This window comes from Mauremys reevesii, linkage group 1, assembly GCF_016161935.1.
Source record: "Mauremys reevesii isolate NIE-2019 linkage group 1, ASM1616193v1, whole genome shotgun sequence".
Classification (NCBI taxonomy): domain Eukaryota; kingdom Metazoa; phylum Chordata; order Testudines; family Geoemydidae; genus Mauremys; species Mauremys reevesii.
In genome coordinates, this window is record NC_052623.1 from 197,388,190 (window position 1) to 197,532,110 (window position 143,921).

Below are 143,921 nucleotides of genomic sequence, written 5' to 3' on the forward strand. Positions count from 1 at the left end.
TGATTCAGTGTCTTCGGCATGATCTGGTGTACAGCGTTTCTCTGGTTCAGCTGGTTACACTCTCAGTTCCAGGCTAGAATATTGTGAGTGCAAGTGTCACATCAGGATTTGGGCTCATTTCCCTTGCTGTCAGGGTAGTGGAGATGCATTCTTCTGAATGAATCATTAAGCTTCTGCCCCTTCAGCATGTCTCTGGTGGCTATGTAGGTGGGATAACAGCTTTCTAAGTGAGTAGGCAATAACTGCAATGCCCTGGCCACCATTCCCCTTCTCTCTAAAACACCTTCTCATATCGACGGCGAGGTGTCAGTAATACATTCCATGTTGGGTGGCAGAGCAACTGCACTACAAGGGACAGATTCTGATCTCCGTTACACTGGAGTGTAAATCCTTTGAGGGCAAAGGAATTACTCTAAGCTGTGAATATAGGCCCTTAGCGCTGAGGTATCTCAGGATTTGTTGACTGAAAATTTGTGTTATCTTCGTTCTTGTATACAGGGTTATTCAAGGAGGCATGTCACAAGTTCAAGTGATTCCATGTAAGCCATAAAGAGTGGTACAGACACCTCCCAGGTCTGGTCAAAGCCTTCCTTCTCTTTCTCCTTCCTGCGTAAAAAGCTTTTTCTAGTAAGAGAAGGGCTTGCAAAAATTCCTTCTTAAGAAAGCCCCCAAAAGCTACAGACTATAAAACAGTCACATTTATAAGAGTATTCCCAGCTCTGCCACTGCCTTTCTATATGGCCTCCAAAAAAGTCACCATGCACCCTGCTAAGTAAAAGGTAAGATGGGAGCAATTAAGAGATCAAGACAGTGTATCATGTAAAGGATCTGAACAAAGATGGGCCTGAACCAAAATCCTAGATGTAAACATTCCCAGACTCTGGGCTGTTTGAAATCTGAATCCAACTTTTGGAGCTCGATTCTGTCTCCAAATGTGACAAACGTTATTTAAGACGAATCAATAAGTGAGATGCTGTTTCTTTTCATTCTGGCTCAGGTCCCACTTCCAGACTATCAATGCTGCAGGGTTTCTGCACAATGCAGCTGCACGTGCATGCCCCCACACACTGCACATACTCCCGCATGCTGTTCTGCTGAGACTAGCAAAGGGGGGAGTTTCTGCTTTGGCAGCTTAGAAACGTGACTGTGTGAATGCCATGTGTCCTGACTCCTGCAGCCTCTGGGCCATTCACTTCCTCGTCAGTGTTTCAATTATAGTAACTGTGATTACATCAGCTTTGCCTTTCCCCAGGAAAGATTGCAAAGAAGTGAGTAGAAACTGCCTGTGTTTGATTATTTTGGGGGAAGTCCCCAAATAACACCAGAACCATGTAGTTCAAGGAAGCAGAGGACAAGATGAGAAGCCCTTAAATGTGTTGTCTGACACCCAGACAATGGTGGGTCATGCCCAAATAGTGTCTTGATATAACGAAATATTGCATTTTACATCAGTCTGGTTCTTCCTCCCCTCTCCCTTCATTGGCACTGTCATTTTCTACCTCTCTGTCAACACTGGGCCATGCCTGGTGCCACCAACACCTGGACAACGTTTACATGAGCAGAGGTTTGAGCTCTTTTTCTCTTAGGCAGACACACCTTGGATAGTTACATTTTTTTCCTCTTGCATAATACTCCTGTAGTTTCTGTTGGATACAGTATGCTTTTTTTCTCTGCCTGCCCTAAGTAGTTGTACGGTGTGGCTGTGCACAGTTACTGTGTTCCACCCCAGAGGTGGCTGAGTTTTGGTAGTAATTTCTATATACCACTTAGCTAGCTATTGTGAAGGTTGCTGAATGGGAATACTTTAAGGCTTTCAGATGTAAGATGCAATAGAGCAGAGGTTGGCAACCTTTCAGAAGTTGTGTGCTGAGTCTTCATTTATTCACTCTAATCTAAAGTTTTGCATGCCAGTAATACATTTTAACATTTTTAGAAGGTCTCCTTCTATAAGACTATAATATATAACTAAATTATTGTTGTATGGAAAGTAAATAAGGTTTTTAAAATGTTTAAGAAGCTTCATTTAAAATTAAATTAAAATGCAGAGCCCTCCGAACCGGTGGCCAGGACCCGGGCAGTGTGAGCAGTAGCATATTATCGCTTAGGCCAACAAGGCCTAGGCCTAGGGGAGCAAATTTGCTCGCTCCACCTCCCGAACTCCGCCCCTTCCCCAAATCCCCAGCCCGCCTCCTCCCCCAGGCTTGCCGCACGAAAGCACTGGGAGGGAGAAGCGAATAGTGGCACACTCAGAGGAGGCGGAGCAGAGGTGAGCTGGGGCCTGCGGGCACTGGGAGTAACTCTTTGTGGGGGGAGGGAACTGCTCCCTGCCCCAGCTCACCATCACTCCACCTCCGCCATCCCCCGAGCACGCCACAACTCCCCTTCTCCCCTCTCCCTCCCAGGTTTGCTGCGGGGGAGTGGAGGTGAGCTGGTGCTGGGTGGGGGAGACGGACAATTTTTTGAGGGCCTAGGGGCGGCAAATTTGTTAATCCGCCACTGAGTGTGAGTGCCGCTGAAAATCAGCTCACGTGCCGCAGGTTGCCTACCCCTGCTATAGAGGCATAAAGTAATCATTTAGCAAAATATCCTCAGAATGAGATGTTACCCCTGTGATCTCATTCAAAACATTTTTTGTTTATTTCCGCAGCTTCTGTCGGTGGCATAGTTCAAGTTTCTTGCCATGTTGCTGGGATTCAGATTTTTTAAACTGTAGGTGTTTCTCTCCCTTTCTGAATGTTGCTGTCTCATGCTGAGCGCATTCAGCCTTGCGAACAAAGAGACTATTACGCAGAGTGTGGAGTCCGTGGGGTAGGCTGAGAGAGAGAGGCTGAGGTTGACATTTGGGGAGAAACATGGCAGTTCTCAGCTCACCTCCACTCCAGTGTTGAAAACAGTGTAAAAGTGTCAGCCAAGTTTTCTAATAACTGTTGGTGAACATAGTTTCCCTTGTCTACTGCAAAGGGAAAACAGTTTTCAACACCAGCTTGTGGGTGGGGGCGGGATTAGAGCTGGGCGACATTTTTCAGATGCATAGTTTATTTGCCAAAGAATGGAGTAATTCAGGTCAGCTGAAACAATTTGAGAATTCAGATCAAGAACAGCGAATAGTTTCAGATGGAAAAAAATTAGAAGGCAAAATGTTCTGTTTTGACATTTTCTAAATGAAATGTTTCAACTTTTTCTTTTGAAACGCTGTTTCATTTAAAAATGTAGATTTATTTAAGAAATAACAAAAAGGTAAAAAAATCCACCTAAATTAATGAAATGAAGAAAAAATTGTTTTAAGTTGAACAAGATGTTCTCTTTGACCCAAAATGATTTTTCTTTTCAGCAAGAAAAAATGAAAAATTCCCACTTTGGGTGGATCCAAAAGTTGTTTGGTTTTTTTTCATTTTCATTGCATCCGTTTAATTGGAAAGTTCCATTGTTCACTCAGCTCTAGATGGGAGGGACTGCTGTGCTTTACGGATGATGTCACACAACAGCTTTTTCAGTGTAGGCACTGCAGCTGAACAATGGAAAGTTCAGGACCTTGAGAGTGTTTTTCACTAGTTTGCGCTACTCTGCCTGGCAGCCATTTCTTTACAGCTTTCAGCTGAATACCTATGCTGTGACCTGCACTCAGATCAAACACCCTTGTTTTCATGTTATTCTTGGAGGTACCACACTTTAAGCAGCAGGGGGGGAAAAAACTGTTGTACTGAAAGCGCAAGCTCTAACTCTAGATGAGGCAGATTGATAGTTTAGTTGCTTACAAGTACTTTAATCCTCTGATAAATCCATTTTTATTAAGTAGAAATTATGCAAGTGTGAATTTTTTCAAATTTCTGTTGAATAACATTGTTACAGATGCTTGTGTTACAAAAGAGACAACTGTAGGTCATAGGTCCCTCTATGTACAAGATTGATTTCTGGATAGACTCAACTGCTGGAACCCAAGAAACTTCCTTTGAAAGACTATTCCATAGTCTGGTTGACTTTACTACTACAGATTTTTCCTTGAGAGATTATTATCCTGCTCATCTCTTCTGGTTATTCCTCTATTTATCACATCTTTACAGAAATACATTTTTTCCCCTTTCTGAGTTTGACTCCCTTCAGATAATGTTTGTAAAAAGTGCTTTGAAAATGTCAAGTGCTATAGAAATACTATTATAACAGGCAGTTAATGAAAATGAACTTGCATTTCTATAGAAAGCCTTCTTTGCAAATGGATCCAAAAACACTTTACAACCCAGAAGGCAGTTAGTACAATTTATGGGCCAAATCTGCATTCCATGCTCAGGCAAAATTCTTATCAAATTCAGTGGAAGAAAACGATATACTATAATGTGCAGAGCCAGATTAAGTCCCATGTCTATAGCCCCAGCTCCTGGAGCCATATGATTACACCAGACTCTCAGCTTTCATTAAAACATGTAAGTTTCTAGCTCATATGGTTGTGAAGAAAATCTTGAAAACAGGACCTGCATGTAACTGCTGCAATGGGTCTGCCTGAGTCTACAGCCAGCCTTAAAAATAGCTCTGACCTAGCCTATGCATCTGAGTGCAGTGTTAACTCATAAACGCATGACAGCAGAGAGGATGTTTACTAGCCATTGCACCATCAAACCCTTCCATAAATTGGAACTGAGGATGATCATGGCACTTGTGTGATGAATTAATAAATTTGATTCTTTGGCTCTAAGACCCACTGCTGGGCAGGAGTTGCCAACGCTACTCCAATGGAGGCAGGAGGAGAAGAGTGCAGCAGGTCCAGCCCACTAACCCAAGCAGATACACCATGGCTGCTGGACTAAGTACAGGAGAGCCGTCCCTGGTCTACCACATCCTCTTTGTTACAGGAGAACCCATACTGCCATCATTACTGCTATTAAAGGAAGGAGGGCCCATGCTGCCACTCCTTGGAAGTAAAGGGAATGGGGAGTGCCTACATCCTTACCTCTCTAGGAAGGAAGGGGGGGATCCTGCTACTGTGGGAGGAAGGGGGGGCAGGTCCACAGCATGGGAGGCAGAGCCATGAGTTTGGAGCTATAAGGGGCCCCATGTCAGGGTGCGACTAGGCCCTCAGATTGCCGTAATGTGCCCCTGAGTGCATGGGTGTGTGTAGTCTGGTTTCCCCCCTGAATTACTGCCTTCATTTCAGTGAAGTTAGCCCAGCATAGAACTGCAGTAACCCAGCAGTGAATCAGGCCTGCCTCTCAGATGAAACATCAGTTTGTATCATTCAGGACAGTGCATAATGCTCTATCCAAGTGGATTACAAAGGAATTGAGGTGGCCAGAATATAATTATCCAAACTGGAATTTTGCCAAACAATTGCAAAAGGTGCTATGGATACAATGGTAAGGACCTCACTTTTACATTTTATCCTGAAAAGTGATCTTATCCTCTTCAAGCTGTCCAGTTCCACTATATGTACTTTGATCTTTTAACCTTGCTTCATATACCATTGCCTTTAGATTGTCTGTGTTGCCCTTTTGTGATTGATTATTGTTTAATCAGTGGTTTAATTGTTTCCTCTGGGCACAAACACATTTATTACAGACAATGGTGCCATTGCTTACTGGCCATGTAAAAATAAAAAGGCTTCTGTTTCCAGTAGTTGGTCAAGTTAGTACTAGAGGTCACACACTGGAGCTTTTCACCGCATGTTGCAATACAGCTGCCAGAACTCAAGGTCTCCTTTCATTTAAGTCTGGCTTCCCAGAGGTACAGCAGCAGGATTCTCTACTCAGCTACTTGGGGTCAGCTCTGGAATAATTCCAGCACTGATTTTTACCTTCTCATGTTAAGCAGACACATTTTCATACTGAGTCATTTAGTTTTACAGTAAAGTGTGTTACACCATAAAATGGCCAAGAGCGTCATGGTTTTGGATTCCCTGCCCATCCTAAGACAGTTTAAAGGGACCTGACCACAGGAGCAAGTTGAAGTCACCTGACCATGCAGAGTGAAAAAAGGAGGAAATAAGGCCAACTGGAATCACCAACAGGGTGAGGTGCAGGTGAAAAAGCAGCACTCGTGGAGCTATTGGAGAAGTAAGAGCATGGGGAAAAGATAGACCTAGAAGCCCAAGGAAAAGAGGATCTCCAGAAGTGGGCAATTTGCCATGTGACAGTCAGCAGAAAGCTCAAAAAGATTCACTGTTGAGAAGTGGCCTTTACCCATGGCAGGAAGAATTTTCTGGTATCTTTAGTGAGGCTGTTCTTGTGGGGTGGAGATGGCGGAAGCCAGTGGGGCAGGAATCAAGGAGGAAGTCAGAGAAGAAGCCATGGCATGGGGACTAGAACATCTGCTCTGAGATGAAGAAGTCTCAGTGACCAAGAGGGGAATGTGGTTGAGTGTGGTCTCTAGGAAAGAGGAAACAGCCTGCTTAATGGACGCTCTGAAAGGAGGCAGCAGAGAGAGTGATTAATGATAAGTGAGAGGCAAATTGAGCCCTTCTGCACACTGATGTGACCCCCGTCACCCCTATGCCAGAAGTGATTTTGGTCCCAGGAGAAGATAAAAGAAAGCTCGAGGGAGGCCAGGACCTGGGTGGAGAGATGGTTTATGTCAAGGAGTTAGATGAAGACGAAAGCTAGGAGACATCAGAGTTGGACACATGAGCAAAGGAAATCTAAGGAGGGAGGAGAAGAGGGGGTGGAAAGAGAGGAAAGCAGGGCCTAGAGGCTAAAGAAGCTGTAATAATGCTGTGTTTCACATAGTCTTCAGCTGTTAGTAGCTCTTTCAGTTCTGTTCTCTGAATAGCTGGAGCTCTTCCAGTTGTTATGCAGAGAGATATTACATATCTGCTGCAGCCACAAAGAGCCAGTGAAGAGAAGTGCAAGCTGATGCAAGCGTACAAGCAAGACCCTATTTGTAATATCTACAAGCCAGGATAACATTGTCATTGTATGCCTGACTATTGCCTTTTTACCTAAGGGGAAAGGGCAAAAAAATGTCGACAATAGTTCTTTCCAGGGCAATGGATATTTATTCTGAGGCACAAGCTGCATTTTATGCCTCTGTGCTACTTGTTCCATTGGGAAAGAGAGGACTTCAGTGTTCAGGGCTGCATGTTCAGCAACTTTCATGGGCAATAAATACAATTTTTTTAAAAAGGGCTTCATTTTATGTTTTCCAATTCATAAACGTTAATAGCAATGTAGATATTTTCCTGATTCTTCCTGACTTCAGCTTTCAGGGTAAATGTTCAGATCTGATGTAAACAGGAGTTATTCCACTGAAGTCAGCTATACCAGGGTGGAATTTGGTTGATAATCTGCAAAACACCCGAGAGGTACAACTCTCCTGGATGAAAGGTAATCATTACAATTGAGTTACTGCATTCAAAAAAATTCTTCCTCCTATTTCATCTTAATCACCATGCCAGTTTGGTGACTTGTGACCTTGGGACTTGTGGAAAGTCCCATGTTGGAGGCAAATGAAAGAGACTTGCCAGGAGACTCCCTCCTCCCCCAAGGCTTTTGATCTCAGGAGGAAACAGAACCCTTAGGCTTTTGCTAGTCAAAAATGTCACTACCAACAGTGAAGCTATGGACAAGAGAATGGCAGAATTCCAGCTACTTTAACTTGCAGTACTATTATCTAATGGTGTACTTCTTTACCATAGGATCTGAGCACCTCAGACCGATTAACAGATTTTATTCTTACAATGCCACTGAGGTGAAGAAGATCTACTAGCAGGGTGGTCACTCACGCATCCCCAGAACGCCAGACACTATGGTACCATACTTCGAGGAACAGAGTGGGCCTGTCCCCTCCTGCATAACCCCACCTTCACCAGCGTGACCAAGTCATGCTTCACAGAAGACACCATTTTGAAGAGTGTGCATGGTGGGCAAGGTCACACCAGCAGTGGTGGAGCAGCATGCTCTTCAAAATGGCATCTCCCATTCGTAACCCTGGACAAAACCACATCTTTTTTTTTCTTATTACTGGACAGAGGACAAACCACCTAAAAAGAGGAGTGTTTTAACTCGCCCTATCTATTATCCCATTTTACAGATGGGGGAACTGAGGCACAGGATAGATTAAGCACGTTAGGCAATGTTGTATAGGAAGTCTGTGACTAAGCCAGGAATTGGATTCAGGTCTCCTGAGTCCCAGTCCAGTCTCTTATTCTCTAGACCCATCCTTTGTATTTAGCTAGTATTCATTACAAATTTAGGCCCCAATATTGCAAATATTTAGGTACATGCTGAAATATATTCCTTCTTATCTGAATGACTGTATATAAATGCTAGAAATCTAAATACGAAGATGGGTGAACTTGAGTGTGCGGTATTAAATGAAGAGATATTGATATATTAGGCATCACAGAAACTTGGTGGAATGATGAGAATCAATGGGACACTGTAATACCAGGATATAAAATATATAGGAATGACAGAATAGCTCATGCTGTTGAGGGAGTGGCACTAGAGGTGAATGAAAGCATAAGCAAATATAGTAAAAATCTTAAATGAATCTCTATGGATAGAAATTCAGCGCTTGAATAATAAGAGTATAGCAGTGGGAATATACTACCGACCACCTGAGCAGGATGGTGATGGTGATTATGAAATGCTCAGGGAGATTAGAAAGGCTATAAAAATAGAACTCTCAATAATAATGAGGGATTTCAACTATCCCCATGTTGAATGGATACATGTCACCTGGGGACAGAATACAGAAATTAACTTTCTAGACACAATTAATGACTGCTTCTTGGAGCAGCTTGTTCTGGAACCCCCTAAGGGGAGAGGCAATTCTTGATTTAGTCCTAAGTGGAGCACAGGATCTGGTCCAAGAGTGGAATATAGCTGAACTGCTCGATAATAGCTACCATGATATAATTAAATGTAATATCCTTGTAGGGGGGCGGGAAATAGTGAAGAAGCCCACCATTGTAGCATTTAACTTCAGAAAGGGGAACTACATAAAAATGAGGAAGCTAGCTGGACGGAAATTAAGAGGAACAGTCACAAAAGTGAAATGCCTTTAAGCTGCATGGAAAGTTTTTTAAAACATCACAACTGAGGCTCAAATTAAATGTATACCCCAAATTAAAAAGAACAGTAAGATGACCAAAAAATACCACCATGGCTAAACAACAGAGTAAAATAATCTGTTAGAGGCAAAAAGGCATCCTTTAAAATGCTGAAGTCAAATCCTACTGAGGAAAATAGAAAGGAGTATAAACTGTGGCAAGTCAAGTGTAAAAGTATAATTAGGCAGGCCAAAACAGAATTTGAAAAGCAACTAGCCAAAGGCAAAAACACTAACTGCAAAAAAAAAAGTTATTTAGTACATCGGAAGCCTGCCAAACAATCAGTGGGGCCACAATCTAGGTGGTAAACCAACACTCAAGGAAGACATGGTCATTGTAGAAACGCTAAATAAATTCTTTGCATCGGAGTAAGTGAGGGAGATGCCCACACCTGAGCCATTCTTTTTAGGTGATAAATCTGAGGAACTGTTCCAGATTGAGGGGTCAATAAAGGAGGTTTTGGGACAAATTGTTAAATTAAACAATAAAAAGCCACTGGGACAAGATGGTATTGATCCAAGAGTTCTGAAGGAATTCAAATATGAAATTGCAGAACTACTAACTGTGATATGTAACCTACCACTTGAACCAGCTTCTGTACCAGATGACTGGAGGATAGCTAATATGACACCAATTTTAAAAAAAAGGCTTCTCAGGTGATCCCAGCAATTACAGAGCTGTAAGCCTAACTTCAGTACCAGGCAACTGGCTGAAACTATAGTAAAGAAGCAAAGAGTCCTGTGGCACCTTATAGAGTAAGAGACGTATTGGAGCATGAGCTTTTGTGGGTGAATACCCACTCCGTGGGATGCATGGGTATTCACCCACGAAAACTCATGCTCCAATACGTCTGTTAGTCTATACGGTGCCACAGGATTCTTTGCTGCTTTTACAGATCCAGACTAACATGGCTACCCCTCTGACACTTGACACCTATAGTAAAGAACAGAATTATCAGATACATAGATTAACACGGTTTGCAGGGGAAGAGTCAATATGGGTTTTGTAAAGGGAAATCATGCCCCACCACACTATTAGAATTCTTTGAGGGGGCCAACAAATGTGGATAAGGGTGATCCAGTGCATAGAATGTACCTGGACTTTCAGAAAGCCTTTGACATGGTCCCTCACCAAAGGCTCTTTTAAGCAAACTAAGCAGTCGTGGGATAAGAGGGAAGGTCTGCTCATAGATCAGTAACTGGTTAAAAGACAGGAACCAAAGGGTAGGAACGCATGGTCAGTTTTCAGAATGGAGAGAGGTAAATAGTGGTGTCCCCCAGGGCTCTGTACTGGGACCAGTGCTGTTCAACATATTCATAAATTATCTGGAAAAAGAGGGAAGGTGGCAAAGATTGCAGTGATACAAAATTACTCAAGATAGTTAAGTCCAAAGCAGATGGCAAATAATTACAAAGGGATCTCACAAAACTGGGTTACTAGGCAATGAAATGGCAGATGAAATTCAATGTTGATAAATGCAAAATAATGCACACTGAAAAACATAATCCAAACTGAATACAAAATGATGGGATCTAAATTAGCTGTTACCACTGAAGAAATATCTTGGAGTCATTGTGGATAGTTCGCTGAAAATATCTGCTCAAAGTGCCTCAGCAGTCAAAAAGCTAACAGAATATTAGGAACCATTAGGAAAAGGATAGATAATAAGACAGTAAATATCATAATGCCACTATATAAATCCATGGTATTTTCACACCTTGAATTCTGTGTTCAGTTTTGGCCACCCCATCTCAGAAAAGTTATATTAAAAATGGGAAAGATGCAGAGAAGGGCAACAAAAATTATTAAAGGTGTGAAACAGCTTCCATATAAGGAGAGATTAAAAAGACTGGGACTATTCACCTTGGAAAAGAGACACCTGAGGCAGGGCAGGGGTGATAGAAGTCTATAAAACCATGACAGGTATGGAGAAAGTGAATATAGAAGTGTTATTTACCCCTTCACATAACACAAGAACCGGGGGTCATCCAATGAAATGAATAGGCAGCAGGTTTCAAACAAACAAAAGAAAGTACTTCTTCACACAACACAAAGTCAACCTGTGAAACTAGTTACCAAGGGATGTCGTGAAGGCCCAAACTACAAATGAAATTTAAAAAGAATTAGATAAGTTCATGGAGGATAGATCCATCAATGGCTATTAGTCAAGATAGTTGGGAATGCAAGCCCATGCTCTGGGTGTCCATAAGCCTCTGATGGCCAGATGCTAGGACTGGATGATAGGGGATGGATCACTTGATGATTGCCCTGTTCTGTTCATTTCCTTTGAAGCATCTTTCGTTGGCCACTGTCAGAAGAGAGAATACTGGGCTAGATTAACCACTGATCAGACCCAATATGGCCATTCTGTGAATAAAGCTCAGCATGTCTGTTTGAAGGATGGGGGCATGAGCCCACCCACCTACCCCATCCCTTTTTGTTTGTGAATTTTTTGCAAATTGATCCTGATCATTTTCAAATATACGCCTTACTTCTAAGTATTTGCTAAATAGCTGGACATATAATGTTCAGTCTATGAGTTGTTTATGAACTATTCACTTCAACTTTTATTATTGGGGAAGTGGGGCTAGCTATTTAAGTCACATATAAAGTTGTGATGCTCCCTGATTGGGTAATGAAGCTTTTAAAACAGCAGGATAGCTAATGGTGAATAATGCACTTCTGGGATGATTTTTGGACTAATAATAATGTAATAATCAAATTCATCTATGGCATAATTTTGTGACACTCCCATTATCTACAGTGGGAACTGCACCTCTATACTGAACACCTGAATTTGGCTCTGAGACATGTTATGTTCACAGCATATACACTGAGGAGTTAGATAAAACCATACTCTTACTAGAAGGTTGCAATATAACACTAGTTCTTAGACTTCAGAATAATAATACAAAAGAACCCAAAAATAGAGAGGAAGAGAGAGAAATCAGGCTGCTCCCTAAAAAACAGAGTGGCACAACTCACGCCACCTTATTCTAAACTTGCTGTCTGCAGATTGACTACCGCTGCAGTGTTAGGCCCAGATTGCACACATCCCTGCAGAGCCCCTAGCCTGCAAGCAGGACCAGGAAATCCCTCTGGGTATTTAAAGCAGGGCCGCCCAGAGGGGGGGGGGCAAGAGGGGCAATTTGCCGCAGGCCCCGGGCCCAGCAGGGGCCCCCACGAGAGTTTTTCCGGGCCCCTGGAGCGGGGTCCCTCACTCGCTCCGGGGGCCCCGGAAAACTCTTGCGGGGCCGGGCGCAGGAGCTTCTTAACTCCTGGTCTTCGCCTGCGGGGGGGTCCTTCCGCTCCGGGGCGGACTGACTCCCCGCCTCTGAATTACCGCTGAAGCGGGACCCGCCGCCGACGTTCAGCTCGGTCTTCGGCGGTAATTTGGCGGCAGGGGGGCCCTTCCGTTCCGGGACCCGCCGCTGAAGTGCCCCGAAGACCTGTGGCAGGACCCCCCGCCGCCGAATTACCGCCAAAGACCGGGCTGCACTTCGGCGGCGGGTCCCGCTTCTGCGGTAATTTGGCGGCGGGGTGCCCCGCCGCGGGTCTTCGGGGCACTTCAGCGGCGGGTCCCGGAACGGAAGGGCCCCCCCGCTGCTGAAGACCCCCGGGCCCCTGGAATTCTCTGGGTGGCCCTGATTTAAAGTGACAGCTTACAATGTCAATACAGTTTTCAACACACTGGACAGGATAAGAAAGAGACCATGACTATTATAACTAACGAAAATCATAGTAAACCATGATGCCTTTAGTTGTGAGTATATTCTTCAATCAACTTTACTGTTCAACCAGCTATAATTATTATTGATGATTATGCACAAAATGGTATGAATGCTGCTGCACAGATGTGTAAGAATGAGATGCATACTTGTGTGTGGAAATTGTTCTAAAAGTAGCTGGAAGGGAAATAAAATCACTTTCAAGCAAGCTAACCAGCAAAACACACACAATATGCAACCTATTCACAGCTGCCAAAAGAGATCAGTCTAGTTTCTTTTTTTAACCAGAGGGGGAAACTTAACCAGTAAAAGCTCTTTGGAGACAAGAAAGACATTCCTTAAAAAAATCAAGCTGGAATAAGCCAAAATCTCATTCAACGATCAAGACAGGCAGCCAATTAAGCTAATGCACTGGGCCAAATTCACTAATGGAGTTAGAGGGAGCAACTCAGTTGAAATCAATGCAGCTGCACCTATTGTCTTTGCTTCAGAGCATTTAGGTTAGTGTTGCAGGCTTGTTAAAAGTTGTGTATGTTTGAATAACATTGTATATGTATACCCCACTTCAAAACCTTTCCTCTGCATGGATAAAAAAACATCTCTTGACACTTTTCTTAAGAGTAGGGGTAGGGTGACCAGATGTCCCGATTTTATAGGGACAGTCCTGATTTTTTGGTCTTTTTCTTATATAGGCTCCAATTACCCCTCCTCCATCCCGATTTTTCACACTTGCTGTCTGATCACCCTAAGTAGGGGACTTGCTATGTTCTCCTTGGCCAAATTTTTCTCTTTTCACCACACTGTTCTGTTGGTTTGGTTGCTGCTACACTTCTTCCCTGAAGCAGCCATGTTACTGTGGAGCTATATGTGCATGGTTTATGAAACTGTTTGCAATCCTTAAAGCAGAGCCGGCTCTAGGCACCAGCATTCCAAGCATGTGCTTGGGGCAGCGCTTTTCAAGGGGCAGCAGTTCATTTTGAGTTGGGTTTTGTTTGTTTGTTTGTTTGTTTTTTTGCTTAGGGCAGCAAAAACCCTGGAGCCAGCCCTCCCTTAAAGCTAGATAAATGGGAAATATTTTTTGCAGTGCTTTTCCCGGCATCTCTAAACTCTTTTCTTCCCCCCATCTACCAGTGATCACATATCTGTAATATTTGCCTTTACATTTAATGCATATTCCATGGATGCAATGAACCTGAGGCTTCCATTCCTTCCTTAACTTAATACCATGCAACATTTAATCAGTAACTACCTTAGGAGAAAAGGAACAGCCATCCCACCTGCACCTCTTTGTTTCTCTAGTATGTCTCAGTATTTATTATTTAAAAGCTTGAAGTCTTAAGTGATTTTCCTAGTACACCTACAGGTAGAATCAATTCATTCAAAAGGGGGTATTAAAAACATTTGGATGCAGAAGTGAGATGTTCAGATAACAGGAGAAGTAAATGAGTAATTCACACAGGGGGGGATATAACCTATATTTAAAAGGGCATTTCAGATTAAATGGGTTCTGATAATGGGTTTTCATCATAATTCTATTTAACAGACAATTAACTCATAGCACATGGGCAGCATGGTCTATTGGTTAGTGCAGGAGACTGGGAGTAAAAGGATATGGAGTTCAATTCTTGACTCAGCTACTTTCTGTGAGCTAGATTGTGTAAATTGTACCATGGAAGGAGTAGCTCCAGAAGGCATTGTGACTCAGAGACACATGTTTGAGGCAAAATTCCTCCCCTCCTGCTTACTCATGTTTTTTTTTTAATCTATAACAGGAACACACTACTACTGACCCCGCTCTGGCTCAGCTACTCTGGAGCCATAATCTGGAGAGCCCATACACTGTATGTCTACAGAGCGGCTGGGAGGGTACGTCCCAGTGTGAGTAGATAGACACATGCAGAAGTTAGGACGCTAAAAATAGCAGTGTGGCTGCAGAGGCTAAGGCTAACCACCAGAGTACATACCCCGGGAGGCAGGAGGGATTGTAGTTTGGAAACTAGCCTGAGCTGCCGCTCTTGCCTTTGCACTGCTATTTTTAGCGGGCTACCTCAAGCAGAGCTAATGCATGTCTGTCTTCTAATCGTGCTGAGAGGCACCCTCCAGGCTGTGCTGTAGGTATATTCTTAAGGACTAAGGAAGAGTCTTACTCCCTTCTGCAGTCCTGTAGTCCAGGTCACAGTCTAGCCTTGTGTGACTTTGGACAAGTTACTTAACCTCTGTGTGGCTCAGTATCCACCTCTGGCAAGTGATAATAATCCCCTATCTGTGAGCTCTTCAGATGAAGGGGGTGCTAGAGATGCCAAATGTGATCATTATTATGTCATTCCTGGAGGGACTGGATTACTTTTGATTTCATTTGTTATCCACATCATATTTATACCTAGTGTGTAACATTCTTCTGCTCATAGGAATGGTGTTGCTTTCACAACCCCTCAGGAAGGAGTTCTCAGCTTCTCTTTCCTTCCCTTGTGAGTGCCTCAGAGCAGAGATCCAATGTCATCCATTCTTGTGATATTTGGTGTTTGTGTTAAAACCCCAGTGCCAGGAGTCATGTGATTACACGAAGGTCTCAGCTCCCATTAAGAAAAAACTAGTACATTAGTTCTAGCCCACGTGGTATGGGAAAAAAGCTTGAATATGTGAATCATAAAGGCTCAAACCAGAAGGCGAAGGAAAAAAACCCAATTTTATTTATTTATTTTTAAACTCAACACTTTTAAGACAATCTCATGAGGTCAGATTGTCCTGCCTGCATATTTCGAGTACCTGCCCTGTGAGAAATCCTAGTACAACACTGGGCTTCCCAAAAGATAACATTTCTGAACAAGAGATTCTAACATAAGAGAGGCATAGGTTCTGCTACTGCTATACCGTGGCTCTCCTAAGAGCCCCTCAGTCAGTTGGCCATGATGGAGGAAAGAGAGAAATTTCCTTTTCTGGTTCATTTTACATATTTCATTGGTACAGAGAAGGCAATGGCGCTACGTCACCAAGGGCTTGTATAGACAGGTTGTAAAACTTGTAGTGGCAGAATAGGCTGGCTTGCTAAGGGCCTCCAGGGAGGGCTGACTTGCTAAATGCAAGATGTGCAGAGCGTATGCTCCATACTGTAATAACATGCATAAGTATGTGCGTGTCTAGTGAATGCTGCTTGGCGAACACACTGCAGCAGGCAGTGAATGCTGAAGGTGTGCTGAGAAGCAGCCAATGTTTCATCTTAAGATGCCTCTCTGCCTGGAGTGGGATCCTTATGGAATAATCCTATGGAATGTAATAGAAAATTCTAACTTTCCCTTCCTTCCTTAGTTAATTTTTTTTTAATCATGCCATAGAACTGAACACAAAATTGTTTCCCTGCTACAGAATTCTATAGAATGTTTCAAAACACCTATAGAGAGGCGATCATCTTCTATTGCAAACTTCCATAATAATATGGTAATTTTTATAGAATCCTATATGTTTCATCACTATTTAATTCCATAGGAATTGTGTATAAGGGGAGGCCAGTCCCAAGTAAGACTAAGGAATGTTGGCCTATCTCCATCAGCCCACAACTGCTTGTCAAGAAGCAGCCTAGTCTATTGTTACTTGACTGAGCCCTTTGTCAATTCCAATGCTCTCAGGCTGGATCAGAGATTACATGATACCCAAGAAGATGTCAGACTCTCCCTGGCAGACATAGAGGTCTTTTTTACTTAACCTGAGCCTCAATCAAACCTTAGCTTGCTCTGTGATGTAAAAGTAAGTAGCTAATTAAGGATCTGATTAGGCATCCAATGAACTCAATAGCAAAATTCTCATTGAATTCAGTGGCCCTATCAGCATGGGGGGCTTTTAATTTAATACATTTGCCAGGTGCCCTGATGCCACTGAAGGAAAAAGATGCTTGACAACCCCCCAGAGGAGTATCTGAAAGAAAGATAACAATTAAAAAAATGGAATAAAAAAACTGCACACTATTCATTGTATTGTACTGAGTAGAAAAAAGGAATAAAAGAGGGAAATACAATTTTGAAATTTCAGGATTTTTCAAACAAATATTTTGCAAAAAAGTCTGGAAAAAAACCCAACATTATTCCATTTCAATCCCTGTGAAACAGAAACAACTTTGAACATTAATTTTTTTTCCAAATTGTTTTTCTATTTTTGACAAGTTCTTCTGGAAATGTTGTTGGATTTTGAACCTGGCTTGATCTTCTCATGGAACCTTTTATATGTTGGTGCTCAGAGTTGCATGAATATTTACAGACATCAGTAACTTAATGAAGTATGTCAAAGGAAACTGAAATAGATGTATCCCTTTGTCCTCTCTCATGGCTAGCAGACAGAGGGGCTCACCAGGAGAAGCCAAGTCCGAGCCAAGCAGAACCTATATCTCTGGTTAGCATTGCCTACTCCGCAATGTTTATCTTTTGAAAAGCATGGTGTGACTGTAATTATTTATGAATACTCTGTCTTGACCTTGATCCTATTTACCCACCTCCTGCTCAAGACAGGACCCTTCTTATAATCACTTATAGTAGGAGTGAGAAAAATTGTCTGTTCTCATACTTTCTTTGAGAGCAATAATAAAGGTGCAGGATTGAGTTTTCCACTAAACAAAAGTCATAGTCTATAGAGCTGTGATTCATAGTCACATAGCTAGACTCTACCCCCAGGACTTGGACAATGGTTAGCTCAGAAGACTGGAAATCCGGTAAGCTGGATTCTGTTCCTAGCTCTGCTATTGGCTCATTATGTATCTTTATTCAAATTATTTAACTACTCTGTGCCTCCGATTCCCAATCAATAAAATGGAGCTAACAGTATCCACTTTTGTAAAGGACAATGAGGTTTACAGATGAGTGCAAAATGTTATTTATTATTATAATGCTGTGCCATGGCTTCTGGACATGGGGCTGTTAATGTGAGTGTTATACTAATGGACAGTGTTTATGATTAATGTATTGTGGAGATGCCAAGTGTACAGATGGAGGTCTGGCTGCTCTCTTGTCGCTGAAGGAAATGGCACTCGCACCCTGTCAGTCTGACAAATTGTTATTGCGGGTAGCCTTTGAAGAGGCTTCAGGCATGCAGGCCTATTTATGCTACTCTTCTGAATTTCCCTGCCAGCTACAACAGTCAGCTGCCTCCCTGACAGTTCTGTGTGTCTGTGACACTTATCTCCACCCATTTCCAATGTGACTACATATAACAGTCAGCTTCACTTTACGGAATAAGAATCTGAAATTGCAGATCAGTGCCTACTGGTAGCTATACTATAGACTAGATTAGATAGCCTATTGAAAGTTACTGTGCCTCCTCGGCAGGGTGTACATAACATACACTTTTACAACCATACATGGGTATGTTTATCCATTATAACAGAACCGCGCATTAAATATATAAATGATAGTTCTGCCTCCACATTTGAGAACTGCATGTGCCCCAGGGGCCTCAGGAACCAAATGAGCATAAGCACATGGTATCCCATGACAGCAAGGGTAGACACTGGTCACACTAGCATGCAGTGCCTTGATGATGGAAGAGGACTTGGTAAAAGGCAGTCTTGTTGGCAACAAGCAGTTTGCTTGACAGCCCTGCAGCAGGGAGTGACAGCACAGCGGCAGATCATTTCAGTAGGAACCACAAGCACTGGAGACAGAAAAGGAGGGTGCTGCATACCCAGCCCCAAGAACTTAGAAAGGGGGCAGAGTACTGCAGACTTCTGGTGCAGAGTTGCAGTAGTGCATGCTGCAGATCCACACCCAGCTTAATGGCACAGTGAAGCTGTACTCACAGCATCATCCTTGGGATTCAGCAACACAGACTACTATTGTAGTTTACAGATAAACACCTGACACTAAGAGCATGCATCTCTCCCATAGGTAAGAACAGGCTTCCTGCAGCTAGAAGAGTGTGTGCTCTATGGTTGCATTGGCGGCAGGATTTAGGGTGTACTATGTATGCTGCCTTTGCAGCAGAGTGTGGGTGTGCTATATGTATATACTGCCTTGGCAACAGGGATGAGTGGGTGTGTTGTAGCTGTACCCCTCTGGACTCTGCAGCAGAAAGAGAGTGTGCACACAGTTTTCTCTCATTGGCAGCATACTATACAACTGTACACAAATCTGATATTGTCCCAGAACTCCAGTCTGCAGCTCTCTGTGCCCAGGACAGAACATGTTTTAGACTGGAAATGGCATATAATTTTGGAGGGAATTGTCTTGAAAAATAGTGCGGAATGTGGTCACTTTTGGTGAAGAGACATCAAATAAACTACAGTAATAAAAATAAAAAATAAAAGAATATCTAGCTCTTCAATAACACATTTTATTAGTAGATCTCAAAGTGCTTTACAAAGAGGTTACTAGCATCATCCCCCTTTTACAGATGGGGAAACTGAGGCAAAGGGCAGTGAAGTGACTTGCCCAAGATCACCCAGCAGGCCAGTGGCAGGCATTTGTTTTACTGACAACTGTGCGTTATCCTAAAGAAGGTAGGATTGGTTATGATCAGGGCCGGTGCAAGGATGTTGAAACTTCCACCTTGCGCTCCCCCCTCTGCGCCCCCGCCCTGAGGCGCCCCCTTCACGGCAGCTACCCCCCTCCGCCCTAAGGTGCCCCCCCCCACAGCAGCTCCCCACTCTCCGCCCTGAGGCACCCTGCCCTAGCTCACCCCAGCTCTGAGCATGAGTACCCCGAGCACACCGTTGCTGCTTCACTTCTCCCGCCTGCCAGGCTTGCGGCACCAATCAGCGTAGGCACCTCCTGGGAGGTGGGAGAAGTGAAGTGGCCACAGCGTGCTCAGGGAGTAGGCGGGGCAGGGATGAACTTTGGCCAGGGGCGGCTCTAGCTATTTCGCCGCCCCAAGCACAGCGGCATGCCGCGGGGCGGCGCTCTGGCGGTTGCCGGTCCCGCAGCTCCGGTAGACCTCCTGCAGACGTGCCTGCGGAGGGTCCGCTGGTCCCGCGGTTCCAGTGGAGCATCCGCAGGCGTGCCTGCGGGACGTCCACCGGAAACGCGGGACCAGCGGACCCTCCGCAGGCACGTCTGCGGGAGGTCCACCGGAGCCACCTGCCGCCCTCCCGGCGACAGCCGCTCTCCCGGCGACAGGCAGAGCGCCCCCCGCAGCATGCCGCCCCAAGCGTGCGCTTGGCGCGCTGGGGTCTGGAGCCGGCCCTGGCTGGGTCGGGGAGTTCCCCTGCGTGCAGCCTCACCCCCCACCCCTTACTTGCTGCAGGCGGCCCTCCCCGCACTCCCCTGCCCCAGCTCCCTCCGCCGCAGCGGTCTCTGGCGAAGAAAATGGCGCCCCCCAAATCCCAGCGCCCTAGGCGACTGCCTAAGTCGCCTGAATGGTTGCACCGGCCCTGGATATGATGTTGAGTGATATTTGAAGATCGCATTCTTTCTCTCCTGTTTTTTATTTGTTTTGTGGGAGGTGACACAGACAGAGTTAAGGCTGCTTGGATGAATTTAGCTCCACCATTCCATACTTCCTAATTTTTTTTGCAGGATGATTTTCTAGGCTAAGTTCCACTCCCTATTTACAACCTTACCTCCAATTTAATAAAGTTTACCACTTAAGGTATTTAATTATTGGGCAGAGTGAAGTGAGGCCCTACTCTCAACTCTGTGGCTTTCGTATGTATGCAGCACAATTACTTTTGAAAACTGCAGCCAATCAATTCCAGCATATCAGGGAATGTTCTAGGTACCAATGGGCAGAAGCCTATTGATTCTGGTAATAATCAGAAAACAGGAAAAGCCTGATTTCCACTATCTGGCCTACAGAGTGCTGCAGGCAGAGAAAGTTCCCTGTTGCTCTCTGCTGCAGCCTATTCGCTTATTAGAGGGCCACACACTTCACTGCTTATGTGGGGTGAGCTGTACACCCAGTTGGGTCTCTTGGCCCTCCCATCCCCAGCAGGCAGCTCCCTCCTTTACCGACCAGGGCCCTTGCCTCCTCTTTCCTGCACCCTTGCTGGGCCCCTGACAGTCTTTCAGGCCAGCCTTCAACCGGGGGCCCCTCACAACCCACTCTGACAAGTTCCTCCCCAGCCAGACCTCCATTTGCACTTAAAAAGTTGAATAATATACACAGATCGGCCTGCATGAGCAACAAAGAGTGTGACCCTCTAGTTTTAAAACATTGTGAATTACTCCATGACAGGAGTCCCTGCAGAGTTTGCAAGCTACAGGGGATGTCTTACAGGCTTTGCAGGGCGCAGGCGAGGTGAAGAAGAGGGCATTCAGAGAATGAAGGAATAGGATAAGGAGCAAGGATAACACACACCCCTGAAAGACAAGTTTTACCAACGAACAGTGTCCGTGTGAACAATGCTTTGTCTCCTGCCAACAAAGCTATTGCCTCTCATTGGGGGTGGAATTTTTTTGTTGGCGGGAGAGAGCTCGGCTACAAAGAGCGGCTACACTGCCCACCTGTTAGTGGCACGGCTGTGTTGCTAAAAGGTGCGTAGTGTAGACATAGCCTTAGTGACTATGCGTTGTTTGTTTTGGCATGTTATTAGATGAGAATCCCAGTCTTCATTTTTTTAAGAAAAAGGAAGACTTTAGGTCTCACAGTGTGTGGAGAAAAGCTAGAAAATGTGCCCTGAGTTCAGCTGAAGACCTCAAACACCAGATACCAAATAAAAAGATCCCCAAGTGAATTTTTATTTGTGATTTTAACCCATTCTCTTTGTAGGGGCAGGGGGCTGATTCCTGAGTTTTTAACTCTTGGGGTTGGCAATACAGTGTATTGCAAGTTTGACAGTGTCTCCCCACAGGGTCCAGGAGCCTGGACAGAGACCAGGAGCCTACAAAAGACTTGAAACTGCGCAGGACTCACCCTGACACCCCCAAGAGACCCCGCGCACTGGGATCCCAACCCCCGCCCCCATCCGCACCCTCGTGCTGAGATCCCAACCGCCCCTCTACCCCCGCCCCCATCCGCCCCTCGCGCTGGCATCCCCCAGCGGGATCCCAACCGCCCCTCTTCCCCCGGCCCCTCGCGCTGGGATTCCCCCCCCCCGGATCCCAACCGCCCCCTCGCGCTGGGGTCCCAGCTGGCTGCGGACGGGACCATGCGGGCGCTGGGAGCCTGGGTGCTGCTGGGCGCCGTGTGCGCGGGTGAGTCCCTGGGCGCCGCCATCCCCCCTCCCCAGGGCCTAGAGCCCCCGGCCCGGGGCAGCGGGAATGGCGGGGCCTGGCGCTGCCACCGAGCGGCAGGAGCCGCGGGCCCGGACCCCTCCGCCAGCCCGTGGTGGCTCGTCGCACCCGGACGCCGCGCGGGGAGGGGGGCCGGGGCCCTGCACTCGGCTCAGCTGAAAGCGCCGGGCACCGCAGAGGTCCCTGGGAGAGCCCGGGCCGCTGCGGGGGGGGGAGATTGGTGCGCGCGCGGGGAGGCGCGTGTGTGTGTGTCTGTCTGGGGAGCCGAGCCGGGTGGGGCTGCTCCTCCCGAGCCCAGTGCCAGGCTCTGCCCTAGGAGCGGTGTGAGCCGCGTTCCCAAGCCTCTGGGGGTGGAAGTGAGATTTCGCCACCTGTCTTTAGGCTCCTGCGTGGGCGAGGGGGGAGGGGGGTGTCTGGCTTTTCAGTGCCGAGCACCCCCAGGTTCTCCTGCAGGCAGTGGGGGTGGCAGGTGCTCAGTACCCCCAAAGAGCAGGCCACTGGCCTTGGGGAACCCAGCTAATTATGTTTAACGTTCTGGGGTATGTCCTAGCCCTTTGTGTGTTGTTAGAAGTGTATCTGCACAGAGACCTATACTACATGATTTGAAGTGTGTATGCACAGAGGCCCCTACAACATAATTATATAATTGTGTAAATAAATGAATTCTCTTGTCATATCAATCTATAAAAAGGGAAATAAGAAGAACCTGGGGAATTACAGTCCAGGCCGCTTAACTTCTGGAAAGATGATGGAGCAAATAATTAATCGATTTGCAAACACCTAGAAGATAATAAGGTGATAAGTGGCAGTCAGCATGGATTTGTCAAAAACAAATCATGTCAAACCAACCTGATAGCTTTCTTTGACAGCTTAATAAGCCTTGTGGATGGGGGGAAGCAGCAGGCGTGGTATATCTTGACTTTAGTAAAGCTTTTGATACTGTCTCACATGACCTCCTCATAAACAAACTAGGGAAATGCATCCTGTATGGAGCCAATATAAGGTGGGTGCAAAACTGGCTGGAAAACCATTCCCAGAGAGTAGTTATCAGTGGTTCACAGTCATGCTGGAAGAGCATAATGAGTGGGGTCCCACAGGGATCAGTTCTGGGTCTGGTTCTATTCAGTATCTTCATCAATGGTTTAGATAATGGCATAGACACTTATAAAGTTTGTGGATGGTACCAAGCTGGGAGGGATTGCAAGTGCTTTGGAGGATAGGATTAAAATTCAAAATGATCTGGACAAACTGGAGAAATGGTCTGAAGTAAATGGAATGAAATTCAATAAGGACAAATGCAGAGTACTCCGTTTAGGCAGGAACAATCCGTTGCACACATACCAAATGGGAAATTACTGTCTAGGAAGGAGTACTGCAGAAAGAGATCTGGGGGTCATAGTGGACCACAGGCTAAATACGAGTCAACCATGTAATGCTGTTGCCAAAAAAGATAACATTCTTCTGGGATGTATTAACAGGAGTGTTGTAAACAAGACACAAGAAGTAATTCTTCCGCTCTACTCCGTGCTGATTAGGCCTCAATTGGAGTATTGTGTCCAGTGCTGGGCACCACATTTCAGGAAGTATGTGGACAAATTGGAGAGAGTCCAGAGAAGAGCAACAAAAATGATTAAAGGGTTTGAAAACATGACTTATGAGGGAAGATTGAAAAAAGTGGGCTTGTTTAGTCTGGAAAAGAGAAGACTGAGGGGAGACATGATAACAGTTTTCAAGTACGTAAAAGGTTGTTACAAGGAGGAGAGAGAAAAATTGTTTTTCTTAACCTCTGAGGATAGGACAAGAAGCAATGGGCTTAAATTGCAGCAAGGGAGGTTTAGGTTGGACATTAGGAAAAACTTCCTGTCAGGGTGGTTAAGCACTGGAATAAATTGTCTAGGGAATCTCTGTCATTGGAGATTTTTAAGAACATGTTAGACAAACACCTGTCAGGGATGGTCTAGATCAGGGGTCGGCAACCTTTCAGAAGTGGTGTGTCAAATCTTCATTTACTCACTGTAATTTAAGGTTTCGTGTGCTAGTAATACATTTTACATTTACAGGGGCTGGCAGACGAAACCCCAGACTGATAGCAGGCTGAGTGGGGCCGGCGGCGGGGACCCCGGCTGGCAGGGGCTGGCGGACGGAACCGCTGCCGGTCTGGGGTTCCATCTGCCAGCCGGGGTCCCTGCTACCGGCTCAGAGTTCTGTCCATCCAGGCCGGTAGCGGGCTGAGCGGGGCCGGCAGCCAGAACCCCAGACAGGCAGCACCACTGAAAATCATCTCACGTGCTGCCTTTGGCACGCGTGTCATAGGTTGCTGACCCCTGGTCTAGATTATACTTAGTCTTGCCATGAGTGCAGGGGATTGGACTAAATGACCTCTTGAGGTCCCTTCCCATTCTATCATTCTATGTATGTCTTCCTTGGATCATGAAAAGAAAGCTCAAAGCTGAAACCAGGAATCAGCTATATGAAGTCAACAGACAGCCAGTTCAGTAACATGCCTAAATCTAAGCATATGAGTAGTCCCTTTAGCTTAATAAGACTGTCTTGTGCTGGATATCTTGCTGAATTTGGGACAAAGTGATAACTCTCAAGAGTTTTATGTTAGTAGTTAATTTAAAGGAACATTTAAGTTAATACAGTAGAACCTCAGTTATGAACTGACCAGTCAACCACACACTTCATTTGGAACCAGAAGTATGAGATCAGGCAGCAGCAGAGACCAATAAAAGAGCTAATACAGCACAGTACTGTGTTAAACATAAAATACTAAAAAAAAAAAAAAAAAATTAAAGATTTGATAAGGTAAGGAAACTGTTTTTGTGTTTGTTTCATTTAAATTACGATGGTTAAAAGCAGCATTTTTCTTCTGCATTGTAAAGTTTCAAAGCTGTATTAAGTCAATGTTCAGTTCTAAAGTTTTGAAAGTACAACCATAACATTTTGTTCAGAGTTATGAACATTTCAGATTTCAGAGTAGCAGCCGTGTTAATCTGTATCCGCAAAAAGAACAGGAGTACTTGTGGCACGTTTGAGACTAACACATTTTTTTGAGCATAAGCTTTCGTGGGCTACAGCCCACTTCATCTGATGCACAGAATGGAACATATAGGAAGAAGATATATATACATGTAGGGATATTAAAGAAGGTTTATATTAGACATGGTTTATATGAAAAATGACTTATTGTTAATTGATGCCATATAACTAAAGGTTTATGTTAAAAGTAAATTTGTGATTCTAACCTGCAAGCCACCAGCTGTGTCTGTGTGAAGCCTGCTCAAAAAAATACTTTGTATAAAACTTGTTAAACATTAATTAACTCTAAGTAAGCCAAAACAGTAGCTGTTATAGTGTATAAATAGAGACCCCCCACCCTCTGTAAGTTTTCATCTCACTTTATCTTTGATTGTTAAAAGACAGGGAGTCTCACATAAATTGGTAACACCCCAAAAAGTAAAGAGACAGTGAAATGGATGTGATTAAGATAGAGAATGTATGTGACTGAATGGTTAGGGAGTCACCAGCCTAAAGAATTCAGTGTCAGCTGAAGAAGGTGTCAAGTGGGATCAACCAGATGACCCCCTGGAGGGCAAACTGGAATCCACCCACCACACCTCAAAGGAAGGAAAAACAAAACATCTAATAACATGGAGCCAGCCATCTGCTGATTGATTTAGCAACAGCAGAATGAAACAACTCCTATGAACTAACATAGGGAAAAATCCCTATAAAACTGGACTCTAAAGAATAAGGACTTTGAGTCTATGGTTCTGCTGCCAGCCTCCAGGAACATCAGATGCATCTGACACAGACTCGGCTCCATCCTCATGATCAAGATACCTGGCCAGTAACTTGGCATGAGCAACATCTAGGCTGGTAACTATAACATCTATACAGAATCTGAATGAATGATTGTGTGAATGAATATGTGTGTGTGTGTATAAGGAATAAGTAGTAATAGAAATAAGTAGTAAAACAACATTGTTTACTGTTGTCTTTTGTTTTGTTATGGTATTTACAATAAATGTGGCATCTTTGCCTTATCCCTCTTAATAAGATCCTGCTGGTTTTTATTGGTATAACATTTTGGTGGAGAATAGCGAATGGGGGATTATTGGTATTTTTGCCTCACTTATTGTAAACCAATCTGTGTGCACACAACCGGCTCTACAGAGCATGGGTCTATTATTGGTTAACCAAAAAAAAACCTGCTGGCCTCCGTGAAGGTAGTAGGAAAGATAAAATTGTTAACTAAACCTGCTGGCCTCCGTGAAGCTAGTATGTGAAACAACCATTGTAAGCTGCTCTTTTAGGAATTAGGGGTTATAGTGCTTAATATTTATCAGTTTGGGTTTTTTTTTTTTGTGGTTGGTTGTTGTTTACAACTGTTGGAAAAATGTAAAAACAAAAAAAAAGCTGCATCAAGATTTACAAGCCTCTGCTGCAAAAGCAGAGAAATAAAAATGTATGTAGTTCTCAAATCCAGTTAGATGCCCTTAAGGTTGGGTACAGAGAGTTAAAACAGCACTCTCAAATCCTACAACAGCAGTAACATCAGAATGTTGCCAGCACAGAATGCTCGAGGACAGCAACAGTGGTTCGTTGCCCGGTGTGCTTCGCTCCAATAAACACACCAAGGTGGAGAAGCAGGCAAAATTTATTTGAGATCTCAAAGCTGGTGCGAGGAGACACACAGGTCTCAAATCAAGCACACACATACAAGTTGTTTCTCCCTTCTTATACATGATTTCAGCTAGGCATTCTCATTACCGCCCACTATTCTCCCCCTTCCTCTAATCCCCTCCCATATAGTAGACACATTGTATAGCTAGCAATTACACTAAGCAAGTTAAATCATTCTTGACAGCAAACAATTCATCTCGTTAGTAACTTTTCAAGGTTGTTAGCTTGTTTCAGGGTATTTGATTTGTTTATTCTGTCCTCCTCAGTTAGACATAAGTAGGCCTCTTTATTATCTCCTGGTGCCAGTGTTGCACTGATAAGGAGCAGTTACACATTCCATCCTTAATTCTGGCTTGTGAGGTCGATCAGAGTTTAACATGGAAGTACTCTGGACAAACATAGCATTAACTTTGGTTTATTCAGGCCTGGTACAGAAAGGCTTTATTAACACTGTGGTTTTCCACCCTCCTGTGTTACCTAGGGCTATGCCTAATGACACCAACAAGAAGAAGGAACATTTGAGACCCCAGAAAGGGCAGGTTTTTGGGACCTCTCTGGAGAGTGAGAAGGGGAATATTTGGGTAGATTCCTCCTCCCAGGGCCAGAATGCCATTGCAACAGTAACAACAATGCCTGCTTCTGCCTCAGACCTCCAGACCATGGCAAAGTGGCTGGGAATTTTAAAATGAAAAAAAAATTATTATTTTTTGCACCACGTAATTAGCATTTGTGCAGCCCCAAGTACCAAACACACTGTGGCAGAAATTAAGCAGGGTCTGCCATGTGGAAGCACTGTGGTAATTTATGTGTAAGCTTCTATCTTTCAGGCTCTAAAACCAGAACATCAGAAGAGCTGGTACCAGCTGAAGAGTTATAAAATACCATGGTTATAGTGTCGCGACAAAGTCTGTGTTCAGTGTTCTGTGTTGCATGTTCTCTGTTGCATGTTCTGTGTCTGTCTCTAGTGATGTCCTGTGCTAGCATTGGGTCCAAAAAACAAAACAAAAAAAACAAACAAAAAAAAATACTACACCAGACAGAGCAAATGTCTTGTTCTCTCTCTACTTCCCCCTTGTCCATCCAACTTATCAATCACCACTTGTGTCCAAAAGACTTTGGTCCCCAGTGCATCAGGTTTATTTTTTGTTAGGTTTTCCACACTTTTCTCTATACACTCTGGTTCTACTTCCCCAAGTCCTAAAGGGTAGTTCTTGGGTCCCCATAACCTGTAAGACCTTGGCCCATAATTGCAGGGCCCCATCTTTCAGGTCCCCAAAAACCTCTGAAGTACAACTGTTAAAAATAGGGAATTCTGCAATATTTTAGCAAATAAATGTTAGTTTAAGTCCAAATCAGCTTAACCTTGCATAACAACTGTGGTCCTCCTACAAAATCTTATTTCTTGTGTGTGCTTAAAAACCTCAGAAACGTTTATTGTTTGATGGCTATTGCAGCATCAAACTTGGACCTCATCTTATGTGTCAATGTACCCAGTTATTGTAATGGTTATGGTTTTATTGTATTCCCAATGATAATAACTATAATTGTTTGGATTTGTGTTTAGGTTATATCTGGTGTTTAGTCAATTGTAATGGTTTTAGTCATATTCACCTGGTTATAATTGTTTGGTTTGTTTACAACAGATCACCTGTGCCCTACCATGACAACAACTACTGTAATAATCATAGATCAAGGGGCAGAGTGTTATCAGCCCTCCCCCAGTAAATGAATGTAAATGCAATGTCAAATTACAACCTACCACTGGTATGATATATTCTCTGGATGGTCCCCAACCACCACTGGCATCCTATCAGTAATGCTACATCCCTTGATAGTTATCTTGGTATTGAATTTTATTTGTATTATTAAAATGTTTCGCATGTGCTTTTGGATAAAAAAAAATGTACAATAGATAGGACTCACAAATCCATGTTGCCTCACAGTACCTTCTTTTAAACAGGTTACATAGAAAGTGACACTAACGAGTACATGTATATCGTAGTGTCAAAAGGGGGATTATGTAGGGATATTAAAGAAGGTTTATATTAGACATGGTTTATATGAAAAATGACTTATTGTTAATTGATGCCTTATAACTAAAGGTTTATGTTAAAAGTAAATTTGTGATTCTAACCTGCAAGCCACCAGCTGTGTCTGTGTGAAGCCTGCTCAAAGAAATACTTTGTATAAAACTTGTTAAACATTAATTAACTCTAAGTAAACCAAAACAGTAGCTGTTATAGTGTATAAATAGAGACCCCCACCCTCTGTAAGTTTTCAACTCACTTTATCTTTGATTGTTAAAAGACAGGGAGTCTCACATAAATTGGTAACACCCCAAAAAGTAAAGAGACAGTGAAATAGATGTGATTAAGGCCTGGTCTACACTAGGCGTTTAAACCGGTTTTAGGAGCGTAAAACCGATTTAACGCCACAACCGTCCACACTAGGAGGCACCTTATATCGATGTTAATGGCTCTTTAAACCGGTTTCTGTACTCCTCCCTAACGAGAGGAGTAACGCTAGTATCGGTATTAACATATCGGATTAGGGTTAGTGTGGACGCTGATCGACGGCATTGGCCTCCGGGAGCTATCCCACAGTGCACCAGTGACCGCTCTGGACTGCAATCTGAACTCGGATGCAGTGGTCAGGTAGACAGGAAAAGCCCCGCGAACTTTTGAATATTTCCTGTTTGCCCAGCGTGGAGCTCCGATCAGCACGGGTGGCGATGCAGTCCGAAATCAAAATAAAAAAAGAGCTCCAGCATGGACGATGCGGACGTGATCGCTGTAAGGGCAGGCAAATCTGTTCTATCAGCGCTCCGTTACAGAAGACGAAATTCAAAATCATTTTTTAAATATCTCCAGACAGACGCCATAGCAGGGACTCAGCGCACTGCTGCGTGGCAAGCGTAACGGAAAGCCAAAGAATCAAATGGACGCTAATGGACTGGAGGACTCAAGCTATCCCACAGTTCCTGCAGTCTCTGAAAAGCATTTGCATTCTTGACTGAGCTCCAAATGCTTCTAGGGTCAAAAACAGTGTCCGGTGGGTCAGGGCATAGCTAGGCAATTTACGCACCCCCACCCACCCCCAGAAGTGAAAGGGAAAACAATCCTGTCTTGACTCTTTTACATGTCACCCTATCTTTACTGAATGCTGCAGATAGACGCGATGGTGCAGCACTCAACACCAATATCCTTGCTCCCCCCCCGCCATGGGTGACTGATGGTACAATAAGACTGATACCCATTGTCATCATCAGCCTATTGGCACATGGGGCAGTGCAAAGGCCTGGTAACCATGCGTACTAGCATTGGTCAGGTCGATCAAGGCGCCTGGCCCTAATTTTTCCTGGTAGATGGTACAATACAATATGGCTGATAACCATCATCATCATAGCAACAGGGGGCTGAGCTTCATCAGCCCCCACCCTTCATGTGTAAAGAAAAGATTCAATTGCCCCTGGACTAGCAGCAGGATGCTGGGCTCCTCTCCTCCACACTCCTTAATGTCCTATGTGGACTATCATAGCAACTGGAGGCTGCCTTCCACTCATTTCTCACTAACAAGTTACTGTGTCTTATTCCTGCATTCTTTATTACTTCATCACACAAGTGGGGGGACAATGCTATGGTAGCCCAGGAAGGCTGGGGAAGAATGGAATGAACAGGTGGGGTTGTTGCAGGAGCACCCCCTGTGAATAGCATACAGCTCATAATCTATGCAGGATCTGACACAGAGCAGCTGTGCTCTCTGGTTCTCTGATACAGTGGTTCTCTAGTACACTTGCCCATATTTTAGGCAGGACTGATTCTATTTTTAGATACCAAAAAGGAGGGATTGACTCAGGGAGTCATTCCCAATTTTGGCTTTTGCGTCCCTGGCTAAGAGCAGCCAGGGGCACTTATAACAGCAGCAAATGGAACAGTGCAAAAGGACTGGTAGCCATGCCCATCTTATTACCAATTTATGGTATGGTAGATGGTACAGTATGGCTGGTAACCATCTCTGCTATCATGCAAAAGCAAAAGCATGCAGCTGTGTGCCACTGCTGAATCGCCTCTGTGAGCGGCATCTAGTACACATACGGTGACAGTCACAAAAGGCGAAACAGGCTCCATGATTGCCATGATATGGCATCTTCCAGGGCCATCCAGGGAAAATACGGCATGTAATGCTGGGGTGCCGTTGCTTTCCCCGCGGAAGGAGTGCCTGGCGACCTTTACCCAGAACCACCCGAGACAATGATTTTTGCGCATCAGGCACTGGGATCTCAACCGGAAATTCAAAGGGAGGCTGACGGAAATATGGGATAGATACGGACTAGCTACCCACAGTTCAATGCTCCAGAAATCGACGCTAGCCTCGGACCGTGGACGCACACCACCGATTTAATGTGTTTAGTGTGGCCGCGCACACTCGATTTTATACAATCTGTTTTGTTAAACCGGTTTATGTAAATTTGGAATAATCCCGTAGTGTAGACGTACCCTAAGATAGAGAATGTATGTGACTGAATAGTTAGGGAGTCATCAGCCTAAAGAATTCAGTGTCGGCTGAAGAAGGTGTCAAGTGGGATCAACCAGATGACCCCCCGGAGGGCAAACTGGAATCCACCCACCACACCTCAAAGGAAGGAAAAACAAAACATCTAATAACATGGAGCCAGCCATCTGCTGATTGATTTAGCAACAGCAGAATGAAGCAACTCCTATGAACTAACATAGGGAAAAATCCCTATAAAACTGGACTCTAAAGAATAAGGACTTTGAGTCTATGGTTCTGCTGCCAGCCTCCAGGAGCATCAGATGCATCTGACACAGTCTCGGCTCCATCCTCATGACCAAGATACCTGGCCAGTAACTTGGCATGAGCAACATCTAGGCTGGTAACTATAACATCTATACAGAACCTGAATGAATGATTGTGTGAATGAATATGTGTGTGTGTGTATAAGGAATAAGTAGTAATAGAAATAAGTAGTAAAACAACGTTGTTTACTGTTGTCTTTTGTTTTGTTATGGTATTTACAATAAATGTGGCATCTTTGCCTTATCCCTCTTAATAAGATCCTGCTGGTTTTTATTGGTATAACATTTTGGTGGAGAATAGCGAATGGGGGATTATTGGTATTTTTGCCTCACTTATTGTAAACCAATCTGTGTGCACACAACCGGCTCTACAGAGCATGGGTCTATTATTGGTTAACCAAAAAAAAACCTGCTGGCCTCCGTGAAGGTAGTAGGAAAGATAAAATTGTTAACTAAACCTGCTGGCCTCCGTGAAGCTAGTATGTGAAACAACCATTGTAAGCTGCTCTTTTAGGAATTAGGGGTTATAGTGCTTAATATTTATCAGTTTGGTTTTTTTTTTGTTGTGGTTGGTTGTTGTTTACAACTGTTGGGAAAATGTAAAAACAAAAAAAAAGCTGCATCAAGATTTACAAGCCTCTGCTGCAAAAGCAGAGAAATAAAAATGTATGTAGTTCTCAAATCCAGTTAGATGCCCTTAAGGTTGGGTACAGAGAGTTAAAACAGCACTCTCAAATCCTACAACAGCAGTAACATCAGAATGTTGCCAGCACAGAATGCTCGAGGACAGCAACAGTGGTTCGTTGCCCGGTGTGCTTCGCTCCAATAAACACACCAAGGTGGAGAAGCAGGCAAAATTTATTTGAGATCTCAAAGCTGGTGCGAGGAGACACACAGGTCTCAAATCAAGCACACACATACAAGTTGTTTCTCCCTTCTTATACATGATTTCAGCTAGGCATTCTCATTACCGCCCACTATTCTCCCCCTTCCTCTAATCCCCTCCCATATAGTAGACACATTGTATAGCTAGCAATTACACTAAGCAAGTTAAATCATTCTTGACAGCAAACAATTCATCTCGTTAGTAACTTTTCAAGGCTGTTAGCTTGTTTCAGGGTATTTGATTTGTTTATTCTGCCCTCCTCAGTTAGACATAAGTAGGCCTCTTTATTATCTCCTGGTGCCAGTGTTGCACTGATAAGGAGCAGTTACACATTCCATCCTTAATTCTGGCTTGTGAGGTCGATCAGAGTTTAACATGGAAGTACTCTGGACAAACATAGCATTAACTTTGGTTTATTCAGGCCTGGTACAGAAAGGCTTTATTAACACTGTGGTTTTCCACCCTCCTGTGTTACCTAGGGCTATGCCTAATGACACCAACAAGAAGAAGGAACATTTGAGACCCCAGAAAGGGCAGGTTTTTGGGACCTCTCTGGAGAGTGAGAAGGGGAATATTTGGGTAGATTCCTCCTCCCAGGGCCAGAATGCCATTGCAACAGTAACAACAATGCCTGCTTCTGCCTCAGACCTCCAGGCCATGGCAAAGTGGCTGGGAATTTTAAAATGAAAAAAAAAATTATTATTTTTTGCACCACGTAATTAGCATTTGTGCAGCCCCAAGTACCAAACACACTGTGGCAGAAATTAAGCAGGGTCTGCCATGTGGAAGCACTGTGGTAATTTATGTGTAAGCTTCTATCTTTCAGGCTCTACAACCAGAACATCAGAAGAGCTGGTACCAGCTGAAGAGTTATAAAATACCATGGTTATAGTGTCGCGACAAAGTCTGTGTTCAGTGTTCTGTGTTGAATGTTCTCTGTTGCATGTTCTGTGTCTGTCTCTAGTGGTGTCCTGTGCTAGCATTGGGTCCAAAAAACAAAACAAAAAAAACAAACAAAAAAAATACTACACCAGACAGAGCAAATGTCTTGTTCTCTCTCTACTTCCCCCTTGTCCATCCAACTTATCAATCACCACTTGTGTCCAAAAGACTTTGGTCCCCAGTGCATCAGGTTTATTTTTTGTTAGGTTTTCCACACTTTTCTCTATACACTCTGGTTCTACTTCCCCAAGTCCTAAAGGGTAGTTCTTGGGTCCCCATAACCTGTAAGACCTTGGCCCATAATTGCAGGGCCCCATCTTTCAGGTCCCCAAAAACCTCTGAAGTACAACTGTTAAAAATAGGGAATTCTGCAATATTTTAGCAAATAAATGTTAGTTTAAGTCCAAATCAGCTTAACCTTGCATAACAACTGTGGTCCTCCTACAAAATCTTATTTCTTGTGTGTGCTTAAAAACCTCAGAAACGTTTATTGTTTGATGGCTATTGCAGCATCAAACTTGGACCTCATCTTATGTGTCAATGTACCCAGTTATTGTAATGGTTATGGTTTTATTGTATTCCCAATGATAATAACTATAATTGTTTGGATTTGTGTTTAGGTTATATCTGGTGTTTAGTCAATTGTAATGGTTTTAGTCATATTCACCTGGTTATAATTGTTTGGTTTGTTTACAACAGATCACCTGTGCCCTACCATGACAACAACTACTGTAATAATCATAGATCAAGGGGCAGAGTGTTATCAGCCCTCCCCCAGTAAATGAATGTAAATGCAATGTCAAATTACAACCTACCACTGGTATGATATATTCTCTGGATGGTCCCCAACCACCACTGGCATCCTATCAGTAATGCTACATCCCTTGATAGTTATCTTGGTATTGAATTTTATTTGTATTATTAAAATGTTTCGCATGTGCTTTTGGATAAAAAAAAATGTACAATAGATAGGACTCACAAATCCATGTTGCCTCACAGTACCTTCTTTTAAACAGGTTACATAGAAAGTGACACTAACGAGTACATGTATATCGTAGTGTCAAAAGGGGATTATGTAGGGATATTAAAGAAGGTTTATATTAGACATGGTTTATATGAAAAATGACTTATTGTTAATTGATGCCTTATAACTAAAGGTTTATGTTAAAAGTAAATTTGTGATTCTAACCTGCAAGCCACCAGCTGTGTCTGTGTGAAGCCTGCTCAAAGAAATACTTTGTATAAAACTTGTTAAACATTAATTAACTCTAAGTAAACCAAAACAGTAGCTGTTATAGTGTATAAATAGAGACCCCCACCCTCTGTAAGTTTTCAACTCACTTTATCTTTGATTGTTAAAAGACAGGGAGTCTCACATAAATTGGTAACACCCCAAAAAGTAAAGAGACAGTGAAATAGATGTGATTAAGGCCTGGTCTACACTAGGCGTTTAAACCGGTTTTAGGAGCGTAAAACCGATTTAACGCCACAACCGTCCACACTAGGAGGCACCTTATATCGATGTTAATGGCTCTTTAAACCGGTTTCTGTACTCCTCCCTAACGAGAGGAGTAACGCTAGTATCGGTATTAACATATCGGATTAGGGTTAGTGTGGACGCTGATCGACGGCATTGGCCTCCGGGAGCTATCCCACAGTGCACCAGTGACCGCTCTGGACTGCAATCTGAACTCGGATGCAGTGGTCAGGTAGACAGGAAAAGCCCCGCGAACTTTTGAATATTTCCTGTTTGCCCAGCGTGGAGCTCCGATCAGCACGGGTGGCGATGCAGTCCGAAATCAAAATAAAAAAAGAGCTCCAGCATGGACGATGCGGACGTGATCGCTGTAAGGGCAGGCAAATCTGTTCTATCAGCGCTCCGTTACAGAAGACGAAATTCAAAATCATTTTTTAAATATCTCCAGACAGACGCCATAGCAGGGACTCAGCGCACTGCTGCGTGGCAAGCGTAACGGAAAGCCAAAGAATCAAATGGACGCTAATGGACTGGAGGACTCAAGCTATCCCACAGTTCCTGCAGTCTCTGAAAAGCATTTGCATTCTTGGCTGAGCTCCAAATGCTTCTAGGGTCAAAAACAGTGTCCGCGGTGGGTCAGGGCATAGCTAGGCAATTTACGCACCCCACCCACCCCAGAAGTGAAAGGAAAACAATCCTGTCTTGACTCTTTTACATGTCACCCTATCTTTACTGAATGCTGCAGATAGACGCGATGGTGCAGCACTCAACACCAATATCCTTGCTCCCCCCCCGCCATGGGTGACTGATGGTACAATAAGACTGATACCCATTGTCATCATCAGCCTATTGGCACATGGGGCAGTGCAAAAGGCCTGGTAACCATGCGTACTAGCATTGGTCAGGTCGATCAAGGGCGCCTGGCCCTAATTTTTCCTGGTAGATGGTACAATACAATATGGCTGATAACCATCATCATCATAGCAACAGGGGGCTGAGCTTCATCAGCCCCCACCCTTCATGTGTAAAGAAAAGATTCAATTGCCCCTGGACTAGCAGCAGGATGCTGGGCTCCTCTCCTCCACACTCCTTAATGTCCTATGTGGACTATCATAGCAACTGGAGGCTGCCTTCCACTCATTTCTCACTAACAAGTTACTGTGTCTTATTCCTGCATTCTTTATTACTTCATCACACAAGTGGGGGGACAATGCTATGGTAGCCCAGGAAGGCTGGGGAAGAATGGAATGAACAGGTGGGGTTGTTGCAGGAGCACCCCCTGTGAATAGCATACAGCTCATAATCTATGCAGGATCTGACACAGAGCAGCTGTGCTCTCTGGTTCTCTGATACAGTGGTTCTCTAGTACACTTGCCCATATTTTAGGCAGGACTGATTCTATTTTTAGATACCAAAAAGGAGGGATTGACTCAGGGAGTCATTCCCAATTTTGGCTTTTGCGTCCCTGGCTAAGAGCAGCCAGGGGCACTTATAACAGCAGCAAATGGAACAGTGCAAAAGGACTGGTAGCCATGCCCATCTTATTACCAATTTATGGTATGGTAGATGGTACAGTATGGCTGGTAACCATCTCTGCTATCATGCAAAAGCAAAAGCATGCAGCTGTGTGCCACTGCTGAATCGCCTCTGTGAGCGGCATCTAGTACACATACGGTGACAGTCACAAAAGGCGAAACAGGCTCCATGATTGCCATGCTATGGCATCTTCCAGGGCAATCCAGGGGAAAAAAGGCATGAAATGCTTGTCTGCCGTTGCTTTCCCAGCGGAAGGAGTGACTGACGACATTTACCCAGAACCACCCGCGACAATGATTTTTGCCGCATCAGGCACTGGGATCTCAACCCGGAAATTCAAAGGGGGGGGGGAGGCTGCGGGAACTATGGGATAGCTACGGAATAGCTACCCACAGTGCAATGCTCCAGAAATCGACGCTAGCCTCGGACCGTGGACGCACACCACCGATTTAATGTGTTTAGTGTGGCCGCGCACACTCGATTTTATACAATCTGTTTTGTTAAACCGGTTTATGTAAATTTGGAATAATCCCGTAGTGTAGACGTACCCTAAGATAGAGAATGTATGTGACTGAATAGTTAGGGAGTCATCAGCCTAAAGAATTCAGTGTCGGCTGAAGAAGGTGTCAAGTGGGATCAACCAGATGACCCCCCGGAGGGCAAACTGGAATCCACCCACCACACCTCAAAGGAAGGAAAAACAAAACATCTAATAACATGGAGCCAGCCATCTGCTGATTGATTTAGCAACAGCAGAATGAAGCAACTCCTATGAACTAACATAGGGAAAAATCCCTATAAAACTGGACTCTAAAGAATAAGGACTTTGAGTCTATGGTTCTGCTGCCAGCCTCCAGGAGCATCAGATGCATCTGACACAGTCTCGGCTCCATCCTCATGACCAAGATACCTGGCCAGTAACTTGGCATGAGCAACATCTAGGCTGGTAACTATAACATCTATACAGAACCTGAATGAATGATTGTGTGAATGAATATGTGTGTGTGTGTATAAGGAATAAGTAGTAATAGAAATAAGTAGTAAAACAACGTTGTTTACTGTTGTCTTTTGTTTTGTTATGGTATTTACAATAAATGTGGCATCTTTGCCTTATCCCTCTTAATAAGATCCTGCTGGTTTTTATTGGTATAACATTTTGGTGGAGAATAGCGAATGGGGGATTATTGGTATTTTTGCCTCACTTATTGTAAACCAATCTGTGTGCACACAACCGGCTCTACAGAGCATGGGTCTATTATTGGTTAACCAAAAAAAAACCTGCTGGCCTCCGTGAAGGTAGTAGGAAAGATAAAATTGTTAACTAAACCTGCTGGCCTCCGTGAAGGTGGTAGGAAACATACAATTGTTAACAAAATCTGCTGGCCTCCGTGAAGGTAGTAGGAAACATACAATTGTTAACAAAACCTGCTGGCCTCCATGAAGGTAGTAGGAAACGTAAAATTGTTAACAAAATCTGCTAGCCTCCGTGAAGGTAGCAGAGGAGAAAAAAAAAATCAGGGGCAACAAGAGGGTCCCAGGGACCAGACAGTGCTGCTCGCTGAACAAAATTAAAAATGTTTAAGAAAAGGCAAGGGAAAACAGTCCCAGAGGAAGAAATTAAGTCAAAAGTAGCTTCTACCTCACCTTTTATTAAAGAGATAATGCCTTTTCAGCAAATCCTCCAAAGATATGGGCACAGTCCTTGGACTGAACAAGCCCTTGCAGATATCTGCACCATTTCGGACCTAGAGGATAGATTGGCCCCAATATATCCTCATATGTAAACCCCCAAATGCAGTAAAAAGAGATGCTGCAGGGATCTGGCTGCTGTGGAAGGCTTGTAATGACAGCTACCTCCACCTAGGAGCCTCTAAAGAGGAGAAAATATCTCTAAAACTATCCCAATTGGAAAAAGGGGTAGAAAATTGGAAAGTAATGGCACATTGGGAAAAAGAAGCTTGGGACCCCCAAAAAACATGGGAAGAAAATATGTGAAACAACCATTGTAAGCTGCTCTTTTAGGAATTAGGGGTTATAGTGCTTAATATTTATCAGTTTGGTGGGTTTTTTGTGTTGTGGTTGGCTGTTGTTCACAACTGTTGGAAAAATGTAAAAACAAAACAAAAAAAAGCTGCACCAAGATTTACAAGCCTCTGCTGCAAAAGCAGAGAAATAAAAATGTATGTAGTTCTCAAATCCAGTTAGATGCCCTTAAGGTTGGGTACAGAGAGTTAAAACAGCACTCTCAAATCCTACAACAGCAGTAACATCGGAAGAAGGAACATTTGAGACCCCAGAAGGGGCAGGTTTTTGGGACCTCTCTGGAGAGTGGGAAGGGGAATATTTGGGTAGATTCCTCCTCCCAGGGCCAGAATGCCATTGCAACAGTAACAACAGTGCCTGCTTCTGCCTCAGACCTCCAGGCCATGGCAAAGTGGCTGGGAATTTTAAAATCAAAAAAATATATATATTTTTTTGCACCACGTAATTAGCATTTGTGCAGCCCCAAGTACCAAACACACTGTGGCAGAAATTAAGCAGGGTCTGCCATGTGGAAGCACTGTGGTAATTTATGTGTAAGATTCTATCTTTCAGGCTCTAAAACCAGAACATCAGAAGAGCTGGTACCAGCTGAAGAGTTATAAAATACCATGGTTATAGTGTCGCGACAAAGTCTGTGATCAGTGTTCTGTGTTGCATGTTCTCTGTTGCATGTTCTGTGTCTGTCTCTAGTGGTGTCCTGTGCTAGCATTGGGTCCAAAAAACAAAACAAAAAACAACAACAACAAAAAAAATACTACACTAGACAGAGCAAATGTCTTTTTCTCTCTCTACTTCCCCCATGTCCATCCAACTTATCAATCACCACTTGTGTCCAAAAGACTTTGGTCCCCAGTGCATCAGGTTTATTTTTTGTTAGGTTTTCCACACTTTTCTCTATACACTCTGGTTCTACTTCCCCAAGTCCTAAAGGGTAGTTCTTGGGTCCCCATAACCTGTAAGACCTTGGCCCATAATTGCAGGGCCCCATCTTTCAGGTCCCCAAAAACCTCTGAAGTACAACTGTTAAAAATAGGGAATTCTGCAATATTTTAGCAAATAAATGTTAGTTTAAGTCCAAATCAGCTTAACCTTGCATAACAACTGTGGTCCTCCTACAAAATCTTATTTCTTGTGTGTGCTTAAAAACCTCAGAAACGTTTATTGTTTGATGGCTATTGCAGCATCAAACTTGGACCTCATCTTATGTGTCAATGTACCCAGTTATTGTAATGGTTATGGTTTTATTGTATTCCCAATTATAATAACTATAATTGTTTGGATTTGTGTTTAGGTTATATCTGGTGTTTAGTCAATTGTAATGGTTTTAGTCATATTCACCTGGTTATAATTGTTTGGTTTGTTTACAACAGATCACCTGTGCCCTACCATGACAACAACTACTGTAATAATCATAGATCAAGGGGCAGAGTGTTATCAGCCCTCCCCCAGTAAATGAATGTAAATGCAATGTCAAATTACAACCTACCACTGGTATGATATATTCTCTGGATGGTCCCCAACCACCACTGGCATCCTATCAGTAATGCTACATCCCTTGATAGTTATCTTGGTATTGAATTTTATTTGTATTATTAAAATGTTTCGCATGTGCTTTTGGATAAAAAAAATGTACAATAGATAGGACTCACAAACCCATGTTGCCTCACAGTACCTTCTTTTAAACAGGTTACATAGAAAGTGACACTAACGAGTACATGTATATCGTAGTGTCAAAAGGGGGATTATGTAGGGATATTAAAGAAGGTTTATATTAGACATGGTTTATATGAAAAATGACTTATTGTTAATTGATACCTTATAACTAAAGGTTTATGTTAAAAGTAAATTTGTGATTCTAACCTGCAAGCCACCAGCTGTGTCTGTGCGAAGCCTGCTCAAAAAAATAATTTGTATAAAACTTGTTAAACATTAATTAACTCTAAGTAAGCCAAAACAGTAGCTGTTATAGTGTATAAATAGAGACCCCCACCCTCTGTAAGTTTTCAACTCACTTTATCTTTGATTGTTAAAAGACAGGGAGTCTCACATATATTGGTAACACCCCAAAAAGTAAAGAGACAGTGAAATAGATGTGATTAAGATAGAGAATGTATGTGACTGAATGGTTAGGGAGTCATCAGCCTAAAGAATTCAGTGTCGGCTGAAGAAGGTGTCAAGTGGGATCAACCAGATGACCCCCGGAGGGCAAACTGGAATCCACCCACCACACCTCAAAGGAAGGAAAAACAAAACATCTAATAACATGGAGCCAGCCATCTGCTGATTGATTTAGCAACAGCAGAATGAAGCAACTCCTATGAACTAACATAGGGAAAAATCCCTATAAAACTGGACTCTAAAGAATAAGGACTTTGAGTCTATGGTTCTGCTGCCAGCCTCCAGGAGCATCAGATGCATCTGACACAGACTCGGCTCCATCCTCATGACCAAGATACCTGGCCAGTAACTTGGCATGAGCAACATCTAGGCTGGTAACTATAACATCTGTACAGAACCTGAATGAATGATTGTGTGAATGAATATGTGTGTGTGTGTATAAGGAATAAGTAGTAATAGAAATAACTAGTAAAACAACGTTGTTTACTGTTGTCTTTTGTTTTGTTATGGTATTTACAATAAATGTGGCATCTTTGCCTTATCCCTCTTAATAAGATCCTGCTGGTTTTTATTGGTATAACATACATACAGAGAACATGAAAAGGTGGAAGTTGCCATACCAACTCTAAGAGGCTGATTAATTAAGATGAGCTATTATCAGCAGGAGAAAAAAACATTTTGTAGTGATGATAAAGGTGGCCCATTTCGGACAGTTGATACTTAACATGGGGAAATAGATTCAATTTGTGTAATGACCCAGAAAACAATCTCCTTTCCCAAGGTATTTGTAACTCTGAGGTTCTACTGTACTTTTTATTTTGAGTGGTTTAGATGATTTCATGTTTTTCATGAGACTTGGTAAATAACCTACTTTCCTATACTGTAGTGTTAAAGTCAGAATGGAAAATATTTACATTCTGTGGTATAAGTTTAACTTTTCCCATATAATGTTTTTGCCAAACTCATCCATAAGCTGTAACTTGTCCTTGTGCAGTGAACTCTGTTGAACCTTTTTTTTTAAATGTGAATCTTAAGCTGAAATATTAAAATTATTAGTTATGGGTCATTTATTCACTTTTTGTATCAGGGCATCAATGTCATTTTTAATTTTTTAATTTAATTTGCTTAATATAAACTTAAACTTTTAAAAATAATGTTTATACAATCTGTGATAGTGTTTAGGTTTATGTACAGTTCTACTGTATTTTGGTTTTCTCAGGGTATAGTCAAGAAAGTTCAATGAGTAAGCTAAGTGATTGTTTTGTTTGACCAAAGCAATATGAGTGTGTGTTTTTTCATTACAAGGTGCCAACTAACACTGAACTATATATAAAGTTTGTTTATGCTTGTTACATTAATGGCCAACCCAGGGATTAGTGTCAGTGTGTTACAGTAATACAGTGCAAGGATTAGCTGCTTTTGGGGGAGGGGAGTGGAGGTGATCATTGGTCAAGGCTTGGAAAAGCTTACTGGAACTGCAAATAGCTGTACCAGTTGAAAAAAAAAGCTTTTACTAGCTATAGTTGGTTGTCAGATACATGCAATGATTCTGCAGGCATTTATACATGTTAGTAATCTAAGTGAAGTCAGTGGAATTGGAACTACTCTTAGGGCTTGGCTACACTTACAAATTTGCAGCACTGCAGCAGGGTGTGAAAACACACCCTCTGCAGCGCTGCAAATTGCGGCGCTGCAAAGTGCCAGTGTGGTCAAAGCCCCAGCGCTGGGAGCGCGGCTCCTAGCGCTGTCCGTTATTCCCCACAGGGAGGTGGAGTACGGACAGCGCTGGGAGAGCTCTCTCCCAGCGCTGGCGCTTTGACTACACTTAGCGCGTCAAAGCGCTGCCGCGGCAGCGCTACCACGGCAGCGCTTTGAAGTGCTAAGTGTAGCCACAGCCTTACTCCTGGGGAAATTCTGTGCTACTGTGCAATGCTGAATTTCCTTTCCCCCCCACAGAAATGGGCTGCAGTGCTGCTGGCTGCCACTAGGGGCCACTCGACCTGGCAGAGCCCAGCTCCCACATAGAAGATACTGCTGGGGAGAGGGGGAGGGAGCTAGAGGGTTCCTAGCAGCTGCAATGCTCAGGGGGGCACAACAGGGCCGGGCATGCTCCCATGGGGGGTGGGGAAGGCCCCACTCCCAGCTACGTCCCGGACTGCTGGCCCAGCCATGGCTCTGCTCCCAGCCCCAGATCTGCCCCCAGCTGAGGCCTCAGCCCCTGGCTTCTGGCCTGGCCTGGCTGCAGCTCCAACCTCGGCTCCAGGCCCTGACCATGTCCCTGTTCCCAGCTGTGGCCCCAGCCCCAGCCATGGCCCAGCTGTGGCCCTAGCTCTGACTGTGGCCCCACTCCCAGCCCTGCCTCCCAACGGTGGCTGGGGGGAGGGGGAGGCAGACAGGGATAAAGGGAGGCACGAGGGGAAAGGTTGAGGGACCACTGTTTTAGATAGGCTGCAGCATTAGTGTTAACTAATGTTTCTTGAGATGATGGGGGTAAGAATTGAAGTAGAGGGTAAAAAGAACAGTAGTAATCAGAATGATAGCACATGTCATGATTCTTAGACTATGTAGCTCTTTGGGTCAAAGTCTGTCCTTGGATATGTTCATACTGTTGAGCAACTAACTTGCATTTGAGCACAGGAAACAAAATGTGTAGCCTTAGTTGAAGAGAAGAGCGGGATATTCATGAAGTCCACAAGGGTCATTGCTATGCAGATCTCATTTACCTGGGAAGTGTCTAGATACTATGGCAATAAGTGCTATAGATAACCTTTAGATGGATATGTAGAGAGAATTTGGCCTTTTGTTTTTAAAAATTCTGATAAATTTTGGTTCATAGTGTAGCAAAATATTACCTGAAATTTCTGAATTATCTGTCCTACTGACCATATACAGCTAAATAAATTAAAAGATAGGCTCTTATTTAATCTACATATTTTTGGGTGTACAACCCCTCTTTGCAAAAGTAGGACATAATTTGCAAAATAAGTTCTAACCCTCAGGGGATTTGGCTCCACCTTCAAAGTACAGGAGGTACAATAATAAACATAACTTTTGTATAAGCCATCACTCATTCCTTCCATCCTTCTCTACAGAACATGGAAGCAGAAACAACAGTGGTGTTTGTTTCCCTCCTAAGCCCCCTTTCAGCTGCAAAGAAAATTCTGCAGAAGAAGAGCTTGTCGCTTACTGATTACTCCTGGGGGAATTCTGCGCCACTGCGTGCACATGGAAAACATGTCCCTCCTGCAGATTTCTTTGCTTTCCTATAGAAAGTGACAGGGAAGCCACGTGCGGAGGGGCTGGTGATGCCCATGGGCATAGTTTGGGAGGGCATTGTCGTCCCCCCCCCCAACAGAGGCAAGGTGGGGGTGCACAGAAGTCACCTGCCACTGCGCTCCATCTCCCCCCAAATTTCTGCAAGTGCAAAACTGCCCGGCTGAAGGAGAGTGCTGGTCAAACACCACCTCCTGAGTCCTAGTGCTGGTCATGTTCCCCTTCTGTGTACTGGGAACCATCCTGTTTTCTCTACACCAGTGAGTGCCTGCAGTGGGGTAGGGCAGGAAGGGTGACGGGGGGGGGGTGGGAAATGGGGGAAGGTGGGTGGGGTGGGGGGAAGAGGCAGTGGGGAAAGAAGGGGATGGGACAGGGCGGGGGAGGTGGATGTGGGTGTGAGGGGAGGGGGATAGAGGTAGGGGACAGTGGGGAGAGGAATGGGGAGGGGGCAAGGGGCATTAGGTAATGGGGATGAGATGGGGAAGAGAAGGGGATAGAGGAAGCAGTAGCCCAGCATCTGGCGTCCCCTTGGCAGCAGTTGCAGCTGCGGCTCCCTTGTTAACCAGCCCATTGAACCCCCACCCCAACTGACCCCACCTGCCCTTCACCTGGACCATCCCGATGAGCCCCCCAGACCCTCACCCCAACGAGCCCCAACCAGCTGCACCCGGATCCCCCTGCTGAGCCCTATCCACCCCACACCCAGACCCCCCCCCCACTGAGCCCCAACCACATTCACCTGTCTCCCCCCCTGTAGAGTCCTATTGCACCTGGAGCTCCCTGCATCCAGATCTACTGAGCTGTCTGCACCCAGCTTGCCCGACGCCTGGATCCCCCGCACTAAGGCCCTCTGCGCTTGGATACTGCCGGGTTGAGCCTGCCTGCCCACACCTGATGTGCCTGGCACAGTGAGGCAGGGCTCTGGGGTGTTTCTGGCTCAGACCCGGCTTTTGCACTGTGTCAGGGTCAGTTGAAGCCTCACCGCCAAGTTGCTGTCCCAGGGGAGGGATGCTGCAGTGTGGTCTCCCACCTCCATGTGTGCTCCCCACTGCCATGCTGGAGCCTCCACGTTTATTTATTAACAAATACAATTTGCAGAATTTTAAAATATTGTGCCAAAAAAATAAAAATTCTGCGTCCAGAATTCCCTCAACAGTAACTGATTGTACAGGCGTGCACATATATGCCTTAGGTCACAGTCGAGCTTTAGTGGGGCTACTCATGTACTTAGTTAAACATGTGTTTTGCTGAAATTGGGCCTTAGTGCAGATGTTTTCTCCATACGGCCCTAGACCCAGAAAATATCCCAGAACAATTGTCTGGTTAGGTGCAGCACTGAGAATGTTGGGATCTGAGTTACTACAGAGAATTCTTTCCTGGGTGCTGGCTGGTGAGTCTTGCTCACATGCTCAGGGTTTAACTGATCGCCATATTTGGGGTCGGGAAGGAATTTTCCTCCAGGGCAGATTGGCAGAGGCCCTGTAGGTTTTTCGCCTTTCTCTGCAGCATGGGGCACGGGTCACTTGCTGGAGGATTCTCTGCAGCTTGAGGTCTTCAAACAACGATTTGAGGACTTCAGTAACTCAGACATAGGTTAGGGGGTTGTTACAGGAGTGGGTGGGTGAGATTCTGTGGTCTATGAATCTAATATTTACTTATGAATGTTAGGTACTTCTAAGACACCAGTTGTGGTGGTACCTAAACATCATGTAAGAATCAAGAAGCAATAAATATGTCTTAAAAAGGGCTGTAATCTCATCTTGCCTCTTCCTCTCTCTTTCCAAGCATAGCCTTCTTGGGGAATATTTTTTTTAAATCCATCCATCCTTCCTCTTTCTCAAAGGTTTTCTTCTTGTCTTCTTATCTCTTGTTTTCCCTCTTTTGTCCCTTATGAAGAACATTAATCTGTGCTTGTTTCAAGTGTGTGATCATGTCTGGCCATCCATTACACTTTTCAGTATTTCAGTAGCTTTCTTGTTGCTCAGATGTTGGGTAAATTAATTGTGGAACACTGTCTAATCAAACTTTTTTTTTTCTTCCAGGTTCTGCCCAGTTGCAGTTCAATGTAACCAAGTCTGTTGTAAAAACCAATCGTGATGAAAGAGTCATCCTACCTTGCATAGTGACTAATTTAGCACTGAACAATATTAGAGTCATGTTTGTTAAATGGAAACTAGAAAAAAAAGAATTTTTCAGTTTTGATGGAAGCACAGAAAAGAACCACAGAAATAAGAATTTTTCATCTGCTAGTTTAGCATTTCCACAAAATTTAAAGTTTGGCGTTGCCTCATTGTCAATCTCAAATACGCAAGCAGTTCCAGGAAACTACAGTTGTGAAGTGACAGAATCGAATAGGGAAGGAGAAACTGTAATTGAACTTGTATCCCGTAGAGGTAAGTTGATGTCGTGTGATTTTGCAAGCCTGCTATGAAATGAAACAAACCAGGCCTTGAGGGAAAGGACACAAAATAACAAATGTGAAAATGAACCATTAAAAATATCTAGAACATAAAGCCCAGTCTTTACTCACCTGAGCAGTCCTTGTGAGCAAAGTTTATATCAAAATCCAGGGGAATACTGTATGAGTAAGAGTTAGGCCTGCAGGCTGGCATTGTGTCTGTTAACTTTTAGGGATGGTGAGGCTTTTCCACCTGATTTAGCTTTTACTGACTATATGGTATTTGTGCCACACTCATTTTAGTTTATGTATATTCTGATCCACTCTCTAGATAATAGAAACACAGAGGGGTATAGGGGGGAAGCTAAACATGGCTCCTAATTGGCTGCAGGGATTTGCAGGGTGCCACAGGGAAGCGGTGCAGGGAAATGAATTGAGGAGTCAGAGGGGATGCAGTAAGAGGTGGCCATCTACAGGGTCCCTAGGCCAGGACCCAGAGTAATGGACAGGCCCGGGTCCCTGTCCCCCCGCCCCTCCCGCCACTGAGGAAGTGACCAGGCAATGGGCTGCAGTTGCCACTGAGGGAAGCGGCTGGACAGCAGACTGCAGTCCCCCTGGAAAAGGAAGTACAGACTGTGGCATAGCTGGAGGGACACTGGTTTGGAGCAGAAGTGATGGCAGCAAGATATCACCAGAAGAAGGTGCACTGGTTAGTAGAGCTAATCCCCAGGACAGCCAGCAGGAGGCGCTGCAGTGGTGAGTGAACCCTATCACACTCTCCAGTTCTATCTGTGAAAGAGCATGAGACCCATCTCCACCTCAACTGCAGGCTAAAATCCAAAAGTGAACAAGACAAGGAAAAAAAAACAAACAGTCCTCTGAGGATGACCATCCTTTGCTTCTTGAAAAGGCAGAGAAAAAACCACTAGAAAACAGGAAAGAGCTCCAGAAGTAGGCCTGGAGGCAGAATATTCTAGTTATCACATGGATGGTTCCAAATGGATGGTTCAGGCAAGGGGATTTGGAGGACAGTGCAGAATAGATATTCTCTAACTTTTCAGGCTCCTCCACATCCCTTTGGAGATTGCTCTGACAGGCCAGGAGCCATTCCCAGCAAGAGATGCAAAGATAATTCAGAGTGCTTTCTGCCAACAGCGGAACAGGTTCAGACTCCCAGTGGTAGTCCATGATCTAAATTAGCTGTTACCACTGAAGAAATATCTTGGAGTCATTGTGGATAGTTCTCTGAAAATATTTGCTCAAAGTGCCTCAGCAGTCAAAAAGCTAACAGAATATTAGGAACCATTAGGAAAAGGATAGATAATAAGACAGTAAATATCATAATGCCACTATATAAATCCATGGTATTTTCACACCTTGAATTCTGTGTTCAGTTCTGGCCTCCCCATCTCAGAAAAGATATATTAAAAATGGGAAAGATACAGAGAAGGGCAACAAAAATTATTAAAGGTGTGAAACAGCTTCCATATAAGGAGAGATTAAAAAGACTGGGATTATTCACCTTGGAAAAGAGACACCTGAGGCAGGGCAGGGGTGATAGAAGTCTATAATACCATGACAGGAATGGAGAAAGTGAATATAGAAGTGTTATTTACCCCTTCACATAACACAAGAACCGGGGGTCATCCAATGAAATGAATAGGCAGCAGGTTTCAAACAAACAAAAGAAAGTACTTCTTCACACAACACAAAGTCAACCTGTGGAACTCGTTACCAAGGGATGTCGTGAAGGCCCAAACTATAAATGGAATTTAAAAAGAATTAGATAAGTTCTTGGAGGATAGATCCATCAATGGCTATTAGTCAAGATAGTTGGGAATGCAACCCCATGCTCTGGGTGTCCATAAGCCTCCATGGGCGCCGACTTATATGGGCTCCTGGGGCTTTAGCCCCAGGAATATTCACAGACAGGGGCTCTGCTCCAGCAATATTTGGAGCTAGGTTTCTCCCCTGCTGTGCGCTGCCGGCAGCCCAGAGCCTTTTAAATCCCAGCCGCGGCAAGGAATCAGAGGGCTCTGCGCTGCGCGCAGGGGAGCCCAGAACCCTCTGATTCCCGGCGGTGGCTGGGATTTAAAACTCTGGGCTGCCCGCCGCGGGAGCCCAGAGCCCTCTGATTCCCGGCCGCGTCTGGGATTTAAAAGGCTCTGGGCTGCCCGCTGCAGCAGACAGCCCAGAGCCCTCTGATTCCCGGCCGCGGCTGGGATTTAAAAGGCTCTGCGCTCCCCGCGGTTGCAGGCAGCCCAGAGCCCTTTAAATCCCCGCCGCGGCTGAGATTTAAAAGGCTCTGGGCTGCCCGCCGCGGCGGGGAGCCCAGAGCCCTCTGATTCCCGGCCGCGGCTGGGATTTAAAAGGCTCTGGGCTCCCCGCGGTTGCAGGCAGCCCCGAGCCCTTTAAAGCCCCGCCGCGGCCGGGAATCAGAGGGCTCTGGGCTGCCTGCTGCGGCGGGGAGCCCAGAGCCCTCTGATTCCCGGCCGCGGCTGGGATTTAAAAGGCTCTGGGCTCCCCGCGGTTGCAGGCAGCCCAGAGCCCTTTAAATCCCAGCCGCGGCGGGGATTGAAAGGGCTGTGGGCTGCCAGCGGCGGCGGGCAGCCCAGAGCTCTCTGATTCCCGGCGGTGGCTGGGAGTTAAAAGGCTCTGGGCTGCCCGCTGCGGCGGGGAGCCCAGAGCCCTCTGATTCCCAGCCGCGGCTGGGATTTAAAAGGCGCTGGGCTCCCCGCGATTGCAGGCCGCCCAGAGCCCGCTGATTCCCGGCCGCGGCTGGGATTTAAAACTCTGGGCTGCCTGCAGCAGACAGCCCAGAGCCCTCTGATCCCGGCCGCGGCTGGGATTTAAAGGCTCTGGGCTCCCGCGGTTGCAGGCAGCCCAGAGCCCTTTAAATCCCAGCCGCGGCTGGGAATCAGAGGCTCTGGGCTGCCCGCTGCAGCAGACAGCCCAGAGCCCTCTGATTCCCGGCCGCGGCTGGGATTTAAAAGGCTCTGCGCTCCCCGCGGTTGCAGGCAGCCCAGAGCCCTTTAAATCCCTGCCGCGGCTGAGTTTTTAAGGGCTGCGGGCTCCCCGCGGTTGCAGGCAGCCCTGATCCCTTTAAATCCCAGCCGCGGCTGAGATTTAAAGGGCTCTGGGCTCCCCGCCGCAGCGGCCAGCCCAGAGCTCTCTGATTCCCGGCGGTGGCTGGGATTTAAAAGGCTCTGGGCTGCCCGCTGCGGCGGGGAGCCCAGAGCCCTCTGATTCCCAGCCGCGGCTGGGATTTAAAAGGCTCTGGGCTCCCCGCGGTTGCAGGCAGCCCAGAGCCCTCTGATTCCCGGCCGCGGCTGGGATTTAAAAGGCTCTGGGCTGCCCGCCGCAGCAGACAGCCCAGAGCCCTCTGATTCCCGGCCGCGGCTGGGATTTAAAAGGCTCTGGGCTCCCCGCGGTTGCAGGCAGCCCAGAGCCCTTTAAATCCCAGCCACGGCTGAGATTTAAAAGGCTCTGGGCTGCCCTCCGCGGCGGGGAGCCCAGAGCCCTCTGATTCCCGGCCGCGGCTGGGATTTAAAAGGCTCTGCGCTCCCCGCGGTTGCAGGCAGCCCAGAGCCCTTTAAATCCCTGCCGCGGCTGAGTTTTTAAGGGCTGCGGGCTCCCCGCGGTTGCAGGCAGCCCTGATCCCTTTAAATCCCAGCCACGGCTGAGATTTAAAGGGCTCTGGGCTCGCCGCCGCAGCGGGCAGCCCAGAGCTCTCTGGTTCCTGGCCGCGGCTGGGATTTAAAAGGCTCTGGGCTCCCCGCGGTTGCAGGCAGCCCAGAGCCCTTTAAATCCCAGCAGCGGCTGAGATTTAAAGGGTTCTGGGCTCCCCGCCGCAGCGGGCAGCCCAGAGCCCTTTGAATCCCAGCCTCTGTCCGCTGATTGCCCCCTCCCCAGACCGCTGCCCCAACTGCCCCCCTGAACCTCCACCCCCTATCTAAGCCCCACTGGTCCTTGTTCCTGATTACCCCTCCGAGACCCCTGCCCCTAACTGCCCCTTGGGACCTCAGCCCCTATCTAAGCCTCCCTTCTCCTTGTCCCCAACTGCCCCCTCCTGAGACCCCACCCAACTTCCCCCCAGGACCGCACCCCCTACCTGTCCCTGATAAACCTCTTAGACTCCCATGCCTATCCAATTGCTGCCTGTCCCCTGACTGCCCCTTGAACCTCTGCCCCATCCAACTCCCCCTGCTCCTTGTCCCTTGACTGCCCCCCGGAACTCCCTACCTCTTCTCCAACCCCCAAACCGCTTACTGTGCCACTCAGACCAGCGTATCTGGCTCCATGCAGCTCCAGACAGTTGCTGCCATGCTCCCCCATGGAGCCCACAGCCCTCTCCACCCCAGCACCTGCCTTCCAGATTTGAACACCTCAAAATTCAGGAGTGCTCAAGCTCGGTTTGGGCAGCTTTTACTTCATTTCTCCCAAATCAGTTTCCCCTGCAAGGTGCCAACTGAAGGTGTTGGAGAACAGAGAGATCAGGTGGCCTCCTAATGCCTGGAAAAGAGACAAAGGCCGGAGGAGGGAGTGTCAGTGTCTGTGCGGACTTCTGGGAAGTGCACGGTGTGGAAGGGGATGCTGTGATGCTTTGGAACATCTCCATACAAAGCCAGTCAGGACTCTGGGGGAGCCTCCTCTCTCGGAGCATACTGTCTCCAGGGCAAGAAGCTTACACCTTCCTGGGTCTGACCTCGGAGCATTCAGCATGCCCTTCCACGTCATGCACTTTCCAAAGTGAGTCTGCCCAGGCTGGTCCTGGGGCAACCAGAGGTCGCTGCACCCCAACTCTGCAGTCAGATGTGACTCTCAGCCAGACAGTAAAACAGAAGGTTTATTAGATGACAGGAACACAGTTTAAACAGAGCTTGTTGGTACAGAAAACAGAACCCCTCTGTCAGGTCCATCTTGGGGGGTGGGGAGCCCAGAACCAAGTTCTGGGTCTCTCCCAATTTCCCCAGAAAGCTCCAAACTGACACTCCCTCCTCTGGGCTCTGTGTCTCTTCTGGACAAGGAGGCCACCTGATCTCTTTGTCCCCAACACCTTCAGTTGGCATCTTGCAGGGGAAACTGAGGCACCCACACAGTATTCAGAGAAAATATTAAGAACATTCCCACTTCATCACAACAGATGCAACAAAATATAATACTGTATATTGAAGTAGGCAAGTGCTGCTTCTGACTTTCCACTTTTAATTGACCCTTGTAATCTTGTGGCACTGACGCGTTGTAGCTTCATTTTATATCGGCTTACAGGGCGGGAGCGGGGGGGCACCACCATTTTGGGCCCCACCAAAAATTATACAAACCTGCCGCCTATGTAAGCCTCTGATGGCCGGATGTTAGGACTGGATGATAGGGGATGGATCACTTGATGATTGCCCTGTTCTGTTCATTTCCTTTGAAGCATCTTTCGTTGGCCACTGTCAGAAGAGAGAATACTGGGCTAGATTAACCACTGATCAGACCCAATATGGCCATTGTGTGAATAAAGTTCAGCATGTGTGTTTGAAGGATGGGGGCATGAGCCCACCCACCTACCCCATCCCTTTTTGTTTGTGAATTTTTTGCAAATTGATCCTGATCATTTTCAAATATACGCCTTACTTCTAAGTATTTGCTAAATAGCTGGACATATAATGTTCAGTCTATGAGTTGTTCATGAACTATTCACTTCAACTTTTATTATTGGGGAAGTGGGGCTAGCTATTTAAGTCACATATAAAGTTGTGATGCTCCCTGATTGGGTAATGAAGCTTTTAAAACAGCAGAATAGCTAATGGTGAATAATGCACTTCTGGGATGATTTTTGGACTAATAATAATGTAATAATCAAATTCATCTATGGCATAATTTTGTGACACTCCCATTATCTACAGTGAGAACTGCACCTCTATACAGAACACCTGAATTTGGCTCTGAGGCCTTGGCTACACTTGCAAATTTGCAGCGCTGCAGCAGGGTGTGAAAACACACCCTCTCCAGCGCTGCAAATTGCGGCACTGCAAAGCGCCAGTGTGGTCAAAGCGCTGTACGTTATTCCCCACAGGGAGGTGGAGTACGGACAGCGCTGGCGCTTTGACTACACTTAGCGCTTCAAAGCGCTGCCGCTTAGATAAAAGCGGTTTTATCTAACTGAGGAGATAGATAAAACCATACTCTTACTAGAAGGTTGCAATATAACACTAGTTCTTAGACTTCAGAATAATAATACAAAAGAACCCAAAAATAGAGAGGAAGAGAAAGAAATCAGGCTGCTCCCTAAAAAACAGAGTGGCACAACTCACGCCACCTTATTCTAAACTTGCTGTCTGCAGACTGACTACCGCTGCAGTGTTAGGCCCAGATTGCACACATCCCTGCAGAGCCCCTAGCCTGCAAGCAGGACTAGGAAATCCCTCTGGGTATTTAAAGTGACAGCTTACAATGTCAATACAGTTTTCAACACACTGGACAGGATAAGAAAGAGACCATGAATATTATAACTAATGAAAATCATAGTAAACCATGATGCCTTTAGTTGTGAGTATATTCTTCAATCAACTTTACTGTTCAACCAGCTATAATTATTATTGATGATTATGCACAAAATGGTATGAATGCCACTGCACAGATGTGTAAGAATGAGATGCATACTTGTGTGTGGAAATTGTTCTAAAAGTAGTTGGAAGGGAAATAAAATCACTTTCAAGCAAGCTAACCAGCAAAACACACACAACATGCAACCTATTCACAGCTGCCAAAAGAGATCAGTCTAGTTTCTTTTATTAACCAGAAGGGGAAACTTAACCAGTAAAAGCTCTTTGGAGACAAGAAAGACATTCCTTAAAAAAATCAAGCTGGAATAAGCCAAAATCTCATTCAAAGATCAAGACAGGCAGCCAATTAAGCTAATGCACTGGGCCAAATTCACTAATGGAGTTAGAGGGAGCAACTCAGTTGAAATCAATGCAGCTGCACCTATTGTCTTTGCTTCAGAGCATTTAGGTTACTGTTGCAGGCTTGTTAAAAGTTGTGTATGTTTGAATAACATTGTATATGTATACCCCACTTCAAAACCTTTCCTCTGCATGGATAAAAAAACATCTCTTGACACTTTTCTTAAGAGTAGGGGTAGGGTGACCAGATGTCCCGATTTTATAGGGACAGTCCTGATTTTTTGGTCTTTTTCTTATATAGGCTCCTAATACCCCTCCCCCATCCCGATTTTTCACACTTGCTGTCTGATCACCCTAAGTAGGGGACTTGCTATGTTCTCCTTGGCCAAATTTTTCTCTTTTCACCACACTGTTCTGTTGGTTTGGTTGCTGCTACACTTCTTTCCTGAAGCAGCCATGTTACTGTGGAGCTATATGTGCATGGTTTATGAAACTATTTGCAATCCTTAAAGCAGAGCCGGCTCTAGGCACCAGCATTCCAAGCATGTGCTTGGGGCAGCACTTTTCAAGGGGCAGCAGTTCATTTTGAGTTGGGTTTTGTTTGTTTGTTTGTTTGTTTGTTTGTTTGCTTAGGGCAGCAAAAACCCTGGAGCCAGCCCTCCCTTAAAGCTAGATAAATGGGAAATATTTTTTGCAGTGCTTTTCCCGGCATCTCTAAACTCTTTTCTTCCCCCCACCTACCAGTGATCACATATCTGTAATATTTGCCTTTACATTTAATGCACATTCCATGGATGCAATGAAGGAGTTCTCAGCTTCTCTTTCCTTCCCTTGTGAGTGCTTCAGAGCAGAGATCCAATGTCATCCACTCTTGTGATATTTGGTGTTTGTGTTAAAACCCCAGTGCCAGGAGTCATGTGATTACACGAAGGTCTCAGCTCCCATTAAGAAAAAACTAGTATATTAGTTCTAGCCCACGTGGTATGGGGAAAAAGCTTGAATATGTGAATCATAAAGGCTCAAACCAGAAGGCGAAGGAAAAAAAAACAAATTTATTTATTTATTTTTAAACTCAACACTTTTAAGACAATCTCATGAGGTCAGATTGTCCTGCCTGCATATTTTGAGTACCTGCCCTGTGAGAAATCCTAGTACAACACTGGGCTTCCCAAAAGATAACATTTCTGAACAAGAGATTCTAACATAAGAGAGGCATAGGTTCTGCTACTGCTATACCGTGGCTCTCCTAAGAGCCCCTCAGTCAGCTGGCCATGATGGAGGAAAGAGAGAAATTTCCTTTTCTGGTTCATTTTACATATTTCATTGGTACAGAGAAGGCAATGGCGCTGCGTCACCAAGGGCTTGTATAGACAGGTTGTAAAACTTGTAGTGGCAGAATAGGCTGGCTTGCTAAGGGCCTCCAGGAAGGGCTGACTTGCTAAGTGCAAGATGTGCAGAGCGTAAGCTCCATACTGTAACAACATGCATAAGTATGTGCGTGACTAGTGAATGCTGCTTGGCGAACACACTGCAGCAGGCAGTGAATGCTGAAGGTGTGCTGAGACAGCAGCCAATGTTTCATCTTAAGATGCCTCTCTGGCTGGAGTGGGATCCTTATGGAATAATCCTACGGAACGTAATAGAAAATTCTAACTTTCCCTTCCTTCCTTAGTTAATTTTTTTTTAATCATGCCATAGAACTGAACACAAAATTGTTTCCCTGCTACAGAATTCTATAGAATGTTTCAAAACACCTATAGAGAGGTGATCATCTTCTATTGCAAACTTCCATAATAATATGGTATTTTTTATAGAATCTTATATGTTTCATCACTATTTAATTCCATAGGAATTGTGTATAAGGGGAGGCCAGTCCCAAGTAAGACTAAGGAATGTTGGCCTATCTCCATCAGCCCACAACTGCTTGTCAAGAAGCAGCCTAGTCTATTGTTACTTGACTGAGGCCTTTGTCAATGCCATAATTCCAACGCTCTCAAGCTGGATCAGAGATTACATGATACCCAAGAAGAAGATGTCAGACTCTCCCTGGCAGACATAGAGGTCTTTTTTATTTAACCCGAGCCTCAATCAAACCCTAGCTTGCTCTGTGATGTAAAAGTAAGCAGCTAATTAAGGATCTGATTAGACATCCAATTAACTCAATAGCAAAATTCTCATTGAATTCAGTGGCCCTATCAGCATGGGGGGGCTTTTAATTTAATACGTTTGGCAGGTGCCCTGACGCCACTGAAGGAAAAAGATGCTTGACAACCCCCCAGAGGAGTATCTGAAAGAAAGATAACAATAAAAAATGGAATAAAAAAACTGCACACTATTCATTGTATTGTACTGAGTAGAAAAAGGGAATAAAAGAGGGAAATACAATTTTGAAATTTCAGGATTTTTCAAACAAATATTTTGCAAAAAAGTCTGGAAAAAACCCCCAACATTATTCCATTTCAATCCCTGTGAAACAGAAACAACTTTGAACATTATTTTTTTTTTCCAAATTGTTTTTCTATTTTTGACAAGTTCTTCTGGAAATGTTGGATTTTGAACCTGGCTTGATCTTCTCATGGAACCTTTTATATGTTGGTGCTCAAAGTTGCATGAATATTTACAGACATCAGTAACTTAATGAAGTATGTCAAAGGAAACTGAAATAGATGTATCCCTTTGTCCTCGCTCATGGCTAACAGACAGAGGGGCTCACCGGGAGAGGCCAAGTCCGAGCCAAGCAGAACCTATATCTCTGGTTAGCATTGCCTACTCCACAATGTTTATCTTTTGAAAAGCATGGTGTGACTGTAATTATTTATGAATACTCTGTCTTGACCTTGATCCTATTTACCCACCTCCTGCTCAAGACAGGACCCTTCTTATAATCACTTATAGCAGGAGTGAGAAAAAATTGTCTGTTCTCATACTTTGTTTGAGAGCAATAATAAAGGTGCAGGATTGAGTTTTCCACTAAACAAAAGTCACAGTCTATAGAGCTGTGATTCATAGTCACATAGCTAGACTCTACCCCCACGACTTGGACAGTGGTTAGCTCAGAAGACTGGAAATCCGGTAAGCTGGATTCTGTTCCTAGCTCTGCTATTGGCTCATTATGTATCTTTATTCAAATTATTTAACTACTCTGTGCCTCCGATTCCCAATCAATAAAATGGAGCTAACAATATCCACTTTTGTAAAGGACAATGAGGTTTACAGATGAGTGCAAAATGTTATTTATTATTATAATGCTGTGCCATGGCTTCTGGACATGGGGCTGTTAATGTGAGTGTTATACTAATGGACAGTGTTTATGATTAATGTATTGTGGAGATGCCAAGTGTACAGATGGAGGTCTGGCTGCTCTCTTGTCGCTGAAGGAAATGGCACTCGCACCCTGTCAGTCTGACAAATTGTTATTGCGGGTAGCCTTTGAAGAGGCTTCAGGCATGCAGGCCTATTTATGCTACTCTTCTGAATTTCCCTGCCAGCTACAACAGTCAGCTGCCTCCCTGACAGTTCTGTGTGTCTGTGACACTTATCTCCACCCATTTCCAATGTGACCACATATAACAGTCAGCTTCACTTTACGGAATAAGAATCTGAAATTGCAGATCAGTGCCTACTGGTAGCTATACTAGAGACTAGATTAGATAGCCTATTGAAAGTTACTGTGCCTCCTAGGCAGGGTGTACATAACATACACTTTTACAACCATACATGGGTATGTTTATCCATTATAACAGAACCGCGCATTAAATATGTAAATGATAGACAGCGCAGTTCTGCTTCCACATTTGAGAACTGCTGCTGCATGTGCCCCAGGGGCCTCAGGAACCAAATGAGCATAAGCACATGGTATCCCATGACAGCAAGGGTAGACACTGGTCACACTAGCATGCAGTGCCTTGATGATGGAAGAGGACTTGGTAAAAGGCAGTCTTGTTGGCAACAAGCAGTTTGCTTGACAGCCCTGCAGCAGGGAGTGACAGCACAGCGGCAGATCATTTCAGTAGGAACCACAAGCACTGGAGACAGAAAAGGAGGGTGCTGCATACCCAGCCCCAAGAACTTAGAAAGGGGGCAGAGTACTGCGGACTTCAGGTGCAGAGTTGCAGTAGTGCATGCTGCAGATCCACACCCAGCTTAATGGCACAGTGAAGCTGTACTCACAGCATCATCCTTGGGATTCAGCAACACAGACTACTATTGTAGTTTACAGATAAACACCTGACACTAAGAGCATGCATCTCTCCCATAGGTAAGAACAGGCTTCCTGGCAGCTAGAAGAGTGTGTGCTCTATGGTTGCATTGGCGGCAGGGTTTAGGGTGTACTATGTATGCTGCCTTTGCAGCAGAGTGTGGGTGTGCTATATATACTGCCTTGGCAACAGTGATGAGTGGGTGTGTTGCAGCTGTACCCCTCTGGACTCTGCAGCAGAAAGAGAGTGTACACACAGTTTTCTCTCTTTGGCAGCATACTATATAACTGTACACAAATCTGATATTGTCCCAGAACTCCAGTCTGCAGCTCTCTGTGCCCAGGACAGAACATGTTTTAGACTGGAAATGGCATATAATTTTGGAAGGAATTGTCTTGAAAAATAGTCCGGAATGTGGTCACTTTTGGTGAAGAGACATCAAATAAACTACAGCAATAAAAATAAAATAATATTAATAAAATAATATTAATAAAATAATCTAGCTCTTCAATAACACATTTTATTAGTAGATCTCAAAATGCTTTACAAAGAGGTTGCTAGCATCATCCCCCTTTTACAGATGGAGAAACTGAGGCACAGGGCAGTGAACTGACTTGCCCAAGGTAACCCAGCAGGCCAGTTGCAGAGCATTTGTTTTACTGACAACTGTGAATTATTCTAAAGAAGATAGGACTGGTTATGATCAGGGCTGATGCAAGGATGTTTCATGTCCTAGGCGAAACGTCCACCTTGCACTCCCCTCCCCGCGCCCCCCGCCCTGAGGCGTGCCCCCCCCGCGGCAGTTACGCCCCTCCGCCCTGAGGTGCCACCCCGCAGCAGCTCCCCGCCCTCCGTCCTGAGGCACCCCTGCCCTAGCTCACCCCTGCTCCGAGCATGAGTACCTCGAGCACACCAATCAGCTTAGGCACCGCAAGCAGGGCCGGCTCTAGGTTTTTTTGCTGCCCCAAGCAAAAAAGAATTTGGCTGCCCCCCTTCCCAGCCCTGCGCTCCCCCCGTACCCTCTTGCTGCCCCAGTCCTGGGCTCTCCCCCCCACCCACACACACCCCCTGCCACCCCAGCACTGGGCTTCCTTCCTCCCACCAGTGCCCTCCCTCCACCCTGCTGCTGCCCCAGCACTGGGCTTCCCCCCACCAGTGCCCCCCCTCCACACCTCCTGCTGCCCCAGCCCTGGGTCACTGGTAACTCGCTCCCAGGACGGGTCATTCAGCCGGAATTTTGGATGTGCACAAAACACAGACAGGATTGGTTCCCATATGGTTACAGAGCTGCAGTAAAGTGGAACAATTTTCAGCTTGTGTGATTGGAGGATATCTGGATGTATATGATAAGACTGTCCTACATAAATGAGGAAAAGTTGAGGTGCCTTTATTATTCTTTTGTTCCACTCTTTCTTTCTATGGGGAATTTGCCAATGCAATATCACTGAGCAAGAGCTGCCTCCCTCAGGAGCTGTTTAAAACGAAAGCCCCGCTCCCCTTTGTTCACGGATTAAAGGCCTCACAAATGCGGCACTTATCTGTGAGGTGAGATCCCTCGAGGCACTTAGAAGAAGATCTCTTGTCGGCAGCGGCTTGTGGCCGGCCGAGCATTAGGAAACCCTGTGGACCGGGCATCGGACCCGGCACCGGGTGTGGAAAAAAGGAACTGAGGAGCGGACAGGCCGGCTGGGGTATATATCCTGCGCTATAGCGGCGCCACTCCAGGGGGCGCCCAGCCGGCCCGCCGGAGTTGCTAGGGTAAAAATCTTCCGTAGAGCCATGCACGCGCGGCGCGCACACCTAACTGGAATGGATAGGAGCAACACATCTCGAAGAACAACAGTTACTACGGTGAGTAACCGTCTTTTCCTTTCAAACAAACAAAAAGGCAATGGCTGTTGAAAATAGCAATTCCAGTGCTAATAAGCATTTCTTGCTCAATTTTATCCTACTTTTTCTACAGCAAGTTACAGTGGATCAGTATATTTGATTTGGGAGAAATGAAGTAAAAGCTGCCCAAACCGAGCTTGAGCACTCCTGAATTTTGAGGTGTTCAAATCTGGAAGGCAGGTGCTGTGGGTGGGAGAGGGCTGTGGGCTTCATGGGGGAGCATGGCAGCAACTGTCTGGAGCTGCACGGAGCCAGACACGCTGGTCTGAGTGGCACAGTAAGCGGTTTGGGGGTTGGAGAAGGGGTAGGGGGTTCCGGGGGGCAGTCAAGGGACAAGGAGCAGGGGGTTGGATGGGGCAGAGGTTCAGAGGGGCAGTCAGGGGACAGGCAGCAATTGGATAGGCATGGGAGTCCAGGTGGTGTATCACGGGCCAGGGAGGGGGTGGGGTCCTGGGGGGAAATTGGGTGGGGTCTCAGGAGGGGGCAGTTGGGGCCAGGGAGAAGGGAGGCTTAGCTAGGGGCTGGGGTCCCAAGGGGCAGTTAGGGGCAGGGGTCTCGGGAGGGGGTAATTGGGGGACAAGGACCAGTGGTGCTTAGATAGGGGGTGGGGGTCCTGGGGGGCAGTTGGGGCAGGGGTCTGTGGAGGAGGCAATCAGCGGCCAGGGGCTGGGATTCAAAGGGCTCTGGGCTGCCTGCAGCCGCGGGGAGCCCTGAGCCCTTTAAATCGGTGGCTGGGATTCAAAGGGCTCTGGGCTCCCTGCCCCTGCGGGCAGCCCAGAGCCCTCTGATTCCCGGCCGCGGCTGGGATTTAAAGGGCTCTGGGCTCCCTGCAGCTGCAGGCAGCCCAGAGCCCTCTGACTCCTGGCCGCGGCTGGGATTTAAAGGGCTCTGGGCTCCCCACGGCTGCCGGCAGCCCAGAGCCCTGATTCCCGGCCGCGGCTGGGATTTAAAAGGCTCTGGGCTTCCCGCGGCTGCCGGCAGCCCAGAGCCCTCTGATTCCCGGCCGCGGCTGGGATTTAAAGGGCTCTGGGCTCCCCGCGGCTGCCGGCAGCCCAGAGCCCTCTGACTCCCAGCTGTGGCTGAGATTTAAAAAGCTCTGGGCTCCCCGCGGCTGCCGGCAGGGGCGGCTCTAGGATTTGCGCCGGCGCGCCGCGGGGTCCGTGGTTCCGGTGGACCTCCCGCAGGCACGCCTGCGGAGCCGCGGTCTCAGCGGACCTTCTGCAGACATGTCTGCGGGAGGTCCACCAGGGCCACCTGCCGCCCTCCCGTGGGACGCCGCCCCAAGCGCGCACTTGGCGCGCTGGGGTCTGGAGCCGGCCCTGACCACAAGCCTGGGAGGCGGGAGAAGTGAAGCGGCCACAGCGTGCTCGGGGAGGAGGCGGGGCAGGGGTGAGCTGGGGCAGGGAGTTCCCCTGCGTGCAGCCTCACCCCCCCCATCTTACTTGCTGCAGGTGGTCCTCCCTGCACTCCCCTGCCCCAGCTCCCTCCGCCTAAATGCCGGTGGCAACCTGGGTGGCCAAAGATCCGGCCGCAGTGGTCTCTGCCGAAGAAAATGGCGCCCCCCAAATCCCAGTGCCCTAAGCGGTCGCCTAAATGGTTGCACCGGCCCTGGTTATGATGTTGAGTGATATTTGAAGATCGCATTCTTTGGGTATGGCTACACTTGCAGCCGAACAGCGCTGCTGCGGGAGCGCTCCCGCAGCAGCGCTTTGAAGTGCGAGTGTAGTCGCCATGCCAGTGCTGGGAGACAGCTCTCCCAGTGCTGCAGGTACTCCACCTTCCCTGTGGGGATTACCTTACAGTGCTGGCAGCCGCACTACCAGCACTGGGGCAGTGTTTACACTGGTGCTTTACAGCGCTGTAACTTGCTGCGCTCAAGGGTGTGTTTTTTTCACACCCCTGAGCAAGAAAGTTGCAGCGCTGTAAAGCGCCAGTGTAGCCAAGGCCTTTCTCTCCTGTTTTTTAATTGTTTTGTGGGAGGTGACACGGACAGAATTAAGGCTGCTTGGATTAATTTAGCTCCACCATTCCATACTTCCTAATTTTTTTTGCAGGATGATTTTCCAGGCTAAGTTCCACTCCCTATTTACAACCTTAGCTCCAATTTAATAAAGTTTACCACTTAAGGTATTTAATTAGTGGGCAGAGTGAAGTGAGGTCCTACTCTCAACTCTGTGGCATTCGTATGTACGCAGCACAATTACTTTTGAAAACTGCAGCCAATCAATTCCAGTATATCAGGGAATGCCTATTGATTCTGGTAATAATCAGAAAACAGGAAGCCCAATTTCCACTATCTGGCCTACAGAGTGCTGCAGGCAGAGAAAGTTCCCTGTTGCTCTCTGCTGCAGCCTATTCGCTTATTAGAGGGCAACCCACTTCACTGCTTATGTGGGTGAGGTGTACACCCAGTTGGGTCTCTTGGCCTTCCCATCCCACAGCAGGCAGCTCCCTCCTTTACCAACCAGGGCCCTTGCCTCCTCTTTCCTGCACCCTTGCTGGGCCCCAGACAGTCTTTCAGGCCAGCCTTCAACCGGGGGCCCCTCACAACCCACTCTGACAAGTTCCTCCCCAGCCAGACCTCCATTTGCACTTAAAAAGTTGAATAACACATACACAGATTGACCTGCATGAGCAACAAAGAGTGTGACCCTCTAGTTTTAAAACATTGTGAATTATTCCATGACAGGAGTCCCAGCAGAGTTTGCAAGCTACAGGGGATGTCTTACAGGCTTTGCAGGGCTCAGGCGAGGTGAAGAAGAGGGCATTCAGAGAATGAAGGAATAGGATAAGAGGCAAGGATAACACACACCCCTGAAAGACAAGTTTTACCAACGAACAGTGTCCGTGTGAACAATGCTTTGTCTCCCGTCAACAAAGCTACTGCCTCTTGTTGGGGGTGGAATTTTTTTGTTGGTGGGAGAGAGCTCGGCTACAAAGAGCGGCTACACTGCCCACCTATTAGTGGCACGGCTGTAGTGGCACAGCTGTGTTGCTAAAAGGTGCGTAGTGTAGACATAGCCTCAGTAGACTATGCTTTGTTTTGGCATATTAGATGAGAATCCGTCTTCATTTTTTTAAGAAAAAGGAAGACTTTACGTCTCACAGTGTGTGGAGAAAAGCTAGAAAATGTGCCGTGAGTTCAGCTGAAGACCTCAAACACCAGATACCAAATAAAAAGATCCCCAAGTGAATTTTTATTTGTGATTTTAACCCATTCTCTTTGGAGGGGGAGGAGGCTGATTTGTGAGTTTTTAACTCTTGGGGTTGGCAATACAGTGTATTGCAAGTTTGACAGTGTCTCCCTACAGGGTCCAGGAGCCTGGACAGAGACCAGGAGCCTACAAAAGACTTGAAACTGCGCAGGACTCACCCTGACACCCCCAAGAGACCCTGCGCACTGGTGTTAGGCCTGAATAAAGATGTAGCACAAAACCAGTTATGCCAACCTGACTGAAATCAGGCTAACAGAGGTTTCTGGGTAATCCCAGAGTGGAAAATACTGAGAAGCAGCATTGTCTCACAAAGCCCTGGGAAAGAGTGAGATAAGTGAGGGGGCTGGTACCAGCTGTGTTGTGTTAAAAAACAGTGTTTGAAGAACTGATAAGAAACAGAAGCATCTCACAGTTCTGACTCTAATTCCCTGGTTTAGTGTTCGGTGTGTTTTAACTCCCTCACATTCCTAACCTTTGGCGCTTGTTGAGATATTAACAATTTAATGCTGTAGAGACTAGGCATGCGTATATATTAAAAGGTGTCTAATTTCTAGTTGTTAGACAAAGGGGGTGGGTTGCTCAAGTGAATGATCTATGATGTAATAAAACTGTCTATATAGGCTAGTACTAAGCTGTAAAGGGTGGCTGGTTCTCTTCCGATACGGGCTGTTCTTTATTGACGCGTGCACTTGTGAATAAAGAGCTTTTGATCGGACCTTGCTGGTGTTGCCTGTCTCTCTGCGGTCAGACAACGAACTTTGCTGTCGGGGTTCGAGTCCCTGACACTGGGATCCCAATCCCCGCCCCCATCCGCGCCCTCGCACTGGGATCCTCCCCCCGCCCCATCCCAACCACCCCCTCATGCTGGGATCCCAACTGCCCCTCTCCCCCCGCCCTCTCGCGCTGGGATTCCCCCTCCCTCCCTTCCTCCCAACCGCCCCCTCGCGCTGGGGTCCCAGTCTCTCCCGCTAACGTCCGCGCGCTCGCGCTGGGATTCCCCTCTCCCCTCCCGCGCTCCGGGTAACCGAAAGCGAAACCCGCCGGCTCCGCCCCGCTGGCTGCGGAAGCGCGTCAGCTCGGGCGGCTCCCTGGCCAGCGCGGTTCCCATCGCGGCGGAGGCGGCGCGGCTTCCTGAACCGAGAAGCGCCTGGCGGACGGGACCATGCGGGCGCTGGGAGCCTGGGTGCTGCTGGGCGCCGTGTGCGCGGGTGAGTCCCCGGGCGCCGCCATCCCCCCTCCCCAGGGCCTAGAGCCCCCGGCCCGGGGCAGCGGGAATGGCGGGGCCTGGCGCTGCCACCGAGCGGCAGGAGCCGCGGGCCCGGACCCCTCCGCCAGCCCGTGGTGGCTCGTCGCACCCGGACGCCGCGCGGGGAGGGGGGCCGGGGCCCTGCACTCGGCTCAGCCGAAAGCGCCGGGCACCGCAGAGGTCCCTGGGAGAGCCCGGGCCGCTGCGGGGGGGGGGGAGAGATTGGTGCGCGCGCGGGGAGGCGCGTGTGTGTGTCTGTCTGGGGAGCCGAGCCGGGTGGGGCTGCTCCTCCCGAGCCCAGTGCCAGGCTCTGCCCTAGGAGCGGTGTGAGCCGCGTTCCCAAGCCTCTGGGGGTGGAAGTGAGATTTCGCCACCTGTCTTTAGGCTCCTGCGTGGGGGAGGGGGGTGTCTGGCTTTTCAGTGCCGAGCACCCCCAGGTTCTCCTGCAGGCAGTGGGGGTGGCAGGTGCTCAGTACCCCCAAAGAGCAGGCCACTGGCCTTGGGGAACCCAGCTAATTATGTTTAACGTTCTGGGGTATGTCCTAGCCCTTTGTGTGTTGTTAGAAGTGTATCTGCACAGAGACCTATACTACATGATTTGAAGTGTGTATGCACAGAGGCCCCTACAACATAATTATATAATTGTGTAAATAAATAAATTCCCTTGTCATAGCAATCTATAAAAAGGGAAATAAGAAGAACCTGGGGAATTACAGTCCAGGCCGCTTAACTTCTGGAAAGATGATGGAGCAAATAATTAATCAATCGATTTGCAAACACCTAGAAGATAATAAGGTGATAAGTGGCAGTCAGCATGGATTTGTCAAAAACAAATCATGTCAAACCAACCTGATAGCTTTCTTTGACAGCTTAATAAGCCTTGTGGATGGGGGGAAGCAGCAGGCGTGGTATATCTTGACTTTAGTAAAGCTTTTGATACTGTCTCACATGACCTCCTCATAAACAAACTAGGGAAATGCATCCTGTATGGAGCCAATATAAGATGGGTGCAAAACTGGCTGGAAAACCATTCCCAGAGAGTAGTTATCAGTGGTTCACAGTCATGCTGGAAGGGCATAATGAGTGGGGTCCCACAGGGATCAGTTCTGGGTCTGGTTCTATTCAGTATCTTCATCAATGGTTTAGATAATGGCATAGACACTTATAAAGTTTGTGGATGATACCAAGCTGGGAGGGGTTGCAAGTGCTTTGGAGGATAGGATTAAAATTCAAAATGATCTGGACAAACTGGAGAAATGGTCTGAAGTAAATAGAATGAAATTCAATAAGGACAAATGCAGAGTACCCCATTTAGGAAGGAACAATCCGTTGCACACATACCAAATGGGAAATTACTGTCTAGGAAGGAGTACTGCAGAAAGAGATCTGGGGGTCATAGTGGACCACAGGCTAAATACGAGTCAACCGTGTAATGCTGTTGCCAAAAAAAGATAACATTCTTCTGGGATGTATTAACAGGAGTGTTGTAAACAAGACACAAGAAGTAATTCTTCCGCTCTACTCCGTGCTGATTAGGCCTCAATTGGAGTATTGTGTCCCGTGCTGGGCACCACATTTCTGGAAGTATGTGGACAAATTGGAGAGAGTCCGGAGAAGAGCAACAAAAATGATTAAAGGGTTTGAAAACATGACTTATGAGGGAAGATTGAAAAAATTGGGCTTGTTTAGTCTGGAAAAGAGAAGACTGAGGGGGGACATAACAGTTTTCAAGTACGTAAAAGGTTGTTACAAGGAGGAGGGAGAAAAATTGTTTTTCTTAACCTCTGAGGATAGGACAAGAAGCAATGGGCTTAAATTGCAGCAAGGGAGGTTTAGGTTGGACATTAGGAAAAACTTCCTGTCAGGGTGGTTAAGCACTGGAATAAATTGTCTAGGGAATCTCTGTCATTGGAGATTTTTAAGAACATGTTAGACAAACACCTGTCAGGGATGGTCTAGATCAGGGTTCGGCAACCTTTCAGAAGTGGTGTGTCAAGTCTTCATTTACTCACTGTAATTTAAGGTTTCATGTGCTAGTAATACATTTTACATTTACAGGGGTTGGCAGACGAAACCCCAGACTGGTAGCAGGCTGAGTGGGGCTGGCGGCAGGGACCCCGGCTGGCAGGGGCTGGCGGACGGAACCGCTGCCGGTCTGGGGTTCCATCTGCCAGCCGGGGTCCCTGCTACCGGCTCAGAGTTCTGTCCATCCAGGCCGGTAGCGGGCTGAGCGGGGCCGGCAGCCAGAACCCCAGACAGGCAGCGCCACTGAAAATCAGCTCACGTGCTGCCTTTGGCACACGTGTCATAGGTTGCTGACCCCTGGTCTAGATTATACTTAGTCCTGCCATGAGTGCAGGGGATTGGACTAGATGACCTCTTGAGGTCCCTTCCCATTCTGTCATTCTATGTACGTCTTCCTTGGATCATGAAAAGAAAGCTCAAAGCTGAAACCAGGAATCAGCTATATGAAGTCAACAGACAGGCCCAGTTCAGTAATGTGTCTAAATCTAAGCATATGAGTAGTCCCTTTAGTTTAATAGGACTGTCTTGTGCTGGAATACCTTGCTGAATTTGGGACAAAGTGATAACTCTCAAGAGTTTTATGTTAGTAGTTAATTTAAAGGAACATTTAAGTTAATACAGTAGAACCTCAGTTACGAACTGACCAGTCAACCACACACTTCATTTGGAACCAGAAGTATGAGATCAGGCAGCAGCAGAGACCAATAAAAGAGCTAATACAGTACAGTACTGTGTTAAACATAAAATACTAAAAAAAAAAAAAAAAAATTAAAGATTTGATAAGGTAAGGAAACTGTTTTTGTGTTTGTTTCATTTAAATTACAATGGTTAAAAGCAGCATTTTTTCTTCTGCATTGTAAAGTTTCAAAGCTGTATTAAGTCAATCTTCAGTTCTAAAGTTTTGAAAGAACAACCATAACATTTTGTTCAGAGTTATGAACATTTCAGATTTCAGAGTAGCAGCCGTGTTAGTCTGTATCCGCAAAAAGAACAGGAGTACTTATGGCACCTTAGAGACTAACACATTTATTTGAGCATAAGCTTTCGTGGGCTACAGCCCACTTCATCTGATGCACAGAATGGAACATATAGGAAGAAGATACATATACATACAGAGAACATGAAAAGGTGGAAGTTGCCATACCAACTCTAAGAGGCTGATTAATTAAGATGAGCTATTATCAGCAGGAGGAAAAAAAAGTTTTGTAGTGATGATAAAGGTGGCCCATTTCGGACAGTTGACAAGAAGGGGTGAGGATACTTAACATGGGGAAATAAATTCAATTTGTGTAATGACCCAGAAAACAATCTCCTTTCCCAAGGTATTCGTAACTCTGAGGTTCTACTGTACTTTTTATTTTGAGTGGTTTAGATTATTTCATGTTTTTCATGAGACTTGGTAAATAACCTACTTTCCTATACTGTAGTGTTAAAGTCAGAATGGAAAATATTTACATTCTGTGGTATAAGTTTAACTTTTCCCATATAATGTTTTTGCCAAACTCATCCATAAGCTGTAACTTGTCCTTGTGCAGTGAACTCTGTTGAACCTTTTTTTTTTAAATGTGAATCTTAAGCTGAAATATTAAAAATATTAGTTATGGGTCATTTATTCACTTTTTGTATCAGGGCATCAATGTCATTTTTAATTTTTAATTTAATTTGCTTAATATAAACTTAAACTTTTTAAAATAAAGTTTATACAATCTGTGATAGTGTTTAGGTTTATGTACAGTTCTACTGTATTTTGATTTTCTCAGGGTATAGTCAAGAAAGTTAAATGAGTAAGCTAAGCGATTGTTTTGTTTGACCAAAGCAATATATGTGTGTGTTTTTTCATTACAAGATGCCAACTAACACTGTACTATATATAAAGTTTGTTTATGCTTTTTACATTAATGGCCAACCCAGGGATTAATGTCAGTGTGTTACAGTAATACAGTTCAAGGATTAGCTGCTTTTGGGGGAGGGGAGTGGAGGTGATCATTGGTCAAGGCTTGGAAAAGCTTACTGGAACTGCAAATAGCTGTACCAGTTGGGAAAAAAAAAAAGCTTTACTAGCTATAGTTGGTTGTCAGATACATGCAATGATTCTGCAGGCATTTATACATGTTAGTAATCTAAGGCCTGGTCTACACTGGGCGGGAGGGGGGGTGTCGATCTAAGGTACGCAACTTCAGCTACGTGAATAGCGTAGCTGAAGTCGAAGTACCTTAGCTCGAATTACTTACCCGTCTTCACGGCGCGGGATCGACGTCCGCGGCTCCCCCGTCGACTCCGCTACCGCCACTCGCTCCGGTGGAGTTCCGGAGTTGACGGGAGCGTGTTCGGGGTTCGATATATCGCGTCTAGATGAGACGCAATATATCGAACTCCGAGAAATCGATTGCTACCCACCGATCCGGCGTGTAGTGAAGACGTACCCTAAGTGAAGTCAGTGGAATTGGAACTACTCTTACTCCTGGGGAAATTCTGTGCTACTGTGCAATGCTGAATTTCCTTTCCCCCACAGAAATGGGCTGCAGTGCTGCTGGCTGCCACTAGGGGCCACTGGACCTGGCAGAGTCCAGCTCGCACATAGAAGATACTGCTGGGGAGAGGGGGAGGGAGCTAGAGGGTTCCTGGCAGCTGCAATTCCCAGCACACCCTTAGTGGGAGAGACCGTGGCGCGCAAGAAACTCCATGCAAGCCTGGTCCCAAGCATCAGGCTGTTTCTCCCTCTGGATGCCTGGGCTGGGGGTGTCTGTCTGGGCTGGGGGGGGGCCCATGGTTGAGCTTTGCGGGGAAGAGGGGGCTGGTGTCGGGCTCTGGGGGGAGGGGATGTGGGTATCTGGACAAGGGGGAGGGCCGTGGCTGGGCTCAGAGGGGAGAGGGTGCGGGTATCTGGGCCAGTGGGGCCTTGTGGCTGGGCTCGGGAGGAGAGGGGGAAAGGGGGCCCCTGCCACTGGCCTCAGATAGGAGGTTGGGTGTCTCAGAGGGGAGGTTGGCTGGGGAGGGCACCATGGCTGTCTCGGGAGGTGGGGGGTTGTATGTGTCTGTTTCTGGCTGGGCTCCGGAGGGAAAGGAGGCAGAGAAACAGGAACCGGGTTGTCATAGGGGTTTCTTTATCTCTCCTCCTGGGGGAATATATGTATGTGTGTCTATATTGTTACAGACATACTTGCTGACAGGTATTTTAAAATAAATTATCAAAATAATTGAAACTGGTGTGATTATGTAGTGTTGTTTTGACAAATAAAATTTGCGGAATTTTGCCGAATTTTTAAATATTGTGTGCAGAATTTTTATTTTTTGGCACAGAATTTTTTATTTTTTGGTGCAGAATGCCCCTTGCAGTAACTCGTGTACTTGGTTAACTTTATGCACAAGTCTTGGCAGGATTTGGGGGTCTAGATATGGTGTCTAGCACATTGAGGTCCTTGATCCAGTTTGAGGCTTCTGGGTATTAAGGCAATTGGATATTGTGACTCTTTAGAAAAACAGCAACAAAAACTATAGTTCTCGAACTGTAGATAACTAACAAAAATACTGAACATAGACACTCATGCTGTAAAATCAGATTATTTTGATTATCATCTTGCTTCTCCTGGCACCCTATTTGACTTAAATTTCTGACGTTATAGCAGCCAATATTCTTGAGAACCTAGGGTTGAAAAGGAATGTTTTATGCTATTTGAAAGCTTGCATCCCAAGCTTTTAGATCAGTGGTCCCCAAACTGTGGGTACGCCCGCTCCCCCAGCGGGGCATGGAGGAATGTTCGGGGGGCACAACAGGGCCGGGCATGCTCCCATGGGGGGGTGGGGAAGGAGCGCTGCCCAGCTCTGCTCTGGCCATGGCTCTGCTCATGGCCACGGCCCCTAGCTTGTGGCCATGGTGCCCACTCCAGGCCCCACCCCCAGCTGCGTCCCGGACTGCTGGCCCAGCCATGGCTCTGCTCCCAGCCTCAGATCTGCCCCCAGCTGAGGCCTCAGCCCCTGGCTTCTGGCCTGACCTGGCTGCAGCTCCAACCTCGGCTCCAGGCCCTGACCATGTCCCTGCTCCCAGCTGTGGCCCTGGCCCCAGCCATGGCCCAGCTGTGGCCCTAGCTCTGACTGGCCCCGCTTCCAACGGTGGCTGGGGGGAGAGGGAGGCGGAGGCAGACAGGGATAAAGGGAGGCACGAGGGGAAAGGTTTAGGGACCACTGTTTTAGATAGGTTGCAGCATTAGTGTTAACTAATGTTTCCTGAGATAATGATGGGGTCGCGACCTTCAGGTTGATAGCAAAAAAATGGGCTATACCTGGAACCAGCTAGAGCGAATGGCCCAGGATAGAAGACTATGGAGATCTGTGGTTGGTGGCCCATACCCCGGTTGGGGTGACGGGCATGAATGAATGAATGATGAAGAATTGAAGTAGAGGGTAAAAAGAACAGTAGTAATCAGAATGATAGCACATGTCATGATTCTTAGACTATGTAGCTCTTTGGGTCAAAGTCTGCCCTTGGATATGTTCATACTGTTGAGCAACTAACTTGCATTTGAGCACAGGAAACAAAATGTGTAGCCTTAGTAGAAGAGAAGAGCGTAATATTCATGAAGTCCACAAGGGTCATTGCTATGCAGATCTCATTTACCTGGGAAGTGTCTAGATACTATGGCAATAAGTGCTATAGATAACCTTTAGATGGATATGTAGAGAGAATTTGGCCTTTTGTTTTTAAAAATTCTGATAAATTTTGGTTCATAGTGTAGCAAAATACCACCTGAAATTTCTGAATTATCTGTCCTACTGACCATATACAGCTAAATAAATTAGAAGATAGGCTCTTATTTAATCTACATATTTTTGGGTGTGCAACCCCTGTATGCAAAAGTAGGACATAATTTGCAAAATAAGTTCTAACCCTCAGGGGATTTGGCTCCACCTTCAAAGTACAAGAGGTACAATAACAAACATAATTTTTATATAAGCCATCACTCATTCCTTCCATCCTTCTCTACAGAACATGGAAGCAGAAACAACAGTGGTGTTTGTTTCCCTCCTAAGCCCCCTTTCAGCTGCAAAGAAAATTCTGCAGAAGAAGAGCTTGTCGCTTACTGATTACTCCTGGGGGAATTCTGTGCCACTGCGTGCACATGGAAAACATGTCCCTCTTGCAGATTTCTTTGCTTTCCTATAGAAAGTGACAGGGAAGCCACGTGCGGAGGGGCTGGTGATGCCCATGGGCATAGTTTGGGAGGGCATTGTCGTCCCCCCCCCCAACAGAGGCAAGGTGGGGGTGCACAGAAGTCACCTGCCACTGCGCTCCATCTCCCCCCAAATTTCTGCAAGCGCAAAACTGCCCAGCTGAAGGAGAGTGCTGGTCAAACACCACCTCCTGAGTCCTAGTGCTGGTCATGTTCCCCTTCTGTGTACTGGGAACCATCCTGTTTTCTCTACAACAGTGAGTGCCTGCAGTGGGGTAGGGCAGGAAGGGTGACGCGGGGGGGTGGGACCTGGGGGAAGGCGGGTGGGGTGGGGGGAAGAGGCAGTGGGGAAAGAAGGGGATTGGACAGGGCGGGGGAGGTGGATGTGGGTGTGAGGGGAGAGTGGGGAGAGGAATGGGGAGGGGGCAAGAGGCATTAGGTAATGGGGATGAGATGGGGAAGAGAAGGGGATAGAGGAAGCAGGAGCCCAGCATCTGGCGTCCCCTTGGCAGCAGTTGCAGCTGGGGCTCCCTTGTTAACCAGCCCATTGAACCCCCACCCCAACTGACCCCACCTGCCCTTCACCTGGACCATCCCGATGAGCCCCCCAGACCCTCACCCCAATGAGCCTCAACCAGCTGCACCCGGATCCCCCTGCTGAGCCCTATCCACCCCACACCCAGACCCCCCCCCCCCACTGAGCCCCAACCACATTCACCTGTATCCACCCCTGTAGAGTCCTATTGCACCTGGAGCTCCCTGCATCCAGATCTACTGAGCTGTCTGCACCCAGCTTGCCCTACGCCTGGATTCCCCCCACGAAGGCCCTCTGCGCTTGGATACTGCCGGGTTGAGCCTGCCTGCCCACACCTGATGTGCCTGGCACAGTGAGGCAGGGCTCTGGGGTGTTTCTGGCTCAGACCCGGCTTTTGCACTGTGTCAGGGTCAGTTGAAGCCTCACCGCCAAGTTGCTGTTCCAGAGGAGGGATGCTGCAGTGTGGTCTCCCACCTCCATGTGTGCTCCCCACTGCCATGCTGGAGCCTCCATGTTTATTTATTAACAAATACAATTTGCAGAATTTTAAAATATTGTGCCAAAAAAATAAAAATTCTGTGTCCAGAATTCCCTCAACAGTAACTGATTGTACAGGCGTGCACATATATGCCTTAGGTCACAGTCGAGCTTTAGTGGGGCTACTCATGTACTTAGTTATACATGTGTTTTGCTGAAATTGGGCCTTAGTGCAGATGTTTTCTCCATACGACCCTAGACCCAGAAAATATCCCAGAAGAATTGTCTGGTTAGGTGCAGCACTGAGAATGTTGGGATCTGAGTTACTACAGAGAATTCTTTCCTGGGTGCTGGCTGGTGAGTCTTGCCCACATGCTCAGGGTTTAACTGATCGCCATATTTGGGGTCGGGAAGGAATTTTCCTCCAGGGCAGATTGGCAGAGGCCCTGTAGGTTTTTCGCCTTTCTCTGCAGCATGGGGCACGGGTCACTTGCTGGAGGATTCTCTGCAGCTTGAGGTCTTCAAACCACGATTTGAGGACTTCAATAACTCAGACATAGGTTAGGGGTTTGTTACAGGAGTGGGTGGGTGAGATTCTGGGGCCTGCATTGTGCAGGAGGTCAGACTAGATGATCATAATGGTCCCTTCTGACCTTAAAGTCTATGAGTCTAATATTTACTTATGAATGTTAGGTACTTCTAAGACACCAGTTGTGGTGGTACCTAAACATCATGTAAGAATCAAGAAGCAGTAAATATGTCTTTAAAAGGGCTGTAATCTTATCTTGCCTCTTCCTCTCTCTTTCCAAGCATAGCCTTCTTGGGGAATATTTTTTTTTAAATCCATCCATCCTTCCTCTTTCTCAAAGTTTTTATTGTTGTCGTCTTATCTCTTGTTTCCCCTCTTTTGTCCCTTATGAAGAACATTAATCTGTGCTTGTTTCAAGTGTGTGATCATGTCTGGCCATCCATTAAACTTTTCAGTATTTCAGTAGCTTTCTTGTTGCTCAGGTGTTGGGTAAATTAATTGTGGAACACTGTCTAATCAAACTTTTTTTTTTCTTCCAGGTTCTGCCCAGTTGCAGTTCAATGTAACCAAGCCTGTTGTAAAAACCAATCGTGATGAAAGAGTCATCCTACCTTGCAGAGTGACTAATTTAGCACTGAACAATATTAGAGTCATGTTTGTTAAATGGAAACTAGAAAAAAAAGAATTTTTCAGTTTTGACGGAAGCACGGGAAAGAGCACCACAAATAAGAATTTTTCATCTGCTAAGTTAAATTCTACACAAGATTTAAAGTTTGGCGATGCCTCATTGTCAATCTCAAATACACAAGCAGTTCCAGGAAACTACAGTTGTGAAGTGACAGAATCGAATAGGGAAGGAGAAACTGTAATTGAACTTCTATCCCGTAGAGGTAAGTTGATGTCGTGTGATTTTGCAAGCCTGCTATGAAATGAAACAAACCAGGCCTTGAGGGAAAGGACACAAAATAACAAATGTGAAAATGAACCATTAAAAATATCTAGAACATAAAGCCCAGTCTTTACTCACCTGAGCAGTCCTTGTGAGCAAAGTTTATATCAAAATCCAGGGGAATACTGTATGAGTAAGAGTTAGGCCTGCAGGCTGGCATTGTGTCTGTTAACTTTTAGGGATGGTGAGGCTTTTCCACCTGATTTACCTTTACTGACTATATGGTATTTGTGCCACACTCATTTTAGTTTATGTATATTCTGATCCACTCTCTAGATAATAGAAACACAGAGCTGGAAGAGAACTCGAGAGGTCATGTGGTCCACAGATCCCCCTTGAGCCCCTGAGCTGAGGCAGGACCAACTATATATCTAGGCCAGTGGTTTTCAAACTTTTTTTTTGGCAACCCAGTTGAAGAAAATTGTTGATGCCTGTGACCCAATGGAGCTGGGGATGAGGGGTTTGGGAGGGGCTCAGGGCTGGGCCAGAGGGTTGGGGTGCGAGGGTAAGGGCTGCATAGTTGGGATGGGAATGAGGGGTTCAGGGTGTGGGAGGGGGCTCCGGAGTAGGTCAGGGGGTTGGGGTATGGGAGAGGATTAGGGCTCTGGGGTGGGGATGCAGGCTCTGGGGTGGGACCGGGGGTGAGGGGTTTGGGCGGGTGGGGGCGGCTCATAGCTGGGGCAGAGGATTCTGGCGCAGGGTTGGGGCACGGGCTTACCTCGGGCAGCTCCCAGTCAGCGGCGCAGTGGGGGTGTGTGCTAAGGCAGGCTTCCTGCCTGTCCTGGCACTGCGGACCTTGCTACATCTTGAAAACCACCAGCAGCACCTAGGCAGAGGTGTGCAAGTGGCTCCACATGGCACTTGCCCACAGGCACCGGCCCCTCCTGCTCCAGTGCTCAGGGCGGGGGTAGTGCCTGGAACCCAATCCCCTCCCCGCCCCCCCGCCTAGAAGCTGGACCTGCTACTGGCCACTTCCGGGGCGCAGCGCAGTGTCAGAACAGGTAGAGATTAGCCTGCCGTAGCCGGGTAGCACTGCTGACGGGACTTTTAGCAGCCCAGTCGGTGGTGCTGACCAAAGCCGCCATGACCCAGTGCCTTACATTCCGCAACCCAGTACTGGGTTGCAGCCCACAGTTTGTCACCAGTGGTCACCAACCGGTCGATCCTGGAGCCTCTGGGCATCGATCCCAGTCTCAGTCCCCCATCTTGTCCCGCCACCTCCTTCAGCATCGAAGCCTGCTAGGGGAGTACATCCCACCCGATCGCGCTCTCAACCAAGGAGTTGGTTGTTTTCCAGCCGCAGACGACACTTTAACAAAGTGAACGCTGCAGGGACAGGACAGCCCAGATGCTCCCGCTGAACTCACAGTACAGCTGAGATGCATCTCTGCCCAAACCACAGGCTGCAATGCTGCTGGGGTAGCTGCAGCACTGATTTGGTGGTTGCTTCTCAGCGAGCGTTGTTGCCTTCTTCTTACCCTTGAAAGGTGCTTAAAGGGACAGGGAGGTGCTGAGAGGGCTGGGCTTACTGCTTTGAATTGCTGCTAGGCGCCCTCCTCTGATCCTGAAAAGGAGTCAGCAGAAAACTGCCCATCACCCATTTCCTAACCTGGGCAGGAATGCAGCACTACTGCTTCTGCACAGAACAAGTTCCAACAACAGCCGAGGGGTGCTCCGTTGCCACACCCAGCCAGAAGACACTACATCTGGGGGGACTCTCCTGTGGCTCCCCAGTCCCTGCGGGCTCCCCAGCTGCTGTGAGCGGGGGTGTGAATCTCCCTCAGCTCCCTAGCCGCATCCAGCAGGGAGGGAATCCCCAGTGGCTCAATCGTGTCTGGGGAGGGGGAGTGAGGGGAAATCAATGTTGCAAGTCAAAGGAAGCCCCAGCTTGAGAACATCCCTGATTAAACAAGTAGCCCCAGACAAGTTAATCCACACACATGCAAGGTGCGTACCAACCCAGTCCCAAACAAAAGAGCAGCCGTAGCCTATCAGAGGCTGCAGGGGTTAACAACAGCCACCCTGGTAATTGCCATGGCATGAAATGCAGTACTCCAGTCTCCTGACTGGGGCTTTGAAATACCACTAATGGAGCAGAGGCTGTTTCCAGCGCAAAACCTGGTGCTCCCAGCCACGCAGGGGAATGAAATAATTGAAGTCCTTGCAACAAATTCAAAATGGTTTTTGATGTCAGGTCATTCATTGTCGTAACTGGAATAACAACACAATTAATTTGGCTAATTTGGGAGTGACATTAATGCTGAATAAGGAGAAGGGAGAGGGAGGGGGCTAGGAAGAGGCTGCACTAACCTCAGATGGGAGGGACAGTACCTCTGCCTTCCTGAAGAAAATCCCATCACTTCCTGGGGTGTTGAGCAAGGAGAGTGTGTGACTGGGATGGTTATTATGTAGACAGCTGAGTGCATGTGTTTATACCATGGTGAGCTGTCTGTGGGACAGAAAAGGTAGAGGATCGCTGCTATAGAACTCTTATCTTTCTGTGTGAAACATTGATATCCAAAGATTGAATTTGGTTAGTGGTCTTACATTTTTCTTTGTTTAGCAGCATGGCTTTGAAAGAAGCATAAAGACTGGGTATTGGGAACAGGAACTGGACTTGATTTCATGATTTCATTTTCCACTAGGCAGCAGAAATGCCTAAAGCGGTGGTTCTCAACCTGCTTACTATTGTGGGCCGCATATGCAGCTCTCTAGATGTGTTACCGGTATGTGGGCTGAAACCACACTATATATACTACCTGTATGGCCTTAAGGATGTCACATGGGCTGCAGCTGTGTGCTGATTGGGCCACAAGTAGCCCACGGTTTGAGAACCACTAGCCAAGAGAGACAAAGTGTTCATTGGAAAATCCTGGTTAATGGAGAATATTGTGGTGGCAAAGTGATGACTGGATTTGACAATATATGTGAGAAAATGTAAATACAAAGTTAAGTCTGAGATTTTTATTGCAGATAAGACAGGCAACTCAGGTTCCCAAAGTAACATTACGATTCTTGTAATGTACTACTTGGCATTTTTTTAAAGTTTTTTATGCTTTTATTGAATTTTCAAAGATACTTTTAGGGTAAAAATATAGTAATGACACAATGTACAAATCTAACAAAAGTGACTGTAAAAGGGTTTATAAAGGAAATCCCATCCCAGTCTTCACTTTAGCATCACTGAGTTGTAAAAATATATTCTCAACAGTTTTCAGAGTTCTCAACAGTGATATCTTAGCTCTTATATAGTGCTTTCAATTGGTAGATCTCAAAACACTTTATATAGAAAAGTGTACTTAGCCTCATTTTACAGTGGTGGAAATTGTTCAAGAGAGAGGTGAAGTGACTTCCCCAAGGTCACACAGGAATTCAGAGACAGGAACAACGTCTCTGATTCCTAGTCCAGTGCCCTGACCTTTGGATCACAGTGCCTTCTTGGTAGAGTAGTGTAATACTCTCTCATGCAGTACAGATAGAATGACTGAATAAATAAATCCCGGTACATGGGTTTGCTGATATGTTTTATGTGTCTGGAAATGTTTGTGGATACCTGAGTCTGGTGCCCAGTTATATTCACTGACAACGTTCTTTTGGCTCTGTGTTTTTTTTTTTTTTTTGTTTTTGTTTTTTTGGGAAGGACTTAGTAGCCCTGTCCCTGACGGTGGACATCTTAATGGGCAACCCCGGTGTGCATTTGTGGGGCAAAGTGGGAAGGCAGATAAATTGGAATGGCTTCTGAGATCCACTAGCCTGTGTGCTTGGCTACATGGAAAAGACAAAGTCCAATATTTCTTGACAGAGAGATCATCTGGAACAATACGTTATTAAATACGTGTATTTCATCACGCTCCCTACTGTACTGCTCTCCACAAAAATTCCAGGGTGTATCACTTCTGATTGTGCCGCTGCTGTATGGTCATTGATCGAACAGAGGCCCATCGATAAAACCACCTACTAAGTCAGGCCTCTTGCTGTGACAGGGAAGTTGATATAGTTGCCCTGTTCCCCACAAACTCTCTCCCCAAGTCTTTGAACCCTTTTGTGATTTCCTCATCCTGGCCCTGCTTCTAGCATCCTTCCCCATACCTCCAGGCCCCAAACCTGCTACTATCCTATTTCCATGCAGCAATGAGTCTAGCAACTCCAAACTGGCATATATGTGAAGTGCTGAGCATCCTGCTAACCATGAGGAGTCCAGTGCATGGTGTCAAGACTGTGGCAGCTTGTCCCACCACAAAATGGTGGTGTAGTTGTACTTAACACTTTGCTTCTGGGGCTGGGATTATGGCTGTTGAGTTGTGTTGTCAGGGATGTGTGTGACAACGTAAATCTAGCTGAAGGTGTGAACTTTTTTTAAGCAGTGGTAGCTGAAAGTGCAAAATTCCATTGAATGGAGAGGGAGGAATAGAGGAGCAGTAGAGATAATTTAGAAAAGGTAGACTTTGGTCTTTGGTGAATGAATTTAAAGCAAGAAGGCTAAGTGCAGAAATGCAAGAATTTATGCGAGCCTATTATCAAAGTAATGATATTTTGGAAATTGTTGTGTCCTGTAACTGGGAGGCATGCATGCCAGAAGGTGTCATACAAAGTCATATGACTTTACCTGGATAGAATCTCTTCTCCTTCTGTTCCTTGCTGTTTTGCATGTTGTGTCCATGAATAGCAGCATGCTCTTGACAAAAGTAATGTAACTTTCAGTTGGCTCTGTTCCCATCCAGAGCCATTGAGGAAGGGCTGGCAACCTGGTATGAGAGATTAGTGAGAGGAAGGCAACCAAGAGACAGAGAGGTGAAATCAGAGCGTACTAATGAATAGAGATCAATGCAGACATACCAGTGTGTGTGGTGGTGGTAAAATGTGTGAAACAAGAAGAAAAACCTTGCAAATGCCTTCCTTAGTCCAGATGTGGATAAGGAACATAGGAAAAATATATATTTCTTGAATTGGGAGTTATAGTAATTGGAATCTTGAATGAGTAGGGAACAGCCAGTTATATTTTACCCAATTACATCAGAAGATCATAGATTGTAGTTATAGCTTTCAAAATTTGTAGCAAAGAGTGTTAAGCAGTCTAGAGACTAGGCTAAAATGCGCACTTACAATATAAACCCAATAACTTCAAATTTGATGTACCCCTCTGTTCCCTTTCCCTCTTTTTGTGTCTCAATTCAGTGTCATGGTTTACACCAGTAGAAAATGGTCTCATCATACTCTTCATGGTCTTGGCTATTTTGTTTTATTGGATTCAGTTTGCCGTTACTGGTAAGTATTAAATTTTGTTTAAATTCTTTACAAATGCTGAATGTTAGTGCTAATATCATTTTCATAAATGAAGCAGCAGGGTAAAATGGAGTAACAGAAAATGGAATCTAGTGTTTTTAAAAAATCAGATGGAAAGTAGAAGCCAGATTGGGTTGCACTTTAGAAGAAAAAGGTTAAGGAGTGACTTGATTATAGTCTAGAAGTATCTCTCTGGGGAATAAATATTTAGTAATGGGCTATTCAGTCTAGTGGGGAAAGATATAACACAATCCAGTGGTTGGAAGTTGAAGCTAGACAAATGGAGACTTGAAATAAGGTGTACATTTTAAACAGTGAGAGTAATTAACCATTGGAACAATTTACCAAGGGTCATGGTGGACTTTCCATCACTGCCAATTTTTAAATCAAAATTGGATGTTTTTCTGAAAGATCTGTTCTAGGAATTATGTCAGGGAAATTCTAAGGCCTGTAGGTCAGACCAGATGATCACAGTGGTCCCTTCTGGCCTTGGAATTTGTTAATCTATGAGATGTCCAAAGTCACACAGGAAGTCTGTGTCTGAGCAGAGAATTTAATGCAGGTTTTCCATGTCCTTGGCTAGCATCCTAATCACCTGAACAACCAGTTCATAATGCAATTTTTAAAAAAGAAAAAGAAAAAAGAAATGAAGACTAAGCATATCTAATTGAAGTGGCAAAAGGGTTTTATGGAACTAATCCAGCTTGCAGTGAAATCAATAAAAGCAGCAAAGAGTCCTGTGGCACCTTATAGACTAACAGACATATTGGAGCATGAGCTTTCATGGGTGAATACCCACTTCGTCGGATGCATGCACCCACGAAAGCTAATGCTCCAATACATCTGTTAGTCTATAAGGTGCCACAGGACTCTGCTGCTTTTACAGATCCAAACTAACACGGCTACCCCTCTGATACAGTGAAATCAATGAAAGTTGACTTGTGCCCTGTGGTAGGCAGGAGCTAAATTAATTTGTGATTAGGAATTTATCTAGGATACTTACCTCAAGTTTTATTGCTGTCAGTACTGCAGGGACAACTGGGAAGATGTACAACGTTAAGGTGCCATTCTTAAAGGGATCCTTTTTCTCACCATGGTCATAATTTAAAAGCTGTGTATTCTTGTGAATGATAATTCATTTCTAAACAAATTATCTCTCTGACTTTCCTTTTCCTTTAGTATCAAAATTTGAAACTACACTTCTGAAGATCAGCTTAATTATTGCAGGAGTTGTCATCACAGTTTTTGCTGTTGTTGGTTTTAGTCTTTTGATTTCAGGTAAGTGTAATAATTATTTGTCATCTAACGTATTAGTGGCCAGAAGTGATAAGCATACGGAAGGTTGATTTTATTGGGAAATGCGTGTTGTCAGCACCTCTGAAAATCAGGCCAGTAGTTTACTCATCTGTGTTTTAGTTGGTATAATACTGAATTTTTGTGCACCATCCAGGGTGGATAAAAATCAATGATTAAAAAAAAATCGAATTTTTAATTTAAATCGAATTTTTTTGATAAAATACTTTTTGAGGAAAAACAATCTAAATTAATTAAGTTTTAATTAAGATACATTATAGCTCAGATATCTCATCATGGAATAGGGATGATAAATTCTAATTCTATAATATGAGACAATGTATTCATGTAATGTTTAAGAAAAGTTTTTTGTAAATGAGTTCCAATAGTTCATGGATTAGGGACCCAATTTTATTGGATTCCAGGGGCTTCTGTATAGATTATTTAGGTTAATCTTTCTGTCTACCCAATGGGACTCAGTGCTCAGTCTAGAAGATGCCATCAGAGATGCTTAGTTTTGCAGTTCTCAAACTGTGGATTTGTGTCTCCAGAGATAACATGTTTAACAGCAAAAATGTTTTTAAATAAATAAATAATATTTAGAGGTGAGAAATAACAGACCTCAACCCTATTGTCCCTCTGCAAATTTGTGTACACAGAGTCAATCCCTTACCTCTTAATAAAAGTGCAAAGTTTCAAAAAGTTCACTGAATAGAAGATTGTTGGGGGTGGAATAGATCTGGACAAGGAGAAGAAGTCTGAAGATAAATGTGAGAAGGGAGGGACAGGCAATAGAAACAAAAGTGAAACTGTTTGTGCAGCATATTCCAGAAGTCTTGAGGTCTTTCAGAGTGTAGCCTTCATTGATTTGAGATCTACCATACCATTCTCTCACTAGAAGGAAAAACCTATAATGACAGCAGGTCATAAAAGAGACCCAATTTGGGAATATTTTAATGAAGTTCCTCTACCTGAGGGTAACACAGGCATGCGTGCAAAATGCAAACAGTGCAACAAAGAAATGCAAGGCCTGGTAGCCTGAATGAAACAAGATAATGAGAAGTGTTCCTTCTCAGAGGAAACTGTGTTGAAGATGATGAAAGGAACATGTCTGAACATGCAGGATCTTCAGGTGGTAAGCTTTTTTATTTCATACTTCTGGACTATTCTTGAATTCTCATGTTTGAGTAAAAATATAGTTGTTACTATATGGTAATATCATTTTAGATGCAGATTAAAAAATAAATAGCTGAAATAGGCATATCTTCCTTTTACAATTTCACCTTTAAAGTAGTACTGAGTGTCAGTGAATGCAATGAGTAATACTAAATGAGCAGTATGGTAATAATAATTAAATCACTGCATTGACTTATTTTGTTTAGGAGAATCTGTCCCCAACATACAGGATTCTGACGACTATCCACCTTCAAGATCACCATCATTTTGTATAGTTTCAGAGTTATCTGCCAATGATAGTGTTTCAGTCACATCATGTATGTCACACAGCCACAGAATATCTATCACCTGTAGCAAAAAGAAAAAAAAATCTCCATCATCTAGAAACAACCATTTGTGATAAGAACTAAAAGATTACAAAAAGAGGTAATTGATGAAAAAATTGCCCGGTTTGTTTATACAACAAACTCTCCTTTCTGTATGATTGAGAACCATACTTCATTAACATGGTTCAGTCATTAAGATCAGGATACAGTCCATCCAACAGAGCAGATGTTGCAGGCAAATTGCTGGATAAAGTGTATGAAAGAGAAATTGAGCAGTGTGCAAAAAGGTCTAAAGGGTAAAATTGTTAACCTGAGTTTTGATGGGTGGAGCAATGTCCACAAGGATCCTGTTGTATGTACTTGTATGACAACAGAAGAAGGGAATGTCTTCCTTACAGAAAGAATTGATACATCAGGAAATGCACACACAGCAGAATACTTACAAGAAGTAGCAGCAGTAAAAGCTATAACAAACTGTGAAAAAAAATTCAAGTGTCCAGTATGCAACTTGGTCACAAACAATCTGCAAATGTATCCAATATGAGAAGAAATTATTTAGAAGAGAGTGAAGAGAGTCCCAAGCTAATAACATACTGTTGCAGTGCTCATTTGATGCACCTCTTAGCCAAAGACTTCAGTGTTCCAGAAATAAAGGCTAATGTTGAAATTCCAAAATACTTCTGTAACAACCACTTTGCAGAAGCTGCTCTGAAAAAAGTGGGAGGAACCAAGCTAACTCTCCCACAAGACATGTGATGGAACTCAGTAGTGGACTGTTTTGAGCACTATATCAAGAACTGGCCTAATCTGATGAGAATTTGTGAACAAAATCGTGAAAAAGTAGATGTCACTGTCACAGCCAAAGTTCTCAACATTGGGCTTAAGAGAAATGTTGAACACATGCTGAGTACCCTGAAGCCTATTTCTGTAGCCTTGAACAAAATGAAGGGAAAGCTGTTTTATTGCTGACGCGGTTAACATTTGGAAGGAACTGAGTGAGATCTTAAAAAGAGAAATATGCAATGACAAAGTTAAATTACAAGCATTAAAAAAACCAATGGGACAGGCGCTATTGTGAGCTCATTTTCTTGCAGATTTCTCAGTACTCGCTACCAGAGTCAAACCTTAACTGCTGAAGACGAGGGGTTGGCTATGACATGGGCATCCATCGATCATCCTTCCATAATGCCAACTATAATAAACTTCAGAGCTAAAAGTAAACCGTTCAAGATATATATGTCTGCTGCTGATGTTTTAAAGAAAGTCACACCAGTGGACTGGTGGAAGTCACTTAAGTACTTGGATTCAGAGACTGTTGAAGTGATGATCTCACTTTTAACAGCAGTATCTTCTTCTGCTGGTGTAAAAAAAAATATTTTCTTCCTTTGGACTAATTAATTCCCAATTGAGAAATCGTTTGGGACCTGAAAAAGCAGGAAAGCTTGTTTTTCTTTTCCAGATTATGAACAAACAGGAAAATGAAGGTGAAGACGACTGAGTTAGCTGCAGAAGCCAATATTTTAGGCTTCTCATGTTGACTTGGCTGACATAGTTGATTTAATTTTTTTTAATATTTCATTTAACTACTTAAAAACAATTAACAACAAACCTGATTTTAAAAACTTGAATGTTTAACTAATTCAAAAATTCATATGCTTGTTTTGTTAAAATATTATATGTTTGCTAACGTTGTTTTAGTTAAATAAAACATTTTAAATGTCTGTCTAATGATGATCTCCTAATATAGCATGGCAAGAAAATCCTCCAAATATTAATTATTAACCTATTGAATTGGAGATAGTTCACCTCCCAATGACTTAATAAATATCTGCTTCAGTTACCTTTGGTAAATGAAATAACCAAACAATCATTCATTTTCTGATATAGCTGTAAAACTAATTTGAAAAGTTTGAAAATAAATCACTTTAAAAATTTATAGTGTGCACCTTCTAAAAATGAAACCTACATCTATCTGAGTTGTGAAGAATATGTATTAAAGTTATAACAACCAACAAGAATGCACTTTTATGTAGAAATCCATGATTAAATCAAGTCTTCCTGACTAGTGATTTAAATCATATTTAAATCAATTTGATTTAAATCAAATCCACCCTGGCACCATCAGTAAAAATGGTTAAAGTGAAGATGGGTAATTTGTGATGGGAAGGTAGGAGTTGAAATTTCTTGATAGAATCAATGTTTCTACATAGGTTGATTGGTAAAGGAGCCATAACAATAGCTGTGAAAAGGTGGACTGACTAGAGGCATTCCCCTAGGAATTTCATATAGAGTCAGTGAGCTGGAAGAGAGATCACTTGCTCAACCATGTTTTACCAATTTTCCTATTCCAGTAAAATTACTTGAAATAGAGGATCAGAAATTAAAGTCGCATACCACAAAGGAGCCGCCTTACCTTCTATTTCAAAGTTCGTTTTTTTTTATTGAGAAAATTTAAACATATGTTTGCTTATCTTTCCAAATGTCTTATAGAATCATAGAAATTTAGGGCTTGAAGGGACCTCGAAAGGTCATCTAATCCAGCCCCTGTGTTGAGGCAGGACCAAGTAAACCTAGACTATCCCTGACAGGTGTTTCCCTGACCTGTTCTTAAAACCCCCAATGATGGGGATTCCACAACCTCCCTTGGAAGCCCTAATCCAGTTCTTAACTATCTTTATAGTTAGAAAGCTTTTCCTAATATCCAACCCAAATCTCCCTTGCTGCAGATTAAAGTTCTTGTCCTACCTTCAGTGCACATGGAGAACAATTGATCATTGTCCTCTTTATAACAGCCCTTAACATATTTGAAGACTGGTATTGGGCCCCCCTATAGTCATCTTTTCTCAAGACAGAATTTGCTCAGTTCTTGTAACCTCTCCTCAGAGGTCAGGCTTTCTAAACCTTTTATAATTTTTGTTTCCCTCCTCTGGACTCTCTCCAATTTGTCCGTATCTTTGTTAAAGTGTGCCATCCCAGAACAGGACACAGTACTCCTGCTAAGGCATCACCAGTGACAAATAGAGTTGGACAATTGCCCCTCCTGTATCTAACATACAGCACTCCTGTTAATATTACCCGAGACTGACAATAGCCTTTTTGCAACTCCATCACATTTTTTGGCTCATGTTTAATTTGTGATCCACTATAAGCCCCCAATTCCTTTTCAGTAGTACTACTGCTTAGCCAGTTATTTCCCATTTTGTAGTTGTCCATTTCATCTTTTTTTCTTAAATGTAGTACTTTTCACTTGTCTTTATTGAATTTCACCTTGTTGATTTTAGACCAACAATTTATCAAGGTCATTTTGAATTCTAATACTGCCCTCCAAAGTACTAGCAACCCCTTCCAGCTTGGTATCCTCCACAAATTTTACAAGCATATTCTCCACTCCACTACCCATTTCGTTAATGAAAATATAAAATAGTACCGGACCCAGGACAGACCCCCTGTGAGGATCCACTAGATATATGGACCCAGTTTGACAGTGAACCATTGATAATTACTCTTTGATTCAGGGTGGATTGATTTAAATCAAAGCGATTTAAATCACCAAGTGGAAAGTCTCAATTTAAATAATTGATTTTAATCAATTTTTCCATTTGTCCTTCAGTTATTTTCTAAAGAAAAGTGCATTCTCATTTGTTCGTATAACTATTAAATGTTGATTTTTCAACTAAACAGAGTCTTTACACAGAATAGATTTGATTCTTCTTTTTGCTGCCTCGGGTATGCTATACCAATATACATTTATTTAGGCAGTTATATAGCTTACTATTTTCAGATCTTTATTAATTGTACATTTTGAGTATGTTAGAAAATGGTGACTGATATATTGCTTATTTACTAGATGATTAACTTTTTCTTCATGATTTGTGACAAACTGCATTAGGATGGTAACTGAAATTTAATTAACACAAAACAGCATATTAAACAAAGCAACCTTAAATGTTTTGGCTTCATAAACTTTTTATTAAAACATGTTTCACATTTACAACTAAATGAATTATTAAAGGAACAAAGGGATTAACAATAATCAGTGAATTAAACTGATTATTTCAGGTCAGTCTGGAAAAATTTTGGAATATGTCCAAGTGATTGAAGCTTATATTCCTACTTGCCCAAGTCTCTTGAAAATGACAGTAGTTTCCTAAGTTACTGTGGCTGTCCTTCAAACTTTTAGAACTTGTTGACCCCATCCACTCCCTCCTCGTTTTTGAATTGAGAATATTGTCAAGAAAATGAGGTGGAGTAGGTGCTTGATCCATCCATTTCTTTACTGCCTGAAATTTAACTTTGTTGCTGAATATTTCTTTTTTCCGTGTCTGTTGACTTTCCAAAGCAATACAGCAGCTATCTTTCTGCAGTTTGTCCAAGGCTACACTTATTAGCATATCTTCTACATTTCTCTTCAGTCAAATTAGTCAACATAGGACTAAAGGATAGCTGCTGTGAAAAGCTATGCACTTGACACTTGAATTTTTGTTCACAGTTTGTTACAGTTTTTGCTGCTGCTACTTTTAGTTTTAAGTATTCTTAATACTTTTAAGTATTCTGGGGTACCAGTTGTTTCTATAAGGTAGACAATCCCATCTTTTGTTGCCATACAAGCACATATTGGCTTTTCCTATATCAAGACCCAGATTAAAGAATTTCTTGTCAATGTTTTTTGCACGCTGTTCAGTTTCCTTCTCATACACTATATCCAGCAACCTTTCAGTAATGTCTGCTCTGCGGAGTGGAGCCTCATCTTAATATTGAAGCATGTCATTGAAATGTTTATTCCGAACAAGATGAAAGGGAGAATTTGTTGCATAAATGAACTGAGCAGTCTATGGAGTCTTGATGGAACTAGCTGGTCCTGATTACAAACTCATCCATGATTTTACTGGATGATGAAGAGAAGGTGGTTTTTTTTGTTTTTGTTTTTGTTTTTTTTTAAATACAGGTAATTTATCGTCTGATGTATGTTCAGTTGCAGCACTGCTGGTGCTACCAGCAGATGGCTCTGAACTTGTAGACATTCAGATGATGGATGATCTTAGCCCCTTATATATAAGTGGACCCTGAAATAAAATGGTAAAAAAAGTTACTCACTCACTATTATTCAGTGCCCTGCTTTAAAAAAAAAAAAAAAAAAAAAAAGGGGGTAAATGAAAGATTCCTCCTACTGCAGCTGTTTGTACCACTGTTTAAATGATACAGTTTATTCTAAACCCAGTTGTATAGTGAAAATAAATCATTAGGATTATCTACATCTATTTAAATTCTTTTCTCAGACATACCAAACAGCTTGAAAAAAAAATTAATGTTAAAATTAATAAATGCATAATAAAACTACTTTTAAACAGAAAATCTTCACCTAGTATATTTGATTATATTGAGCAATAAAAAAATCATTTCAGAAGTGCAGTGGTAACTGTAAAAATATAATTGATAAATACTCCCACAACTAACATGTCAATTATATTTTAAACGTAAACATTTTGAAATTCATAAGTAATTCACCCAAAACACAAACTTATGACAGCAATCTAAGTTATCGTTCATTAGCATAGTAAGATCTCATAGGCAGTCCATAGAATAGTGCAAAAATAAGTTTACTAACCACGTGATCCTGATGTCTAGATCATCATCTTCAAAGTCTTTGCTTTCTGAGGATTATTTTTCATAATGTTTCATTCTGGCAACCAGGCCTTACATCTTTTCGTTGTATTGTTTGCATTTGGCACATGTTCATTTTTTTTTAATCCAGATGTACAGGAATTTTTTGGAAATATTCCCAATTAGGACCTTTTTTATGACCTGCATGCATGGCAGTTTTTGCTCCAGTTACCAGGTGTTGAAATCAACAATAGAGGCTGCATTCTGAAGAATGTTCTCTCTTCTTCCCCCAGTGTTGTGTTTCTACACCCGTGTTGCCCCTTTCTGGTTGCACACTCTGCTCCTTCTCCCTTGTTACAGAACTCCCCAGAATTAACTCATATGCATTTGCACTGCAGTATTGGTTGGAGACAGAGAGAGGCAGTTGAGAAATTAATGGATTTCTATTTGTTTGTATTGCTGTCTGTGCACACGTACAGGGAGACAGAGCAAGGCAATTTACTTGAAGTGCCCAGAACTATCCAGAAGCAAGGGCTGGTAGTTACAGGGTAGATCAGTGTTGTTCCATGAACTGCAGAGTAAGTTTTCTTGGAGGGTGGAGTCACAGTATTTATAATTTAAGAATTGAGCCAATCAGAACTCCCATTAAAGTAAATGATGGCACTCCTATTGACTTTAGTTGTGTAAGTTCAGGCTACATGTGTCTTTCCCCCTTAATGTAAAAGCACCGGAACTACCCGGCACCGGCAAAGCCTCCCGGCACCGGACATCTCTGGCACCGGTACCAGTGCTGCACCACTCACTGTCTCTGGGATCCAAGAGGCAACACAAGCAACCTGCTGCTCCTGTACAGTTGTTGGCACCGCCTGTGCCCCCTTTGGAGCAGCGTCCCGTGCCAGACCGCCCCGTGAAGGCTCCAACTCTGGCACCGTCGAGTCTGGTGCACATAAGCTCCCCGGTGCGTACCGTGGTCAAGCTCGGCCTGCCTTCCACCCTGGAGACTTTCTCTACTGCTCATGACCTCATTGCGCTCACTGAGCCGGCATTGTCACAACTTTCGGTACCACCGGTGCGGGCTGTTACCTCAAAAGGGAAGTCCTCCATGATGCGCCCTCCATCGCATAGCGAGATGGGTTGGCACCGATCTCAGTCCCAGTCCAGGTCACAGTCCCAATCCAGGCGCTGGTCTTGTCCACGGCACCGCTCGCACTCTCAGTGCCGATCACCATCTCGGAGCCGGTAGCACTTGCAGCACCGCTCCGCCTCACGAAGATCTTCCCAGCATGATCGGTACCAATCCAGCTCCCAGCACCGATCTGGCATCGGTCTACTCGGAGTCGTTCCTGGCACCGCTCCGGCTGTAGATCTTCTTCAAGGTCCAGATCTGCCTTCCGGCACTGATACGACCATCAGTCCCGGTCCAGATCACAGTACTGCTCGAGTCTGTGGCGCCGATCTTCATCTCCGCGGCGCAGGCCAACAACACAGGATAGTGCGACCCAGCATGAGCGATCAGCTCCACCTTGGCCATCCCGCCCCAACTCGAGGTCGTTCAAAGTGGAGAGTGACTACCACATCCATGACCAAGACGCAGACAGTGCTAGCCAGTGGCACAACGAAGGGCAGGATCCTGCTCAGGGACCCCCACAATGGTCTTTTTGGACCCCTTGGGTATACCATCAGGCCTAGGGCATCCCATCGGGGGCTTCTCACTCTGCCCACTCGGAACCTGGGTCCCGGAGGCCACTATCAGTCCCCTCTGCCCCCCCAGGGGGATCAGAGGCGACGGCCCTACCCTCAGCTCAGGCCCATGCCCCTAGCATAGGGGACCCAGAGCCGCCGGATCCCCGCCCCCTCCCCCCCAGCATGACTTGCCCCAGGACCCATTAGTCCCGGGCGTATCCTCCACCACCTGTAGACCTCCATGCGCACCAAGACTTACTTCGTAGGGTGGCACGAAACATGAACCTCCAGGTGGCGGAGGTCGAGGATCCGGTGGTGGACATTTTATCTGCCAATACCTCCACACGGATAGCCTTGCCGTTTATTCGGACCATCCAGGCTAATGCCAATACAATCTGGCAGTCTCTGGTGTCTATTCCTCCCACTTCCAAGGGGGTGGAGAGGAAGTACTTGGCCCCTTGCAAAGACTATGTGTACTTATACGTTCACCCCCAACCGTGCTCCCTCGTTGTACAGTCCGTTAATGAGAGGGAAAGACAGTCAACAAGCTCCCACTCCCAAATCCAAGGAAGCTAGAAGCCTGGATTTATTCGGGCGCAAGATCTATTCTACTGGCGGCCTACAACTCAGCATGGCTAATCAGCTGGCCCTCTTGAGTTGTTATAATTATAATACCTGGAACTCGATGGGGAAGTTCAAAGAGCTGGTTCCTCAGGAGTCCAGGGAGGAGTTCGGGGCCTTGCTAGAGGAGAAACTAGCCAGGACATCCTTGCAGGCCTCAATAGATGCGGCAGACTCGGCGGCTAGGACTCTAGCCTCAGGCATAGCAAAATGCCGCATTTTGTGGCTGCTGGTGTCTGGTCTCCCACCGGAGCTGCAGCAAATGATTCAGGACCTGCCCTTTGATGGCCAGGGGCTATTTTCATACAAAACTGACTCCAGAGTCTGAAGGATAACAGGGCCATCATGTGCTCACTGGGCATGCATACCCCGGTGGCGCAATGTAGGCCCTTCCGACCCCAACCGCAGCGCACCTATCTTAACCCTGGCCGAAACAAGACTTCTCTAGAAGATGTGGCCGGGGTGGTAGGAGGAGGCAAGCTGGTCCTCAGATGGGCCGGAACCACGCCACCCCCCCACCCCTCCAACCATCAGTGGGACAATTTAGACACAGTACTCACAGTACCAATGGAAGTCTTAACCGCCCTGGTTTGGTGGCTAAAGCCCAACTCGGTATGCGGGGGGATGCCATTCATGCCCCACAGCCCTCCATAGTCCTAACCACAGATGCATCATCTCTGGGCTGGTCACCTTGCGGATCTTCGCACACAGAGCCTTTGTTCCACACAAGAGATAACCCTGCACATCAACGTACGGGAACTGAGAGCAGTACGCCTGGCATGTCAGGTGTTACACGAACACTTTCATGGCCGTTGTGTCGCCGTCTTCACAGACAACACAACAGCCATGTTTTACATCAACAAGCAAGGGGGAGTGCAATCATCCCCCTTCTGTCAGGTAGCCATTCGCCTGTGGGAATTCTGCATAGCCCACTCAATCGGCGTGGTGGCGTCGTTTCTCCTGGGAGTCCACAATACCTTGGCAGATCGCCTCAGCAGATCCTTTCTGGCTCACGAGTGGTCAATTTTGCCCAGATGTTATCTGTTCAGTTTTCTGGAAGTGGGGGTTTCCCCACATAGACCTTTTCGCCTCTCGCGAGAATCGGAAGTGCCAGGTCTTCTGCTCTCTCCAGGGGCACCCCTGGGCTCCCTATCGAACACCTTCCTGATGGCATGGAGAGATCTCCTGTTTTACGCCTTTCCTCCATTCCCGTTAGTCCACAAGGTCCTTCTCAAGTTACGCAGAGACAAGGCCTGCTTAATCTTGATTGCCCCGGCATGGCCCAGGCAACATTGGTACACCACTCTCTTGGATCTGTTGGTGACCACACCAATTCCACTCCAGTTGTGGCCAGACCTGATCACTCAGGAGCACAGCCGACACTGTCATCCGGACCTGCAATCCCTCCATCTCACAGCATGGATGTTTCATGGCTAACTCAATCTGAGCTGCGTTGCTCCCGCTCGGTGCAGCACATACTCTTGGGTAGCAGAAAGCCCTTCTACTAGGTCCACATATCTGGCCATGTGGAAGCATTTCTCCTGATGCTAGTGTGCCGTGAGCAATATTGCCCCTCTGGAGGTGCCAGTACCTACCATCTTAGACTACCTCTTATCTTTTAAACAGCAAGGCCTGGCGATTTCATCCATCAGAGTACACCTAGCAGCGATTTCAGCCTTCCACCTGGGCGAAAATGGGCACTCGGTTTTCTCCAATCCCAATTGGTCAGCAGGTTCCTCAAAGGATTGGGACATTTGTACCCGCAAATTCGGCATCCGACCCCTACCTGGAACCTCAGCCTGGTCCTATCCAGACATGGGTGCCCCATTCAAGCCGATGGCCACTTGCTCACTCCTGTACCTCTCCTGGAAAACAGCTTTCCTCGTCACTATCACTTCAGCGAGACGTGTGTTGGAGCTTCGAGCCCTCACGTCGGACCCACTGCATACTGTGTTTCATAAGGACAAGGTACAGCTGCGACAACACCCCGCCTTCCTTCCTAAGATGGTGTCTGCCTTCCATGTCAACCGAGACATCTTCCTTCTGGTCTTCTACACGAAGCCACATGCTTCTCGACAAGAACAACAGCTGCATTCCCTAGATGTTCGCAGGGCCTTCACCTTTTACATCGAATGAATGAAACCTTTTAGGACGACCCAGCTGTTCGTAGCTGTGGCAGACCGGATGAAGGGCCTCCTGGTCTCCACACAGCACATCTTGTCCTGGATTACATCATGCATCCGTGCATGCTATGACTTAGCTGGTGTCCCAGCTACGCACGTTACTGCCCACTCTACTTGGGCTAAAGCTTCATCCTCCACCTTCCTGGTTCATGTGCCCATACAGGAGATCTGTAGGGCAGCAGCTTGGTCATCAGTACATACCTTCGCTTCCCACTATGCGATAGTGCAGCAGTCTAGAGGTGATGCTGCATTTTGGTTCAGCGGTCCTTCACTCCGACCCCACCGCCTAGGTAAGGCTTGGGAGTCACCTAATTGGAATCGATATGAGCAAGCACTCAAAGAAGAAAAGACGGTTACTCACCTTTTAACTGTTGTTCTTCGAGATGTGTTCTCATATCCATTCCAAACCCGCCCTCCTTCCCCTCTGTTGGAGTAGCTGGCAAGAAGGAACTGAGGAGGCTCTGGGTCAGCAGAGGCATATCCGGCGCCATAAGGCCACCACTCCAGGGGGCGCCTCAGCTGACCCACTGAGTGTTGCTAGGGTAAAAATCTTCCGACGATCATGCACGCGGTGCCCACACCTTATTGGAATGGATATGAGCAACACATCTTGAAGAACAACAGTTACAAAGGTGAGTAACCGTCTTTTTGGGTTTATTGATTCTTGGTAATGATGCCATTAGAAATGTATACGCTCTTTCTGTTTTGATTTCTTAATGGGTAATTCCGAGTTCGTAAGAGGTTGCTTGCTTAAATTTCATACCTGGAGTTCAGTTTTTATAAACTGGGGCTCAAAAAGTAGTTTAATCTTTGTCCATATTTGCAGACTTCTGTTTAACATGGAAATCTGCACAAAGCAATATCAAAACATGTTAATATCAGTATCCAACACAATGGATCAGATCCTTAGCTGTTGTAAATTGATGAAGCTGAGCTTCTGGGCCCCGTATGTGGTAATACATATGGATCTGGTTTAGAAGAGATTCTCTCTCCTCCTCTTAGGAGACTAACCCATAAACTGGTCTGGTCCAGTACTTGACTGGGCTGAGCCACAAACTTTACTGGAATAGAACAATGTCTTTAATCTAAGTGAAGTTCAATAGGATCTGTCTGTGGAGTGCTCAGAAACCTTAGTGTACCGTGCTACCAAGAGCATCCACCATCATAGAAGGAAGAATCAGGAGACAAGATAGTATTAAATATACAAGATATACGCAATGGAAACTCTTTTTAAGGAGGGGTGAACAGGACTGAGAAAAGAACTGAACCAAACCTTATCACTGTAAGCAACACAGTATGTTAAACAAAACTCCAATACCTGGGGCTCGGCATATCCCATCCAGGAATGTTATTTTCTCCAGAACCTGGTATTTAAACAAGTTCGGGCACAGACTCCCTTATATACAGGGCTAACATTTACAGTCCCAGCAGATGTCCAAGCCTCCAGGTTGAATCTGGCCAGTTGAAAGAAAAAAGTACAAAATCTTCACCTAGGTTTGATGGGTTATATAGTTACTGGGTATCATAGGTTTGTTCTCCACTTTGAACTTTAGCGTCCAAAAGGTGGAGACCTGCATGTACCCTTCTAAGCTTAAATCCTAGCTTAGATCTGATAGCACTGCTACCAACCAAAAATATAGTGTTTTGGTACACTTTCCATTCCCCTCAAACCTTCCCTGGGGAATCCAAGACTCAGACCCCTTGAGTCTTAACACAAAGGGAAATAAACCATTCCCCCACCTTTCCCCCTCTCAGACTTTCCCTCCCTTGGTCGTTTGGAGAGACTACACTGATTCAAACTCCTTGAATCTAAAACAAAGAGGGATTCACCTTCCCCCTCCTCTTTTTCCCCCCACCTATCCCTGGTGAGTTAGACTAATCCCCTGAGGTCTCAAACAAGGGGGAAAAAATCAATCAGGTTTTTAAAAAGAAAAGCTTTTAATTAAAGAAAGAAAAAAGTAAAATCTATCTTTGTAAAATCAGGATAGAAATGCTTACAGGGTATACAGCTTATAAAAACTAGAGGGACTCCCTCCCCCCTAGCATAAGTACAAGTACAGCAACAGAGATAAAATATCCTTCCAGCAAATACACATCTGCAAATACAGAAAACAAACAAAAGACTAATCCGCCTTTTTAATTAATACTCACTATATTGAATAGAAGAGACTATTTTAGGAAGCTTGGAGAGCCTGGATGTACCTCTGGCCCCTCTTAGATCCAAGAGAGAACACCCCCCAAAACAAAGAACCTAAACAAAGACTTCCTTCCACCAAGATTTGAAAGTATCTTGTCTCTTCATTGGTCCTCTGGTCAGGTGTCAGCCAGGTTCACTGAGCTTGTTAACCCTTTACAGGTAAAAGAGACATTAACCCATAACTATCTGTTTAGGACACTGGGTGTTTATTTAAAATGTATTACTTCATTTGGATTTGCTCCAGGGCAGCCTTATTATTTGCAGAGCTCCAACTATGGAAAGGGAGAACTAGGCCAAAAACTGATTTCCTCCTCCTGTCCCACTGCTTGAAGAGATCAAAGGTCAGGAAGTGAGTTACAGAGCTTGCATGGGATTTCCAGACCCCTAAAAGTGTGAGGATCCCAAGAGGTTACTTGCTTTGCATGTGCTTAATGTCAGCCATGATTTTCTGTTTTACTAATGTATACAACTCTTTACAGATGAGTTTAAGCCACAGAATCAAATTGGACTTGGCTTAATTGTACTCCCTGCTGTGATATTAGTGCCGTCTCAATACTTTCTGCTTCAGACAGGTGAGGATTCATTTATTTACTGTCTCATTAAAAGCTTCTCAATCTACTATTAGAAACAGTTTATTTTTTTACTATAACGTGATGTTTGTCATTCATAAATAGGCACTATGACAGTGTGCTGGGGTCCTGGTCTTCCTAATGTCCTGTGAACAAGGGAATAATCTGAGATCACCTGGCTTAGGTGCTCAAGAAAAGAACTGAATTGGCTGCTTAGAAGATGGAATTTGGGGGTAGAATGTCTTTGGGTAGCTCAGACTCCTCATCAATGGTCATAGGATTGGATTGAATCACAATCTGGGGGGATTTTTTGTTAACTTTTCTACTTACGTTGTTTCCTTTTTATTGTGTACCTCATCCTTTAAGGGAAAGGTCTACCTGTTTGGCTCAGGATTTCTTTAGTCATCAAACGAGAGGGCCAGGACTAGGATTCAGAAGATCCTGGTTCCTAGTCAAGTTTGGATCACAAACCTCACATGTTTTCTTTTGTTGTCCTTTCAAAAGCTACAGTAGAATATTTGGTTTTTCCCCCCCAGTTTCTGAGAATCTGTCATTTGCAATTGGTGTGATAGTTCTGGAATCACTTGGTTATTTGATTGCTGTCATCGGATTTGGCCTGTGCGTTACAGGTAAGCATTATACCTTCTTTTAAAAGAAAATATACTTAATTTTAGCAATTTGGTGTAACAATGAGAATCTCTTGCACAAAATACTTTTTTGTATCTGTTCTTTCTACATTACATTTTACATTTTTACATATATCTAGTGGGAACAGTTTACTTGCACATTAACACTGGAATATTTTGTAAAATTGCTTTTCTGCTTCATGATTTAGCAATAGAATTGCTATAAATGTATTCTAGGACTGCTGTGTTACTGCTGTTGTATCTGGTGAAGGAAAAATAGCCTAAAGGCATTGCGTTACATCAGGGGTTGGCAACCTATGGCATGCGAGCCAATCTTTAATGGCATGCTGCTGCCTGCCGGGGTTCCGGCCGCTGGCCCCGCTCAGCCCGGTGCCAAACTCAGGCTGGCAGGGGGCTGGGCGGGGCCGGTGACCGGGACCCCAGCAGGCAGCAGCGTGCCATTAAAAATCCTGCCCGGCCCAGCCTGCTCTTCTCTGCCCCCGCCCACCGCTCTCTCCTTCAGGGGTAGGGGGCAGAAGCTCGGTCTTGCCGACTGCTGCTGTAGGGCAGCCTCCACTGGCAGCCAAGCTCCCTCTTCCCTCAGCATGCCGGGTTCCTGCCCCTCCTCCTCTCCCTCCCTGCGGCCAAACAGCTGATGGCCCTGGAGAGGGAGGGGGAGAAGCGGGAGCCAGAACCTCAGCCACTGCGTGCTCCGGAGAAGAGGCGGGGCTGGGGCCTTGGGGAAGGAGGGTGGAATTAGGGCATATCCCCTCCAGCCCCCTGCCATGAGCCGCTCAGGGCAGGGGGCTGGGAGCATCCTCACGACTCCAGCCCACACCCCTGGCCATCTGCCCTGACTCCTGAACCCCCACCTCCCCAGCCCTCTGCCCTGAGTCCTGCACCCCCCAATCCCCTGCCCTGACCCCTGCACCCCCTCACACATACCCAGCCCCCTTCACCCACCACAACCCCAGCCCTGACTCCAGCACCCCCCACACATACCCAGCTCCCCCACACTCCATGCCCTGACTCCAGCACCCCCCACACATACCCAGCCCCCGCACATCCTATGCCCTGACTCTTGCACCTCCCACATCCCCACCCCCACCCCTCACACCAAATGGGAGCTGCCCAGGTAAGCACTCCACACCCAAACCTCCTGCCCCAACCCTGAGCTCCCTGCCTCATTCTAGCTCCTGGCAGACCCTACACCCCAACCCTCAGCCAGCTCCTTCACCCCCAGCCCTGTGCTCAGTGCACCCCCACCCTCAGCTCAGTGCAGAGAGAGAGGAAGAGAATGGGCTAAAACCAGGGAGAAGGTAGGTACCCACTGTATGTGGGCAGGGCCGGGGCCCCAGACTAACAGCGGGCTGAGCAGCAGTGGTCTGAGCCGTTCAGCCCGCTGCCAGTCTGGGGTCCCGGCCGCCGGTCTCACTCAGCCCGCTGCCAGTCTGTGGTTCTGGCTGCCAGCCCCTTGCCAGCCGGGGTCCCAGCCGCAGGCCTCGCTCAGCCCACTGCTGGCCTAGGTGAATTGAACCCCAGGCCAGCAGCGGGCTGAGGACACTGGCGGTGTAAGATCAGCATTTTAATTTAATTTTAAATGAAGCTTCTTAAACATTTTGAAAACCTTGTTTACTTTACATACGACAATAGTTTAGTTATATAATATATAGACTTAGAGAGACCGACCTTCTAAAAAACATTAACATGTATTACTGGCACACGAAAACTTAAATTAAAGTGAATAAATGAAGACTTGGCACACCACTCCTCAAAGGTCGCCGACCTCTGTGTTACATATTATAGTTTCATTAGTATGACTATCTAGCATGGCTGCATCCTGCAAGCAGTTGCCTAAAAAAAGAATTGCTTTATTTTACTACCTATTTTGCAACACTGCATACCCTACAGTGTCACCTACAACCACCATTGACCCTCATTACTGTGTTGTTTTGATTGTGTTCCACAATCTTAAAAAGAACACACACATGCACTGAGGCAGAGTCCATATCTGATGTTTATATGAATAAATCAGTAACGTGCATTGTCAAACCTTTGCTTTTGCTGTGCAGGTTTTAACTGTATCGTTGAGGCAAATGAATCACAGGAGCTTCAGCAAGAACGCTAACGCATTAAACAGTAAACTCAGAAGAATGCCTACATTGTTCTGATACAGTACTGATTAACGTTTGGCTTTTATTTTCTAGTGGGCTAGCAAAAAATTGAAGCTTTTTTCTTCAAGAGTAAAACACAGAGCAAAGTAATCTCAGAAGAAAGAGAAGGCAAATTTAGGGCTGGCCAACCTTGGCAGTGTGTTTGGGAATAATGCTTAGACCCTGCAAATCCACAGATATCTGCTTTTTATCAGCAGACCATTTTTGCAGCTCCCGGATCAGATGCAGATGCAAATTTTGTATCTGCACACGGCTCTAGTAATGGTAGAACACTAAACTGTGTTCATATAAAATACTTTCTCTTGTAGATGTCTTGAAGTGTGACTTATCCTAGAAAGCATAAATGTGACTTTGACTTGAGAGAATTATGCCTCTGTTCTACTAAATGCACCGTGGTTAAGAAACAGTTTAAAAAACTTTTCTTGAAAATGGTGTCAAGTATTTGACGCTGTTTTGGCCAGCATGAACAGGTTGTAACTATTTTTAAATGGGGGTTGGTAAGAAAAGCTATGGAGAGTTTTCAATAACTGATCTTCTTTAAAAAGGAAAAAATATACCGTCTCTGCACTGGCCTCAAAAACGGTTTACAAATTATTTTTGAAAACAGGTTCTTAAAGCTATGTTAACTTGGATTTTTTTTAACTGCCTAATTTTTAAAAAATCCTGCTTCTGATAGAACATCCTTTAAATACCATCTTGACTTTAAAAATATCACAAACAAAAAACTCCTTTGAGAAAAATAAGGCTCTTCTGTTGCTGTTTTTCAATGGGTCTTTTAGCAAAAGAAAAACTGACTATAGAGGTGAAAGAGTCCCTCTGACTATACACTACGATCCTGATCTTGCCAACACATACACAAATACTTATGAAGTTAAGCTTGTAAGTAAGTGTTTGCAGGATCAGGGCCTAAATGCTGTCAAATGCAACAGTTAAATAAACTGATAACTTTTTTGCTAATCTTTTTCATTTATCGTAACCTGAGGTGGTGGTTTTATTATAGTAGGTGCAACATTTTCAAACAGAAGTGATATTTTCCCAAATTGATGGTGTCCCTTTCACAGTACCCATTTACAGCATGAGACAGACTTTTATTTAAAAATTCAACATTTAAATATTTCAGTAGAAATTAGAGACCTTGAGTCTAAGCATATGCCTAGCTTTGAGCAGATGAGTAGCCCTTCTGAAGTTAAACTTAAGTTATTTTCTTAATTGGGGCCAGGATGAGTGGGCATTTTGGTGGGGGACTAGGTTAGATTTTAACTGCCAAGTTCTCCTCTCAGCTCTATTGATGTAAATTTGGAGAATCTGGGGGATATTTTTGAGCCACTCCAGATTTAGACTTGTGTAATGGAGAGCAGAATTTGACCCAAAACGTTTGCTATGTACTTAATTAAATTATTTTTCATTTTGTATTAAATTTGCACAATATTGCAAATAGGGAGTAGAAGTTCTAATCTAAAGGAGAAAAACACTGAATAATTAAAAATATCCTTAGAATGCAAAAGATTACTATAATTTTTTATGTTAAATGACATTTCAAAAATTACAAGGATTTTTTTTTCTGCATATCGTTAAAATAGGTAAATTAGGCTATTGTGCCTTCCTAGCTGAAAATGATCACTCATGCTATAAACAGAAAAATTTCAGTGAGAAATTACATCTTATATCTTCCTTTACCTGCTTAAAATAAAATAATATAAATGTTTAATTTGTTTTCAACAGCAGGCCATCCAAAAAATAGTGCTGTCGTGATTGCTGGCTTAGCCATTATGGCTCTTACAGCACTTGTTGGCCTAATTCATGCAATTCTTACGGGTAAGTAGCACCTAATATTTTTTATTACATTTTTTTCTGGTGTTTTAATCTGAATGTTCAGAAGAACTGTTCCCTGAATTCATTTCTTTGGAGGTGAAATTAATTGTATTTAAAAATAACATGTTACAAGTTACATTGTTTTAAAAAAATACAGGTGTCTCAACTCCAAACACCAGTTTCCTTTTCTCCACTAATCTATGACATATTCCCCTCCCGCATGTGAAGCCTCCTCTCCAAAAACCCTTTTCCTTGAGAAGTGGGGAGAACATCTGGTAGATATTTTGTGAAGGGAACTCCTGGAGTGAACAATGTGGCCCACTTATGCTTTTTCAAAGCCAAACTTCTGGGAAAATTCTCTGGCCAGCAAGATAATTCTAGAATTGGTTTTACTAACATAGCCTGATTTGTATTTCAGTCTCATTGCATGAATTGGTCTCCTCATCCAGTACTGACATCAGAATAAAGTAACCAGAAAAGTATTTAATCTAATGATGTGCTTTTGGAATATACAATAAATACCTGTAAAAAACAAACTTCTTTAGGAAGTGGACCCAAGGGGGTGACCAAAAAGTGTGTAGGTAAAATGACCCAGGCAGAGGGAAACTTAAATGCAGAAGGAGAATTGAGGTAAGTGGGAGGGATTAGTTTGGGAGAAAAACTTCTTTTATTCGTGTGTATTAGATGTAGTAATGGGACAAATTCTGCTTCTGGATATGTGCAGACTGGAAGTTGTGGGGCTGATCTGTAATATGTTCTTTATTTTGTATGTGACTTGGTAATTGGGATAGATACAGTATGGCAGGGGTAGGCAACCTATGGCACACGTGCCAAAGGCGGCACACGGGCTGATTTTCAGTGGCACTCACACTGCCCGGGTCCTGGCCACCGGTCCGGGGGGGGCTCTGCATTTTAATTTAAATTTAAATGAAGCTTCTTAAACATTTTAAAACCCTTATTTACTTTACATACAACACTAGTTTAGTTATATATTATAGACTTAGAGAAAGATACTTTCTAAAAATGTTAAAATGTATTATAGACACGCGAAACCTTAAATTAGAGCAGTGGTTCTCAAACTTTTGTACTAGTGACCCCTTTCACATAGCAAGCCTCTGAGCGCAACCCCACCTTTTAAATGAAAAACACTTTTTAAATATATTTAACACCATTATAAATGCTGGAGGCAGAGCGGGGTTTGGGGTGGAGGCTGATAGCTGATAGCTCACGACCCCCCCAGGGGTCCCAACCCTCAGTTTGAGAACCCCTGAATAAATGAAGACTCAGCACACCGCTTCTGAAAGGTTGCCGACCCCTGCTGTATGGGTATATGTGATTATTGAAATGTTTATTGTATTCAGATGGTAATTTAGTTGAACAGCAAGGCTGCTAGGAAACTAGCAGGAAGGCAATACAGTTACTCTAGATAAACCACTTCCCCATAAGCAAGGGTGGAGGTCATTAAGTGACATTGCTTGAGCAGTGAACTAGGAAGCTACTACTTCCAGGCTCCAGACAAAGTTACAAGACTTGTTTTGCTCAGGCTAGAAGCCAGAACAGTTGAAAAGGACACTAAACTGTTAAAAGTTATTCTTTAGGGAGCAGGCAGTTGCCAGGCAGCTGTTCGTTGAGAGAAGACTGACAGAGACAGACGTTATGCATGATGATCTGAAGAAGCAAACATGCCTGGCCTATTAACATAGGGTGGTGAGGAGTAGGGTAAAACAGAAGTACACGTAGCCCCTTTGTTGTGTTAAAATTATTTGATTCTTATATTATACTGTGCTCCTGCTAAGATTAAACAATGGTTTGTTCTGGTCACCTGTATTAACCATTGGTCACAAGCTCTCAAAATGAAGACTTGCAAATGCTGAACCCCCTTGGGCCTGCTGAGTTATTATGGTTCATACCCAGAGTACTCTACTCTGGACCTAGCCTAACAGTAGGAGAATCAGAGAATTCCATCCCAGGAGGTGTAAAGGCATGGAGCTTGGCACCGGAGGGGATGAACTGAGAGAGACCAGAAGAGGCAACAGAGTAACCCTAACACAACTTCCATTGGCAGAGTTTGGCTTTGGTGCAACAGGCTAACCTAAACTATTTAACTTAACTTTTGTGGTTTTTATGTCACCAGATTGTGCTGCTACAGTCTTATTAGATATGGTTTTGGGAGGCAGGGAGTAGATTTTATTACATTGAAATCCCATTGCATGATCATCATTCATGTGATAGATTTTTATGCGGTGAGCTGGCCAAGCAAATAGTAAATGTATCATTGTTGAAACAATAGTCCGTCCCCCCCAACACGAGAGTGCTATAGTAACAATAATACTGCTCTTGTGTAATGCTTTTAATTCATGATCTCAAAGTGCTTTAGCTGAGTTAATACATGGAACACATGTGCTAGGAACATTTATCCCCTCTTCAGAAGAGTGATGCAGTCTTCTAGAATGTATAAATCGCACAAAGTAGTTTGGGATAAATAACTAAGGATGTGATTCCTTCTAACTATTGTTGCTTTCCTCCAACTTTTGTCTTTTTCTTCAGTTACATGTTGGATTCTTTTTATATAGCTAATAACATGCTCATTTTTATGTTCTGTAATATTTTTAGGTTCCAGCAAGAAAAATCAACCTTCAACGGTAAGCTTAATAATAATAAATTTGGGGTAATTAGATGAGGTATGGTAATGAGATACTGAGCCTTTCACCACTAGTTTGAATTCAGACCAGGCTGGTAGCAAGCAAAAGTCACTGCTATAGGGTAGCTGTTCAGTAGTTTGTGTTAATTGAATTGGTGGTCTTAGTCCAGTTCCTGATGATCTACTTCCAGATATCTGTAATTGGTCCCCTTGCTGGCTAACTTATCTGACAGGCCAAGGATTTGAATGGAAACAAACATACCCTATCCAACTCGAGTTGGAACGACCATTGGGTGGTCAGGCTGTCTAAAGAAGCTTCCTGTTCCACTGACCATACTGCATATTTTGTATGGCTGTATGGATACCTTCAGTTGACAGTGCACCCTTTGTTGGCACTAATAGATGTATAAACATTTAATAAACAAGATTTCAGTCTGTCTTTAATAAATTCCCCCCCCACACACACACTTTTTTTTCGTTGTCGCAGTCTCTTTCACACGGAAGGTCTAACACTTTTGGGTTCCCAGCTACACAAATGCTATACCCTTTATAATTTTCTTTACAATGCTCCTAATATTGAAGAGGCTATCTGAAAGCAGAGTGGCTGTTATCTTTAGGTCATGCAGAATAAGTGTATATTTTTGAATCTTTCTAAGGAAGGTAATCCTGGTTTTGTAGCCTTGCCTCTTTTTTTTTTTTTAATATACTAGGTTCAATTGCCTCCAAAATTGTGGTTACCCTGTTTTCCAAAGGGTAATCAAATGCAAACTGGCCCTTTTTACAGCTGCAATCAGAATCCCTATAATGGTGGATGTTTAATTACTGGATGGACTTGTGGCTAGGGGCCCCAGCATTTGGCACTGGATGATTCCAAAGAGAAACAGACAGATTGTTTTGTGGGTACAGTAAAGTACACAGGAGTCTAGAGGCCCAATGAAATTCTGGTCTGAAAATCAGGTTTAGGGTTGCTTGCCTCCATGGAGAAATTCAGCACCTATTGCTGTGGGTTAAAGGGGTTTATAAAAAGATGTGCAGTTGCCTTTAAAATTAAAAGGTTTTTTTATTCTTTATAACCAAAGGGCTATGGTAACCTTGCACTCAGACACCTGTGATTTATTTTTAGTAGGGGCACATTTCTAAAATAACTCTTGACACTTTCTTGAGGCCCAGGGGAAAAGGGCGTGTATTTGAGACTGTCAACCTTAATCAATTTCCTTTTAAAATCTATCAAGTTTCCAGTTTGTCCATATTACTTTGCTTCTGGTTAGTTCCCTACTAGATAAAATGCATAAGTATTTGGGATGTCTCCTGTAGAGCTATTAACTCGTACTTTTTAATCTTGGTGCTGTTTGCTTCGTGCACCAGTGATCAGACTGCGGAGAAAAGTCATTGCTGCTTCACTTACAAGTAGTGTGTCTCGTGTATCTCTTGCCACCTCTACACATTTCACTAGGAAAATGAGGTTCCTGATGTGGTTGGAGATTACGTAAAGAGAGTGCAATTATTGGTGGATTTGTTTTTCATAATCATAGTTACTAATCTTCAGCTTCTTTCATTTTTGTAGAATCACTACTTACTGTATATGTCAATTAGAGTAATTTAACTGTGGCAAGCCAAAAATAGACATGAAGGCTTTTTTTATATATATATATAAATATTTTTAAATATTTTACAGAAATCTGTAGAAGAATCACTTAATGGTAGGTGGTAATCAAAATCTTATGTTTTTACTTAAGGGATTATACAAAGCCTTTTAGAGATGGGTCACAGTTTTGCCTAGCACTGAGTGCTGTTGCTTTGAGTAAAGTGTCTCAAATTATCCAGCTCTCTGAGCCACTAAGAGTTTGATGTATCACTGTTGTGTGATGCCTGCAACTCTGGGCATAAGGGAGTGTTGTGTATTGTCTACACCTGCTAGCCATTGATTGCTGACTGCTTTAGAACAAAAGTAGCATCACAACTGGAACAGTATCCCTGTCTGCTTTGCAAAAAAGGCCACCTCTTACTGAGGAAAAGGGATGTTCCCCCAGGAAAGCTGTTTTTGAGCCAGTATTCTTTGAGGTGCATTTAAGTGAGAGAGAGGCTTTCACAGTGGGGTAAGGCAAAATCTCAGTCCTCTTCTCTGTAGTCTCTTGGGTTTGGGAAGACACATGGTGGTGGTGTAAAATGATACTGTTAATGCCTGGTGTGGGGGATTTTTTACAGTGGAAGAAGGTTGGCCCTGAAACCTGTCTTCCTTAGGCTTTTCGGAAATTCATTAATTGGCATACTGGGAAGTAGTGATGTCTCAACACCTATTTTAAAACTAATCAGAATACTAATCATGTGACATTTCTAATTATTTGCTTGGCTAATTACTAATCCTCTGCTTGACTTTTTAAGATGCAAAAGGAGTGATGTTAGAATGATGGTGAGTCAAATGTTACCTGCCGCTATAGATTTTGATCAGTTAATTAATGTTTATTCTGAGATTTTAAAATTAAAAATCACCTGTACCGAGGATGCTGCTAATATATGATACAGCATAGGATATAGATCGCATGAAAGGTGCAATCTTTAAGTTCTATTGCATTGAACTGGAATGTTGTAGGTGACCTGAAGACAGATGCATTTGTATCCTTTTTTTTTTTTACTTCTTTATGATATATGGTATAAAGAAGGATTGTGAAAGGTGTGTTGGATTGTTTAAATATTGGATTATTTCTGCTATTTTTTATCTTGGAAATAGCAGAAATGTCAAGTATTATCATCTTTGTTTAGCTGAAGTCTCCTTTGTAACAATCAGAGTTGCAAACTGCAGCCTCTCTTAGCGCCTACCAAAAGGGCTAGAGGTATCGAATCATGAACAAAAAAGAGCTCCCTTACCCTCCCACCAGTTGTTAGGGGTGTGAATTAAATAGGTGTTAACAAAAAACACTTTCCCTTTCAGTTGATCAAATATCACTTTGTGATGTCATAAGCTTCCTAATACTCCTATCATCTATAGAGTCTACCAGTAAAAAGAGGGTAAACAAGAACTGAATTTATACTGTAAAAAACAAGCAAACTTTTTACTTTTTTCCCCCTGGTTGTGAGGGAAAGGGTGTGTGTAAGTCTCCTTTATGGCCTGTAATGGGCCAAAAACAGGAGAGAGACTCAATCTTTTGCTGATTATATTTAAAGGGACATTGCCAAGTAGTGTGGGCCCAACTTTTAGACTTTGTTTTTAAAAAGAAAAATCTTCAGAGTATTTTTTCAAGAGTATACAAAGTGAAATGAAAAACTACTTTCTCCTGTTTTGTTGGAAACCCAAACAATCACTTTTTAACAGGAAATTTAGATCCAGAAAGGTGATTATGGACTCTCCAAACAGAATGATGTTCAAGAAGTTAAATAAAAAATTATTAAATTATTAAATTTTTAAATCTCTAGCAATTGTAATAATCAAATATGGGATTAGTAGTGCAAAGAATATCATGTATTAATTTGACAGTGTCATTTAAGGTTGTGCTAAATTTTCACTTGTAATTTGTTCTCGGGCTTGAACATGCAGATTATTCCTCCACTTAAAAAAATAAATAAAATAATTTCCATCTGACCCTTCGTACAAAAACGTAATAGTATTTGGGGGGAATGCTGTTGGTTAAGTAGCATTTCTATTTGTCAAATTTAAAAAAAATTGCCTTTTGACCAATTATAATTTAAAAAAAAAAATTTCACATTAAGATTTAATGGTGCATTTAATTTTCTGTTTACTTATGTATTTATTTGAAAAACTAGCTTTGAAATGGTTACAGTATTTAACTTAAATACTAAGCTAGTCTGGTGACCATATATTTTATCTGTTTTGACTGGTATTGCTACAGTTCTCCCAATACATTAGTTGCACATTGATATCTTACTGACTATACACTGGTGAATCTAGCACTTTACCCAGTGTGGTTATGGTAACAATTTTAGAATGTTTGCAGAAGCTGTGTTACCATGTGAACTTGCTTGTAGAGTGACAGAATTGCTTTAATACAGGTAATAGCTTTTTTTGTTTTAGTTTTATGAGGTTCACGTTTTAGCAAAGAAGTTTTGAGCTAAGGCAACCACCAAACATTTTAAGAAAGAAATGCACACCCCTGCTAGAGGAGGATCTCCACAATTAAGTAGTGTCCTGAGTATGTATACTCAGACATTCCATAGTGTGTCTGCACTGTTTGACTCCATCAAGTAGAGAATTCCCTTGGCTTTGTGGGTTTGTCACCTGTTTCAGTTATTGTTTTAATGGTCTGTGTTCTTATCTTACATGTAGACTACCTATTTTTTCTCCTTGTATTCCTCCTTCACGCTAGTATGTTATATTTCCTGCTCTCACATACCACCCACATAAGTACTAGGAGACACTAACTCTGCTTTCGCTACCCCTGGAGACTGAGAAACTGCCAGACCCTGACCCTAGAGAGAACTCTACATTATTAGATGAGAGTGGTTTCAACCAATTTTATCTTTGTGCAGAGCACAAATGGAACTAGAGGCAGCCAGTAAGATTATTGTCTGATGCTAATTTATTGATATTTATAAGCTGGAATATTAAATTAAGTACAATGTACTGCTGAATTTCTGTAACTCGTGGCTAAGCTGTTGTGATTCATCCGAGTACACATAAGGGCTGCTTTCTAAACCAATAGGAATGCATCTGCTCATATGAGACAATGAATAACTTTACCAGCATCCCTTAAAGTGATAAAATATGTTAGTCATTTGGTATAACTGAAGTAAAGACTGGGGGGAAGCGGGGGAAGGCTCTTTCATAGGAAATATCTATACTCCTGCTTTGGAAATCAACACTTTCTTTTCCCTCAGCAATGATCTAACACAAGTAGACCATTATACTGTATGAAGTTCTTTCATCTAAATTTTTTTAAATGTCAATAAAGTCAGACAGCAAAATGGGGTGAGTGCAACAACCTTTCACCCTGAAGGCGAATTCTGCTTTGACAGACGATTTTAAATGAATTGTTCAATGTTTTCTGGGCCCTGTTTGTGCAAATCAAAATTCTTCACTCCATATCTGTATAAGATACTGGGTGAAGACTTTTAAAAACACACAGGTTAGTTAGGCACCTGCTATTTGGACCTTTTAAAAAATCACCTCCTAGAGTAACAGGGGTTTTACGGTCAAAACTGAGATACGATGCCAAGCTGTGTTGAGAAATTATACAGCAGTTGTTTTTACTATACCTGGCTCAAGCCAATACTAGCCACCCTTGCTTTTATGAGTGAATTTGTCTACATTTTAGAAAACTGTAAAGTTTGAATTTAGTTAGGCAGCACAAAGTATAAGTGGTTGTGGGTGATGTTAATCAAAACATTGAATAATAGTTTTGTTTTGTAATTTTCCAGCGTAACTAACTGGCGAGAGTGACAGAATCTGCTACAGAGGTGGTGATATGTGAAAAGAAATACATTTGTTTATACACCGTGGCCTTTGATGATGCACTAGTCAAAGAGAAGAAAATCAGGAACTTGGCTGTTTTGCACGTTTGGAAAAAAAAATGCTAAAATGATTTACATGTAATTTTATAGTCACAGCAGCAGTAGTTCCATTCGAGAGAGAGTTGTTTTTTTCCCCTGGAGTCTGTGTGTGTGGGGGAGGGGGAAGAGTGAGAGCAGAAAATGCACTATTTTTTGACCACGCAGTTTCTTTGTAATGTCACTATTAGTGGTACCCTTTTCAAAAAAACATCAGTCATCGCTTTAAAACTGGGCCAGGTTAGTGACCAAATGATACTAGCACTATACTACTGGAACAGACCTTTGTGATAATTTAAACAAATTGGTATTGCATGCCTCTCTCCCCTCAAATATTAAACAAATCCACTGTCGCTACTATGAAGTTAAATATGATAAAGGTTGTAATTACATTTAGATTAGTGGGGTTTTGTGTGTGCATGGGCTAGATATGTTCATGCCTATATGAATAGAAAGTGGATGTTGTACAAATGTTACTCTTTCCACTTTCAATGTATGTATTATAGAAAACAATGGCACTTACCACACTGACAAAAAATGCATAAACATAACCTTGCCTTTTAATGATTACCCAAGTTCCCCCCACTCCCACATAGTATAATAGTCTCCTTGTGTATATATAGTAGTTGTGTGCTGTGCTTCGATTACTGATATTTTAGTCTGTTTTTTGTGCCTCTTGTTGTAGTCTTGATTAAATATTACTCACCCCGAGTCAAATTCAGCACTGCGGTTGTTGGGCATAATATCCATTGATTTCATTGTTGAAGGTACCCTTAATGTTCATATGGTATAGTCTGTAGTACTGAAACCAGTCTCAGGCTTTCTCCTTTGCAGACTTACATTTAAGAACCTCTTGATGCTTTCAGAAAACGGAGAATAATCAAAGTTAGCAGCAAATCTGCATTTTAAATCTGCCTCCTTATTACCAAGAATATATGCATAAAAAATGAGCTGTGTTAGTTCATGGGATCCTGTTACTTATGCTTTAATTGAAATGGTCATCTTGACTTTGTGATGTTGTCATTATATCATAAACAGAAGACTCTTTCAAACAGGGAATAAGTAAATTCAGCTTCTGAATGTATAAGTTTTACATATAAAAATTTATTAAAACCTATTTAGAATCATTTCTTCATGTCTTGTGTAGTCTGTGAGGCCTTGCTAACAGCTATACTTTGAGGGTTCACCCACTGTAACTAGTAAGAAAGCAGTGTTCTCCTTTAACACATTTTTGTGACTATAGAGAGCCAGGGCCATGCTGCAGTTTGATATAGAGACCATGGAATTAACTTGGGGGGTAGGAGGGAAGGTGGACTGATCCTACACTCTCATGCATAGGCCCCATGTGAGGACTGTAGGATTGAGCACCTCAGCTAACCCACAGCACCCTTACAGAAGTCAATGGGATATTCACATGTGTAAATGTTAGGGAGTATAAGTTTGTATCTGCTTTGTAAAGATCTAATACATATTGCTTTAATTTTTTAAAGGTGTATGGTTTGGGAATGTGGTATAGCATCAGGGTATTCATAGAGAGTTGAAATTCATATATATTAGACTATTTTGATTAATGGGGGAGGCTTAACCAAAGGACTAAGTAAGATGTGGGAGATAGTATGGATCATTAATAAGAGGCAATCCAGGGACTTCCCTAACATTTATGCAGGGGCTCCTCATCTACACCCCTTTAGTTAATGATATCATCTAGTAGTTTATAGCAGCTCCACGAAGTCGCAGGCTTTGAAATTCTGTTTTGCCTTACTCTTAATATAGCTTTATAATCCACTGTCAGCAAACAGGAATTTAGCAGCCATTGTTGTGGTGAAGTCAAATTCCTTTAATAAAATATTACCAAAAAAATTCAGCACCCAGTACTTGTCTATTAATCATACTGCTGTATGCAAAGGCTCTGCTTTGGATTACTTTTGGGCACCAGTTAAAAGTGAGTTAGTGTTAAGTGATTTTAAGAAATTAACTACCTTCCCTCCAGTAAAAACCAAAGTTGTTTAAATGACTGATACCAATGTGTGTGTGTATATATATAAACCATATTCTCATGATTTGGCATTTTGGATATCTGCAATCTTTACCCAAGTGTTTATTTATGAACATAACTTTGTAAATATTGCACTACTATACTTAAAATAAAACCCTGTTAAACTGTTTGAAAGTCTTTATTCCTGCCACAATTAACTACTGGTGTAACTGCTCTTTAAAGGCATAATTTCAGGGATTGTTAGCCACTCTGATGGAAAAGCCGGCAATGTGAAAAACACTGTTGAATCAAGTTAAGTAATTCCAATATACCCTAACGAAACCTATTTTGTATTGAAATCATCATAACTGGAAAGTTAGTAGCACTTTTATTTTAACAAATATTAATGTCTGAGCATTTAATACCAAAGTCTCGTGTCCTTTAAACAGAGCAAAATATTTAGCAAGAAAGTCTTAAGCCATTTCCAAGTAAGCAATTTAATTATCTTATAGCTACACAGACTTTCGCTGCAGAATTCTAGTGTAAACTGGCCTGACCTCTGCACTGCTGGGAACTCAGTGCCAAAGCTTTGAGGACCTGAAAGTACCTGGTGCTGAATGCTCACAGCTATCATTAAAGTCATACTATGCTGCATACAATATTGAAATTGAGAGGTGAGCACAATCATTCGGACATTATTGGGCTTCTCCCCCATCATCCTGATTAGAGCCAAAGGTACACATTTCTCAAAACAAGGGGGCCCACACTGAGGTTATTCAATTAGGGCAAACTGCAAAGAATGGGGCAGACAGTTCGCAAAGCTGCTTCCACAACAATACCTTACTGGTTACACAGAAGCCAAAACCCAGTTTCCTTAAAAGCAACCCAGCCTTTGACAGTCAAGTAAATAAGACTTCACAATCTTCATAAACTAGATTGAAGCTCTTCTCTCACCAGAGAAACAGCCCAGTGGTATGGAAAGTAGCAGTCATTTAACAGCATCCAGCAACTTAACAGGCCAGTTCATCATGGAAGACTATGGCTAATATACAGGGAAAATTTTAGGTCGTAAATTGTAACTGAAATTTATCCAGGACAGAAAGCTCTTAGCTGAATCTTCTGAGGCTTTAACATGATGGCAGTCAGCTCTGAGGACTTTAGTACTAGTTTCATTCCATTTTTAAACCTTTGCTGTCATTACTCAAACATCTTTTCTCAAGCTTTCCTGACTGTTTCAAATTTCTCTCGTGAGCCCTCCTCCCCTCAGTGTTCCTTACTTGCTTCAATCCAAACTGCCTATTTTTCTTTGCAACTTTCCTCTGAAGCATCCTAAACCAAGGATGTTATACCAATATAATAAAAACCAGCAGGATCTTATTAAGAGGGATAAGGCAAAGATGCCACATTTATTGTAAACATAATAGTAAAGCAAAAGATAAAAGCAAAAAAACATTACCTATTTCTATTACTACTTATTTCTTATACACACACACATATATATCCATTCACACAATCATTCATTCAGGTTCTGTATAGGTGTTATAGTTACCAGCCTTGACGTTGCTCATGCCAAGTTACTAGCCAGGTATCTTGGTCATGAGGATGGAGCTGAGTCTGTGTCAGATGCACCTGATGCTCCTGGAGGCTGGCAGCAGAACCATAGACTCAAAGTCCTCAGTCTTTAGAGCTCAGTCTTATAGGAATTAGTTCCTATGTTAGTCTATGGGAACCATTTCATCCTGCTGTTGCTGGCTTAATCAGCAGATGGCACATTCCTTCCAGGTGTTTGGGGTGGATCCCAGTTTACCCTCCGGGGGTTGTCTGATGGTCCACTTGACACATTCTTCTGCCGATGGATCCTTTCTAGGCTGGCACCTCCCTAACTATTCATGTATATTAAACATTCATCAACGTACATTCCATATCTTAACCATATTTTAATTTACTGTCTCCACCACTTTTGGGGTGTGTGTTAATTCCTATGAGATTCCTGGCCCTGTAATCACAGAGGGTGGGGGGTCTGTTTGTTTACATTGTATCAATTACAGCTTAAGGCTAGCATAGTGTTTACTTCAAGAACAAAGTCAATTAACTTGTTTGTAAGTTTTACATAGTAATAGAGTATCTTTCACAGGATAGATACAATCAGTGTTTTCTGCAGACAGGAGCCCACAAGCCCCAACAGAAGAACTAAAAGACCTCTGCACTTGGTGAAACTGGAGGGGTCACTGTCACTTGGGGGAATCACTGTTAGTACCCTCTTTAATATCCCTACAAGGATACCAGCCTAGATAAACAATTGTTCTATGCTGGCATGGCAGTTTTGATATCTGAGAGGAAGTAAAGTCTTCTACTGTCATTAAAGGATTGAATGAAGTGGGATTTGGAAGAGCTGGATTCAGTGACCCCGTCTGCCATGTGATTCATGTGCTGTCTGGGGTAATCTTTCTGATGAGATTCTTCATCTGCAGGGTGGGTAACAACCCTTTCCTACCTCACAGGAGATCTGGGAGGATAAAGTTGGAATTTGTGAAGTGTTACATTCCATGGGCATGACGGCCATATGTACAGCAGGACTTGGTCTTGGCTCATGCACTGTTCCACCTGCTCGCTGAATTGTATAACCCAAGGTCAGCAGAAGCAAAGGTTCAACCATCCTTGTTAGTGCTGGACTAGGCAAATTTAGTACTTTTAGAAATGGCTGTATCTATTCCCATTTGACTGGTTCCAGGGGATCAGTGTAATGATCTAATCTGGAAAAGGTCTCGTTTCCCCTTTAGGTATCTTATAGAATGAGGTAGTAAAATATTTCCATTTAAAAGGTCCATCTGGTGTATACTATTTACCCCCACTAAATCCCACTGTGGGTTTTGAGTTCATGTCTTTGCCTGTTTTCTTAGCTGCATCTTTTTTTACTTACAATGGTTGGCCAGAAACATGAAAGAACAGAGGCAGTTTTTTCCAGACTGTTATAGATGGTCAGTTTAACTGATCTCAGTTTAGCATGAACAAAATCTCAAGGCTAAATTCACTCTTCAGTTACATGCACTTGAAGGCATTGGGTGTTACATATACAGAACCAATGGCACAATTTGGCCTTTACTGAAGGCCGCTTTTACTGTCTAGGGAAGCCCAATTTTTCTTTCTGTTGTTTGTTGGTTAAATTTACTCAAGACCAAAGCAGCAGCAGAAATACACTCTGGTAATTCATCATGTCCCCATACAAAAATCAGCTGTTCAAGGAGACCCATTAAGGTGTTTCCTTTATCTTGTCAGGGTGCCAGTACAAGGTTGAGCACAACAGGGTGGGCAGGAGTTGAATCAAAACTAAAGATGTTGTTCCTCCATGATTTCTTGAGCTGCACAGAAAGGAGAGAATTCAGCCATTTAAAAGATGATCCAAAATAAATGGTGAACTCCTTTCAGAACCTGCAAATGTTTACTGCCAGGTTTATGCATCTACCTCTGTTGGTTAATGAGAATATAAAAATGGGTAATGGAAGATTCTGTCTGGCATGACTGGCAAATGAGGGTATAATCACATTTGGCTCAAGTCTGCCCTTGGCTATGCACACACAGCTCCAGCTGTAGTCAATGGAAGCTGAACCCTTCTTGTTTGCGGATGGAGTTTGATGGATTTGTTTGCCAAAGGGTCAATTAAATCCTTCCAAAACATGGAGAATTTAAGTATTAAAGTAGAACTAGCAATAGATGCAAATGCTGGGTCAGTAACCTGGGTGTTAGGTGAACACCGCCCTTTGGGGAGGCTACCCCACCAGCCCTGCCCATTCTGCCTGAGGCCATGCCCAGAGCCCTGAGCATGCCCCACTCCCACAGCTGGAGGAACTCCCCAGGCTGGCCCAAACCGCCCTGGCTGCTGGTGGGACCGAGTTCCAGCTGAGCCCCCTGCCAGCTTCAGGGGAGAGAGCCAGTGGGGTGGGAAATGGGTGGGACCATAACCTGGCCTTTGATACCCGCTGCCCATGAAACATCTTAGAGGCTTTCTTCAGGCTAGGAGTTGTTATTGGTAGTAATAAAATGGAAAGTTTGTATCAAATGCTTTCAGGTTTCACAGTAGCAATAAGAGCCTTAGTGTTGTCCTAAAAATTTATCTTGGAATTTGATGCAAGGCCAGAGATTTCACAGGCATTTTTTTTTTTGAATGATGTTGAAACAACTGACCAGGATAAGACCTAGAATTATATTTGAATATAGATGTTATCCACAGCCCCTTTTTCCCTTCCTTCCCACCAGTTCCCAAAGCTGGGAATAGTTGGGTATGGAGTGAATTAGTTGGTGTTGTGGTTACAACAAGATTGCTAAAGGGAATAGAGCAGATGTGGAGAGATTCCACTCAGCCATCCTTGTTTTTAATAGCAGCTTGGCCCATCAATAGGTGTTAGGTGACTAAACCCTAATGAGGATCTGGACCAGAGTGATTTAGATACATTTGCATTTTTTACCCAAAATATTGGTGTTTGTGGCCAGTGAGACAGCTCCAGTTACCTGTGTGCCTTCTTTCCCTGTATTGCCACTCTGCTGTCTCCCCTCAATCTGGCATCAGCCATCTACATGCAACTAAAACTCCCATTACCAACGTCACCCATGAGCATTTCCTGGCCCTCGTCCTCTTCACTAGTCTAATTGCCCAATATATTTACTCTTCTCCCCAAAGCTGACCACTTCCTCCACCCTGAACTACCTAGGTTCTGTGCCGTCCTGGTTCCTACACAATCTCTAATGTTCCTAGCAGACGGAGTATATTAAGAAAAAATTGAGTGGTAATTGGCAAAAAGGGAATAAACAGCCTACCCTGAATCTGAGCTACTAATCTAATGTTGGCACAACAGTGAAAGGCTGGTACACTACATCAAGGAGTGAATAGCTTTTAGTAACAGACTGAGTGGGAAAGAAACTAACCACAGCAACCGTAAGCAAATTATGGTTGAAGAAATATGGGCCATCATTGTGCCCATCACAGTACCGAACAGAGGGAAAATGGTCCCTACTCTGAAGGTGCTTTCTGTCTACCCTAACTAGGAGCATTTGTGATGCAGTTAAATGTTATCACATGTATGAGATAACAACTGCTGGACGACCTCCAGGAGTTAATAGTGCAAGTGAAAAAGGCAGGAGGAAAGTTGTAAAGAAGAAAAAAATTAGGTCAATCAACTCACTGTAATACGAAAGTTTGAGACAGAAGACACCTCTCTGCTATTTACCTGAAATAATAAGACACTTTTCCAGCCCCACATACTTGAGTCAATTAATCAAAGACTAAATTCTGCTCTTGGTTCTATTGGTCTCAATCCAGAGTAAATCCATTGAAACTTATGAATGATGTGACAAGCTATTCACCAGTGTAACTGCAGAATCTGGCCCCAGGAGTGTAACGAAGAGAAGGCATTAGACTAAAACCAAAATCTCACAGTGTTTTGCTGGAAAGCCCAAAAAAGAGTTATGGAAACTGAAATTGTCCTAGAATGCATATTTTCTGGGTAAAGATGGATTTTCCCTCTGGTTTTGAGACAGCTGTTAAGGGGTGATATATTTCACCATTAACGGACTATGGGCCTGATTCACCACTTCATCATTCCAGTTTTACACTGGAATAACTCCATTTATTTCACTGAAGATACATCAGCATAAAACAGTGGTGACGCAAGGCCCTTAGTTACAGTGAGAAAAACCTTAATCTTGGTTTACATTAAAGCTTTGTACTTGAGAACCACAATTTTACCGTAAGATGATCATTCTTACCCTTTAGAAGGGTCTATTCCTTCCAACTACAGACTAGGGGTGGGCTTTTCGGAAACCTCTATGTGATTTAGGAGGACAAATCTCATTCACTTTGTGGAACTAGTGCTCCTAAATCACTTTAGTAGAACAATATATTGAGGGTGAAAGTCAGCCCTATGCAGAGGGTAAACACACAAGGTCTGGGCATCAGTTGAATCCCACTGTAGTCCTATACTGAAGATTTGAGTGGTAAATAAACCTATGCACAGAGGTGAATTACACCCCAAAATTGCAAGATATGAAAGTTGAATAGTAGTCAGATAATAATTAGCAGACCCAGGAGCCTTTCACTAAGATGTTGCCTGATCCCAAGAAGAATTTTTGATATTTTGTTCTAGAAGTTATTGCTCTTTAATGATGTATGAATGAACTACAGAAGCACGGACATGTTCCCAGTGTTACTAAATATTTACTTACTCTCTTCTGTGCCAATTAATCTCTGGCTGGATTTTTATGTCACAGATGTATGTGGCACGCATTGATGGGCATTTCTTTAACTGTTCATTATAAGAACAGATAGTTTGCTGTACACAAGTGGTGTATCAGAGTTTGATCTGATCTCATGCTAGTAAAAGTCAACTGAAGAGAAGAGCAATTCTACTGAAGTGAGGAGAATTAGAGCTCGTCTACTCGAACATTGAGTTTTGTGGCAGACTGGGGTGTGACTTCACCCGGTACTATCACCTCTGCACGCCAACTGTCCTCGTTGACCTTGCTGATGTTCACTAAGTTCATTAGAGCGCTTTGTTCTAGTCCTCTTTTAAATGGGATTAGATCAAAGCACATTATGAACTAAATGTCCATATAAACAAGTTCTCAGTTTGGTGGCCCAGCTTTTCAAAGGCACCTAAAGACACATATTAGTGTGATTTTCAAAAGCATCCAGGGCATTTTTAGGTGCCTAAATACCTTTAAAAATCTGGCCTATTAATTCTTGCCTCTGGTGTTTTAGCGGTAAATCTTCTAATGTGGCACTACAGAAGTATCTTAAAAATACAGGACCAGACTCACCAGTGTACGCTGGCTATTTTGTGATGCTTCAGTGGCCAAAAGCAATAATAAAACTGGCTTATCCAGCTAGTTAAAAGGGTAAAGTGTGTTATATCACTGAAGCAGCACAAAATAGCTGGGATGTACCAATGAATCTGGTCCCCAATCTTATCATGTCTTCCATAAACACTACACTGAGCTCTCTAGAAATTCACTAAAACCCATTCTCCTAAAGTAGTACGGTAGTGGCCAGTGTAAAATAAGGTAGGAGCACAGGAAATGTGTACCGTTTCCATGGCAACAAGGACAGCCTGCATACCTCATGGCACCATGATAATTTTCACATGCACTCACCGCACTTTATGGTAACTACCGTCATCCCTAGAAATGTAGCTTTATTAGATTTTCAAAATTCACCAAAAATACATTTAAAAGAAAACTCAACTCTTTGAAATTTATTTCCACTACATCATGCTGATTGTGAGGAGCTGTTCAAAGGAATTACCCGAAAAGACCTGGAACGACTGGGATCTGATTGGAGTCAGTCTCAAGAATCATAGAAGCTAGAGATGCAAAAGGCCTATTAAAAATATCCAGTCCATATCCCTGATAGTCTACCAATGTTCCTACAATGTATTTTCCAGTGTTTTACCCAGTATCCTTCAAAATGTCTGAAGTGATCGGATTTCTACCACTTCCCTTGGAGACTATGTCACAGCCTAATGCATCTCCCTGTCAGGAAGCTTTCTTGCTGTTTAGTCTACATTTTCCCTTTCTTAACTTTGCTCCATTATTCCTACTCATACCCTCGCACACCACCCTAAATAACTCCTCTACAGCCTTGGTTTTATAGGCTTCAGCTGACTATATGCTGAGTGTTCTGATGTTCCCCACTGGCACTTTTCCACTACTCATTACTTAGCCAAGCTGGGAAGCACAGCTTCTGAAATATTGATTAATGCATCGCAGATTATTACAGCGTGCACAATCATCATAAATTTCAGTGCTTTTGATTTAATCACATGCATTTCCCTTTCAGTAACATTTGTAGCAGGTGCATGAATAGGCTTAAGAAATCTGCAAAGACACTGTCTATACAAATGCAAACATTGTTCGTATTAGGCATTTCAGCATCCATCAGCATTTTTGGAATACAATAAGCCCACTGGTAGGACAAAGAAGCAATGAATAAAGAATGCAGACTACGTACAGAAATGTTCTTTGATCCAAGTGTCCAAAAGATAAAAGTCAGTATGTGTGAAAGGTTTAGGAGTTTTTAATGAGTAAATTGGCCTGGGCCAATTGACATATATAGGCAGGGGCGGGTCCAGGCCCCAGCACGCCAAGCGCATGCTTGGGGCGGCAAGTTGCGGGGGGCACTCTGCCGGCGCTGTGAGGGCGGCAGGCAGGCTGCCTTCGGCGGCTTGCCTGCGGAGGGTCCGCTGGTCCCGCGGCTTCGGCGGACCTCCCGCAGCAGCGGACCCTCTGCAGGCAAGCCGCCGAAGGCAGCCTGCCTGCTGTGCTTGGGGCAGCAAAATGCCTAGAGCTGCACCTGTATATAGGATTCCTTCTGAGTCATTGCCTTCAAATACATATATTTTAAATCAGAAGAATGGAATGAAAAGGCAGCATGGGAAGCCTTGGTAGAGTGACCAACTTTTTTAAAAAAGAAATTTTTAGCCATGATAGAGAGCCCAGGGACAGAAAGAGAGCCGTACAGTGGCATGCCATAGGAGATGGAACACATGCAAAGATCTGCATAGCACAAATGGAAAGATGTCTGCTTAACGGGTACATAAGCACAAACAAATGGGTAAGAGAGCAAAGATAAGAAGATCTCCTTGAACATGAGGAGCTAAAGTGACAATGGAAAATAGGACAGATGGTCCTGTATGATGTTCATTTCCTCTAAATAGGTGTTTTCTCTGGTTCTGAAGAGTTAGGGCCTGATCGCGTGAGGTGCTGCACATCTCCTGGGGCTTGTCCAGCATCTTCATCTCCCTCAACTAGGCCCCAATAGACTAATGTACTTAAATATGCACCTAACTTTAGGCATGGGAATAGTTTAATTGACTTCATTGGGATTATCACATCTTTAAAGTTAAGCATGAAGGGCTTTGATGGATCAGAACCAGAGTGCTCAGCACATTGCAGGACTGAGTCCTAGAACTGCACTGGATGAACAAATTGTCACCGGAAATTACACAACAATCTGCAAAGAAAAATCACAAATTTACAGATGAAAACTGAGCATCAAAGATTTACTGCAAGATGTTAATACAAATACTGGAATAGTAAAGTAAAATTGATTTACTTACATGGCTTTGTATACTTCTTCAGAACAATATATGATATTAGCATCATCAGCAGCATCATACTAGGTATGATAAAAGCCCGTAGGTATGTACTTAACATTTCAGAATTTGCTGTGATAGAAAACGTTATTTTACTAAAGCGTTCTTTTAAGACAGCAACGTTTCTATTTATTTTTTTTTAAGAAAAACATCTCTTGCGAATATAGAAGAGAAGTGCATGCAGACAAGTGGGACATTTACTTAGAGCAATCAAATTATTGCTGTATTTACTTTAACCAAACTATAAATAATTGAATTTACGAATTTAAGTGTTCCTTATTTTTCCACGCAACTTCTCCTGATTAACAAGCGATGAGCATCTATGCTCCATTCCATAAAGCTGAGCCACTTTTACCTCTAATCAATCAACATTTCAGCAACTATATAAGCTCCAAATAAGAATTGTCCTTGCACTCCTCTTTTTGTTTTAGTAGATTATTGAAATCTCCCAAGGTAAGAAATCTTCAGCTCATTAGGGAGATCGGTGTACACAGCCATGACTCCAGTCACTCAAACCTTCATGTATTCAAGTAACTTTGCACATTGAACTCAATGATACTATTCACATGTGTAGAGTTACTCACATGCACATGTGCTTGCAGAATTGAGGCCCATATCAATTCTTATTTTCTCCAAAGAAGAAGTTAACCTCTAGAGGACTGTTCTGCAATTTCACTTAGCATTTCAAAAAAGACACCAGTGCTGAGTGGGAAATGAGTCCTGCATGGAACATGCTGCTACAGAGCAGTACAAAACATTAATTTATAACTCTTTCCCTTTGCAATGTCTATTTTGGGGAAGATTTTACAAGGCACAAGGTGCAGGTAAGCACCCAGCTCCCACTGACTTTCAAAATCTCCCCTAACATGGTATGTTCTTGGGGCAGAGTCCTGTCTGGCTCTGTGTCTGTACAATACCGATTACACTGAATTAAGAATAAATAATAAAAAGCAATAATCTTTCTGTATCTCTGAGCTGTTCTGCACTGTGTACTGCTCCATATTCTCAGTCAGAATTCCCACCAGAAAAGAGCCAATGTTGATCTGAAGTAGCCTTTAAAACAAGGTACTGAAGCCAAAATATCAAAACGTTCAGCTTGTTTTCTATCATATTTTTTATCTTACACCCATATTTCCTATTGGACACAGGTGACCGTAGTGAGTAGATTGTACCACCTAAGAAGGTCATAATGCACAGTACACATTTATCTTTACCAGACTGAGTCAGGGTGAGGTTTTTCACAACAGGCATTTTCAGTGTAGAGTGATTCACTTGGCAGGAAAACTGGGCAAATTCATTCCAGTCATGTTTGGAAACAACAATGTTACTTATATAGGAATAAGACCCGTTGCTATTGTGGAACAGAGAGTCATTCCTTGTTGAGTTAGTGAGCAACTGGCTGTCCTTACTCCAGGAGAGCTGGATGTCCCCAGGATAGAAGTCCCAAGCACTGCAAGTTAACGTGGTCTCCTTGTCAATGGGTGAAGAAGAGGCCGAAGAAACCTCAACCACTGGAAGGGCTGAAAGAGAGGGAAGAAGCTAGTCACTGCTCGCTGTAACTCTTTACCCGCACAATGCCGCATAGGTGAAATTGGGACATTGCAGGATAGCCCAGGGCTGGGTCACATAAGTCAGGGGGTCCCCGTGAAGCCATTCAGCTGGGGTTCCAGTGCCATGGCTCAAGGGTCAGAGCGCTGCCACTTCTTCCTCCTCAACAGCCCTGAACTGCTCTGCCCATACCAGCGAGAGCAGCTCAGTCCCAGGGTGGGGGTGGGGGAAATAGGTCATGTGCACAGAACTGGTGTCTGTGTTTATGGGGAGCACCAGGGAACGAGGTGTTACCTGTTAAACAAGAGCTGAGGGAGACTTTGATGCATCCCCACAAGGACTATGATAAACGGGAAGCCATCCCAGTAACCATACTGGCTCGGATTGTCACTACAGAGCTTAGTCATCACAAAGCAGCCCACACTCCACAGCAGTGAACGTCACACAAGCATTTCAACCTGTCCTTCCACCCACACATCAGAGCACTGCAGCGTTTAGGATATTTGGAACACAGGGAACTCCCGGCTCACCTGACACGGTGAGGGAAATGTTAGACTGGCTTTGCGTTCTCACAGGAGGGGGAAGTGTCTTGTCCAAGATGCAGCTGTAAACACCAGAATCTTTAACAGAGACTCTCTCCATAACAACATAAATCCCTTTTGTCGGCTTATCGTATTCTAGGTTTATACGCTCTGTGCAATTTCTGCTCCAAATGGTGAAATTTCCAAGCTGTATGTAACACAGCTCAGTAGAGCTGCCGTTTCTTCTCAGAGTTATCCTAAACCCTTCCGTTTCTTCAATGTTCTGCGCACAGACTGCTTTCACCGTTTCACCCTGTAACGCTGAGACCATCTTTGAACTCAGTGCAATGGATGTGGTTTGGATCATTGGCCCTAAATGGGAAAGGAAAATGGAGCAGATGAGTTACACGATTGTTGTTTGCTATTATCATCATCACTGTTATTTATTATTTGTATCGCACTAGCACCTAGAGCAGAGATGGACAAACTTTTTGGCCCGAGGGCATATCTAGGTATGGAAATTGTATGGTGTGCCATGAATGCTTACAAAATAGGGGCCTGGGGTGGGGATGAGGGGTTGGGGGTGCATGAGGAGCTCCAGGCTGTGACCATGGGGTTCAGAGGGTGGGAGGGGGATCAGGGCTTGGGCAGGAGGTTGGGGTGCAGGAGGGTGTCAGGGGTGCAAGCTCCGGGCGGCGCTTACCTTAAGCAGCTCCCAGAAACAGGGCATGCCCCCCTCTGACTCCTATGCAGAGGAGCAGCCATGTGGCTCTGTGCGCTGCCCTATCTGCAGGCGCCATGGTTCCAGGCCAATGGGAGCTGCGGGGGTGGCGCTTGGGGCAGGGGCAGTGTGTGGAGCCCCAGGGCTGCCCCTATGCATAGGAGCCAGAGGTGGGACATGCCACTGCTTCCGGGAGCCGCCTGGAGCCACGGCATGCGCAGAACAGGGCAATCCCCTGAATCCGCTCCCTGTCTGGAGCGCCGGAGCCAGGCAAGCCCCGGACCCTGCTCCCTGATGGGAGCTCGAGGGCCAGATTAAAACGTCTGGAGGACCAGATGTGGCCCCTGGGCCATAGCTTGCCCACACCTGATCTAGAGTCTTCAGTCAATATCAGGACCCCGCTGTGGTATGCGCGGTACAAACATGTAATAAAAGAGACTCTCTGCCCCAACAGCTCACTGTCTAAATAGATCTTACGCTTCAAGTAGAGAACTCAGACAAATGATAGACAGGCAAGAGGAGAAACAATCTTCCCAAGATACATATCTTGTTAGTTACATTTGCTGTGTAGTTCTCTGAAATAATCCTCTACCCCATCCCTCAGTCCAGGTTCCTCAGCCAACAATCTCCAGCAGTATGGACCCAATGTGTCTCTTCCACCCTACTCACCTCACAAAAATAGTTATGTATGTGTGTGCTGGAGGGGAGGAGAAAAGGAGGAACCAGTCCGATGGTTTATTAGTTATTGAAAGCCATTCTGCTAGTCTTGATGGTAGCTCTGCCCAGTCACCAACACACCTATGGAGGGGGAAGTAGGGAGACACCTACCTCTGCTCTGGGATCTCCCTGGGTTAGGAGAAGTAAGATTACAGTGGCATTGTCCTGGCACAGCCTAGTTCTTACATTCACATCCTACCTAAAACTACGTGAGCCTAGGCCCAACATGGTTTGCATGACCAGTCCCCTGACGAAGGATGAGAGTCTCATTAAGTCTAGTTCATTGAAGGGAGAAAGCACATGAGGAAACTATTCTGTGAAGATGCGCGAGCACTGAGAAGGAAGAGGTACTCCTGTCTCCAGGGACGGCTCCAGCTTTTTGGCTGCCCCAATCGGTGAAGAGAAAGAAAGAAAGAAAGAAAGAAAAGAAAGCCGTGATCAGCAGCACTCTGCTTTACCGTGCCGCTTCATTCTTCGGCAGCAATTCAGTGGCTGGTCCTTCCCTCTGAGAGAGACTGAAGGACCCGCTGCCGAATTGCCGCCGAAGACCTGGACATGCTGCCCCTTTCCATTGGCCACCCCAAGCATCTGCTTCCTGTGCTGGTGCCTGCCCTGTCTGTCTCAGGATTGACCACTCTACTTTGTTTGAATTGCTACAAATGACCCAGATGCTGTGATGGCTTGCAGGCCTGACCACCCACTTTTGTGAGAAAACAAGAGGAAAGGAAATCTCCGGGTGGCTGAAGAATTTAATTAAATTCTCTTATGCAGTGAAATCCAGTTTTGCTGTTGGAAAGTGGGGGTTCACACACACACACACACACACACACTTTGGAACTGGCCCCCAAATCAGGGATAAGGGAGGCCAGGGCCATTCGCACAGGGGCCTTTTGCTGGGTGTGGGCCTTCAGCATTATCTCCCCCTACTGCTTCCTGGCAGAGCAGCTCCAAGGTTCAGTCTTTGTGTTTTCTGTGTAGTTCCAAGCATACCTGTTGTCACCATCAAATAATATATAATGATAACTCAAATGAAGCGATCAGCAAATTTTAAGACTATAAAAAGGATTGAACCTTCTGTCAGTCAAATTGTTAAGAAAAGCAGGAGTGGAGCATGTTGCCAATTCTCCTGATATTTGGGGCTTTAAAAAAACAAACAAACAAAAAACCACCCACCAATGGCTGGAAGCAAGAGATTTCATAAGCCTTTCAGCTTTCTTTTTTTTTTTAAAACAAGTTCTAGCCCTCATGGCTGTGGAGAAAAATCTGAAAAAGTGCAGCTTAATGGCTCAGAAACCAGACGGCAAAAAAACAAACAAAAAAACAATCACAAAATGTATTGTTTTATTTTAAAAATCCTGCATTTTTAAGTTAGTTCCATGATTGTTTGGTGTCTGACTTGTGATGTTTGAAAGCTTGAGGTTGGCAATATAGAGAATTACAGTTTGGTCATGATTTTAACAGGCAAAATCACTTCCTCTATATCACGTCTTGTCTTTTCTTGCCTGCAAAATGCAGTGCTTACTGCCTTCTGCTTATCAAGATAAGCTGTGGTGTAGTGTACTATTTAAACTTTTATTTGTCTGTTTATCCACCATAAAATCTGACTTTATCTAGCTGCATGTACTCATATTGTGTAACATTAAATGTGCTGTCCTCTCTCTTCAGAGAAAGGCTATTGCTTGCACTCATTCCCAAGGAATGTAAAGCAGAGTGTAAGAAACTGGCAGTTGCTGGTCTGAGATAAAAAGTGTTGGAACTGCAGTGTTGTCAACTCTTACAATTTTATCAGAAGTCTCAGAGTATTTGATATATCTTCCTAAAGCCCCAGCTCCTGGAGTCATGTGATTATGCGAGATTCTTGGTTTTTATTTAAAAAAAAAGTTTCTTTGCACAGGGTTGTGGAGAAACACTTGACAATATGACCACTAAAAGCTAGTAGGCTGGCTAATAGCAGACGACAAATAAAAAGATAAATATGTTATTTTTAAAATCTCATGATTTTGGGTGGGAGCTTGACTCGTGATTTTTGAATGCTTGTGGTTGGAATTGTGGGTTTAATTTCAAGTCAGAGGAGGGAAATCAGGGAAAGTGAGAATGAGGTGATCAAGGGAAAATGTTTGGATGTGACATTAGTGTATTCATAGGCTTAACTGCCCAACAGATTAAAATGCAACTAAGCAGAGATGGGCCACAACGAGAACTTTTCACCTGAATTCTCCTGAGGCTTTAGATGATGTAGAGCAGGCCTGCACAACTCAAAGCGGTGAGGGTCATGTTACTCCAAAGAAAACAGCTGAGGGCCGAACCCCCCTGGCCCCGCCAACCCCCCCCAGCGCCACTGTCATGGGATCTCACCCCCACTTTGAGCTTGTGGGTTCAAAGATGGGGACCCGCAGGTATTCTCCCCCCACCCTAACCCTTAGGGTAGGATTCCTTCTCGCTGCCACCAGTCAGGTTAACGTGTCTGACGCACTGCCTGTCCCCCAAGCTTCCCCTGGGGAACCCAGATTCAAATCCCTTGAATCTCTACACACAGGGAAGCAGCCCACTTCCCCCCCTCCCTCTCCTGCTCTCTCTCTGCTTGGAGACAACCCTTGTCTCCACCGAGTGGCGCTTAGCTTCCTTCCCCTGAATCCACAGGTAAGGAACTTAACCAAGTCCTGAACTTAAAAGAGTTTATTAAAAGAATAAAAGAAAGAAGAGAAAAAATACACAATCTCTATGAATCCAAGATAGACATTCATAGGGTCTAATCTTATTAATCCCTGGAGAAATTTCTCCCTTTTCCTCAGTACAAACAATACAGGCAAAATTACGAATAATCAATGCAAACACACAGAATTGCAGATACAGGATTCTTATATGAAATTACCCAGTACTTCTAATACTCACTAGCTTGAATAGAAGAAATTAGTTCAGAAAGATGAGCAGACTTGGTTAAGCATCTGGTCTGGTGTAGGTCCAGACGGCTAAGAACTCAGAACAAAGAACACAGAGACCCAAGTTCCCGCTCTCTGGGATTTTCAAATTCTCTTCCCTGATTGGTCCTTTGGTCAGGTGTTTCACCAGGTCTGTGTTAACCCTTTACAGGTAGACCTTAACCCTTAACTAACTACTTATGACACGCCCCCCAAATCACCAACAGTGGGAGCACTGGCGGTGATTTCCTCCTAAACTGCAAAACCAACAGAGTAATAAACACATGCACTATTACATATACTACTAAGCATATAACATGTAAAGAACACTTTTTAGCCACTAGATTCTGGGAAACTGTCACGAGAGAGTGCATCAGCAACTTTGTTGGAAGCTCCTGAAATGTGTTGAATGTCAAAGTCAAAGTCTTGGAGAGCTAAGCTCCAGCGGAGAAGTTTCTTGTTGTTTCCCTTGTTGGTGTGCAGCCACTTTAGCGCAGCATGGTCAGTTTGTAGTTGGAACTGCCGGCCCCAAAGGTATGGGCGTAGCTTTTCCAAGGCATACACAATGGCGTAACACTCTTTTTCACTGACGGACCAGTGGCTTTCCCTCTCAGACAGCTTCTTGCTGAGAAACACGACAGGATGGAAGTTGTGATCCGGTCCTTCCTGCATTAGTACCGCTCCTACCCCACGTTCAGATGCATCAGTGGTAACTAGGAAGGGTTTGTCAAAGTCCGGGGCCCTTAATACAGGGTCAGACATGAGCATCGCCTTAAGCTGGATAAAGGCTTCCTGACACTCATCAGTCCACTTAACTGCATTTGGCTGGGTTTTCCTGGTCAGATCAGTTAGTGGAGCAGCGATTTGGCTGTAGTGTGGTACAAATCGCCTGTAATATCCGGCCAAACCTAAGAAGGATTGGACCTGTTTCTTTGGGACAGGCCACTGTTGGATAGCCTCCACCTTGGCCTGTAGGGGGTTGATGGTTCCTTGACCCACCTCGTGTCCTAGGTAAGTCACTCTGTTTTGGCCTATTTGACACTTTTTGGCCTTAACAGTTAGTCCTGCCTGCCTGATGCGCTCAAAAACCATTTGCAAATGTTCTAGGTGTTCAGGCCATGAATCAGAGAAAATGGCCACATCATCGAGGTATGCAACTGCACAGTCTTCCAATCCTGCTAGTAGACCATCCACCAGCCTTTGGAAGGTGGCAGGTGCATTCCGCAGTCCGAATGGAAGCACAGTAAACTCATACACCCTGCATGGGTGATGAAGGCAGATTTTTCCTGGCGGGTTCATCTAGTGGTACCTGCCAGTATCGGTTAAATCAATGGTAGAGATGAACTGGGCACGTCCCAACTTTTCCAATAGCTCATCAGTGCGTGGCATTGGATAGTTGTCTGGACGAGTTACAACATTGAGCTTACGGTAGTCCACACAAAAGCGTATTTCCCCATCTGGTTTGGGAACCAGAACCACTGGAGATGCCCATGCACTGGTAGAAGGGCGGATGATCCCCATCTCCAACATGTTGTCAATCTCCTGTTTAATAGCAACTTTGGCATGAGGTGACACCCTGTAGGGTGGGGTCCTAATCGGGTGAGCATTACCTGTGTCAATGGAGTGGCAGGTTTGCTCAGTCCGTCCTGGGTTGGCTGAGAACAAGGGCGCGAAGTGAGTGCACAGCTCCTTGATCTGTTGACGCTGCAGACGTTGCAGGGTTGTGGAGAGGGTCACCTCTTCCACACCACCATTTCTTTTACTTTCGTAGTAGACACCTTCAGGCCACTCGGTGTCATCTCCTTCCTGAACTGTAAAGTGACAGACCTGTAATTCTCTGGGATAAAAGGGCTTTAGAGAGTTAACATGAAACACTTTAGGCTTTAAAGAGGAATCAGGGAATGTTATGAGGTAGTTAACAGCTCCCAGGCGCTCCTGGACCATGTACGGTCCTTCCCAGGACGCTTCCATCTTATGGGCCTGTTGCCTTCAAGACCATGACCTGGTCTCCTACCTTGAAGGACCGCTCCTTGGCATGTCGATCATACCAGACCTTTTGCTCCGCTTGAGCATCTCTTAAGTTCTCTCGAGCAAGGGCCCAAGAGTCTCGGAGGGTGTTTTGAAGGTTGCTTACAAAGTCCAGAATGTTAGTCCCTGGAGGAGGTGTAAACCCCTCCCATTGCTGCTTTACCAGCTGTAATGGCCTTAACCTCATGGCCATATACCAGCTCGAATGGTGAGAATCCTAAACTGGGATGTGGAACAGCCCTGTAGGCAAACAGCAACTGTTGTAACACTAGATCCCAATTATTGGAGTGTTCATTGAGGATCATGGCCCCAAAGTTCCATTGAACCTTTCCACTAGGCCATTAGTTTGGTGATGGTACGGGGTGGCAACCAAGTGATGCACCCCATGAGTTTCCCACAGGTCTTTCATGGTCCCTGATAGGAAATTTGTTCCCGAATCTGTAAGAATTTCAGAGGGCCAACCCACCCTGGTAAAAATGTCAGTTAAGGCCTGGCACACAGTGTTAGCCCTGGTGTTGCCTAGAGCTGCTGCTTCCGGCCATCTGGTAGCAAAGTCCTCAAAAGTCAGTATGTACTGCTTTCCTCTGGGGGTCTTTTTGGGAAAGGACCCATAATATCCACAGCTACTCGCTGAAATGGGACCTCAATTATGGGAAGTGGCTGGAGAGGGGCCTTGACCTGGTCTTGAGGTTTTCCTACCTTTTGGCACACCTCACAAGACCGGACATACTTGGCAACGTCCTTGCCCATCCCCTCCCAGTCGAAGGACCTTCCCAACCTGTCTTTGCTTGGTTCACCCCAGCATGGCCACTGGGATGATCATGGGCTAAGCTTAAGAGCTTGGAACTAGCAACCGCTTTTGAGGATGCCAGCCCTCCTGGTGTCCACCATAAAGACTTTCCTTGTATAAAAGTCCTTGGTCCACAACGAACCGGGATCGGTTAGTGGAGCTGAGAGGCGGTGGGTTGCTGCGCGCCGCCCATGCTTTCTTGAGGCTGTCATCGGCTTCCTGCTCTGTCTGGAACTGTTCCCTTGAGGCGGAGACACCAGTTCCTCTGGAAGTGATGTAGGTGATGAGATTGTTTCTGTTGACTGTGAACCGCTCTCCGCTGGTCCACAAGGTGTTATTTCAGGCCCGGCTGAGCCTCTAGGGTAGGGTTGTCTGCTGGTTTTTCCAGTTCAGGCCCGTTGTCGCCTCTGGCGGTGGAGTTGTAATAGCTGGCGCCGGTGCTGGCGCTGGGTGCCCTTCCAGTTCCGGTTCTGGGACTGGATGAACTATGGCTGCTGTCGGTGTTGGCCTGGGATCCGGTTCCACCACGCCTGTCTGGGTCTCTGGTAACACAGACGGGTCTTGGTGGATGGCTCAGGAACAGGGATGGGTGCAGCAGCTCGTCTGGCTTGGCTTCGTAACCACTCCTCTGTTTCTGGCGGCTCAACGTGATGGGCCAAGTGGTTGCCCAGTCTCATGGGGACAGAATAATTGTCATAGACAGCAAAGTCCACGTCCCTGACCAGCCCTTGTACTGGACAGGTAAACGCACTGTAGGTAATGTTACAGGTTTTGACATGAAGGCGAACTGTCACTTTGGTTTTCGGGTTGATGAATTTGGGGTCCACGGGTTCGTGGATAGCTGACACATGTGCTGCAGTGTCTCTCCATGCGATAACTTCCTTTCCGTCCACTCTCAAAGTTTCCCTAAAGCATACGGGTATTTGAGAGATATCTAATTCCGGGTTTCCTTGGTGTGCAGGTGCAAGGAGTTGGACCCGGTTCAGGTTCTTTGGGCATTTGGCTCTGATATGCCCCAGTTCATTGCATCCAAAACATCGCCCACTTGATGGGTCACGGGTTGTGTTGGTTTACTGGAAACTGGTGAGGTAGAAGAAGAGGTAGGGTGTGACTGTGCTTGGGTTGTAGGTGTGGGCTTGATTGGCCCTCGATGGTAAGGTTTAGTCTCGGTGGGTACCTTGTGTGATTCGCTCCCTTTGGCAGTAGCTTTTGTGTTGTCTACCGATGCCATCCATCTGGCTCCAATCTCTCCTGCCTCAGTGAGAGTTTTTGGTTTACCATCTTGGATGTAGCGTCTAATGTTCTCAGGAACACCATCTAGGAACTGCTCCATCATCATCAGGAGGTGTAGGTCGTCTAGCTCCTTAACCTTGGATCCTGATATCCATGAGAAATAGTGTCTTTCCAGGTAAGCAGCGTGCTCTGGAAATGACATCTCTGGTTTCCATTTCTGGGCTCTGAAACGCTGACGGGCGTGATCAGGGGTGATGCCCATTCTGAGTCTGGCCTTGGTTAGGAACAGTGGAAAGTCGTCCATCTGGTCTCTAGGCATTTCAGCTGCCACAAGGGATAATTGTCCGCTGAGCTGTGACCTCAGCTCCATCATGTATTGGTCTTTAGGAAGATGGTATCCAATACAGGCCCTCTCAAAGTTTTCTAAAAAGGCCTCAACATCTTCACCTGCCCTGTAGGCGGGAAATTTTCTCCGAAAAGTTTGATCAGTAGGTGGATGGGGTGGTGGATTATGCTGCTTAGCCTGTTCTACTTCCAGAGCCTGCCTCTGGATTTCCAGATCTTTCTCTCTTAATTCCATTTGTCTGATGTGGTCTGCCTCTCTGGCTTTCTGCTCTGCCTCCATGGCTGCCATGGCCATCTTGTGTTCTCTCTCTTTGGCTTCCAGGATTTTTATTTGCAATCGAGCAAGCTCTAGTTGGTCACTTGTTTCCGTCATATCTGTGCCTTGGGGTGCTGGACACCCCCTCCCTGTTTATGATAACTTGAGTAGAGAAAGGGTAATTAATCCTGTGTATAGCAAATTGTGTGTTGCAACTCTCTATTGTTCTGTACTGAGCAATAGGGAAAATCTAGAAAACTCTCTGTCTCTCTGCGAGAAAAGACTAGTGAAAATCTCAGTGGCTTCCTGGCTTCTGCATTTCAAAAGTCACAGGAAAAAAAAAACTGGCTTCAGGAGCTTTCTCTCCTCACCAAACCTGTTTTCCCTGTTGGACGGGATGAGCTCGGAGGAGCACTCCCCCCACCCAAGGAATCCTGATCACACAAAGGAGGGACACACCTCCTTGCAACCAGAGCTAAAAACCTCTGTCTTGAGATTCCTTATCTCCCCAGCAAACCTGTGAGGGCACTTCCCCCCACCTAAGGAATGCACACACTTTCTTTTCCTCCAAGGTGCTTTTCTATGCCACCCGAAAGAAAACTGCTTTTTCCTCAAGCTGCCTGTCCAAGCAACCCAAAAGAAAAACTGCTTCCAACAAAGCCTGCTGGAAACTCAATTCCCTCCAGCCAAACTGCTGAACCTGCTTCTAACAATACCACTTAGAAACAGAAGACTAGTAAACTCAACTCTTCTCTCAGGTTGCTTTCCTGCTCTAGAAGAAGAGAATAGCTTCCTTCAGTGTAGCCCAGCTGAAAAAACTCCTTCTAACAATGGGTTCGAAACTCCGCTGCCACCATGTCATGGGATCTCACCCCCACTTTGAGCTTGTGGGTTCAAAGATGGGGACCCGCAGGTATTCTCCCCCCACCCTAACCCTTAGGGTAGGATTCCTTCTCGCTGCCACCAGTCAGGTTAACGTGTCTGACGCACTGCCTGTCCCCCAAGCTTCCAACCCAGATTCAAATCCCTTGAATCTCTACACACAGGGAAGCAGCCCACTTCCCCCCCTCCCTCTCCTGCTCTCTCTCTGCTTGGAGACAACCCTTGTCTCCACCGAGTGGCGCTTAGCTTCCTTCCCCTGAATCCACAGGTAAGGAACTTAACCAAGTCCTGAACTTAAAAGAGTTTATTAAAAGAATAAAAGAAAGAAGAGAAAAAATACACAATCTCTATGAATCCAAGATAGACATTCATAGGGTCTAATCTTATTAATCCCTGGAGAAATTTCTCCCTTTTCCTCAGTACAAACAATACAGGCAAAATTACGAATAATCAATGCAAACACACAGAATTGCAGATACAGGATTCTTATATGAAATTACCCAGTACTTCTAATACTCACTAGCTTGAATAGAAGAAATTAGTTCAGAAAGATGAGCAGACTTGGTTACGCATCTGGTCTGGTGTAGGTCCAGACGGCTAAGAACTCAGAACAAAGAACACAGAGACCCAAGTTCCCGCTCTCTGGGATTTTCAAATTCTCTTCCCTGATTGGTCCTTTGGTCAGGTGTTTCACCAGGTCTGTGTTAACCCTTTACAGGTAGACCTTAACCCTTAACTAACTACTTATGACAGCCACCAAGCCCCGGAAACACAACACCCCCAGCGCTGCCCAGCCCCTGAAATACTCCCCCCCCAGCAAGCTCCTTCCCCAGCGCTGCCCCACTGAAACAGCGGTATTCAACCTTGGTAATATGTTATAGCGGGCCCCTAAGGTAGTATAATTAAGGTAAAAGAAAACTGTCTTTTTGCTAGAAGTAAGATCTTCCCCCCACTTCGTAATCAGTTGCCCTGTTGAATGAATGAGGTGTGACTGAGGAAGGCAGCACCTCCAGACAGCTGCAACCCTTGGAGGGGGGATGGGAGCCAGACCCAATCAGGAGAACAGGTCAGCCACTGACTCCTTGCTCACCTTCTCAGCCCCCCACCCTCCTGGCTCACCTCCTCAGCCCCCCTCCCCTGCTGCCGGCTCACCTGCCCGCCCCCACCACCACCACTGCCCTCTCGCCTCTTCAGCCCCCCCTCCCTCACCCGCCGCTTGCCTACTCACCCCCTACGGGCCGCACAGTGAGCCCACCTACTCAGCCCCCACAGGCCACATTGTGAGCCCATGCAGGCCGCATGCGGTCCCCGGGCTGCATGAGGTGCAAGCCTGATGTAGAATATGGATCCAAATCTCATCTGGTCTGAGATTTCTTTTTGCAAAGCCAAAATACAGCCTCAGTGCTCATCTCTACTTAGAAGACATTTGAAGAGATCTGCAAAAAGGATGCTTATCAAATTTTGGGGAAGGGTTTTGTAATTTGTGTCCTTCCCCCTCCATGTGGATTTGACTGCGTGTAGGAAGACTGACTTGAGTACTCATGCAGATGGGGGTGGGGGTTGGAAATTGCTCACTAGGAAGTCTGATGGGGTGGGGCAGGTAGGGTGCCAACCTGTGATGGCCCAATGAGTAGCATTTCCCAAGGATGTACCTATGCCCAGGTCAGTCTTTTGGGTTTTGTAACAGCACAGCAAACACGTGGTCCCTAACTGCAGGGCTCACAAAAACAGAGACAAAACACTCTCTTTGTTAAATTGATATGGACATTGGGTCTGTCCCTGAAAACAAGGACATTTCCCATTTCCAGGAACACAGGGTCATGCTGCCCCAAGGAGCAGACTGGTGCGAATGACAATTCAATTAATCTTGGCCATTGTGAAAGTAGAATGAATTATATTGTAAAAATAAAAATGGATTAAAGAAATGTTGTATGTACCTTTAAGCAGAAATAAGAAATGTTGAAATACAGGTGCCAGGAAAAGAAACATTAGGCATAAACAAGGGTGCTAATGGCGAAATATTAACAGAAGATCGGTAATAGTTAGTAAGGAAATAAGATATGCATGCCTAGCCCAGGTAAACTTATCAGATTCTGCTTCCTTTGTTATCTTGTTAAGTGCTGCCCTTTTATCTGTATAAATAAGATAGTTTGTGTCTTGCATGGTGCTCACATTATCTGGGTGCTATTAGCAGAGCGCTATGCTAATAAAACAGAGTGGTCTGACAAACTGAGTCCTGAGTCTAACTTTGACATCATAGTCTTATAAGAGTGAGAACCTCTCTTCATTGAGGAGACAATTTTCTTGAATGAGCTGAAAGAAATAGACAGTTTCCCAGCCCCACAAGTCATGCACATGGTTTGTATCTGCTAATCAGTACTAAAGCGGATAAGCTCATAAAAGAGCAATATAGAACTCATTTCACTGTTGTTCATACTAAGGCCCCCTGCTTTTCTTTGTGGTTAATTACCTCTCAATGAGTTTTGCTATGCTTTGTTTAGACGAATTACTATGGAAGTGTATTTAGAATGAATTGCTTGAACCAAAGCACTTTGCTCTTATGCTACCATTTCCTCAAAAAAAAAACAAAAAAACAAATAAACCCATGGTAAAAAGAACAGTGCATTTGATTCAATTGCTTTCAAGAAGGTACTCAAAAATAATTTGCTTCAAAATTGCTGTGTCCTTTTAACCCAACTTGCTTAAAATAACAGTTTAAGATAGGCTGTTCCAACAAAAACTCAAGAACCTTTGCATACCCCCCAAATCTCCTTCCATTTGACTCTAGTTCCCTCTCCAGATTCACATTTCTACCTTTCTTGAATTCACAGGTGTTGTGACTTTTTTTCTTTACACACAAAAATAATATGAAGAAACCACACAGGTTCAGTTGGGTGATAAATAACCATGCTTATGAACAACACGCAGATATGAAAGGACCAGCTACCTACATACTGCTGCTATGACTGATTTCTGGTGGCTGCTAGAACATAGAACACAGCGAGTACCACTAGAGGGCTGGGCTCACAAACTATTTAAAGAGACGCTACCCTAGATAAGCAAAACTGCTAATCAGACCGTAGGTTAGGGCCTTAGGAGTACATGCACCTAGTGCAGTGGATGGATGTATTTTTATTAAGATGAAATTCATTAATTAAGCTGTAGAAATTCCATTTCTGTACGCTAAGGAGAAATGCACTGCAATAAACCCAGTGTATTTACCTGATATCCAAGGCAAGTACATGAAGCATAATATCATCTCTTTGTTGTGAAACTGCATTGCCAGGGCCTGCTTCTATAAAACAGACACAAAGTGGCATTTTAAGGTACTTGATAATCTCCTTCCAGAAACCCTCTTCCCAATTCTTCTTTTTCACAAATACTTGACAGTCAGAGCAGCGACACAGAGAAAAAGCACAAACATTACTGTCTAGTCAAGACTGAGCTTGAGGGGAACGTGAGTTATTGGCTATGACAATACCAAGCATTAGAACCATTTTTCTGGGGACACATTCTGCTGCCAGTTACATTGATGTAAATTCAGAGTAACTCAGTTGAAGTCACACCAGTGTAACTCAGAGCAGAATTTGCCCAGTGGCCTTGTCTGCAATTCCCACGGACACTCCCCCCGATTCAGTTGCACCAGTGATAACATTAGTTAGCAGGGCTTTGGTGGCTTCCAGCATGTTTATCACCATACTAATTGTACCTATAGATGACATGGTTGAGATTTTTTGCTATAGCTCTCTAATGTGGACAAGGCCTTTCTGTGATTCCACAGATCTGTTTGCATGTGTAAAAATGTCCTAAGTATGTATTGTAGGTACTTATATGGCCCCCCATCCCCATAGCATCTGAGTTCCTTACCATCTTTAATGTATTTAGCCTCTCAACACTCCTGTGAGTTTTCATTTATTATTATCCCCATTTTACAGATTGGAAACTGAGGCACAGAAGTCCAGATTTTTAAAGGTATTGAGTCACCTCAGCGGAAGATAGGTATCAGCTGGCATTTCCAAAAGTGCTTAGGCAATGAGAGTTAAGTCCCTTGGTGCTTTTTAAAATCCCGGTAAGTGCCTATCTGCATCTTTGAGTGTCTAAAGATCTTTGCATATTTGGTCCAGAGACACTAAGTGACTTGCCCAAGGGCACACAGGAAATCTGTGATAGAACAGGGACTTGAACCCAAGGGTCTCCCAAGAGCACTAACCACTTGGACCATCTATTTATGGAAAAATTTAGCCTTTATTTCAATGATAATTTTCATTAAAATTTGGAGAGGTAGTTTCACTTGAAATTAAAAGCTATTTTAATTTATTAAATGAAATTAATTTCACTGATAGTTTAGGATTGCACACTGAGATTCCCAAAAGTACCTAAGAAGAGAGTGCAGAGCTCAGTGACTGCTAAATCTCATTGACAGTCAGTTGCCTAACTCCCTGAGTGTGCCGTGAAAAATTCCAGCCACAAGCTCTGGTTTTGTTGTAATTTTTTTCTTGCCTTTTTTTACATTAGAAATTCAGATGCTGGTGACACTGTTTGTCATGGAAGACTCTCTGGATGACTGGAGAACTGGTAGGGTTATGACATTACAGACACCAAGCAAGTGAAACCAAATTAAATGAGAAAGAAAGTTATTTTGTCAATTATTAAAACTCTTTGGGCCTGATTCGCCATTGAGTGTGGGTACCAGTATAACTATGTCTCTTAAGGGCCTGGGGTGGGTTTTTTTACCAGTATAATTATACTGCACAACTCCTAGTGTGAATGCAGTCATACTGGTTTAAAGGTGCTTTATACATGGATCGTTTATTCCACTTTGTGCACAGAAATCTACTGTACTGGTATAGGTACATTTATAGGTGGCACACTATAACACTGACAAAAGATTGTACCACTTTATATGGGTATGGTAGTTAAAGCGATATAAATTGCATGTGTAGACAAAGCTTCAGGGGCATTAGACCAGTGTAAAACCGCAGTAATGCAGTGAAGAATCAGGCCATTTATTTTGTGCTACCAGCTTCTTAACATGAATGTCTAACAATTTACATAAAAGTTCTTGTTAATAATTCAGCACTATAGTACCTTCAATTAAAGGCTGAAGCCATATCTACACAATGGATACTACAGCGGCACAGATACAGGGCCATAGCTATCCCTCAGTAGCACCTACAGCAAAAGAAGGATTTTTTCCATCATGTATGTAATGTACCACCCTGAGTGGCATTAGTTCTGGTGACTGAAGCATTCTTCCATCAACTTAGCCACACCTACACAGGGAGTTAGGTCGGCACAGACAGTGTGCAGGGGGTGTGAACTTCTCATCCTGGAGCACTATAGCTAGGTTGACCTACATTTTCTGTGACCTTTAAGGGAAACCTCCAGCAAAAGAAAAGACTTGATATTCCTGCTATTTCTCTAAGGTTAAAAAAACACCAAACAAGTAGAAACTCCCCTTCAGGAAAATCCAAAACCAAAATAAAACCCCAAATACACCTCTACCTCAATATAACGCTGTCCTTGGGAGCCAAAAAATCTTACCACACTGTATGTAAAACTGTGTTATATTGAACTTGCTTTGATCCACCAGAGTGTGCAGCCCTGCCCCCCCAGAGCTCTGCTTTAGTGTGTTATATCCAAATTAGTGTTATATCGAGGTAGCAGTGTACAACCCCCAAAGCACCTTGTCAGCTCTTCTTTCTACTTCATAAAGAAACAAACTGAGTTCTCATCTCCATTCCCTCTGCACATACGTTGCACTTCCTGCTACTATCTATGGGTCTCATTTTGCAATCAGGCCTGCATGGTGTGGAGCCCCACTGACTTATGCATTGTTTCACATGCTTGAACAACAAAGGGAAGCTTCAGCGGGCTCTCGTAAACCCAGACATCTCCCAGGGTAGAGCTGGCTACAGAGTGCTTGAGGTAATAACTCTTCTTTCTCAATGTTATGTGCAATGTGGCTGTGTTACAATTCCTGTAGGAGCGATAGCTTTCACTGTCCTGTCAATTCAAATCTCAGCTTTAACATTGCATTAACATCAGGCCAAATTCAATGGTACTTAGGCCTTGTCTACCCTACAAAAGGTTTGTTAGTATAGTTGAGACACCAGCAAAAGTCACTGCTTTTACCAACAGAGTTTTAACTGTAGACCAGGCTTATCAGAGCAAACCTACTGCTGATGTGACATGGGTGTTGGTTCAGTGCTGACTAAGGCTGGATCTGCACTTAACATTTTTTCAAAGCATAGTTATGTTTGCTATGTATGACTATGTTGGCAGAAGCCCTAATTGTAGATGCTGTTTGTTACCCAAAATTGGGCCAGCTAGTAAGCTTAGGGAGGATTAATGACCCGCCAGAGTTTGGCGGAAAGCAGCACGTTTATTATAGCTAAGCTCAAAAGAAGGTGGTGGGGGTCACACTCACACTTGCATACTCACACTCCCAGGACAGGCATGGCACTGGAGATGTCAGGATATTCAAGGTAAGTGTCACACAGCAAAGTGATGGATGATGCGATGGAGGTAAGTCATCCCGAGGCACGATGGAATGCAACGCAGCGAACCACTGGCCAGGCGGTCCGGGCAAAGGGCCTTCACGGGAGGTACAAGCTTGTGAGTGCACTGCTGAGCATATGGCCCCGGCCCCTTCTAAGGACCTGTTCCTCATGGCCTGTGACTAGAGATGACTTGGCCATGTCTGGTTGGTCACACTCCACCTCGGCCAGTGTCCATGCATTGGGTATGTGATCGCTGCCTAATTAGAGTCCCAGACACTGTCTACCTGGGAGCTCTTCTGATCTTCCAGCTGTTCAACCAGCATCCCACAAGCATTCCAGGAGGGAGGGGGAAAGCCACTTCACAGGTATTCAAAGAGGGAGAGGAGACAAAGGTGGTGGTGGGGAATGTAACAGACATTTTGAACATACAGATTATACATAGCATAGTCATACAGAGCATACAGATCACTGCTGTTCCTACAACACTGTTATACCGGCAAAAAGTCCTTTTGATGGTGTAGTTTATTTTGTTTGGGAAAGTAGTTTTAACTACTTGGGCAAAAGTGCTCTTGCTAGTATAAGCTGTGCTTTCATTAGAGGTAGAGCTATACTGGCAAATCCTTTCTAATATAGCCTAGACCTCAGCAGTAAACATTCCATCTGCTGTATCACCAACAACTTGTGTAAAAACCACAATCAATGAGGTGAATGTGAACCGCATATGCCAAGCTATAGGAATAATCATAATAAGGGGGGCTATCCAATTTTTTCCCTCTCCTTTTTCCCTCCTCCAGATTTAGATTTTTCCCCGCTGCTCCCTCCCCAGAGCTGCTGCCCCTGCAGCCCCCTTTAGCTGCTTACAGCCCCAGGCTGCGATGCTTAAGCATTAGCAGCTGCAGCGTTAGCATAACGCATAATTGGAATAAGGGACGAGTGAAGATGAAGGTAACCGGTTCCAGATCCGGGGTAAGAGGAGGAGTGGGAGGAGGGAGAGGAGAGTCAGGAGAGGAGGGAGGGAGGGGAGGAGAGGGGAGGGAGGGAGGAGGGACCCCCCCCCAGGGAGGACCTGGAGACAGCCACCAGGCCCGGAGAGGAGACCAGACCAGGGAGACAGACAGACACTGTTTGACCTGTTTGCTGTGTTTGTTTGTTTGACCTGTTTTTTATGTTTGAGTTATTTTTCCTATGATGCCCCCCCCCAGCCCCAGCCCCAGTCCCCCCAGCCAGCACCCCAGCAGGAGGCAGGCAGCCCCCAGAAAAGGCCATGTGCCAGCCATCCCCCCTCCCCCAGCACCCACCCCACCACCCAGAGGAGGGAGGGGAGGAGAGGGAGGGGAGGCTTGGGGACCTGAGTGGCTGGGCACCCACCCAGCACCCCCTGCCCCCCACCCCCAGCCCTGCCCCACCCCCCCCCCCCACCCCTGCCCCCCCCCACAGCCCCATCCAGCCCCATCACCATGATGGTGGTGGGGGGCAGGCCACCCCCCACAGGGGAGGTGATGAGTGCCCCCCCAGGAGGAGGGTGAGGGGGGGGAGGGTTGAGAGGGGCCTGAGAAGGTGCAGCAGTGGGGTGGAGAGTGAGTGTGGGGGAGTGAGGGTGAGAGGGGAGGGAGAGGAGGGAGAGGAGGTCCTGGAGAGTGTGCCTGATGTGGTGCCCTCTGCAGCCTCTCTGTGGGGCAGCCCTAGCCCTGGCTCCCCACCCCCCCCCCCTCATCCCCAGCCCCCCCCCAGCCCCCACCCCCAGCCCAGCAGCCCCCAGCCCCCCTGCTGTCCCAACCCCCCCACCCCCCCCCCCCCCTCCTCCCCCAAAAAAACCAAAAACAAAAAAATTGGTCAGTTATTTTTATTATTTCATTGTATTTATTTATATATATTATTATTTTTATTAGTATGTAACTGACTATTGTATGTTGTGTTTTCTCTCTGCTGGTCTTTGTCTGTGTGTTTTCCCTGTGTCTCAGTATGGCTTTAGAGGGGATAAGGGAGGGGAGTGTGATTGTTGAAAAGAAGAGGCAGCCAGTGTTGTCTGGTCTGCAGATGGCAGCAGATGCTGTCTGTCTGTCTCCAGGCAACTGATGGCCTGGGCCACTCTGGCAACTGAAGCTGCAAAGAGGTGTTGAGTATATTTTGTATTTATTATTATATTTTATTATTTTAAGTATTTTATAAGTATTATTATACAGGTGTGGTCTCTTCTTCTCTGTCTGTTTCTGTGTTTCCCCAATGCATTTCTCTCTAGCTCTAGATTGTGGGGGTGGGAGGGTGTGATTGTTAGAAAGCTGGTGTGTGCCAGTGTCTGGCTGTCTGTGATGAGACACCCTGTCTCAAGGGCTGGATGGCCCTGATGGCCTGGGCTGCAAGGTGCCAACTGAAGGTGTTGGAGAACAAAGAGGAACAAAGAGAGCCTCCTAGGAAGAGGAAGAGGAAAAAGAGAGAAAAGAGACAAGACTGTGAGAGTGCAGAGAGTGTCAGTGTGTGTGCGTGATGGGGATGAGGGGGATGCTTGGAACACTGGAACAAAAACATACAAAGCCAGTCAGGACTCTGGAGCCTCCTCTCTACTGTCCTCTCTCTCAGCAGAAACTTTACACCTCCCTCCTCTGACCTCACTCCATTCAGCCCCTCCCACTGTGCAGCACTTTCCACAGCCTGCCCAGGCAGGTCCTGGGGCAACAGCACCCCACTCCACCCCCAGATGTGACTCTCAGCCAGACAGTCAAACACAGACAAAAACAGAAGGTATTAGATGACAGGGAAACACAGAAAAACAGAGCACAGAAAAACACAAAACACAACAGGACCCCTCAGTCAGTGGGGGTGGGGGGCCCAGAGACCTGACCCAAGTTCTGGGCCTCTCGATTTCCTCCCAGCTCTCCAACCCTCCCTCTCCTCATCTGTCTCTTGTGTCTCAAGGGGACAAGGGCCATCTCTTTGTCCTGTCCCCCCCCAACACCGTCAGTTGGGACTGCAAGGCAGGCACACAGTATTCACACAAAACACAGAGAAACAACACATTCTATTCCAATTGTCACAACACAACAGAAAAAATAAAATTAATTATTAGGTATTAATAGGCAAGTGCTGCTTCTGACTTTCCACTTTTAATTGACCCTTGTAATCTTGTGGTGCTGACGCATTGTAGCTTCATTTTATATCAGCTTACAGGGTGAGAGCGGGGGAGGGGGGGGACCACCATTTTGGGCCCCACCAAAAATTATACAAACCTGCCGCCTATGAATGTGAAAGGAAGTTAAAGCGCCCCTGGTCAATGTGACGGAAATGAGCTACCAGCTTCGTCTGAGGAGCTCTGAAAGTTTTTTTTAAAAAAGAGTAAATCAAGGTAATTAGAACTTTGTGAAATATCGGCAACAAAATGGAAACCACACAGAATTTGAGGGTCCCCCCCATTTCATTACAATGAAAATTGTGCTATTTTGATTTAAAAAATTCAACAAGTGTGAATTTTACCTTTTGAGTGAAATTTGATTTTTGGTTAAGTGCAGGCAGCTTTGCTTCAAAAAACTGAAAGCTATTGTTTTCAGTTTGAAAATAGTTGGTTCCCTGAATTTCACGAAAAGAATGACATTTTAGAGGGGCACAACATTGCTGAAATCAAAAACCTGTGATCACTAATATTTTCACATGCTCTTAGTGTGACAAAAGCTATTTAACTGAATATCGTGGAAAAGCCATAATACAGGAGCACAAAAATCACCAAAACCAAAATCCTGAACATTTTCATAAAAAGCATTCAGCACTTTTGCACAGCTGTAGAAACTGTGCTCTAGAGACTTACAACTACATAAACTCATCTAGGAGAAAACTCACCCACGCACGGTCTTGCAGTGTAGCGAGCAAGTCGCTGTGGAACACTCAGAACTGCAGCCAGTGCCGTTTTTGATTAGATTCTCCAAATGAACTCTTCCCGCCGGAGTTCATCAAGCTATTCACATCAACAGGGCATGTCACTTTTCAAGTGGTAGCACACAGCTGCCTTTAAATGAGAAGGTGATTATACCAGACGAGAGAAAGTGTATGTTGTGTATGTGTAACGGGGAGTGGGGATTTCAAACAGAGAATGTTTAATGAAAACCAGCTTCACCATAACAGGGTTAATAGAATTCTCACGTTTAATCTGCTGTGTATGGATTGAATAGACTGACAACATTTATAGAGTTGCTCAGATGTGCATATGAACCCTGATCCTTCATCAGGATCACTAGGTCAAACCCATGTGCTCATGCAGAGTCCCGGTGAAATCATGAAAAAAGGTCCACACATTACAAATTGCAATTTGGGATCAAAGCTATGTTTTGAGGCTTTTTAAAACCTCTCGCTGCCTGAACATCTCAAAGAAAATTAACTTCAAAAACTTTGATGGTCCAGGGTGAAAGCAAACATTTATGATATAAGCTTCATCAAACTCTCTAGTTTGTGTGGTTTTCCACTATCATGACCAACACGTATTACAAATTTAGCATAGAGAAAGCATCATAATTTAATTTCCTTACCCAATAGGTCCTCCAATAATTGGTGTCTTGGCTTCTACGGCCTCCAGACTCTCTGGTGATAGCTGGTTTTGTGTTTCAAGCTTTAATTCTATTAATTAACTTTCATTTCATGGATGATTTTCCATTGCATTTCACCCTTTCATCCATTCATCAGTCCAAAAATTCAGCAAACAAACAAATAACAGACAAACTGGGGTTTCATTCCCTTTAAACTGTAAAAACAAAATTTAACAAGAAAAAAGTTCCCAAAGTGGAACAAAAAGTGAGCACCTTAAAGATATTTGCGTATTAGAGAGTCTACAGGAAGAAGAACCAAGTTCATGACTTAGCTTGTGGTTTATAGCATGAGCCCGTGGTTAATGACCAGTATACTAACACATGAATACGAACAAAGCAAACTGCAGGAAGCAGAGCAAGGAGGGATTTTGCGTTTGAATATGACTGTATAACTAAAAAAGGTAACTATCACAAGATTATCTTCTCCCTCCTACATCCTTGTTCTCTTAATGACAGTTTTATTGAAGCTACCCAGGCTATCTGAGAATCCGCGGGAAAGGATCTCAGTGTATCAAAAGGGTTATTAAATTAAAGCATTTCTCCTCATATTGAGGTAGATTGTCTCGCCTGCTTGGAATAGCCCCTTAAAAGCCTGGACGCAAACGGTTACCCTCACCAAATTTTTCTTTTCCTCCTGCCTGAATACAAGTTTGTTTTTGTAGGGTTTCTCTTGAGAGCTGGGTTGTCTCGTCTCTGATTAATACGAATTTTTTTCTTAACAGGAAATCAGATGGAAACGTTTTTTAATAAACAAAATAGTGATAACACTCCTCATCCTCTCCCACATAAACTTCAAAGCATAAGCCTCTTTTGCTGATTCCCCTGAGCAGGGATTGTCATGTGTTCCCCTCTATATAACATCTCTTTATTGGAAGTATTATTTGAGTCCTGCAATTTCTCCTTGGAAAGAAACTTCTTTGTTATTATTTCAATGATTACAATAAAGATACATTTAAAATCACACAACAACAAAACAGGAATAACAAAGCTGGTCAAATCTGGGGCCTTTCTAACCCCCGAGCTGAGATATGGAATGATCAATGTTTAGTAGAAACGATCAGAATTATGCTGAAGTTCCAGTACTGAGCTCCTTGGTTTTGGCTGAGGTCAGTAATATTTAAATTTGCATTATCTTAACACCGAGGCTGGGCCGTCCCTAGGAGGATGTGGGGCCCACAACATAGGCGCCAAGTTTCTAATCTGCTGGGGGATGCTCCCCCCCGGCTCCACCCAGGCCCTTCCCCCACTGCACCCCTTCCCCCAAGGCCCCACCCCCACCTTGTTTCTTCCCACCCCCACTCTTCCCCTTCCCGCCTCGTCTCTTCCTAGCCCAGTTCTGCCTCCTCCCCCCTCCCCACCAGCATCTCCTGATGCCATGAAACATCTGATCCACAGTAGGGTCTAAGAGGGAGGGGGAGGTGCTGATTGACAGGGCCCACCGGCAGGCAGGAGGAGCTTGGGAGAGGGGAGGTTCTGGTAGCGGGGCTCTGCCTGCTCCCCCACATCTTCTGCTCGCCTCCTCACCCCGCTCACCCGCCTGCCTCACCTTCCCACCTGCCTCCTCACAATTTTATCAAAGCGCAGGGCCCCTCAAAGCATGGGGCCCGGGACAGTCGCCCTGATTCGCCAAACCCAAGGGAGAGCTCTGCACCTAGGAGCCCCAGTCATGGACCAAACATTGTACAAACACAGGACAAAAAGAGACCCAAAGAGCTTACAACCTAAATAAGGAGTAGATGTTTCAATAGCCACATTAGACATCATGCAGTTAGGGCTAAACCGGCCGTCTCAATTCCCAGTGCAGGAGCTCCCATGTATGTGTCTAAGGGAATAGTTTTTAGCAGGGACAGAAAGTTGGCCTCCACAAAACCACCATTTTAAAGCAGCATTTAGAATTTTAGAGGGAAAAACACAGTGCTGCTAACTTCAGTGAAACCTTTTGTCATGAAATCAGTAACTAAGTGCTACTAGCACAAATGTTGTCAGCCAGTTTAGCTTTCTTGTTACACATAGAAAGCCGTCACTGGATCCTGGTTTCCAGATGATAGATAATTGTTGGCATCTCCCCTCCTGCTGTACAGTAAGCTTCCTGAAATACACACCAAATACTTGGAAGGGTTCCCACCTAAGTCACATAATTTGAGCAAATGAGCCATATAGCACCAATTTTGGTTTAAGGTGCTTTGTGTATTTGAGATGTGTGAATCACATGTAGGTGCCACAATACAGCCCCTATTGTGAAACTCCAGAACTGGTCTCTGTCTGCTGCAACTCCATTGAAGTTAATGGCATTTCATGAGTTACAAAGACAGGAATTGGCCCATTAGCTTTTTCTATGGCCTGGTCTACAAAGTTGCACCAGTTTAATAGAGGTGTGACATTAAACTGGTTTAGTTAAACTGTTGCAACTTGGTATGTAGACGCTACTAAACTTGGCTTACATGGGTTTAGCTTGCACAGACAATGTGACTGGTTTAACCTATAATCAATTTTTCAACTAATTTTAAACAAACCAGCATAAATCCTGCAGTAAGAGGAGGCCCTGAGATATAAACCTTGGTATCAGAGGCCCGGTATGAGGCCCAAGGCCTGAACTAAAGTAATGGTCAAGACTTTGCTAACATAAAGCAGTTAAGCTGTGAGCCAGAGGCAGGCCCTGCTCACAGAAGCAAGGACAGGGCTGATGCTGCGAAAAGAGACGTACCTAAAAGGTACTGGACACCAGATATCAGAACATTCGCATACTTGTACATTCCACACAGATAACAAGGAACAAGCTGACCCATCCCAATGACAGGGCCAAAAGGGTAATATGATGGATAGAGTTGTTTTGTTCAAACCAACATGTACAAGGTGAGAGGTGGCACCTTGCT

General features: G+C 44.6%; 1 protein-coding gene and 1 gene segment (V, D, J or C); one reads left to right on the plus strand and one right to left on the minus strand.

Annotated features, from left to right (window-relative positions):
* Positions 1–21,758: 21,758 nt before the first annotated feature.
* Positions 21,759–109,065, plus strand: CD47 (CD47 molecule). 10 transcript variants are annotated; one of them, XM_039527953.1, is made up of 12 exons: positions 21,759–21,875; positions 45,738–46,088; positions 72,807–73,157; positions 78,392–78,481; positions 79,679–79,777; positions 94,059–94,151; positions 94,685–94,777; positions 98,668–98,763; positions 101,374–101,402; positions 103,077–103,101; positions 103,784–103,811; positions 106,772–109,065. In XM_039527953.1, the coding sequence occupies exons 1-11, from the start codon at positions 21,830–21,832 to the stop codon at positions 103,807–103,809; spliced, it is 1,299 nt and encodes a 432-aa protein (XP_039383887.1). In that variant the 5' UTR covers positions 21,759–21,829; the 3' UTR covers positions 103,810–103,811; positions 106,772–109,065. The 10 variants fall into 10 exon arrangements, 9 of the variants coding, with proteins under 9 accessions (XP_039383887.1, XP_039383896.1, XP_039383907.1 ...); XM_039527962.1 differs by having other exon boundaries at positions 98,671–98,763; XM_039527973.1 differs by lacking the exon at positions 103,784–103,811.
* A 9,716-nt stretch (positions 109,066–118,781) lies between these two features.
* On the minus strand, positions 118,782–120,310 carry LOC120397192. The segment is given in 2 exon segments: positions 118,782–119,538; positions 120,097–120,310. Coding segments are annotated over 2 exon segments (627 nt in total).
* Positions 120,311–143,921: the final 23,611 nt, after the last annotated feature.

Coding starts and splice junctions, on each gene's coding strand:
- CD47 (XM_039527953.1), top strand. CDS start 21,830: ATGCGGGCGCTGGGAGCCTGGGTGCTGCTGGGCGCCGTGTGCGCGG. Junction 21,876..45,737: donor GCTGGGCGCCGTGTGCGCGG/GTGAGTCCCTGG, acceptor TTTTTCTTCCAG/GTTCTGCCCAGTTGCAGTTC. Junction 103,102..103,783: donor TGTAGAAGAATCACTTAATG/GTAGGTGGTAAT, acceptor TGACTTTTTAAG/ATGCAAAAGGAGTGATGTTA.